This window comes from Hyla sarda, chromosome 2 (genome assembly GCF_029499605.1).
Source record: "Hyla sarda isolate aHylSar1 chromosome 2, aHylSar1.hap1, whole genome shotgun sequence".
NCBI lineage: Eukaryota > Metazoa > Chordata > Amphibia > Anura > Hylidae > Hyla > Hyla sarda.
The window spans coordinates 137,986,839-138,131,017 of record NC_079190.1 but is presented as its reverse complement, the minus strand read 5'-3'; the positions used below and the strand labels follow the sequence as shown (position 1 = coordinate 138,131,017).

Here is a 144,179-nt window from a genome sequence, read left to right as displayed (position 1 = left end):
TAGACATCAAGGACTGTCTCACCTTTGTGCGGAGTCAGCGTACGTCTTTCCAGGCGGGGAGGACGGATAGGACAATCCCTCAGGAAGTGTTCGGTACTAGCACAGTACAGGCAGAGGTTCTCCATACGGCGTCGTGTCCTCTCTTGAGGTGTCAGGCGAGACCGGTCGACCTGCATAGCCTCCACGGCGGGAGGCACAGGAACAGATTGCAGGGGACCAGAGGAGAGAGGAGCCGAGGAGACGAAACGCCTCGTGCGAACAGAGTCCATATCTTGGCGGAGTTCCTGACGCCTTTCAGAAAAACGCATGTCAATGCGAGTGGCTAGGTGAATAAGTTCATGTAGATTAGCAGGAATTTCTCGTGCGGCCAGAACATCTTTAATGTTGCTGGATAGGCCTTTTTTGAAGGTCGCGCAGAGGGCCTCATTATTCCAGGACAATTCTGAAGCAAGTGTACGGAATTGTACGGCATACTCGCCAACGGAAGAATTACCCTGGACCAGGTTCAACAGGGCAGTCTCAGCAGAAGAGGCTCGGGCAGGTTCCTCAAAGACACTTCGGATTTCCGAGAAGAAGGAGTGTACAGAGGCAGTGACGGGGTCATTGCGGTCCCAGAGCGGTGTGGCCCATGACAGGGCTTTTCCGGACAGAAGACTGACTACGAAAGCCACCTTAGACCTTTCAGTGGGAAACAGGTCCGACATCATCTCCAGATGCAGGGAACATTGGGAAAGAAAGCCACGGCAAAACTTAGAGTCCCCATCAAATTTATCCGGCAAGGATAAGCGTATCCCAGGAGCGGCCACTCGCTGCGGAGGAGGTGCAGGAGCTGGCGGAGGAGATGACTGCTGAAGCTGTGGTAGCAACTGTTGTAGCATAACGGTCAGTTGAGACAGCTGTTGGCCTTGTTGCGCTATCTGTTGTGACTGCTGGGCGACCACCGTGGTGAGGTCAGCGACAACTGGCAGAGGAACTTCAGCGGGATCCATGGCCGGATCTACTGTCACGATGCCGGCTGGCAGGTAGTGGACCCTCTGTGCCAGAGAGGGATTGGCGTGGACCGTGCTAGTGGACCGGTTCTAAGCCACTACTGGTTTTCACCAGAGCCCGCCGCAAAGCGGGATGGTCTTGCTGCGGCGGTAGTGACCAGGTCGTATCCACTAGCAACGGCTCACCTCTCTGGCTGCTGAAGATAGGCGCGGTACAAGGGAGTAGGCAGAAGCAAGGTCGGACGTAGCAGAAGGTCGGGGCAGGCAGCAAGGATCGTAGTCAGGGGCAACGGCAGAAGGTCTGGAAACACAGGCAAGGAACACACAAGGAACGCTTTCACTGGCACTAAGGCAACAAGATCCGGCAAGGGAGTGCAAGGGAAGTGAGGTAATATAGGGAAGTGCACAGGTGAAAACCCTAATTGGAACCACTGCGCCAATCAGCGGCGCAGTGGCCCTTTAAATCGCAGAGACCCGGCGCGCGCGCGCCCTAGGGAGCGGGGCCGCGCGCGCCGGGACAGAACAGACGGGGAGCGAGTCAGGTAGGGGAGCCGGGGTGCGCATCGCGAGCGGGCGCTACCCGCATCGCGAATCGCATCCCGGCTGGCAGCAGGATCGCAGCGCCCCGGGTCAGAGGACGTGACCGGAGCGCTGCAGCGGAGGGAGTGAAGCGAGCGCTCCGGGGAGGAGCGGGGACCCGGAGCGCTCGGCGTAACAGTTTTCTAACCTGGGTGACTCCAACTGTTGCAAAACTGGTGGATGCTCCACCCATTGAAGCAGATAGGCTCCCTGTCATCACCTGACTAGTGATGTAATGTCTTGAGCCGCATTTCAACCTGAGAAGACCTGGGAAAATTGTGAGAACACATCACACACAGGTACAGACACTATATTATGAACTACACTAACTTTACAGCCCATGTAGTATATTTAAATAAAAAAAAATCAAAATACCAATTTATGGGTAACAAAATCAGCTGCACAAAACATGCAACAAAAATATGCAGTAGATGCAGTACATGTGAACGTACCCTAGATGTACATATTTCTATGTGTAAATATTTATGCTGCAATAAGTTGATTATAAGCCAAATGGAACGTTTATTGCCCCATGTAAAAGGTCCAGCGATTAACTGAGAGGACGAACAGGTGAGCACAGTTTCCCAGTACACTTGGTTTAACAACCCAGGTCTGAGTACAGTTTTCGGGTAAGGTAACTCGTACAGAATGTGCTGCTTATATTTTTCTAGTTATAAAAATACTGTATATAAAACATACTATTTAACAACATATAGGGCACATACTTCAAAAATCTTTAGCATTTTGTCCTGCCAGGAAGCTGAACTCAATTTGCACTTTATGTTCAGCTTCCCTTCCTGCCCAGAAAATGTGCATATTGTTCTCAGGTTTCCCTTATGGCCCTGTGCTTATCATACAGATCCATTCTGGACAGAGAAAGGAAAAATTATACAGGAATAAATCACTACAGAGCTCTCTATGACAGACATCTCAGTGCTGGCTACACTTTTTTATGATGGATTTGGGGGATCTGGTGCTGCCAGGAGCTGGTTGCCTTGACTGAAAACTCTAAAACTTTTTTTAGTATTTTTTTTTTTTTTAATACTACACTTGATAGTCTGAAAAATATGGCAAACACATTATACGAAACAAAGTTCCCAAGCTTCTGTAGAGTGAAACCAAACAGGTATACTGTAACCTCATGCTTCATGTGTTATATTTCACCTTCTATATTTAATTAGCCCTTAAGATAACAAACCAAACAATCTTCAGAGGAAATGATGCCATCAGTTCCAAGCACCTGTATTTCTTTCTTAGCTTGTCATACAGTAAATGTGGCTTCCTTGCATAACAACTCTTTAAAATGAGCACACCAAGCCGAGGACCAGCATTAAATTAGGAACATTCAATCTAATTGATTGCTTATACAATGCAGCCTACAACGCTAACAATTTTAGGAAATATCTCCAAGTGTTTTTTAAACATTCTGCCAAAATTAAATTAAAATCATAATGTATTGGCAGACTGACTGGTATCTCTTTAGTTCACTTGCAGTTTAGCAGGCAGCTAGAAATGGACTTCTGGGAAAAGCAGAAAATCTATTATCATAGCCTGAGTTATACAAGGACAGAGACATTAGCACTCTGTTCATGTGACTACTACAGCACAAATGTTGTGCAAATTTACACATTGCTGTTTAGAAGAACAGAAAGAATGAAAACAGATCATTACAGAAACTCATACAAATATGTTCAATTGCATTTGGCAAGAAAAGAAAAGATACAAATTACAAAAAGTGCTGGAAAATGTTACATATCATACTGAGGATATTCTTTCAATGAGGATGGCCTTCTCAAATAAGAGGCCAATATACAGAAGACTTGAAAATCCATTACAAATAAATCAAAAAATCTGGTGTTGATCTATATTCATTTGGAGAGGTTTCATCATTTAGGTTTTTCTATAATATACTGTGTATGTAAACTTGTGTCTACAGTTACAAGAGAAGTCTGCTTATTCTGCTATTCGTATTATGATGTCATAAAGTGATGGCATATCCCTATATGAGGGGAATGCATGCACAGCTGACATACCCATTCATACCATTTTGAGTTTTGCCTTGCGAAGTGGTACTCCGGGTTACCCAGCTGTGCAGGGAACTGCAGCCAGATCCATTCACTTGAGGTATGAAGTCTAGCACGACAGAGGGAATCAAATTGTCTCAGAATTTATTGTGGGTGGTTCTTCTCAGTTATTGACAACCTCTCCTCTATGAATTTGCACATAGAGATACATGTCACTAAAAAGACTGCCCTCTGGACTCCTAAGCATGGAATGAGTAAATAATTCCCCTTTCACAGCTTTAAAAAATAAAATAAATAATAATAATATTACATAAATAATACATATATTGTCATACTGTCATTGTATTGACCAGAAGTTATGGCTCTTTGTAGATGAGGGGGAAAAAAATATGAAAACGCAAAACTGAAAATTGCCTACTTCCTTAAAGGGGTACTACCATGCTGACAACTTATCTCCTATCTAAAGGATAGGGGATAAGTTGCCTGACCGCGTGAGGTCCTGCCGCTGGGGACCCCCCGCGATCTCGCACGCTGCACCCCGCTCTCATCAGGCCCCGGAGCGAACATCCACTCCAGGTCTGATGACGGGGCCGGTGATCGTGACGTCACAGCTCCACCCCCGTGTTGCGTCACGCTCCGCCCCCTCAATGCAAGTCTATGGCAGGGGTGAGACAGCTGTCTCGCCCCCTGCCATAGACTTACATTGAGGTGGTGGAGCGTGACATCACATTGGGGCGAAGCCGTGACGTCACGATACTCAGGCCCCGTGATCGGCAGTCATCAGACCATGGAGCAATGTTCGCTCCGGGGCCTGATGATAGCGGGGTCGGCGGGACCCCGCGCGATCAGGCAACTTATCCCCTATCCTTTAGATAGGGGATAAGTTGTCAGCACGGTAGTACCCGTTTTAATGGTTAATAACTAAGGAGTTAACGTTTGTTGAGTTTCCTAGAGCAGGTTTACATAATGTTACATGGCACTTTATGCTTTCACAATGTTCAGAGAGAGGATAGGATTGAACACGTGCTAGAACATATTGTTCTATAAAATAATGCTGAACATATTCTGCTGCTATTCAGAGATACTGAATACATAGAAACAACACTGATACCTGAAAATATAAAATAATAAAATCTGTGCTTTGGTAATATATGCAAATACATTAACTTTAATTGATAACATTTGTTATTGCGTCAGTGCTTGACTTTTGCATTATTTATTAGAAACATTTCCATAAGCATAAAACATTGAAGTTGTTAATGCTATATTTGATACACATCTATGGCGTGGTGTGCCTCCTAATGAGAGCATTTACCAAAAATGAATGTATTTTAAGTCAGCAGACAATCATGTAGTCACAAGATACAACTCTTCCTTTCTTAGAAACAGCTCTTCAAAAGCATTAAAAAAAAGTACATATCATTTGTTTAGAATTCATTCCAACCTGTCAGTTCTTTAAATATACCCTGCGTCGCAAATGTAGCAGAAGAAAACAGCAAACTGCAATCTCGGCAATCTAACGTTGGTGCTATGTTAATTCAATGTAGGTTAAGTAGTTATACTAGAACACTAGAACACTATTTGCTAGCTCATAGCATATTTCAGTACAGTAGATATAAATCTCAAATGTTGCCTTCCATATTGGCAGGGCTACCAAAATCACTAGGCAAAAGGTTCTCCTGGCAATGCTGCCTTCTTGAAGATGGGCTACCTGGCAGCTTTTTTCATTCTTAGAACACAGGTAGAGATTAAAATAAAAACAAAACGGGGAATCTTTGTCTCCCTGTCCTTTTATTCTCTGTAGGAGGCCTGAGCTGGGCTGCTAAGAGCACAAGACGTTGGTGGCCTGGCAAAGGCAGCTTATATCAGCCAATATCTTCCATGTCAGCAATTGGTACATAGGATCAGGTCCTTAGTAACATCGGCTTATGGAGTGGGAACAGACAAGAAAGACGGAAAGACATCCATAAATCAAGAGGCAAGGGATTGGTATTTTGACATTTTGATATTGCCAAATCCCGGGGGTTCCGAATAGGTCTGTCAGTGCATTGTGACATTTCCGGTGTAAGATGTTTGTGTAAAGTCAGAAACATGTTGTCAAACACTGATGACAATCGCTATATTAAACCAGTAAAGAAAATAAAAATATCAATATGTTTCTGTCATACCCCAAGAGGATACGATAGCTCGGGCATGTTTTGTATTTCTTACAAAAATATATATGCAAATATATACCTTATAGTGCTGAAAAAGTTAGAAGGGAGAGCATTTGTACTGGGCCCATCATTAGATTAATACAGTCATGCATGCCAGCCATTCAAATATATGGCCAACCATATCAATGGCCAACCATGTAAGTCAAGGATGAGCAGAGTCCATCAGAGAAGGAGATACGTTTACACAATGGCTCCCTCTTATAGGTCATACACAAAGATGGTTTTGTTTTCTTATTGAGAGATTGACACATTATCATTTTCCATAATATTTGGGCCATTCAGTGCAAAGCATGAAGCATTGACTGTGGGTTTTGTGAAGACAGGTTTAGATAATTTATTTCAGATATTCTCAGAGTTTATCTTGCTTTTATCTTTCTGACTAGCTTGTTAAACAGCATGGCATTATCTATAGTATGAATATAGTACTTGTCCATGTTAAAGAGGCATGTGTATATTGGTACAGCTTCCTTACGCCTTGTTTATATATTTAGAATATTCATGTTGTGGTTGCATTTATCTGTAAAGGAAACTGCAAACTTTCTCTGCAATTTTTTTTTGTTGTTGCTTGGATTCAGGTATTTCTACCTTCCTGTAGCTGATGTGACTGACACATTGGCATTTTTTCCTTTTTAAAAGGAAAAATAGCTTTCCAGTTTCTTAAAATAAAAAATTCATATACCTATTTGTTTCTACGGGACTACAATTGTTCTAAAAAAAAGTCAAAGTCCTGTCTGATGAACTTTTGATGCTGGATAGATCCAGTCTAGGAAAGAACTTCAATATACCGTATTTTGCGCCCTATAGGACGCACCGGCATATAAGACGCACCCAATTTTAAAGGTGCAAAATCTAGAAAAAAATATTCTGAACCCAACAGTAATCTTCAACCTGTGGACCTCCAGATGTTGCAAAACTACAACTCCCAGCATGCCCAGACAGCCGTTGGCTGACCACTGGTATAGGAGGTAATACTTACGTGTCCCCGCCGCTCCGGACCCATCACCGCTCATCACCGCTGCCCTGGATGTCGCTCCATCGCTGTCACCGCATCCCTGTGGTGTCCCCAACACGCTCCGGACGTCTTCTTCCCCGGGATCCATGCTCTCCATCGCCGTCATCACGTCGCTGTCATCACGTCGCCGTCATCACGCCGCTCCTATTGGATGACAGGACGGCGTGCGTGACGACGTGATGACATCGAAGGAGAGCGCCGGCCATGCAGGGGATCCCGGCACGGAGCAGACACCGAGGAGGCAGGTAAGTTCCCTCCCCGTGTCCTGTAAGCTGCCCGGGACAACGCAATTTCACCGCGGCAGTCCCGAACAGCCCGACTGAGCAGCCGGGTTAGTGTCACTTTCCCTTCAGACGCGGCGGCCAGCTTTGATCGCTGTGTCTGAAGAGTTAATACAGGGCATCACCGCGATCGGTGATGACCTGTATTAGCCGCGGGTCCTGGCCGGCGATAGGTGTGTGTATTCGCTGTATAAGACGCACCAACTTTCCCCCCCCCCCAGTTTTGAGGAAGAAAAAGTGCATCTTATACGGTGAAAAATACGGTAGCTGTTATGTCAGAAGAGACTATGGACATTTCTGCCAGAGGTAACTGTCATGGTGAACTCCCTATAAGAGTTTAAAAAGTGCCTAGATGCATTTATGGTATATAAAGTTAACATTACAGGTTATAGTCATTAGATTCTGTAGAAGAGTCATTGAGTCAATGCTTTTTCATTGTAAAATAGGAAAAATGACTTCTAACGCATGTGGTCCAAAATTTGCCACATTCCTAGACTGTCTAGTCTAAGCATATGGGGGGGGGGGGTATCAGAACTTGTGTGGAAGAAGAGTGGTGCAGTTGCACGTAGCAACCAATCATTTTGCTTACTTTAAATGCTTTCATTTTTAAATGGCCTTTGAACAATGAATGAAGCGATCTGATTGGTTGCTATGGGCAACTTGTCCACCCTTCCTCTTCACAAGTTTTGATGGTTTTGATAAATTTCCCCCATATTGCTTTATTAAATCTGCCCATTTATTTCAATCCTATCTTCATCACTCTTCAAAAATAGTTAAAGAGGTGCTCTGGAGAAAAGAAAAAAAAAAAAAAAAATCAAATCAACTGGTGCCAGAAAATTACCCAGATTTGTAAATTATTTTGATTTAAAAATGTTTATCCTTCCAGTACTTGCTGTATGCTGCAGAGGAAGTTGTGTTATTTTTTTTTTTCCAATCTGACCACAGTGCTCTATGCTGACACTTCTGTCCATGTCAGGAACTCTCTGGACCAGGAGAGGTTTGCTATGAGGATTTGCTCCTGCTCTGGACAGTTGCTGACACAGACAGAGGTGACAGCACAGAGAACGGTGATCAGACTGGAAATAACTGCTAAACTTATCACAACAGCAGCTGATAAGTACTGGAAGGCTTAAGATTTTTTTATAGGCATTATTTTCAAAGCTATACAACTTAGTTTTTTTTACCCCTCTGGAGTAATAGGATTTACTATTCAGATTACTTCATCCATTTTACTACTGTTGGATGCTAAAACCATTTTTATCTTTCTTTCCTGGGAAAAAAAAAAGATTTGTATTTATTCTGTAACAATCAGACAGGTTCTATTTTATTATGTGTCTGTGTCTCTAGAAACTATTATTACTTCTAGAAGGGGAGTTTTAATCACTAGATGCTTCACTTGTGAACACGCTAATGAAAAGATATTGACCCCCCACCCACCCCACTTCAGTAGTTTGGTGATTATAGGTACTCATAAACTTCTGGTGGATATATATATATATATATATATATATATATATATATATATATATATATATACCCTGTGCTTTATTACCAATAAAAAAAACTGAAAAGCCAAATAAGAATTTAGGACATATCACATTGTGAGCAAACTGGAGGAAAGACTAATGTTACAGAATTCAGAACTATTAACATCATATGTGTCCAACATAGGTTCTGACGGAAATGTTTGTCCTATGTATGACATTGCAGAAAGTTTGAACTAATATAAACTGTTTTAAACGAATGAATGCAAGTGATATAAATTAGGATGTGCATATGTAGTATTGTATATAGTGACTCTGGACCAGCTGTATGTAACTAATATGTGAATCTGCTTTGTATAGTTGTTGCCATATGACACTGGGCAAAAGTGCACTAATTTACTAGAAAATCATATGCTGACTAAGAAATACAAAACAGAAGACAAGGCCTCAGCTGAAGCTGTGAGTGGAGTCTTTCACATTCTTGTCTGCTGACATATTTGGGATACACACTCAGTGGCATACCTTCTCTTTGATGAACCTGGCTCCTGCGGGGGGCCTATACCCTGGGGGACACAGGCCACCAAAGTGTTGATACGCCACTGCCAACACATCAGGTGCCAGAGAGGGGGCAAAACAGCACAGACACTCGCTTGGTAATGGGGATCCAGGACACTTGCCTGGGATCCCTAGATAAGTGAGCACTGCTTTCAGCTGTATGCACACACGAAGGACGCCAACACTGATAGGAGACTTTGAACTCTGCCCCCGTGTAGTACAGGCCTAATACGTCACTCATCGGAGCCTGTACTGTGGAGGAAAAAAAGTGTGGCCTGTCTTTAATAGAGATTGCTGCGTTGGACAAATGTCTTTTAATCGTGCATACTATGATGCACTATAGATACATAAACACAATAAAGTGCATCTGTCAGTTCTAGATTATGCTCAGAGCTGCTCCTAACCCCGTCCCCTTGCTACCTTAAGTGACTGACATGCACAGCTTATTGCTGAAAGACAAGCCCTGTGAGTCAAGCAATCAATCAAGGCAGGGAAGGGTGGGGGAGGGAGAAGCTGGCATGCATCCTGCAACTCACACAGCTTCTTTGACACTCTATGATCTAGAGCTGACAGATGCCCTTTAGATATGGAATTTATTGTATCGGATAGGTGCAATATGTTTTAAACTAAAAGAGAAATTGATATATTAAATAATTTCCAGGTTAAAATAGTGTGACTCTAGTGCATTCCTAGGCATTGACCTTCACACATTTCTTATATTTCTATTGCTGATCTGAAGATTCCTGTGTCACATTTTAAAAGATTTGTGCAATATGTTGAGCCACCTTAATACATCTTGTCTAGGTTAAGTCTTAGTATTCTTTTTGCTTTAATCTTTATATAAGTAAGGTTGTCTTTTTTAGATTATTTTTTTTTTTTTACAGTATTTTGCCTTCCATGGCCTGTGGTTCTGCCATTAATATATAAAAACAGATGGTGAGGTGAAGGAGTATAATACCATTAACATTATCTTGAATGCAAACCAAATTTAACTGCAAAATGTCATGGACAAGGCAATTAAACAAATAAATTTAGTTAGCATGGTTTGTGTTCTACATTGTCATGGAAAGTATTCTGGACAGGCATGAGATGACAACATAAACTAGGTTCTGGTACTTTGCTTAGTGGAGCACTGCTACATTACATCATACTGTATACATGTGGCACAGCATCGCATGAGCTATGTAGCAGAGCTGACTTTTTATGTATCCCACTATGATGTGTTATTTAAGGTTTTGTATAGGACTGCAGATAGGCCACTGGCTGCCATCTTAACCTCTCACCACTACTTGATCTCAAGCTAGTGGATGTCAATTGAATGGTCGAATAGTGTTATGCATAACAAGTTGGCACCCCCTGTCATTGTGTCCTGTTTTTTTTTTTTTTGCTGGAGGATTGAATTATCTTGCTCCTGGCTTTCTGACTTCTTTGTCTGTTTGTTCTTGTATGATTGTGTTATCCAATATATGTGGTTCTTGCTTGTTTGTGGTTTGAGTGAATCATCTTGCAAGCGCTACAATTCCTGTTCTATTCCTATTTCATTGCTATCATCCTCAATGAGTAGTTAATCACTCATCCTGCAAGTATTGTGTGATTGCCATTGGGTTTTCCAAACTTTCTCTTTTAAAGGTGTTGGAGGCATTTGAGTACAAGGAGACACTTTTTGGCTCCAGATAGGAAGCTTCTATAGGTGAAGCCTGTTTTTTCAGCATATTGACAAGAATGGCCATTTGGAATTCACTCTAATATTTTCTGCAGCTGGTGGGTGTCAGCTGTATAAGAACGATGGCACTAACTTTGTATGGAGGGGCTCAGCTACTAAACTCATACAATACTTTCTTCCTGACATTATGATGTAAGTATTTCGGGATAAGGTTAAAGTCAGCAGTACACATTAGTTGGTTGACAGCAGGAATGTAGCTTTTCCAACAGCCAGACTTTTGAATTGACTCAGGAAGCATGTTATTTTCATAGAAGGAGTAGGATGTTTATCGGTCACCTCTTGTAGTTTTTATCTTCAATGGAACTTAAGATCAAGGATCCTCAGGGTTCTATAGGGTTAAGTTTCAACTCATTCCACTCTTGTCCCACTATCTGTAAAATAAGCTTAGTCAGTTTAATTCAATACATTTTCACAACAACAAAAAAAATAAACACAACCTAAGCTCTAACATATTTCTAATATCCATACAATTTATATACTCAGATCCAAGTGCTGGATTATCGGGAACAGTAGCAGATGCAAGATCATCAAATATTTTTAATAATTAATTCATAAAGTATAGAAAAACTTACTAAACTTATTTTAATCAGAGGTATACCTTAACCTGTTAAGGACCAATTGCATACCTGTACACCTGAGCTCCGCTCGCTTCAGAGCATTGAGTGTCGGCAACTATCAGTAGCGTCACACTCACTGCTTATGCTGGGCAGCGGAGATCCCTACGCTTCCCAGCATTTAATCATTTAGACGTCATGATCAATGCCGATCACGGCATCTAAAGTAAAAGATGCCAGCAGCTCAGTGACATGATTGCGGGGGTTTCGTGAGCCAAAATGGCGAAGAAGGGTCCCGTCCCCTGCCTCCTGCTGTCCGATCGTTGATTCAATGATGCAGCCTGGCTTAGCAAGGCTATATCAGTGGATTGCCGATCTTATTGTGTAATGCTGTGCCATAGGCATAGCATTGTACAGTAAATCCAATCCAATGATTGCATATAAAAGCCCCTATGGGGACTTAAAAAGTGTAAATAAAAAAAAAAAAGTTTAAAAAATATATAAAACCCCCTCCCCTATAAAAAAAATCAAATCCCCCTTATTTTCCCATTTTACAAAAAAATAAAAAATAAAAATAACAATTAACTTATTTGGTATCACTACGTGCGTAAATGTCCAAACAATTGAAATATACTGGTTCTGATCCCACACAATAAAGCCGTAAATGTAAAAAAAATACCAAACACCAGAAATACAGATTTTTTTAACCACATCATACATTGGAAAAAATGTAAAAAAAAGTGATCAAAATGTTCCATCAAAACAAAAATGGTACCGATAAAAACTTCAGATCACGGTGAAAAAAATTGGGCCCTTCTACAATTCCATATTCGCAAAAATAAAAAAGGAATAGGGGTCAGAAAATGACAATTTTATGCATACCAGTTTTGTTAAATAAGAATGTGCATTTTTTTTTTAAATAATACAATAATAGAAAAACTACCGTATATTAATTTAGTATGATTTTAATCACATTGAACAACAACATAAAGATAATGTATATTTTTTACTATAAATTGCACTGCGTAAATACCAAACCTCCCCAAAAGTTGCAAAATTGCAGTTTTCTCACAAATTTCCACCCACAAAGAATATATATATATATATATATATATATATATATATATATATATATATATATATATATATATATAGCACAATTTTGTGAGCCCATAAATGTTTTGGTCCATAAAATGATTAAAGCCTATGAGGAATGTATGCACAAGAAAATATCCACACATGCCATTTCTAAAACGGATATCCTCTCATGGCCAGATTGCCCTTTTGGCCCATCCAGACACCAAGGCTGCAATAACAGCCACAACCTTTGCATTTCCTAAGGCTGTGTTCACATATGAAAGTAGCGTATGTGTTATGAATGTATGTGGTATACATAAGCAAACCAACAGAAAAACACGAAGGCAGACTTTTGAGACTCACATAAAACTGGATACACTAGAGTATGTTTGGTTATGGCCTGGGTGTGACATAGCATAGGTCGGCATACAGTTTTGCCAGATTATATGTGAACATTCTGTAAAGCTGGCCTAATGATTGTAGGTGTAAAAACATGTGCATGAAGTCCAAAATGAATTCCTAAATCAAAATAAAAGCAATAAATAAAAACTGCTTAGACAAAGACAGTCTGGTTTACTTCTCAAACTGAGCTGTGATTGGTTTCTATCAGCAAATCCAGACAGTTGTTGTTAACACAGTTTGTATTTATCCCCCCTAATGTGTTATTATCAATTGATTATCTATATTTAGCTGGAAACAGATTGTTTATATAAACATATCATTCATATCTAATTTTATTTGTTTATTCTATAAAAATATAAACCTGTTCTGTAGGTAGATATAAAATGCCTACTGGCTGCTTTATACCTGTTGTACAGCTAGGGTGACCAGATCTTCCTCTGTTCTGCAAGTGCTTATGAAAAATATATACTTCTACATTTCTTTGTCTTCATTGCATCCCTGCAAAATGAATATTTAAAGGGGTACTCCAGCCCTAAGATATATTATGCCCTTTCCAAAGGTTAGGAGATAAGATGCCTGATCGCGGGGGTCCCATCTTTCATGCAGCATCCCACTATCATCAGCCTCCGGAGCGATCATCACATTTTTTTAAATTTTCACATCCAACTTTAACGGAAATTCGCCAAACACCTGTGTGGTGTTGAGACTCACTATACATCTTGTTACATTCCGTGAGGGGTGTAGTTTCCAAAATGGGGTCACATGTGGGTATTTTTTTTTCCGTTTATGTCAGAACTGCTGTAAAATCAGCCACCCTGTGCAAATCACCAATTTAGACCTCAAATGTACACAGTGTGCTCTCACTCCTGAGCCTTCTTGTGTGCCCGAATATCCCTTTGCACCCACATATGGGGTATTTCCGTATTTCCCTGTACATTCACATGGGGGTGGGGGGGGGGGGGGGGCAAACCTCCAGCTGTTGCAAAACTACAACTACCAGCATGCACTGACAGACCAAACATCCTGGGAGTTGTAGTTATGCAACAGCTGGAGGCAGATTGGTTGTGCAACACAGAGTTTGTTACTTAACTCAGTGTTTCACAACCAGTGTGCCTCCAGCTGTTGAAAAACTAGAACTCCCAGCATGTACAATCTCTCAGTGCATACTGGGAGTTGTAGTTTTGCAACAACTGGAGGCACACAGGTTGCAAAACACTGAGTTAGGACACAAACTCTGTTTCACAACCAATGTGTCTCCAGCTGTTGCAAAACTGCAACATTCAGCATGCATTGACAGTCGAAGGGCATGCTGAGAGTTGTAGTTTTGCAACAGCTGGAGGCACACTGCTACAAATGACCTTTGGTAGTCTGTGCATGCTGGGAGTTGTAGTTATGCAACAGCTAGATGCACACTTTTTCATAGAACTACAAATCCCAGCATGCACTGACTACCAAAGGGCATGCTGGGAGTTGTAGTTGGAACTCCAGCTGTGACAAAACTACAACTCCCAGCATGCCCTTTTGCTGTGCATGCTGAGAGTTGTTGCTAAGCAACAGCAGGAGGTGAACAGGCCTCACCTCCTGCTGTATAATGCCTACGGGACCGCCGCTGCAGCTGCCACCGCTCCTGCTGCCGGGGCCACCACCACCGCTTCTGAGGGGACCCCCGCCACAACAGGGAAAGGTAGGAAACCCCCGTCGACCCGATCGCCTCCGCGATCGCCGCCCCGATCACCGCCCAGCAGGGCAGTGATTGGTCGGTCGTTCCGACCGATCAAACACGTGATTTTGAGGTGGCACCCGTGCCACCTCACTCCTGCTGGATAAGGGTGAATGGGGTTGTCTCGGACCCACTGGGTCCCTAAGTGGTTAAACTCCTTCACTGTATTTGCAGCGACCACTTCTGCAGGAAGGCTATTCCATGCATCCACTACTCTCTCAGTAAAGTAATACTTCCTAATATTACTTTTAAACCTTTGCCCCTCTAATTTAAAACTATGTCCTCTTGTGGTAGTTTTTCTACTTTTAAATATTCTCTCCTTCTTTACCGTGGTGATGCTGTTTATGTATTAAAAAGTTTCTACCATATCCCCTCTGTTTCTTCTTTCTTCCAAGCTATACATGTTTAGGTCCTTTAACCTTTCCTGGTAAGATTTATCCTGCAATCCCTGTACTAGTTTAGTAGCTCTTCTCTGAACTCTCTAGAGTATCTATAGCTTTCTGGACATACGGTCTCCAGTATTGCACACAATACTCCAAGTGAGGTCTCACCAGTGTTCTGTACAGCGGCATGAGCACTTCTCTCCTTCTACTGCTTATACCTCTCCCTATACATCCAAGCATTCTGCTAGCGTTTCCTGCTGCTCTATCACATTGTCTTCCTACCTTTAAGTCTTCTGAAATAATTACTCCTAAATCCCTTTCCTCAGATACTGAGGTCTGGACTGTGTAAAATATTCCATATTCTAAAATAACCTTGGGTTTTTACGCCCCAGATGCGTTATCTTGCAGTTATCCACATTAAATTTCAGTTGCCAGAGTTCTGACCATTCTTCTAGTTTGCCTAAATCCTTTTCCATTTGGTGTATCCCTCCAGGAACATCAACCCTGTTACATATCTTTGTGTCATCAGCAAAAAGACATACCTTACCATCAAGACCTTTTGCAATTTCACTAATGAAGATATTAAACAAAATTGGTCCCAGTATAGATCCCTAAGGTACCCCACTAGTAACAAGACCTTGCTCTGAATATTCTCCATTGACTACAACCCTCTGTTGTCTGCCACTTAGCCACTGCCTAATCCACTAAACAATATGGGAGTCTCAGCTCAATGACTGTAGTTTATTGATAATTCTTCTATGTGGGACAGTGTCAAAAGCCTTACTAAGATCTAGATATGCAATGTTTTCTGTCCCTCTGCCATCTATTATTTTAGTCACCCAATCAAAAAAATCAATAAGATTTTTTGACATTATCTCCCTGAAGTAAACCCATGTTGTTTTCCATTAATTTCCCCACTATTAATGTCAGACTTACTGGCCTATAGTTACCCTTTTCCTCTTTACAACCTTTCTTGTGAATGGGCATGACATTTGCTAATTTCCAATCTTCCAGGATGACTCTTTTACCAGTGATTGGTGAAATAAATCTGTTAACGGTTTTGCTAGTTCACCGCTAAGCTCTTTTAATAATTTTGGGTGTATCCCATCAGGTTCCTGTGACTTATTTGTCTTAACTTTAGACCACAAACATAGAATGTCTTCCTCTGTAAAGACACATGCATCAAACAATTCATTAGTCTTCCTCCCTAATTGAGGTCCTTGTCCTTCTTTTTCTTCTGTAAAAACTGAACAGAAGCTTTCATTAAGGCAGTTGGCTAGCCCTTTATTCTCTTCTACATATCTTTCTTCCTTTGTTTTTCATTTAGTTATTCCTTGTTTTAATTTCCTAATTTCCTTTTTTCATTTATATATCTGAAGAATGTCTTATTCTCTTTTTTCACCGAGAGTTACCGTATATACTCGAGTATAAGCCGACCCGAGTATAAGCCGAGACCCCCTAATTTCAACCCAAAATCCCAGGAAAAGTTATTGACTCGAGTATAAGCCTAGGGTGGGAAATACATCATCCCCCCCTGTCATCATCCAGACCCGTCATTAACATCCTCATCATCATCACCGCCTGTCATCATCCAGACCATCATCATCATCACCTGTCATCATCCCCTTGTCATCATCCCACACATCCCCCCTTCATCATCCCCTTGTCATCATCCCCACCCCCCTTCATCATCCCCTTGTAATCATCCCACACCCCCCCTTCATCATCCCCTTGTCATCATCCCCAGCCCCCTTCATCATCCCACACCCCCCCTTCATCATCCTCTTATCATCCCACACCCCCCCTTCATCATCCTCTTGTCATCATCCCACACCCCCCCTTCATCATCCTCTTGTCATCATCCGCCCTCAGTGGTCTTCAACCTGCGGACCTCCAGAGGTTTCAAAACTACAACTCCCAGCAAGCCCGGGCAGCCATCGGCTGTCCGGGCTTGCTGGGAGTTGTAGTTTTGAAACCTCCGGAGGTCCGCAGGTTGAAGACCACTGCGGCCTTCGACATCATCCAGCCCCCTCTCCCCCCCCCTTTAGTTCTGCACAGTACTCACCTCCGCTCGGCGCTGGTCTGGTGCTGCAGGGCTGTCCGGTGAGGAGGTCGTCCGGTGGGATAGTGGTTCCGGGCTGCTATCTTCACCGGGGAGGCCTCTTCTAAGCGCTTCGGGCCCAGAATAGAGGCGTTGCCTTGGCAATTACGCAGAAGTACGTTGGCAATGAACGTACCTCTGCGTCGTTGTCAAGGCAACGTGACTATTCTGGGGCCGGGCCCGAAGCGCTTAGAAGAGGCCTGCCCGGTGAAGATAGTAGCCCGTAACCACTATCCCACCGGACCACCTCCTCTCCGTACAGTCCTGCAGCACCGGACCAGCACCGAGCGGAGGTGAGTACTGTACAGAACTAAAGGGGGTGAGAGGGGGCTGAATGATGTCGAAGGCCGCAGTGGTCTTCAACCTGCGGACCTCCGGAGGTTTCAAAACTACAACTCCCAGCAAGCCCGGACAGCCGATGGCTGCCCGGGCTTGCTGGGAGTTGTAGTTTTGAAACCTCTGGAGGTCCGCAGGTTGAAGACCACTGCGGGAGGAGAGTTCACTCGAGTATAAGCCGAGGGGGGTGTTTTCAGCATGAAAAATCGTGCTGAAAAACTCGGCTTATACTCGAGTATAGACGATAGTTTTTCTTCTGCCTGCGCTTTAGAGGTTCTTGTAACTTGCTTGGCCTCTTTCTGCCTAGTCTTGTAGATTTCCCTATCTTCATGGCTCTGTTTTTTTTATTTTTTTTTTATTCCAGATGCTAGCTTTTAGTTTTTTTTTATGATTTTGGCCACTTCTGCTGAGTACCAAAGTGGTCTCTTCCTTTTTCTGCTTTTACTGACAAGTCTAATGCAATTTTTGGTTGCCTTCAATAATGCATCTTTTAACCCCTTAAGGACACATGACGTTCTCATACGTCTCCATTTCCGAGTCCTTAAGGACACATGACGTATGAGAACGTCATGTGTTTTACCGGCCCCCCGCAACCATCTGGAGCGGAGCCGGTCCCCGATGCCTACTGAAATCGTTCAGCAGGCATCGGGGCATATCGCCCAGGGGGGTCATTATGACCCCCCCATGTCGGCGATGGCCGCAGATCGCTGGACAATTCAGTCCAGCGATCTGCGGCGGATTCCGGATCAATCGGGTCTCCAGTGACCCGGTGACCCGGAATTATTGGCTGATCGGGGCCGTCAGAGCCAGCAGGGGTGAGGTGGCACTGGTGCCACCTCACGATCGCCCTGATTCGTCGGCCGGATTACCGGCCGACCAATCAGGGCGCCTGCTGCGGGTGTCACTCCCGCAACCCGCTCCGCCCCTCTTCCGGAGGACGTGAGCGGGTGCGGGACGTGCACCCCGGGTGCTGGGGACCCCGATCCCCGGCACCCCTGTTGGGATCGGGGCCCCAGGAGCAGCGGCGGCGGCGGAGACGACGAGGGACTGACCTGTGCGGCTGGATCGTTGGAGGTGAGTGACAGCCTCCTGCTGTTGCTTAGCAACAGCTCCCAGCATGCAAAAAGGGCATGCTGGGAGCTGTAGTTATGCAACAGCAGGAGGCAGACCACCACAACTCCCAGCATTCCCATATGGGCATGCTGGGACTTGTAGTTTTGCAACAGCTGGAGGCACATTCTTTCTATGGAAAAGTGTACCTTCAGCTGTTGTGTAACTACAACTCCCAGCTTGCACAATCAGCTAAAGTGCATGCTGGGAGTTGTAGTGGTGCATCTGGTGGTTGCATAACTACAACTCCCAGCATGCCCGTTGGCTTTCGGTGACTGCTGAGAGTTGTAGTTTTGCAACAGCTAGGCACACTGAGTTAAGTAGTAAACCAGTGTGTCTCAAGCTGTTGCATAACTACAATTCCCAGCATCCCCAGCCAAAGTAGTATGCCTCCAGCTGTTGCATAACTACAACACCCAGCATGCCCTTCCGCTGTCCGTACATGCTGGGGGTTGTAGCTTTTGCAACAGCTGAAGGCACACTGGTTGCAAAACACTGAGTTTGTTACCAAACTCGGTGTTTCACAACCAGTGTGCCTCCAGCTGTTGCAAAACTACAACTCCCAGCATGCACTGATAGACTGTACATGCTGGGAGTTGTAGTTTTGCAACAGCTGGATGTTCCCCCCCCCAATGTGAACGTACAGGGTACACTCACATGGGCGGAGGATTACACTTAGTATCCGACTGCAAGTTTGAGGTACGACAAAATTTCTGCCGCAGCTCAAACTGCCAGCGAGAAACTACTGTGAACCCCCGCCCGTGCGACTGTACCCTAAAAACACTACACTACACTAACACACAATAAAATAAAAAGTAAAAAACACTACATATACACATACCCCTACACAGCCCCCCTCCCCTCCCCAATAAAAATGAAAAACGTCTGGTACGCCACTGTTTCCAAAACGGAGCCTCCAGCGGTTGCAAAACTACAACTCCCAGCATGCACTGATAGACCGTACATGCTGGGAGTTGTAGTTTTGCAACAGCTGGATGTTCCCCCCCCCCAATGTGAACGTACAGGGTACACTCACATGGGCGGAGGATTACAGTAAGTATCCGGCTGCAAGTTTGAGCTGCGTCAAATTTTCTGCCGTAGCTCAAACTGCCAGCGAGAAACTACTGTGAACCCCCGCCCGTGCGACTGTACCCTAAAAACACTACACTACACTAACACACAATAAAATAAAAAGTAAAAAACACTACATATACACATACCCCTATACAACCCCCCTCCCCAATAAAAATGAAAAACGTCTGGTACGCCACTGTTTCCAAAACGGAGCCTCCAGCTGTTGCAAAACAACTACTCCCAGTATTGCCAGATAGCCGTTGACTGTCCAGGCATGCTGGGAGTTTTACAACAGCTGGAGGCACCCTGTTTGGGAATCACTGGCGTAGAATACCCCTATGTCCACCCCTATGCAAGTCCCTAATTTAGGCCTCAAATGCGCATGGCGCTCTCACTTTGGAGCCCTGTCGTATTTCAAGGCAACAGTTTAGGGCCACATATGGGGTATCGCCGTACTCGGGAGAAATGGGGCTTCAAATTTTGGGGGGTATTTTCTGCTATTACCCTTTTAAAAAATGAAAATTTTTTGGGAAAACAAGCATTTTAGGTAAAAAAAATATATATTTTTTTACATATGCAAAAGTCGTGAAACACCTGTAGGGTATTAAGGTTCAAATTACCCCTTGTTACGTTCCCCGAGGGGTCTAGTTTCCAAAATAGTATGCCATGTGTTTTTTTTTTTTTTGCTGTCCTGGCACCATAGGGGCTTCCTAAATGCGGCATGCCCCCAGAGCAAAATTCGCTTTCAAAAAGCCAAATGTGACTCCTTCTCTTCTGAGACCTGTAGTGCGCCAGCAGAGCACTTTTCACACCCATATGGGGTGTTTTCTGAATCGGGAGAAATTGGGCTTCAAATTTTGGGGGGTATTTTCTGCTATTACCCTTTTTAAAATTGTAAAATTTTTGGGAAACCAAGCATTTTAGGTAAAAAAAATTTATATTTTTTTTACATATGCAAAAGTCGTGAATCACCTGTAGGGTATTAAGGTTCACTTTACCCCTTGTTACGTTCCCTGAGGGGTCTAGTTTCCAAAATGGTATGCCATGTGTTTTTTTTTTTGCTGTCCTGGCACCATAGGGGCTTCCTAAATGCGGCATGCCCCCCAAAAACCATTTGTCGCTCCTTCCCTTCTGAGCCCTCTACTGCGCCTGCCGAACAATGAACATAGACATATGAGGTATGTGCTTACTCGAGAGAAATTGGGTTTCAAATACAAGTAAAAAATTTTTCCTTTTTATCCCTTGCAAAAATTCAAAAATTGGGTCTACAAGAACATGCGAGTGTAAAAAATGAAGATTTTGAATTTTCTCCTTCACTTTGCTGCTATTCCTGTGAAACACCTAAAGGGTTAATACACTTACTGAATGTTTTTTTGAATACTTTAGGGGGTGTAGTTTTTATAATGGGGTCTTTTATGGGGTATTTCTAATATGAAGACCCTTCAAATCCACTTCAGAACTGAACTGGTCCCTGAAAAATAGTGAGTTTGAAAATTTTGTGAAAAATTTCAAAATTGCTACTGAACTTTGAAGCCCTCTGGTGTCTTCCAAAAGTAAAAACTCATACATTTTATGATGCAAACATAAAGTAGACATATTGTATATGTGAACCCCAAAAAAATATATTTTGAATATCCATTTTCCTTACAAGCAGAGAGCTTCAAAGTTAGAAAAATGCAAAATTTTCATTTTTTTCATCAAATTTTGGGATTTTTCACCAAGAAAGGATGCAAGTTACCATAAAATTTTACCACTAAGTTAAAGTAGAATATGTCACGAAAAAACAATCTCGGAATCAGAATGATAACTAAAAGTATTCCAGAGTTATTAATGTTTAAATTGACAGTGGTCAGAATTGCAAAAAACGCTCCGGTCCTTAAGGTATAAAATGGCCTGGTCCTTAAGGGGTTAAGTAGTACCATTTCTTCTGGACTCCATGTAATCTGTTCCAGTCTAATTTTTGAATAGTAGTTTTTTCTAAAATCTAAAACTTTTGTTTTTGTGTGGTGTGACTCCTTAACTGTTCTTATTAAGCTACACTGACTGGTAATCACTAGATCCCAAGCTTTTGCCTACAGTAACATCAGATACCAAATCCAAAATGGCCTCCCTCCAGGTTGGCTCCTCAACCACTTGTTGTAGAGATAATCCCAGTAGGGAATTTAGAATATCTGTACTCCTGGCAAAACTAGCTATTTTGGTTTCCCAGTTTATATCCGGAAAATTGAAGTCTCCCATAATGATAACTTTTCCTTTCATTGTCATTTTAGCTATTTCCTCAATTAGTAGATCATCTAATTCTTTAACTTGACCAGGTGGTCTATATCTCACACCTACACGAGTTACTACATGATTACCAAACTGCAACTTAACCCAAACTGACTCTATGTTTGCCTCAATAACTTGTATTATGTTAGATTTTATGCTATCTTTCACATACAGGGCCATTCCTCCACCTTTCTTGCCTTCTCTCTCTCTTCTGTATAAAGAGTACCATGGTATGGTTATGTCCCATTCATTACTTTCATTAAAGCATGTCTCAGTGTCATGCTACTGACATGTTTTGGCACTGTTTCGGGGGGCAATTGGACTCATGGATTATCACTCCCTTACTAGTTTACTCCTTAGCAAATTCTTGGAACTGTTCACTGAGTACATTTGTTCCCTTGAGAGAAAGATGCAAACCATCTTTTTTGTACAGTTCCTTTCAATTCCAAGTAGAGCTATCATGAGACACAAAGCCAAATCCTTGCTCTTGACACCATTTCCTTAATGTGCCTCTACATATAATTCTAAACTTTATGCACAGGCAGAACTTCAGAAAATGAAACAGTGGATGTAAACTCCTGTACATCATTACCAAGTGTGATAAAAGATTCCTTCACTTCTGAAACTTCATTGCAAGCCAGTTCATGTGTCCCTAGATGTACAAGAACATCCATGTCCCCTTCCTGCTTTTTTTTACTTAACAATATTAAGAATACGTCTTCTATCTCTTCTACCAGTAGCCCCAAGGAAACAAAACCATTTTCCTTATTCATGTTAAACACTAGGGATGAGTGAATCCAAATTTGTAACAAATTTCATGAAAAATTCACTTTGCAATGAATCCGAATATCTCTGTGATTCAATCGCACAAATTGCTTCATTAAACTAAATTTAGTGCGGTACAGGCTCCAGGACATCTAAGATGGTGGCTCCACTTGTCAGGACATGGGGCAAGGAGCTCTGGAAAGGCAGGAACACGGGTAGGCGGGATGACCCTGAATCACATGCAGCATGCAGCCTATCAGCAGCCAGCCACCCCTGTGATGTCAGAGCCCTATATAATAGAAAGACATCTTGCGGCCAGTCAAATCAGCATTCTATTGCAGAGAGAGAGCGGGACACAAAGCAGTATGTGTTGCACATAAAACATTTTACAGTAGTGATTCCCCTCCCAGTCACATCAGCATTCTATTGAAGAGAGAGTGGGACAGAGAGCAGTGTGAATTGCACAGAAAAACATTTTTACAGTAGTGATTCACTTCCCAGTCAGATCTGTGTTTTATTGCAGAGGGAGAGGGACAGAGAGCAGTGTGTGTTGCACAGAAAAGCATTTTTACAGCAGTGATTCACCTCAAGGCCAAATCCAGCCTAGAAGCACTTATAGGGAAGGGAGAGAGATTGAGAGAGAAAGTGCAATTTTGGGTTTACTACATAGCGACTGTGTGCTGCAGCACTGGTGTGTACAACAACTGAAAAGCTAATAGTAGCCAGCCAGACCCCAGCTTGATTTTAAGATACAACTAGGAGCTTTGTCATAGTTTTCACTGCAGCAATCATGCCCTATTGTGTAAGGACCAACTGGGGGGACCGGGAGAAGGAGCCCTAAACTGACCCTAAATCATCTCTCCCTGCCTACTTGCCCATGCATCCTAAACGATGAATCGACACCTGGGCGCCGGTCTCTTCCTGTGCTAAAGTGCAGTGGCATAAAAAAACAAAATATACATAGTCGGTCACAGGCCACAGGCCAGAACAAAAACTGAAAACTACTAGACAACCAGAAATACCAAACAGGATACAAATACTAAAAGGGAAGAATATAAACAGGTAAACTGATACAGAAATATAGGATATATGTGTTCAGGCTGGAACACAGAACCAACAAACTGGACACCCCACTCCACAAAAGAAGTAGCCATTAATAATAAAGCCAAATAGGCTACTGGCCAACGGAAACACTTCACGGTGTGGACAAGATGCTGACCAAGTAGGAAACAGAAATATAATACATGCAACACTAGACTAGAACCGGATGAGTCTGAATAGGCTCCAGGATACCAAACAGGAATATAACATACAGAGCACAGGTAACAAGCAAGACATAGTGTGAACAGATACATAACAGAAAGGATATACAAATCCTAAAACCGACCAATGGAACACAGACTAAAATTTACAAAGAACAAGACTAACCATGGCTAAACTCAGATAAATACAAGGTAAATGCTCAAGCAGACTTGAAAGTGTATTGCACAATAATCAGCACCAAAAAGCAGGAGAACTTTGGTTAAATAACTCCACCTGAGCTCTCATTCGTTCAGAGCATAAACCATTCCTTATCCAGGTAGAATAGCAAACTGCTCTGAACAAACTAGTGTGTGAATACACACCTAAACAGAAAAATACAAAAAACTATAAATGGACATTACAATTGGAGCTTGAATTACCCCAGCTGCCGGCACCAGACTTGCCTTCCAATGGGTCCTCAAAAGGATTTAAAGTTTGCTCATTCCAATTACCAGGTTCTGTCATTGTGCCACCATGCAATCTTCTCATGTTGCTGACACATTAAACTTGTGAATTTATTCAACATCTTCTATTTAAATGTAAAGAAATCTATGTAATATTTTCAAGACTGAGGCCCCATGGTCATCGTCAAATATTACCTCTGGAATTACCACAAGAATCCAATGAAACAGGTTGGAACGATAACAATGAACCATCACTGATTAAATTAAAAATTTGCAGTTCCACACAGAGTAAGACAATTGGGGGGGGGGGGGGGGTTGCTGAGAGGTAGGGGCTGGAACAAATGGTAGCTCGCCTTGTGGCAGACCGCCAGCTCGATGTTTATCAGAATGGGTCCTCAAAGAAGGAATTCAAAAAATTTAAATAAATTAAAATTAAATTAAATTAAAATTATATTAAAACATCTCTTTAATCTCTTCAATTGTGATGCCATATGGTCTCCCTGCTGCCACATCCAGACACTGTGCGGCAGTGATCCTAATAGCGACAGCTGTAATCTGCATGTTATACTGAATAACAGTATTATTTCACTAACAGAGCACACTCGCTATGAGTGTTTCGGCAAGGCAAAGTGTTCTACACCTCTATTGAGGCTCTCTGTAGGCCACAAATAGCCATTTTTAATAGCGATTTGCCGCAAATAAATTCAGACAGAACCAAATTTTTCTGGAAAATTTGGCGAATTGGCCCAATAAAATTTTTCAAAGATTCACTCATGTCTATTAAATACCCCTGGTCTTTAACATGAATAGATGATCAGTATGTAAGGCGGTATCTCACTGACTAAAAATAGAAAGAAATAGATTAAATAAATAGACGGACAACATAATGTTGTCCTATGTAAAAGTGCAACAACAGATTGTTATGTGCCCCATTGCACTAAATATCAAGCTGTATATATATATATTTAGATACAGCATTTAAATTAAACTCATTTCTATAAAATAACATAGATTAAAGTTACATGGACAGCACCATATGTTGGGGCTATTAAGGCTGAATTATCTAAAGTAAAGTCACTTACCCACATTATCTGAAATGTGACACCACCCTACTGTGACTAGAAGAGGAAACAGGCTTTTTAATACGTATGAGTCTAATTTTAGTTAAATTAAAGTTAGAGAAAAAAAAAAAGAAAGAAAGCTAATATTTGGCACACAGTGGCATTAAATATAGACTAATAGATATTCCAGACAGGAAGATGTTAGAAAGTGTTAGGAAATAGGAAGATGTTAACATAGAGGGATGTTTCACCTAATGAAGAACAGCTGTGAGGTTTGTTTTTCAATCTGTCAGGATACAAGCGGCAGAGCAGAATCATACATTTTATCCAAAAAGAATACAAACTGAGAGACAGTGTGATATAGTGATTTACCTTCTAGACTTTTACATCTGGAGACCAGAGTTTAAATTGAGTGAAAATCACATACAAAATGAGCTTGCAGCCAGTTGGGATATTTTCCCCTATAAAAACAGCATGCATCACTTGACTTAATATTACACAAGTGGCCTTTGCCAATAACAAAGAGCTGGTATTGAGTAGTAGGTGTTATAAATTGTACCTTTTGTATGCATGTACCGTATGTGGGCAGCACTCTCACACTCCAGTCCCAGTAGTTGAAGCAATGTTTCTTTTTGGAGGATGATGTAAGGATTCTGATCTGACAGAATAAACCAGTGGGAAAAACAACCATTAATATTTCGTTTTAACATTTATTTATTTTTTTAACAGGTTGTTAAAAGAGGTTGTCTAACATAAAAAAAAATAAAAAAATAAAACATAGCTGCTTTCTTCCATAAAACAGCGCCACTCCTGTACTTAGAGGGTGGTATTGGAGCTTAGTTCCATTGAAGTGAATGGAGCCGTGTAGTAATATCACACATTACCTGAGAACACGTGTGGTGCTGTTTTTTTGGGGAAAAAAAAAACTATGTCTTTCTAATTCTGGATAACCCTCTTGTGAAAAAATAAAGGATTGAGAAATCTGATAAGAAGAGAGTATTCTTGGTTGTGATGTCATGTCATGCCACACCCCTTCACTCATGTTTATGACTTTTGGATGATCAGAGGTTTGTTACAGTGTGTCATCCCAGTAGTTATCTAATAACATGAAAATGGGGCTTGTTACAGTGGTAAGCTAATTAAATTAAAATGGGGCTTGTTACAGTGTGTTACCCCAGTGGTAAGCTAACTAAATGAAGATGGGGCTTGTTACAGTGTGTTACCCAAGTGGTAAGCTAATTGCATGAAGATGGGGCTTGTTACAGTGTGTCACCCCAGTGGTAAGCTAATTACATGAAGAGGGGGCTTGTTACAGTGTGTCACCCCAGTGGTAAGCTAATTACATGAAGATGGGGCTTGTTACAGTGTGTCACCCCAGTAGTAAGGTGGGGTGTGTCAAAGGGCGGGCCAAAGGGCGGAATCAAGGGGACAGTAAAATTAACTTTTGCCTAGGGTGGCAAAAATCCTTGCACCAGCCCTGGGGAGCACGTACAGTAGATGGGCATATCTATTGCTGCTACTATTGTGGGAATATTTAAAACATATTAACCCCTTAAGGACTGAGCCCTTTTTCACCTTAAGGACTCGGCCATTTTTTGCAAATCTGACCACTGTCACTTTAAACATTAATAACTCTGGAATGCTTTTAGATATCATTCTGATTCCGAGATTGTTTTTTCGTGACATATTCTACTTTAACATAGTGGTAACATTTTTTGATAACTTGCATCCTTTCTTGGTGAAAAATCCCAAAATTTGATGAAAAATTTGAAAATTTTGCATTTTTCTAACTTTGAAGCTCTCTGCTTGTAAGGAAAATGGATATTTCAAAAAAAAAAAATTTATTCACATATGCAATATGTCTACTTTATGTTTGCATCATAAAATTGATGAGTTTTTACTTTTGGAAGACACCAGAGGGCTTCAAAGTTCCGCAGCAATTTTCCAATTTTTCACAAAATTTTGAAACTTGCTTTTTTTCAGGGACCAATTCAGGTTTGAAGTGGATTTGAAGGGTCTTCATATTAGAAATACCCCATAAATGACCCCATTAGAAAAACTGCACCCCCCAAAGTATTCAAAATTATATTCAGTCAGCGTTTTAACCCTTTAGGGGTTTCACAGGAATAGCAGCAAAGTGAAGGAGAAAATTCACAATCTTCATTTTTTACACTCGCATGTTCTTGTAGACCCAATTTTTGAATTTTTGCAAGGGCTAAAAAGGAGAAAATTTTTACTTGTATTTGAAACCCAATTTCTCTCGAGTAAGAACATACCTCATATGTCTATGTTAATTGTTCGGCGGGCGCAGTAGAGGGCTCAGAAGGGAAGGAGCGTCAAATGGTTTTTGGGGGGCATGTCACCTTTAGGAAGCCCCTATGGTGCCAGAACAGCAAAAAACCCCACATGGCATACCATTTTGGAAACTAGACCCCTCGGGGAACGTAACAAGGGGTAATGTGAACCTTAATACCCCACAGGTGATTCACGACTTTTGCATATGTAAAAAAAAAAAAAATGTTTACCTAAAATGCTTGGTTTCCCAAAAGTTTTACATTTTTAAAAAGGGTAATAGCAGAAAATACCCCACAAAATTTGAAGCCCAATTTCTCCCGATTCAGAAAACACCCAATATGGGTGTGAAAAGTGCTCTGCTGGTGCACTACAGGTCTCAGAAGAGAAGGAGTCACATTTGGCTTTTTTGAAGGAAATTTTGCTCTGGGGGCATACCACATTTAGGAAGCCCCTATGGTGCCAGGACAGCAAAAAAAAAAACCACATGGCATACCATTTTGGAAACTAGACCCCTCGGGGAACGTAACAAGGGGTAAAGTGAACCTTAATACCCTACAGGTGTTTCACGACTATTGCAAATGTAAAAAAAAAAAAAAAATGCTTCTTTTCCCAAAAATTTTACATTTTTAAAAAGGGTAAAAGCAAAAAATACCCCCCAAAATTTGTAACACAATTTCTCCCGAGTACGTCGATACCCCATATGCGACCCTAAACTGTTGCCTTGAAATACGACAGGGCTCCAAAGTGAGAGCGTCATGCGCATTTGAGGCCTAAATTAGGGATTGCATAGGGGTGGACATAGGGGAATTCTACGCCAGTGATTCCCAAACAGGGTGCCTCCAGCTGTTGTAAAACTCCCAGCATGCCTGGACAGTCAACGGCTGTCCGACAATACTGGGAGTTGTTGTTTTGCAACAGTTGGAGGCTCCGTTTTGGAAACCGTGGCGTACCAGACGTTTTTCATTTTTATTGGGGAGGGGGGCTGTGTAGGGGTATGTGTATATGTAGTGTTTTTTACTTTTTATTTTATTTTTTGTGGTAGTGTAGTGTAGTGTTTTTAGGGTACAGTCGCACGGGCGGGGGGTTCACAGTAGTTTCTCGCTGGAAGTTTGAGCTGTTGCAGAAAATTTGCCACAGCTCAAACTTGCAGCCCAATACTTACTGTAAGCGGAGGCTTACAGTAAGTATTGGGCTGCAAGTTTGAGCTGTGAGTGTACCCTGTACATTCACATTGGGGGGGGGGGGGGGGACATCCAGCTGTTGCAAAACTTTAACTCCCAGCATGCGCTGACAGACTGTACAAGCTGAGAGTTTTAGTTTTGCAACAGCTGTAGGCACACTGGTTATGTATCACTGAGTTTGTGACCTTACTCAGTGTTTCAAAACCAGTGTGCCTCCAGCTGTTGCAAAACTACAACTCCCAGCATGTACGGTGCATGGTGTAAGGTGACTGCTGGGAGTTGTAGTTTGCAACAGCTGGAGGCACACCGATCGTGAAACACTGGGTTAGGTTAAAAAAAACTGAGTTTCACAACCAGTGTGCCTTCAGCTTTTGCAAAACTACAACTCTCAGCAGTCACCGACAGCCAATGGGCATGCTGGGAGTTGTAGTAATGCAACCAGCAGATGCACCACTACAACTCCCAGCATGCACTTTAGCTGTGTGTGCAAGCTGGGAGTTGTAGTTATACAACAGCTGAAGGTACACTTTTCCATAGAAAAATATGTGCCTCCAGCTGTTGCAAAACCATAAGTCCCAGCATGCCCATAAGGGAATGCTGGGAGTTGTGGTGGTCTGCCTCCTGCTGTTGCATAACTACAGCTCCCAGCATGCCCTTTTTGCATGCTGGGAGCTGTTGCTAAGCAACAGCAGGAGGCTGTAACTCACCTCCTGCTGCTGCTCCGTCGCAGGACTGTCCCCAGCACCCGGGGTCGTCTTCCCGCACACCGCTCACGTCCTCAGGAAGAGGGGCGGAGCGGGTGCGGGAGTGACACCCGCAGCAGGCGCCCTGATTGGTTGGCCGGTAATCCGGCCGACGAATCCGGGCGATCGTGAGGTGACACCAGTGCCACCTCACCCCTGCAGGCTCTGGCTGTTCGGGGCCGTCAGAGACTGCCCCGATCAGCCAGTAATTCCGGGTCACCGGGTCACTGAAGACCCGATTGACCCGGAATCGCCGCAGATCGCTGGACTGAATTGTCCAGTGATCTGCGGCCATCGCCGACATGGGGGGGCATAATGCCCCCCCTGGGCGATATGCCGGGATGCCTGCTGAATGATTTCAGCAGGCATCCGGCTCCGGTCCCAAACCGGCTAGCGGTGGGGACTGGAATTCCCACGGGCGTATGGATATGCCCTGCGTCCTTAAGGACTCGGAATGCAGGGCGTATCCATACGCCCTGCGTCCTTAAGAGGTTAATAGGAGCTAATAATAATAACAAAACCCTCATTTAATATTATGCCATATTGATAAGATGCTGCTGGGACCCCCAAGATCTCAGGGCTGGCACAACAGCGTTCTGAACATTTATGTTTAGAACGCCAGCTTGGGGCAGCCGTGGTTGTGATGTCACGCCCCACCCACTTTATTCATGTCAATGGTAACCACAGCCATCACGCATGGATGGAGGGAGCGTGGCATGACAAAAGAGGGATGCTGGCCCGGAGATCTTATACCATAATAATGCTGCCCCCCCCCCCCCCCACACACACACACACACACCATTTTTGCACCATGAACTCAAGTTTTTAATGATAGAACTTTTGCGTATCTATGACTTTTTGATCACTTTTTTAAAAGTTTTTTCTGGGGCATGATTTATTTGCATTTATACCATTCACTTTGCATGATCAGAAACACCATAATTTAATGTTAGTGTTTTATTTGAAAACTAAAAAAAAATGGGGTGATTTTAACTTTTATTGGAGGGAATTTTTTTCCTTATGTATTTTTTAAAAACATTCTTTTACTTTTTTACACATTACAGTAGATGGCTTGCATAGATCAATGTAATGCTATTGCATTACATTGATCTATGCTTATGGTACTTGATTGCTAAGGGCTGCCTAAGGCAGCCTTAAGCAATTGCTGATCCACGGAGCATTGGGAAGGATGGGTAAATCCCCATTCTTCCCTGGCAATCCACCTGCAGCCCACGATCACATAATGGAGCTGCAGATGGGTCCCCTAGACCGCAGGGATCACAGCATTTAACTATTTAAATGATGGACATCTGAGCCAGCTTGAAGTACTCATTATAGCAGCGGGTATCTGCCGGTTATGACACGGACCTGACCAGCGGGCTCGCGCCATATTAAAAATCTTCTTGGGGCAGCAATTTGCCACCCCTGTGAAGGTGCCGTCTGGGTCCAATGGATCTAAGCAAGACCCATTGTAGGGCTGGCCATGGGGATAAGATGTCTAGGGGCAGAGTACCCTTTTAAATGAGTAGTCTCCAAGCATTGGGCCCACTACGGGAACAGTGTCCGTCATTTAAATGGTTCAATGCTGTGAGCTCTGGGGTCTAGGGGACCCATCTGCAGCTCCACGATGTGATCGGGGGCTGCAGATGGGTTGCCGGGGAAGAACGGGGATTTATCTCTCCTTCCTTCTTTAGCTACACAAAAGAGTGAAATATTGTAAAATGCTAATACTGAAAATGTAGTGTAAGATAAAGATGAAGAAGTAAGGGTTTGTTTTGTCAGAGTAAAAAACAGTATTTAAACGGTATTTACCCTTTTATAGGGTACATGTATATTTATTCAAACATTATCCTCTGCGTACCCTTATATCAGTGTTTCCCAACCAGAGTGCCTCAAGCTGTTGCAAAACTACAACTCCCAGCATGCCCAGAAATCTGAATATATGGTTACTTTTCTTGTGTTTTGCATGAGAACTGAGCTGCTTCTACAGTATATACCGCAGTATATGGCAGTTTCCAGCTCATGTGCATTACATAGAATCCCCCTCCTGCATGTCAGCTCATAAAGACGCAATGGTTTACGCCACACTAGGACCTCATGAGGATGGAAAATAATTATAGGAGGCAAAATTTCCTGCAAACAAAATGGGAATTAGCAATGTATCTAGGGAGAGCTCACGTATAATCACACATTTGTAAAGAATTAGGCCTCCATATGATCTGAAAATTAGTTTGGGGATACAGCGTTATAAAAAAAATCCTCATTGGACATGGTACTAACCTAATTAATATGAAATTTGTTTAATAAGGATGAGTATTTCAGTTCATTTAGGTCACTGTAATGAAAAATTATAGGAACAACTCGTAAATTACCATATGGTACGTGTTTCTTCTGACCTGGGTAAGTAATTATCTAGTCTATTATTTCTAGTCGACTCTATCGCAGGATATTTTGGAAACAGGGCAGCATTGCTAAATCTGTAACTTATTAAAAGTATAATCGCGAAGTTTAACTATGTAAAATGACTTTTAAGGGAAGGTCACAAGTGTTATGCATTCATTGCTATATACTACAAAAGTATTACACGGCCGAGATATGTGCCGTCACTGGGTTCAACAACAAAATAACACCAAATATGATACACCAGTCACTATTAAGATTGTTATAAATACTTGATTGTTTACAACACAAATAAAAATATACAAAATATATATAAAAAATGAGAGATTGGTACCAAAGATACAGAGGTGCAGAAAAGGGATCTGCTGGTCACAGGTGTGCATACATCATGGCATAAAATGAGATCCCATAGCGTATGGAAGGAGAAAATAGATAATTGTATAGACCATAGCAACATACAGACAGTACAAGAAAGTAATGTGGCACATTACGTGGAGTGCCACATTACTTTCTTATATTGATTGAAACAGCTTGGGACCCTAACTGAGCACCCACACCTACAGAGAGTGCCGTATTCATCACAACATAGGGAAAGTGCCACATACAGGCTAGGCCAAGCAACATACAGAGATCCACAAAGGACAAAGTCCCAAAAGCATGAACAAAAAAGTACACTCACACCAACCACCATGTATGCCAACCGGAGCACAGCACTACCTACCCCAACGTACCTTTCGCAAAATGGGTTCCCCAGGGGAATGGGGCTTACTGGAGTTCCTTGTACAGTTGGGTGGCTGGATTACTGCTGTGCTGGGAAATCATAAGCTGTGTTCAGACCTTAGAATGTCCGCATGGAAAATTACTGTTTGGTTATTCAGGAGACCCCACAGAAATGCACCCTCTCATAGAAGGCTATGCATTCCATGTGGAGTCTGAAGAAAGAATGAACAGGTTAATTTTTTCTGCAGACACGGAAAACGTAAATTCCGCTGTGTGCACAGCACAGCAGAATCCTATTGAATTCAGTTCCAATTCCAATGCGGAATTCCACACGGAAATTCTAGACATGTGAACATGGCCTAAGGAGGAGGCCAGAACCCACCCATCACAAAGTAATAGTATATCTTAGGGACATACCATCACTTTATAAAATGGCAATATAGCTTTAAAGAATTGGCCTACCAGTTATGTAAACGTAGATGTAAGAAATTACTCATAGACACTTAGATATTTACGCAGATACTTCCTTAGAAGCCAGTTTAGTCATAAGATGTGAGATTGACCACACGATGCTGCAAATATATATCATTCTTACAAACAAAAGGCCATGAAGTTTGCAGATGGATTTCTAAATACACAATATAATATTTTCTTGCTTCCTGTAAATTTACATTTGTTCATTTTTCCCTTAACATGTGTTCCTTAATTTATTGTAAAGACGATAACCATATTGTGTGCATGTGTTATTTCGTTTTCACACATTTTGTGCATTTTATAAGGCGACATTCATAAACTTACTTCCTAAATCTGTTGCATCTATTCCTGTTACCAAACCAAACATGACGCATATTAGGGCTGACGAAATATGGGTTTCCTTTTATCAGAAGCGTAGTTATAGGAGACCGAAAGGTAGCAGTCACACATGTAGTCTAGTGCCTGAGGGAGCCCTAGGCCCAAGTGCCTCACAAAAAGACAAACAGTTTCATAAATGTTAGGTGGTGGTGGGGAAGTAGGTTGCTCCTGTAAAGGTTGCATTGGGGTCCAGAAGCTTCTGGTCATAATTTGGTACAAGTATCCTTGCCCTTTGATTTTATTTGTCCCTATAAATATAACACTTACAAATATACTTAAAGGGCTACTCTTCCCCTAGACATCTTATCCCCTATCCAAAGGACGGCGGTGTACTAGCTGTCATGACCCTGCTCATAGACATGAATATGGAAGGCATGGTGTGAAGTCACGAACCAACCTTGCATGTTCAGAAAGCTGCAGTGCCAGCCCAGTAGTAAGCCTTCGGAGACAAGATGTCTAGAGGCAGGGTACCCCTTTAACACTTAATATATTTGTGTGTAAACTTTATGAAGCAAAATGTTAAACACTGTAAATGCAAACAGAGTTGTCTGACCACCCAGTCTACCTCAGTGGGAAAAAAATAGGACCTTCCTAAAATGTAGCTTCACTTTGGGGAGGCAAAGAACAAAGGTGACCATTGGACATATTGGTCTGATGTCTCTATTGATTTTAAATATAGTTACATGGGTGTGAGGCCTACCTTTAAAGGGGTACTCTGTTGGAAAATATATATAAATTTTTTTTAAATCAACTGATCCCAGAAAGTTAAATAGATTATTACATTATTTCTATTTAAAAAGTGTGATCCTTCCTGTACTTATCAGCTGCTGTATGCTACAGAGGAAGTTCTTTTCCTTTTGACTTTCCTTTCTGTATGACCACAGTGCTCTCTGCTGACACCTCTGTCCATGTCAGGACCTGTCCAGAGCAGTAGAGGTTTGCCATGGGTGCCATGGGTAGAGGTTTGCCTCCTACTATGGACAGTTCCTGACATGGACAGAGGTGTTTTCCAGTGGAGTACCCCTTTAATGGAGTAAATAACATATCTGTGAGCTCTTGAGTCACTGTGCTGATTATTCCTCTTAATGTGAGAAGATCCACCTAAAATGAATGACAGAAGACATCAGAAAACCCCTAAGGCTGCACAATCCCCACAAACAGCTCCCCTTCTGTATTGCCTCAATAGATGTCTGGTCTAGGAGCCTGCTGCCCAGAAGAACCATGTGCCCATCAAGTACCTACAATATCCCAATGTATATGTGGCTTTGACCCCATACTAATACATCCATCTACCTCAACAAGATCTCTGTTACTGATCATTTGAAAATGCACAGTCTGCAGCCCATCACCCATTCCATCAGATGAAGGTGGATTTTCTCTCTCTATAACCCACCACCATACAAGCCATGGCACTGCTAGCGTCACTGGAGAAAAGCCCATATCCCATTCTATAAGCCTCTACGGAGTTCTCAGCAGTAAGGCCAGGTTGGAGATAACTAACTTAGTTGGAAATAACTAACTTTATTATGTTCTGTACTCTTTTCTCTTCCCTGCATCTGTCAGGTTCTTCTGCTGCACTCACCTTAGTAGTAGAGAAGCTTGATCATTCCTCTTCTGCCGATCGATACTGCTTCCATAATTAGCATTTTCCCTTTTAGTCTGTGTTTACTACAGTAGCTAGTATTGCTAAATGCTTAGGGACTAAATTGTAACGTCAAACCGGTACTGACACTGCATAGGTTTCGAGACATTGTGCATCACATTTTGCAGGAGATGCATTTAAACTCTGGTGGAAACTCTGCTTATTTCCAGACTCACACAGTGCTAGTCTGACAAATGCTGAAACTTTCATTTTGACAGCAAACTTGTGTACCTGCATGTGCCTTATATACTTCAGCCTACAGAGGAAGTATTTTCTACAGAAGGCTTATTATACTTTATCTTACATATATGCATCCATAAAGAATCACTTACCCTCTTCATGCACCATTTTCAGCAACTTAACTCATTCTTGTTTGATTTATGGAGGGATATGCTAACCAGCTAGTAAACTATTTTCTTTTCAAGTCCATCGGCACCACACAAGACACTAGAATAGACTATGTTTTATTTTTTTATTTATTTAAAGAGAAAACACTTTGTGATCAATGTGTTTTGGAGGTACTGCATTTCATCTAGTCTTCTGGGAAAAAAACATAAAAAAATAAAAAATCTAAAGATCTGCAGTACATGATTCTAGAGCTCTGCATGTTATGCCCTCACGGCCTTCTATTTCTACCGTACATAAGATAATAGATACTTGGTCTAAACTGAAAGAACTCTCGTGGGAGATAGGGTATAAGATCTCTAGGGGTGGAGTACCCCTTTAAATTTATCATTGTTGGCTGCACATTTACACAACAATGTGAAAATGATAACCATGATTTAAATGGCCACACAAAATATTCAGCCGACCAACAAGTGTTTCCCCTTCGCTGGTTGATCGCTGCCCTTTTTACATGGGCCAAATATCGGGAACAAGCCTTTCTATGAACACTCATTTGCCTGATTATCGGGCTCTGTTAATGGCCTTTATACTTCCTCCAATCTTTCCTACTGTCATCAGTTCCACAGAATCACAGTGCATTGTCCTTCTCTTTATAAACTACCCCATCAAATTGATTCTCTAAAGCCCTGGAACATCTTAACCCTTTAAGGATGCAGGGTTTTTCGGTTTTTGTACTTTTGTTTTTTTCCTCCTCACCTTTTAAAAATCATAACCCTTTCAATTTTGCACCTAAGAATCCATATGATGGCTTATTTTTGCACCACCAATTCTACTTTGCAGTGACATCAGTCATTTTACCAGAAATTCTACGGTGAAACAAAAAAAAAAATTATTGTGCGACGAAATTGAAGAAAAAACGCCATTTTGTAAATTTTGGGGGCTTCCGTTTCTACACAGTACATTTTTCAGTAAAAATGAGACCTAATCTTTATTCTGTAGGTCCATATGATTAAAATGATACCCTACTTATATAGGTTTGATTTTGTCATACTTCTGGAAAAAATCATAACTACATGCAGGAAAATGTATATGTTTAAAATTGTCATCTTCTGACCCCTATAACTTTTTTATTTTTCTGTGTATGGGGCGGTATGAGGGCTAATTTTTTTGCGCCGTGATCTGATGTTTTTAGCGGTACTATTTTTGTATTGATCAGACTTTTTGATCGCTTTTTATTCATTTTTTCATGATATAAAAAGGGACCACAAATACGTTATTTTGGACTTTGGAATTTTTTTGCGCGTTCGCCATTGGCCGTGCGGTTTAATTAATGATATATTTTTATAGTTCGGACATTTATGCATGCGGCGTTACCACATATGTTTATATTTATTTTTATTTACATGGTGTTTTTTTTTAAATGGGAAAAGGGGGGTGACTTGAACTTTTATTAAGGAAATGGTTAAATCCCATTTATTAACTTTTTTTTACACTTTTTTTTTGCAGTGTTATAGCTCCTATAGGGGGCTATAACACTGCACACACTGATCTTATACACTGTTCACTGCAAAGCCATTGCTTTGCATTGATCAGTGTTATCGTCAGTTTGCATCTCAGGCTTGGAGCAATCAGTCGCGGAAGGGACACGCCTGAGGAAGGTAAGAGGACCTCTGCCCGCATCCCAGCTGATTGGGACACCGCATTTTCACTGCAGTGGTCCCGATCAGCCCCACTGAGCAACCGAGCAGGTCGTTTTAGACGTGGCGTTCAACTTTGATGTCTTATGGATTAATAGCGCGTGGCACCGCGATCGCTGCCGTGCGCTATTAGCCCCGAGTCACGGCTTCAGATACATGTCGGGGCCGACCCGATATGACATGTGGTCACCGCGTGACCCCGCGTTATATCTCGGGAGCCGGCCAAGGACGTAAATATATGTCCTTGGTCGTTAAGGGTTTAATAGTGAACTTTCATTACAAGAAAAGTTAGCCTTCAGAATGGTAAGTTTCTGGGATTGTTTGGACTCCCTTATCTATATAATAAAACATTTGCAGATTTTCTCTGTTCACATATGTTACCTCTATTCAAAGGAAGAACCTATGTCATCATTTATAGTTTATTCTCATGTCAAAGTTATTGGCAACATTAAAAGGACTGTTCAGAGTGTTTGAAATCCTGGTCTGTTTCACTCCATAAGGGATATTCCGAGTTGTTTTTACTTATTTTAATATGCCCAATCTGGTGAAAAGAATAAATAAAAATCGGAAAAAAAATTAATAAAAAATACTTACATTCCACACTCCTGTTGCCGCCATTTTCCTGGAGCTGCTCCTTTTGCACAGTGCTTATTGTGTTTGGGGGTTGGTACATGTCATACCCACTCAGCCAATAAACAACCACGGCAGTGCACGCGTCAACCACAAAGTGCTGTGCAATGGGACTGGCTCCAAGAGAATGGCATCAGCAGGAGCAAGGAAGGTAAGTAAGTGGTTTTTAAAATAAAAAGTAATAATTAAAAAATACTCCTTTAACACCTATCTACAAATGTTCATAAAATCATTAACTAGCAGATTGAATGCATGGTTGCCTCCTCCTCAAGTTGACCAAGTTGGTTTGATACCATTTCTTCAGGCTGGACCCAATACCAGACATATTGTTGATTTAATAGATGTTGCCAACAAACATGATGTTTCTGTTTAGATGCTGAAAAAGCATTTTATCACCTTAATTAGCCATTTATGTGTGTAAGTCTTGAACGCACTCTCTGGGTATAGTTTGTTCAAGCTTTGAAGGGTCAATCTTCAACATACATCAGCAGTGAAACTCATATATGTCCCATTTTCCCATGTGCTAGGACGACCCCAAAGGTGCCATATTTAGAGTCAGGAAGTTTTTTTTTTTTTTTTTAGCAGAAGAATAGTTTGAACTATTTTTGTCTTTTTTTTAACTTAGCAGGTTACAATGGTATTGCAATGTCATTTGAGTAACTTTGGACTCTGGTTAATGCAGAGGGGATAAGTGAGAGATTTCCCTCTTTGTGATGTCCATATATCTGCATGCCCATGGCCCTATAATCAGTTCTATCCCTTTTTGAACTTTTTGAACCTCCTTTCAATATAGAAATTATGTTTTTCTATGTCTTGATCTAAAAGTCTTTATTATTTTAGATTGTGCTATTTTTCTCTTTTGCAAAATATGTTGTTGTATACAAATTAGGTGCTGAACTGTGGTCCCCTATGATTTTGTACAGCAACTTCATACATGCATTTGTTTAGTTTTATATAACATATCGTCAAACTCATTTAAGCAGTAGGCCTCCATTTGCAGAGTGGAATTGAATAAAATGCTCAATATTCATTCTTTTGTACTCGGAAAAGAAAGGAGAAGAGGCTTTCCGGTGAACATTTTATAATATTATTGCTTAGCACAAGTACCTAATTTCTTACTCTCCAAAGTGTGCATATGTTTTGAGATTTCCATCATGTTCGAACAATTCCAAAGCTTCTACAAAGATATATTATCCATCTTCTTCCGTACTTAGGAACAAGTGTAAACTTCACAAAAATGATAAAATCTAACATTTTCTGCGGACTTCTTAAAGAATATATAAAACAAATCCTTTTCTAAACAGTTAATCAAATATGTGTATAAAATCAGCATTATGTACCTTGGTAACGTTCTACTTTTTTATTAAAGGGGTACTCTGCCCCTAGACATCTTATCCCCTATTCATATAGAACACTAGGTGCGAACGGCATGGGTCGTGATGACATGGCCACGACCCTTGTGATGTCACAACAGGCCCCCTCAATGCAAGTCTATGGGGGCGTGGCACTCCTGTAGACTTGCATTGAGGGGGCGTGGTCTGATGACACGAGTGGCGTGGCCGTTATATCACGACCCCCGCTGACCACATTCGGCATTCAGAACAATATGTTCCAAATGCTGGGGCAGCGGAGTACCCCTTTAATTTGGGTGCATACAATGGGAAATATCCCGATGCACAGGACACATGTATGCATAGTACCCAGTGTACATAGAGTATGCCAAAAGAGTCCATTTAGCATAGGCTGGGCCAATAAGACATGACATGCAATTTTTTTATGTCAAGTAGTCAGTATACAGTAAAAAAGCAAACAATGACTTTGGAGAACAATCTTGACTTAACTTAAATGGAAGGGGAAAAAAAAAGTCTTAACAGAACCAAGGGAACATGACTCAGTGTTACAATATGTTCAGAGGAGTGTAGAGGAAGACCATTGGTTAAGTAGAAAAAAATACATAGAGGTTATAACAGTATTGTAGACTTGTGCTGAGCACGAATATTCATAATGCAAATTTGTATTGCGAATATCGACACTTCGCGATTTTGTGAATATTTAGAATATAGTGCTATATATTTGTAATGACGAATATTCATTTTTTTTTCACATGCAAATTGTAATGCAAACTTTATGCACATTTTCCATGCAAATTTAAATGTTGTTTTTTTCACAAGCAAATTTTTATGTACATTTTTCATGCGAATTTTCACATGGAAAAAAAAGTGAATGAACATAGCGAATGTGGAAATTTCGTGAACATAGGACGAATAATTGTCAATATATTAGCGAAATATCGCAAATTCGAATATGGCCCCTGCTGCTCATCACTATTTTAAACCTGGCATTTCTATCCCAACTTATTTCAACCAACTGATACAGTTTGCTTAACCCCTTAAGGACCCAGCTCATTTTCACCTTATATGGGTACTCTGGTGGAAAACTTTTTTTTTTTTAAATCAACTGGTGCCAGAAAGTTAAACAGATTTGTAAATTACTTCTATTAAAAAATCTTAACCCTTCCAGTACTTATTAGCTGCTGAATACTACAGAGGAAATTATTTTCTTTTTGGAACACAGAGCTCTCTGCTGACATCACAAGCACAGTGCTCTCTGCTGACATCTCTGTCCATTTTAGGAACTGGAGCAATAGTAGAAAAGAAGAGTCCACTGGAACCAGGTGCTGCTTCATCCAAAATATTCAGAGTCACAAAGAGGATATTATCCGAAGGCTTTTATTCAGGTTACAGGAATACAAGGTTATGACACGTTTCGGGGCATGTTACCCCTTGCTCAGACAACCTAAAGCACTACTGACACCAGCAGGCTTTATATAGCACAAGATGGAGGTAAGTACAGGTCAGGGGGTGGAGTTTAACATGATGTCACATCCAGCATAAAATGTTTGTTTTAAACAAACAAGTAATAATATATCACAAACTACATATTTACTATAAGTATAACATAAGTTAATCCACTGTACATACATACATATAATTAGAAAATAACTACCAATCTTAGCAGTGTAAATACAGCACATCCTGGTAGTGAAACCTCAGAGTGAGGCTCTATAGACGTCTTTATAACAGATGGTAAACAAATGTTATACTCCACATTATTGTTGGAATCCCTACCTTCTGAGGGTAATACACGAGGCGCTGCCTTTAGGTTCTTTTTTGTTTTTTTACTTCTATCATTTTAGGAACTGTACAGAGTAGGAGAAAATCCCCATAGCAAACATATGCTGCTCTAGACAATTCCTAAAATGGACAGAGACGTCAGCAGAGAGTACTGTGGTCATTATGTCAGCAGAGAACTCTGTGTTCCAAAAATAAAACAATTTCCTCTGTAGTATTCAGCAGCTTATAAGTACTGGAAGGATTAAGATTTTTTAATAGAAGTAATTTACAAATCTGTTTAAATTTCTGGCACCAGTTGATTTAAAAGGGTCCACCCCAAGACATCTTATCCCCTATCCAAAGGATTGGGGATAAGATGTCTGATTGCGGGGGGCCCGCAACTGGGGACCCCCGCAATATAGAACGCAGCACCCACCTGTTACTGCCCTGGAAGCGCTGGAGGGTCTGGCTATCGACCACGGGGACGGAAGATCGTGATGTCACAACTCCGCCTCTGGCTGACGTCATGCCCCGCCCCATCAATGCAAGTCTATGGGAGGGGGCAAGCCTCCTGCTATTTCAAAACTACAACTCCCAGCATGTACTGACAGACCATGCAGGCTGGGAGTCCTACTTTTGCAACAGCTGGAGGCACACTGGTTGGAAAACCTTCTGTTAGGTTCTGTTACCTAACTCAGTATTTTCCAACCAGTGTGCCTCCAGTTGTTGTAAAACTACAACTCCTTGCATGTACTGATCGCCAAAGGGCATGCTGGGAGATGTAGTTATGCAACAGCTGGAGGTATGCAACAACAACTCCCAGCATGGTGAGACAGCTGTTTGCTTTATAAACAGTTTGCTGTCTGGGCATGCTGGGAGTTGTTAGTTTTGCAAGATTTAGAGGGCCACAGTTTAGAGATCACTACACAGTGATCTCTAAGCGGTAGCCCTCCAACTGTTGCAAAACTACAAATCCCAGGTTGCCCACACAGCAAACAGCTGTATAGTCTACCACTGTTTAGTTGTCTCCAAACTGTAGCCCTCCAGATGTTGCTAGGCAACAACTCACCGGCTTCCGTAGGTAGCAGGATCAACTGCACGCCGCACCAGGGAGAGGATCGCCGCCCGCTGCCACCGATCGCCGCCGGTAAGGGACCTCCACCGCCACAGGTCACACCACAGTTCCCCCTTGGGTGGGGGAACCGTGGGTGGGCAGAACAGGGGAACAAAACATTATCCCCCCCGCCCCCCAATCTGCTATTGGTTGGTCGCTTCTGACCAACCAATAGCAGGGATAGTAAGGGTGGCACTCCTTTCACCTCCCTCCTATCCTTTCAGGGGGATCGGGAGTGTCTTGGACATCCCTGATCCCTCTTATTTTCCGGGTAACCGGAGACCCGTATGACCCTGAATCGCTGCAGATCACCGGTCTCAGGACTCCCCAGGGGTTTGCACGGGCTGCCTGCTGAACGATTCCAACAGGCATCCCGGTCCGGTCCCCGCCCAGTGAGCGGCAGGGAACGGAATTTCCATGGGTGTACAGGTATCCCTGGGTCCTTAAGTACAAGGGCCTCAGGGTGTACCTGTACGCCCTGGGTCCTTAACCTCTTAAGGACGCAGGGCGTATGGATACGCCCTGCATCCCGAGTCCTTAAGGACGCAGGGCATATCCATACGCCCGTGGGAATTCCGGTCCCCACCGCTAGCCGGTTGGGGACCGGAGCCGGATGCCTGCTGAAATCGATCAGCAGGCATCCCGGCATATCGCCCAGGGGGGTCATTATGCCCCCCCATGTCGGCGATCGCCGCAGATCGCTGGACAATTCAGTCCAGCGATCTGCGGCGATTCTGGGTCAATCGGGTCTCCAGTGACCCGGTGACCCGGAATTACTGGCTGTTCGGGTCCGTCTCTGACAGCCCCGAACAGCCAGAGCCTGCAGGGGTGAGGTGGCACTGGTGCCACCTCACGATCGCCCTGATTCGTCGGCCGGATTACCGGCCAACCAATCAGGGCGCCTGGTGCGGGCGTCACTCCCGCACCCGCTCCGCCCCTCCTCCGGAGGGCGTGAGCGGGTGCGGGAAGACAACCCCGGGTGCTGGGGACCCCGATCCCCGGCGTCCATGTTGGGATCGGGGCCCCAGGAGCGACGGCGGCGGCGAGGGACAGCATGCGATGGAGCAGCAGCAGGAGGTGAGTTACAGCCTCCTGCTGTTGCTTAGCAACAGCTCCCAGCATGCAAAAAGGGCATGCTGGGAGCTGTAGTTATGCAATAGCAGGAGGCAGACCACCACAACTCCCAGCATTCCCTTATGGGCATGCTGGGACTTATGGTTTTGCAACAGCTGGAGGCACATTTTTTCTATGGAAAAGTGTACCTTCAGCTGTTGCATAACTACAACTCCCAGCTTGCACAAACAGTTAAAGTGCATGCTGGGAGTTGTAGTGATGCATCTGCTGGTTGCATAACTACAACTCCCAGCATGCCTGTTGGCTGTCGGTGACTGCTGAGAGTTGTAGTTTTGCAACAGCTGAAGGCACACTGGTTGTGGAACTTAGATTTTTTTTTTTACCTAACTCAGTGTTTCACGACCGGTGTGCCTCCAGCTGTTGCAAACTACAACTCCCAGCAGTCACCTTACACCATGCACCGTACATGCTGGGAGTTGTAGTTTTGCAACAGCTGGAGGCACACTGGTTTTGAAACACTGAGTAAGGTCACAAATTCCGTGATACATAACCAGTGTGCCTACAGCTGTTGCAAAACTAAAACTCTCAGCATGTACAGTCTGTCAGCGCATGCTGGGAGTTGTAGTTTTGCAACAGCTGGATGTCCCCCCCAATGTGAATGTACAGGGTACACTCACATGGGCGGAGGATTACAGTAAGTATCTGGCTGCAAGTTTGAGCTGCAGCAAATTTTCTGCAACAGCTCAAACTGCCAGCGAGAAACTACTGTGAACCCCCGTCCGTGCGACTGTACCCTAAAAACACTACACTACACTAACAAAAAATAAAATAAAAAGTAAAAAAACACTACATATACACATACCCCTACACAGCCCCCCTCCCCTCCCCAATAAAAATGAAAAACGTCTGGTACGCCACGGTTTCCAAAACGGAGCCTCCAGCTGTTGCAAAACAACAACTCCCAGTATTGTCGGACAGCCGTTGACTGTCCAGGCATGCTGGGAGTTTTGCAACAGCTGGAGGCACCCTGTTTGGGAATCACTGGCGTAGAATACCCCTATGTCCACCCCTATGCATTCCCTAATTTAGGCCTCAAATGCGCATGGCGCTCTCACTTTGGAGCCCTGTCGTATTTCAAGGCAACAGTTAAGGGTCACATATGGGGTATCGCCGTACTCGGGAGAAATTGGGCTTCAAATTTTGGGGGGTATTTTCTGCTTTTACCCTTTTTAAAAATGTAATGTTTTTGGGAAAAGAAGCATTTTAGGTAAAAAAAAAAATATTTTTTTTACATATGCAATAGTCGTGAAACGCCTTTGGGGTATTAAGGTTCACTTAACCCCTTGTTACGTTCCCCGAGGGGTCTAGTTTCCAAAATGGTATGCCATGTGTTTTTTTTTTGCTGTCCTGGCACCATAGGGGCTTCCTAAATGCGGCATGCCCCCAGAGCAAAATTTGCTTTCAAAAAGCCAAATGTGACTCCTTCTCTTCTGAGACCTGTAGTGCGCCAGCAGAGCACTTTTCACCCCCATATGGGGTGTTTTCTGAATCGGGAGAAATTGGGCTTCAAATTTTGGGGGGTATTTTCTGCTTTAACCCTTTGTATAAATGTAATTTTTTTGGGAAACCAAGCATTTTAGGTAAATTATTTTTTTTTTTTTACATATGCAAAAGTCGTGAAACATCTGTAGGGTATTAAGGTTCACTTCACCCCTTGTTACGTTCCCCGAGGGGTCTAGTTTCCAAAATGGTATGCCGTGTGGTTTTTTTTTGCTGTCCTGGCACCATAGGGGCTTCCTAAATGCGGCATGCCCCCAGAGCAAAATTTCCTTCAAAAAAGCCAAATATGACTCCTTCTCTTCTGAGACCTGTAGTGCGCCAGCAGAGCACTTTTCACCCCCATATGGGGTGTTTTCTGAATCGGGAGAAATTGGGCTTCAAATTTTGGGGGGTATTTTCTGCTATTACCCTTTTTAAAAATGTAAAACTTTAGGGAAACCAAGCATTTTAGGTAACATTTATTTTTTTTTTTTACATATGCAAAAGTCGTGAATCACCTGTGGGGTATTAAGGTTCACATTACCCCTTGTTACGTTACCCGAGGGGTCTAGTTTCCAAAATGGTATGCCATGTGGGGTTTTTTGCTGTTCTGGCACCACAGGGGCTTCCTAAAGGTGACATGCCCCCCAAAAACCATTTGATGCTCCTTCCCTTCTGAGCCCTCTACTGCGCCCGCCGAACACTTTACATAGACATATGAGGTATGTGCTTACTCGAGAGAAATTGGGTTTCAAATACAAGTAAAAATTTTCTCCTTTTTACCCCTTGCTAAAATTCAAAAATTGGGTCTACAAGAACATGCGAGTGTAAAAAATGAAGATTGTGAATTTTCTCCTTCACTTTGCTGCTATTCCTGTGAAACCCGTAAAGGGTTAAAACACTTACTGAATGTCATTTTGAATACTTTCGGGGGTGCAGTTTTTATAATGGGGTCATTTATGGGGTATTTCTAATATGAAGACCCTTCAAATCCACTTCAAACCTGAACTGGTCCATGAAAAAAAGCGAGTTTCAAAATTTTGTGAAAAATTGGAAAATTGCTGCGGAACTTTGAAGCCCCCTGGTGTCTTCCAAAAGTAAAAACTCATCAATTTTATGATGCAAATATAAAGTAGACATATTGTATATGTGAATAAAAAAAATTTTGGGGAATATCCATTTTCCTTACAAGCAGAGAGCTTCAATGTTAGAAAAATGCAAAATTTTCAAATTTTTTATCAAATTTTGGGATTTTTCACCAAGAAAGGATGCAAGTTACCAAAAAATGTTACCACTACGTTAAAGTAGAATATGTCACGAAAAAACAGTCTCAGAATCAGAATGAGAACTAAAAGCATCCCAGAGTTATTAATGTTTAAAGTGACAGTGGTCAGATTTGCAAAAAATGGCCGAGTCCTTAAGGTGAAAAAGGGCTCAGTCCTTAAGGGGTTAAGTGGTTAAAGGGGTACTCCAGTGAAAAACATGTTTTTTTTTAATCAACTGGTGCCAGAAAGTTAAACAGATTTGTAGATCACTTCTATTTACAAATCTTAACCCTTCCATTCCTTATCAACTGTTGTATGCGCCACAGGAAGCTCTTTTCTTTTTAAATGTATTTTCTGTCTGACCACAGTGCTCTCTGCTGACACCTCTGTCCATGTCAGAAACTGTCCAGAGCAGGAACAAATCCCCATAGCAAACCTCTCCTGTTCTGTACAGTTCCTGACATGGGCAGAGGTGTCAACAAAGATCACTTGTGGTCAGACACAAAATAAATTAAAAAAGAAAAGAACTTCCTCTGTAGTATACAGCAGCTGAGGTACTGAAAGGATTAAGATTTTTAAATAGAAGTCTTTTAAAAATCTTTCAACTTTTTGGCACCAGTTGATTTAAAAAAATGTTTTCCACCGGAGTACGCCTTTAACCACTTAACAACCACAAGCTTATACTTACGCTTATGGCCGGCTCCCATTATGTGAAACACACTCAGGAGCTGAGATCGCTTCATTCCCGGCAGGTCCCAGTTGCTATCAGCAGCCAGAACCCGCGGATAATACCGGACGTCGCCGATCAGGCTGATGTCAGGTATTAACACTTTAGATGCCACAATCAAAGTTGACTGCGGTGTCTAAAACGGGAGAAAAGCATTGATGGTTAGCTCAGTGGGCTGTTCAGGACTGCCGCAGTGAAATTGCAGCATCCCAAACAGCTGAGAGGACAGCGGGAGGCTTCTTACCTTGTCTCCCGCCGTTTGATCGTCGCTCTGCTGCTCCATACCTGAGATCCAGGCTGGAGCAGCAGAGCACCGATAACACTGATCAATGCAACACTATGGCATAGTATTGATCAGTGTCTGCAATCAAGGTATTGCATGTTATAGTCACCTATGGGGGCTATAACATTGCAAAAAAAAAGTTACAAAAATTATTAATAAAGGTGATTTTACTCCTACCCTAATAAAAGTTTGATTCACCCCCCCCCCTCTTTTCCCATTTAATTTTTTTTTTAAATAAAAAAAAAATATGTGGCATTACCATGTGTGTAAATGTCTGAACTGTAAAAATATAATGTTAACTAAACCGCAGAGTCAATGGCGTACACATAAGAAAATTTCAAAGTCCAAAATTGCATATTTTTGGTCACTTTGTATACCATAAAAAATTAACAAAAAGTGATCAAAAAGTCCCATGAAAACAAAAATGGTACCGATAAAAACTTCAGATCACGGCACAAAAAATTAGCCCTCATATATCCCTGTATACGGAAAAATAAAAAAGTTATAGGGGGTCAGAAGATGACAATTTTACAAATACTAATTTTGGTGCATGTAGTTATAATTATTTTAAAGTAGTAAAATAAAATAAAACCTATATAAATTAGGATTCCTTGTAACCGTATGGACCTACAGAATAAGGATATGGTGTCATTTTTACCGAAAAGTGCAACGCGTGGAATCGGAAGCCCCCAAAAGTTACAAAATGGTGTTGTTTTTTTCAATTTTACTCCACAAATATTTTCTTTCTGGTTTTGCCGTACATTTTGTGGTGATATGATTGATGTCATTAGAAAAGTACAAATGGTGGTGGAAAAAATAAGCCCTCATATGGGCTATCTGTAGGTGCAAAATTGAAAGAGTTATGATTTTTAGAAGGTGATGAGGAAAAAACAAAGATGCAAAAACGGAAAAACCCTGCATCCTTAAGGGGTTAAGATCTTGTGTACCTTTTCTTATAAGAGATTTATAATTTGTCTGAAATAATATGCTATCCTGTTAAATTTAATAAAAATACATTTTAAAACAAAACAGATAGAAGGAGAAGAGGTCGATAGAAATGAGTGCCACATGACTGCACGGTCTAAATAAAAGGTTTATGTGTGGTCTCTAACCTTAGAGTCACAGAAATCATCAAATATTGTGGCTACAAATATTATTAAGACTATTTGCTATTTTTTTTTTCATTTTTAAATGTATCAAAGGAAATTACTCCCATATATGTTTTATCTGGAACAGAATAGTCTGCACAACCTTTACAGTATGCTGTAGACATTACATTTTCCATGTAACTTGTTTTTCAACCAAATGTTAAAACGTCTGTGCTGCACAATATGGTAAAGTAGTTTGTCGAAAAATCTTAGTAAATCTTTCTGATTTAAATTTTGGGAGGAATATTATCAAGTAGAACATCAGCAGGGAATAAATCCCTTTTACTTTAAATAAGTTATAAACTATATGTTATTAGACATACTAAATCTATCACAATTATATATGATCTCACACTCGTGTTCTAGTGATACTTTCTAGATAAAGAAGCCCTTTTTTTTTCTTTGCTTATAAAGTGTAGCATAGGCTACTGTGAATGCCTTATGTAATGTATACTGTAGCTGTTTTAGCCAGTGTAACATTTATAGGTTGTCTGACATATTGATTCCTTCTTTCCAATCTATTCAGAACTTTAAGTAAAAAGAATTATCAGCTCTCACATAGGCCCAGATTTATCAAAGAATGTCTACGGTAGAACTATTTTCCCACATTTATTTGGGTGGTAGGTTTGACTATTGTGTATCTTATTTATCAAGAAGGTGCAGCAGAAATTTTGCGCAGCTCTGCTGTGGTGGGAAAAGCTCTACCACCTACACTTTATCTAGACACTTGTGAGGGAGGGAAGAAGATACTTTCCCGGGTCCTGAATTTGGCAAGTTAGGCGTTTTTACTTACTTTCACAGACCTGCCGGGACATTATTATTTGCATTTTAGACGCTACAATCAAATTTGATTGCGGTGTCTAAGGGGTTAAAGCCGAGGCATCACCGTGATCAGTGATGTCTGGAATTAGAAATTAGTCCTGGTGGCAGATAGCTGCCAGGACCTTCCAGCTATGACCCGCGCTCAGCTCCTGAGCAAGTGTCATAAAAGGAGAGTGGGACGCTGTCACCCACAAGAGGTTAAAGGTTGAATTGTGAAAGGTAGAAATTATTCTCACGCCTACTGGTAGGTGGTGTAGCTTTGCGCCTAAAAAAGTACCTTTGCGCATAAAATAGCGACTTTTGACAAAAGTCACAAATGATAAATACGTAACCATTGCATGGTCAAAAAGAAAAAGTTCTACGGGTAGGCAAAAAATAAAAGTCTCAAAATATGCTGCTTGCGCCTGAACTGCGCCTAAACATAGATAAAAAAAATGCTCTAAAAGCAAGGATAAATCTCCCCCATAGTTTTTTCTCAGTATCTTGTGCAATATTGGCTTAAAGGAGTAGTCCAGTTCTGAAAAACGTATCCCCCATCCTAAGCTGGGGCCTCCCGCAATCTCCCGTATGGGGCCCCAGGCACAAAGCGGCGGTAAGCTTTGTGTGAATAGCTCCATTCTTTCTTTGAGTTGTACTTTAAAAAATATAAATTTTTTTTAAACAAAATGAGTATGTTTTAAATCACCCTCTATTGTGACCCCTCTAACTCTCAAATTTTTCTGAATATAGGGCTGTATTAAGGCTCATCTTTTGTGCCATAATTTTTTTTCTATCGGTGCAACTTTTGCGTGGCTTTTTTTTTTAGTTTTTATTTTATTTTTCTGAGATGTGATGTGGCCAAAAAGCAGCAATTAATGGCTTTTTTTTTTACATTTACGCCGTTCGCCGTCCCATACGGATCATTAACATTATATTTTAATAGTTCTGACATTTACCCACGCGGCGATACTAAATATGTTTATTATTTTAATTTTTGTAGCGCTTTTTATCAATAAAATGGGGAAAAGGGGCGATTTTATTGGGGGGGGGCTTTTTCAAATTTTGAAAACTTTTTTTCACATTTATTTTACACTTTTTATGTCCCCATAGGGGACTATTTATAGCAATCATTTGATTGATAATTTTGTTCAGTGCTATGTATAGTAGTATTACCAGCTATCTACTTCTCTGATCTGCTGGAAAGCAGACCAGAGAAGAAGACGCCAGAAGGACGGAGGGAGGCAGGTGAGGGGACAGTGCCACGGGTGATCAGATCAGCCCCTTGAAGTGCCACATTGCCGCAGATGCTGTGATCTGTATTGTTCACGGCATCTGAGAGGTTAATGGCAGACATCAGTGCGATTGTTGATGTCCGCCATTACTGGTAGATCCCTGACTGCTGATAGCAGCCGAGACCTGCCAAGCATGATGTGAGCACTGTTCCGGTGCTCGTGTCATGTTCAGGATATAGATGTACGCCCTGGTGCGCAAAGTACCAGCGAATCAGGATGTACATTTGCATCCATTGTCATTAAGGGGTGAATCTGCTAAAGAAGGCCACAGCCATAAGGACATAGACAGGGTATGTATGAAGCTTTTTACCCTGTTTTTTTGTCTGGGATTTGTCGCAATTTTACTTTATGCCATTTTTTGCGACAAATGTTTGCGCCAAATGGTTTAGAACAAAATCACTGATTTCACTTTGTTAGTCATGATTTCAGTTACAATCATTCTTTGGTCTGGAATTCATTAATTGCGACTTTTCGATTTGGCGCAAGTTTAGGCGCAAATACCTTCAATTAACCCCTTAAGGACCCAGCCATTTTACACCTCAGGACCCGGCCATTTTTTGCAATTCTGACCACTGTCACTTTAAACATTAATAACTCTGGAATGCTTTTAGTTATCATTCTGATTCCGAGATTGTTTTTTCGTGACATATTCTACTTTAACATAGTGGTAAAATTTTGTGGTAACTTGCATCCTTTCTTGGTGAAAAATCCCAACATTTTATGAAAAATTTGAAAATTTTGCATTTTTTTAACTTTGAAGCTCTCTGCTTGTAAGGAAAATGGATATTCCAAATATTTTTTTTTTTAATTCACATATACAATATGTCTATTTTATGTTTGCATCATAAAATTTACGTGTTTTTACTTTTGGAAGTCACCAGAGGGCTTCAAAGTTCAGCAGCAATTTTCCAATTTTTCACAAAATTTCCAAACTCACAATTTTTCATGGACCAGTTCAGGTTTGAAGTGGATTTGAAGGGTCTTCATATTAGAAATACCCCACAAATTACCCCATTATAAAAACTGCACCCCCCAGAGTATTCAAAATGACATTCAGTCCGCGTTTTAACCCTTTAGGTGTTTCACAGGAATAACAGCAAAGTGAAGGAGAAAATTCACAATCTCCATTTTTTACACTCGCATGTTCTTGTAGACCCAATTTTTGAATTTTTACAAGGGGAAAAAGGAGAAAATGTTTACTTCTGTTTGTAGCCCAATTTCTCTCGAGTAAGCACATACCTCATATGTCTATGTAAAGTGTTCGGCGGGCGCAGTAGAGGGCTCAGAAGCGAAGGAGCGACAAGGGGATTTTGGAGAGTACGTTTTTTTTAAATGGTTTTTGGGAGGCATGTTGCATTTAGGAAGCCCCTATGGTGCCAGAACAGCAAAAATCCCCCACATGGCATACCATTTTGGAAACTAGACCCCTTGAGGTACGTAACAAGGAATAAAGTGAGCCTTAATACCCCACAGGGGTTTCACGACTTTTGCATATGTAAAAAAATAAAAATAAAATTTCACTAAAATGTGTGTTTCCCCCCAAATTTCACATTTTTGCAAGGGTTAATAGCAGAAAATACCCCCCAAACATTGTAGCCCCATCTCTTCTGAGTATGGAGGTATCCCATAAGTTGACCTGAGGTGTACTATGAGTGAACTACAATGCTCAGAAGAGAAGGAGTCATATTTGGCTTTTTGAGAGCAAATTTTGCTTGGGGGCATGTCGCATTTAGGAAGCCCCTATGGTGCCAGGACAGCAAAAAAAAAACACATGGCATACCATTTTGTAAACTAGACCCCTTGTGGAACGTAACAAGAAATAAAGTGAGCCTTAATACCCCACAGGGGTTTCACGACTTTTGCATACGTAAAAAAAAAATAAAAAAAATCACTAAAATGTGTGTTTCCCCCCAAATTTCACATTTTTACAAGGGTTAATAGCAGAAAATACCCCCCAAAATTTGTAACCACATCTCTTCTGAGTATGGAGGTACCCCATAAGTTGACCTGAAGTGCACTACGGGCGAACTACAATGCTCAGAAGAGAAGGAGTCATATTTGGCTTTTTGAGAGCAAATTTTGCTCGGGGGGCATGTCGCATTTAGGAAGCCCCTATGGTGCCAGGACAGCAAAATAACCCCCACATGGCATACCATTTTGGAAACTAGACCCCTTGAGGAATGTAACAAGGCGTAAATTGAGCATTTACCCCCCACTGGTGTCTGTCAAATCTTTGGAACAGTGGGCTGTACAACATTTTTAATTTGCACAGCCCACTGTTCCAAAGATCTGTCAGACACCAGTGGGGTGTAAATTCTCACTGCACCCCTCATTACATTTCGTGAGGGGTCTAGTTTCCGAAATGGGGTCACATGTGGGGTTTTGTTTTTTTTGCGTTTGTCAAAACCGCTGTAACAATCAGCCACCCCTGTGCAAATCACCTCAAATGTACATGGTGCACTCTCCCTTCTTGGCCTTGTTGTGCGCCCCCAGAGCACTTTGCGCCCACATATGGGGTATCTCCGTAGTCGGGAGAAATTGTGTTACAAATTTTGTGGGGCTTTTTTCCCCTTTACCTCTTGTCAAAATGAAAAGTATGGGGCAACACCAGCATGTTAGTGTAAAAAGTTTATTTTTTTTACACTAACATGCTGGTGTAGACCCCAACTTCACCTTTTCATAAGGGGTGAAAGGAGAAAAAGACCCCCAAGATTTGTAAGGCAATTTCTCCCGAGTACGGTGATACCCCATATGTGACCCTAAACTGTTGCCCTGAAATACGACAGGGCTCCAAAGTGAGAGCGCCATGTGCATTTGAGGCCTGAATTAGGGATTTGCATAGGGGTGGACATAGGGGTATTCTACGCCAGTGATTCCCAAACAGGGTGCCTCCAGCTGTTGTAAAACTCCCAGCATGCGTGGACAGTCAACAGCTGTCTGGCAATACTGGGAGTTGTTGTTTTGCAACAGCTGGAGGCTCCATTTTGGAAAGAGTGGCGTACCAGACGTTTTTCATTTTTATTGGGGAGGGAGGGGGGCTGTGTAGGGGTATGTGTATATGTAATGTTTTTTACTTTTTATTTTATTTTGTGTTAGTGTAGTGTAGTGTAGTGTTTTTAGGGTACAGGCGGGGGATTACAGCGAGTTTGAGCTGCCGCGCAAAATTTGCTGCATCGCAAACTTGCAGCCCGATACTCACTGTAAGCCCCCTGCCCATGTGAATGTACCCTGTACATTCACAGGGGGGGGACCTCCAGCTGTTGCAAAACTACAACTCCCAGCATGCCTGAGAATGTTTGGGAGTTGTGGTTTTGCAACAGCTGGAGGCACACGGGTTGGGAAACACTGAGTTAGGAAACAATGTTTCCCAACCAGTGTGCCTCCAGCTGTTGCAAAACCACAACTCCCAAACATTCTCAGGCATGCTGGGAGTAGTAGTTCGGCAACATCTGGAGGACTACAGTTTGCAGACCACTAATACAGTGGTTCCCAATCTGTGCCCTTCCAGATGTTGCAAAACTACAACTCCCAGTATGCCAAAACTGTCCAGGCATGCTGGGAGTTGTAGTTCTGCAACATCTGAAGGGCCAGATGTTACAGAACTACAACTCCCAGCATGCCTGGACAGTAAGGGCATGCTGAGGATGTGTAGTTTTGCAACATCTGGAAGGGCACAGTGGTCTCCAAACTGTGGACCTCCAGATGTTGCAAAACTGCAACTCCCAGCATGCCCAGACGCCAAGGGCTGTCTGGGCATGCTGGGAGTTGTAGTTTACAGGGTCCTATTACAGCAATGCATGTCGCTTTACGGCGACGTGCATTGCTGTAAAGGGCCCGACCGCGGCTGAAGATCTACTCACCTGTCGCCGCCGCCGCCGCCGTCTTCATCGTCTGGATCCGGGTCTTCAGGGACGAGGTAAGTACCGGGGCCGGTCCCCAGCACTCCCCCGTCCCCCGCCGCGTCCTCCGGTCTTCCTCCCGTCCTCTCCGGACTTTCAGGGGCCGGGCAGGACGGGAGGAAGTAACCGCCCCCCCTCCTGCGATTGGTCGGTTAACTAACCGACAGATCGCAGGGGATCGGAGGAGGTGGCCGGCTTGCCACCTCGCTCCTAGGCTCCAGCATGGTCCTGGCTGTCTGCGACAGCCGGGATCATGCGAAATTACCGGGCGGTCGGGTCCCAGAGACCCGATCAGCCCGGTATCACCGCAGATCGCAAGGGCGATTTCCCTTGCGATTTGCGGCGATCGCCGACATGGGGGGCCTACATGGCCCCCCTCGGCGTTTGCCCTGGATGCCTGCTGAAGGATTTCAGCAGGCATCCAGTTCCGATCTCTTCCCGGCGAGCGGCAGAGACCGGAAAACGCCATGACGTATGCATACGTCATGGGTCCTTAAGACCCAGGGTGTGAAGACGTATGCATACGTCATGGGTCCTGAACAGGTTAAGCGCAAATCTACACCATGAATAAAGTGACAGAGAAAATAGCTACAACAATAGAATGTCCCAAAGTCAGATTTACTGCCTGGAATTCTGGGGTCTGCGCCTTTTGTAGGGCTACATTTGTGCCAAAATTACAAACTTGCGAAAGGACAATTGATAATTTTGGCGCAAATATGCTCCATTTGACGCAAAAAAACATACATAAAATCACACATTGCTACACCATTATTGATACATGTCCCCCATAATGTTAATATGAAGCGGTATGACTGGTCTGTATCAAAGTTTAGATGGTGGAACATTTCAAATTATGAAAACCTTGGCCAAAAGGTTTTCTGGTGAATTTTCCCTAGTACAACATACCCCCTCCACTTTTTCCCATAGTGCATCCTGGTGCCATCTATTCCCAGATAAGCAATGAACATGTATCTGACACTTTTATTGCTCTATGAAACAGTTCTTATGCTGATGTGCCCACTGTAGTCGCATTCAGTGATGGACTGGAATCAATGAGGGACATTTATCAATGTTTGCTTATGTATTCTTTTTTTTAGTAATTTTTTCCTTATTTTTTTTTTTGCTTATGTGCAACGTATTTATCAACTGGTTTCAGCCTGTTGATAATTTTCTTTCACGTAATCAATTTTTCCTTTTTTACTTTGGTAGTAGCTTTTTCTGCTCCATGTTTGAGCTGGAGTAAATTTTTAACGCTGTTGCGACGTTTTTTTGCGCAGTTGCGACTGTCGTAGTTAATAAATACCTGACTACCCGTAGTCCATTTTAAAATTATTACTACATAGTAAATTTTAGGAAAACTTGCTTTTCTCGCTTTCCAGTCAAAATGTCGCACGAAAAATTGTGTAGTCTCAATTGCGACAATTTTGCGACAATTATAGTAAGGAAACCCTGACTAAACCCGTTGATAAATGTCCATAAATATGGCCACTCTAATCTGTAGCAATGCAGCTCTATGCCCAGCACTCTGTGTATAAATTTCTCATTTTGTTGTTTATTTTTCCTATATCCATGAATGACTATACAAAAGCACTTCCAACAGGTATAGTGAATTTTTTTCCAGTCTAGGATGAGCAAACACATATTTTCTTCACAGTGACTGAAGAAAACAGCACAAAAAGTATCACAAAATCCACTTGGTGATGCTGCTGAGCAAAAATGTCCAAAAATGGATATTACCATAAAGAAGACCAGACTTTGATATAGTTCAGCCAAGAAAGTTCAGATATGTTTCCCCTTAAATAATAGAAGACTCGGGCTCTGATTTACTGTTATATATCAATCCATGTAAGCAGTGTAACATTCACTATTTTCCTGTTCATTTTCATTACAAAAAGAGTTTAATGAGAAATAAAATATTCATGTAATAGAAATTGAATATGAGGATCATGCTGCAGGCCCAGAGTATAATTTATTTACACATTTCTATTTTGATAATTTAGTGATCAGCGAGGTCTCTCTCTCTGTTAATAGGGCACCGTGAATGCCAGCAATGAAAGTGGAGCATATCAGTGGTCAACTACCGGATGAAATATAGCAAACAAAATAATAGTTTCCTCTCAGGTTGATGCGTAAATGATATCAATATTTTATTAATAATAGTTCTCAATAGACAAAAGTAAAGTGACACTGCAGTTTGGATCCAATAAAGGGCAGTCTGGTTCACCAAATTTATTTCCATGTAGCGTTTGTTGAAATTCAGCAATATTCAGGGGGTCTACTTTGAAGACTCTCATCTTTTAGGAAAAGCTGAGCGTAGAGGGGGTCGTGACATCATGCTGCACCCACTCAATGCAAGTCTATTGGAGGGGGAGTGGCAGCCACGGCTGCCACTCCCCCTCCCATAGACTTGCATTGAATGGGCGTGGCATGACATCACGAGGGGTATGGCCCTAACATCACGACCCCCTCAGCCTACATCCAGCCTTCGTAACAAAATGTTCAGAATGAGCTGTTTGTCCTTTTTTGCAAACAGGGCTCTGTACACTGAGGACAGGCTGGGCTCTGTACACTGAGGACAAGCAGGGCTCTGTACACTGAGGACAAGCAGGGCTCTGTACACTGATGACAAGCAGGGCTCTGTACACTGAGGACAAGCAGGGATCTGTACACATAGGACAAGCAGGAATCTGTGCACTGATGACAAGCAGGGCTCTGTACACTGAGGACAGACAGGGCTCTGTACATTGAGGACAAGCGGGGCTTTATGCACTGGGGCTCTGTGACCTCCCCCCCTCCCCCGGCTCACACAGCGGGATAATTGTACAGAGCCCTGCTTGTCCTGCCCTTACATCCTGTGTGTGGACTCTTTACAGAATAATACAGGAATTCCTGTAGTATTCTAATTGTTACACATCCACACGGTCTATCTGGTGTAGGATCTTATTGTGGCACTTGTAGTTTGCTGCAGGCATCCCCCATTGTATGCATGTTTATGCTGGGGATCGCCCCTAGCAACAGACCACAAGGGCAGGACCTGCTCCCCCAGTATAACTGCATTTGTGGTTGAGCGCCTCCAGCCATTTGAGACCACGTCTCTGTTGATAATTTCTGCTATATTTACTGTAATCATGTGATATTGTTAGTGCACATTTTGATCACATTATGTCAGCCCATTTGCTGTCAGAAGGCAACCTCCCCCTACAATAAATAGACACACATCTCTTAGCTCTAGGCCTACAAGGTAGCTAAGAATAAACAATTTAAAACAGCTTTGTACTATTTGTCTTGGCTCAAAACACCCTACACCAAATTGCATGGGAGTGCACTAATTGTTATAGAGGCACAATGTTCTCTGCAATTACATTTTTGAGAGTGACCATTTTTGTATTCTAGTATGTTCTTTTGTTTTCAGTGTGATTGGTTTATTTGTACATACTGATCTACAATGATACAGATGATCCCTTACTAACCCGTGATTATCCTTTCACCATATAATGCTTTATTTCCAATGGCAATCTCAGGTTAAATGCTTTACAATGACTTGAATGATCATATGTAATTTGTGATTATCCTGTTATTGTATACTGCTTTTGTTCCCAATGGCAATGTTCTGTTAAACGTAAAATCCAACAAAATGTTAGTTTGCTTTGCATTGTAGATTTTAACCCGCACATTTATTTAACTTTGTTCGGAAGTGCAGAATATTTTTTTTTCCACTTAGGGTGCCATGAAAGGAAAACCATACCTTCCTCCCCCTGTAGGGGACTATGAGTCTATGTGCATTTAGTTCAGGTAAACTAGCTGTCAGATCAGGGGCGGATCCAGAGTCTAGTCTCGGGAGGGCTACTGTCAGAGTATCGTGCGGTGGTTGACATGCCCCCTCCCATAGACTTGCATTGAGTAGGCATGGCGTGATGTCACAAGGGGCATGGCTGTGATGTCACAACCCCTGCAGCCCGCACCCAGAGTTTAAAACAAAATGCTCCAAACACTGGGGCAGTGGAGTACCCCTTTAAGTATGCAGCATAGTTCCCCCACACTAGGTAGGCAGCATAGTTCCCCCACACTATGTAGGCAGCATAGTTCCCCCACACTAGGTAGGCAGTATAGTTCCCCACACTAGGTAGGCAGCATAGTTCCTCCCACATTAGGTTGTCAGCATAGTTCCCCCCACATTAGGTTGTCAGCATAGTTCCCCCCACATTAGGTTGTCAGCATAGTTCCCCCCAACATTAGGTTGTCAGCATAGTCCCCCCACATTAGATTGGCAGTATAGTTCCCCCCACATTAGATTGGCACTATAGTTCCCCCCACATTAGGTTGGCAATATAGTTCCCCCCACATTAGGCTGGCAGTATTGTTTCCCCCACATTTGGTTTTCAGCATAGTTCCCCCACATTAGGTTGTCAGCATAGTTCACCCCCATTAGGTTTCAGCATAGTTCCCCACATTAGGTTGTCAGTCTAGTTCCCCCACATTAGGCTGGCAGTATAATTCCCCACACATTAGGTTGGCAGTATAGTTCCCCCCACATTAGGTTGGCAGTATAGATCCCCCACATTAGGCTGGCAGTATAGTTTCCCCACATTAGATTGTAGTTCCCCCACATTAGGTTGGCAGTATAGTTCCCCCACATTAGGTTGACAGTATAGTTCCCTTCACATTTGGAAGGCAGTGGCCCCCACAGACATACATCCTTCAGCCATATGCAGTGTATGGCTGGAGGCTGTATGTCTTTGTACTGCCTCTCTTCAGTGCTCCGACCACCGCTCCTCCGATCAGGCGTCATGATATACTGCCATGGCCTATAGGTCATAGCAGTAGGTCCCGGGATCGGAGGAGCGGTGGTAAGAGCACCGAAGATGACGTGCTGCTGGTAACTTACCATGCGAGCGTCCTCCTCCCAGCTGCTCCGCTCTGCTCTGTTTCTATGGGCACACGCACGGGACGTCCCTGCGTGCGCTACCTCCTGGCGGCCCCTTGCGTTTTCAAAGTTAACGTGGGGCCGCAGAAAGGTAACCGGGACATCCTTGTGTCCTGAAAAGATCTTTCGGGACACAGGAATGTGACGGGGGAAATTAATCTGGGGGGTTGGCAATTGCCCCATTGCAACCCCCCTCACCCCTCCCCCCCTGGATCTGGCACTGTGTCAGATTCTCTTTAACTATGTGTTGATCCAATTTTAATGCATATCAATAAATGTGGTATTTTATGACATACACTAGTAGGGAGGTTCAAAGATAAAAGGTTTTATACTCCGTGATCCTGGAGAAAGGCAATCTCCTTGTGAGACCCAGGGTTTAGTATAGTAGTTCATTTATCCCATTCCTATCCTAGGGTGCTGTTGTGTTTATATATGTCTATGTGAGACTCATGATGTTAAAAGTTGAGGAGCACAGTGCAACTATTACATCACATTAGGATGGTTTCCGTCCACTAAGCAATTATGTTTCCCAACCTGTGTGCCTCCAGCTGGGAGTTGTAGTTTTGCAACAGCTGGAGACACACTGGTTTGGAATTCACTGTGTTAGACAACAATTCTTACTGCACTGCATCTAATACATATTCCCAATTGCTTCTGGAGAGAGTTTTATAACAATAGGCTCTTACTCACCAAGTTTACACATATTCTGTATTTTATGATATAGGTTGTGTTTGTCTTTTTTACTCAAAGTCATTGCAATCCTATAGCAAATAATAATATATCTGGATTCTGAGTATTTCTGTGTGGCTGTCAGTCATTAAAAAGGAGAATATAAAAACAAACATATTTTCAATATAAACACCCTGGAGTGGAAAAGCATGAATAGCGATAACAGTTTACATTTTTTTCATGGAGTGAATGTTTTCACAGAACTATACAGACAATAGGATGCAATGAGATTATCCCAGAAACAGTTTCTTCTTCGTTTTGTTGAAAAAAACTTCATCAAACCTAATGTGAACACAGGAATGATTTATCAGAGTGTCGCAGTCAGGTCTTTTAGATCTTTTTACACTAGGGAATAGCATTCATCCATCTGCCTTCCCAAGAGATTAACAGCATTTCACAAACTATGACAGATATTGTGAGTTCTAAAGGTTTTTTTTTCTTATAGCTTCTTCTGATCCACCCTCCATTATCTGCTATAAAGAGCTGCATTCTTATAAATAGCCTCTAAAATGTGTCTAGTTGCACTGCCAAGTATATTCACATCTCCACAGGTGAAAACAATGGTTGTAAGAATACATTGCTGGATTACTATAAAAATAAACCATATGAAGAAGAGGATGTATATTAAAGTGAATCTGTTGTCCCCAATGACAGTGGTGAACCCCATACCTTCATATATTGTGTCCGTATGGCCTAAGCCCGTATGTGTCTTTGGCCCGCAATCCCTTTGTGCACCAAATCCCCGCCATCTTACATATTTATAGACAGCATGCAGGGTTTCGTCTCTGGAAAAGATCCCGGGTGTTCGGCGCCAGACGTGAATGGAATGAAGGTTCAGTACGACTTGGTGGGTTCTAGGTCTCTTTATTCACCATGTCATGGCGAATAAAGAGACTTAGAACCCACCAAGTCATACTGAACCTTCATTCCATTCAAGGCTGGCGCCGAACACCCAGGATCTTTTCCAGTGACGAAACCCTGCATGTTTGCTTCATTGAGTGTGCTACCACACATCTTGAGCAACCCGGAAGGCTGCACCGTAAACAGGATCTTAAGGGACCACATGTGTAAGACGCTTACAAGGTTGTCGTATGCCCAACACAACCTAGCAAGGTGAGATTCCCACTTTTATTCACCTCAACTCAATATCCAGTACAAACATGCTGCCCATTAGGAAGCTCTGTTTTTGTATTTTTTTATGTAGCAAAAATATTTCTAGACAGGTGGGCTTACAGCATCATGCCCTTCTAAAATCCTGTGCATATGGCATCACATCCTATTGCTGCACAGGCAAAGCGTGCTTAAAAAGTCTCTACCTCACCATATTGACAGTGACAAGTGAAGGTACAGATCACTCACCACACCTGCACTACCATGGAATACAAGGATACAAGGCTTGGTGGTATAAGCCACACCCTATCTATCTATCAATAGGCAAGAGGGAAGATATCTGGCACCCCAGGCCCAGGTCCATAAAATGATGACTTTTGCAAAAAAAAAAAAAAAGGCACAGACGCAATATATAACGGTATGACAGGTATTATTTTCATGTAATCTTTGCAACAGTGCTAGCGGTTCGCCACACGTATTCCGGATGACAGATTTGTGTTAAATTAGATTGTTATATAATAATAATTATAATAATAAACAATAATAAATAAAAATGAATAATATAGTCTTTTACATATTATGTATACAGCCTATAAAATCTCATAACTTAATTCTTGTTGTATTAATAATTCTTGTTGTATTGATTACCATTGCACCGTACAATATGCTGTGGTGTCATGTCCAGTAGTACGATGACCATATCAGATACTGCAATGGTATATACCATACTGAAAAATAGGACAGGGTATAATTTTTACTTTGAAGGTGAATTAAAATGGTATTGTATTAGTTCACTGGATCCATTCCTGGATTTGGCTCAAAAACAGCAATGTTAGTTAAAAAAAATTAAAAATAAAAATAAAATAAAAATTAATAGGAACTGTGTTACACCAGCCTTATGGTATTTCAGGATTTTTATTACCTTAAAGAAAAAAGAAAAGAAAAAAGAAAACTCCTTTTCTTTATTTACGATGCAGTTTTTGTGGTGTTCCCCCCCCCCCCCAAAGATAGTGTTAGTGTATCTGTCTATTTATCTTCTGTGCCAAGAGGACGTTTCCAAGTCACTGATGTAGTTACCAAATCTTACTCCTGTGCCATGCATACCAATGATAGACAGGTATGTGATTTGTAAAAAGGGCTTTCTTTCAGCTGAAAGTCATTCAAGCAGGGACAGGGAAGGGAGAAGGAGTGAGGAGGCGTTCCAGTTCCAGTTTGACACTTTGCACAAGAGATTAAAAGCTTTATTTCTATGATGTGGAAGCACAGACAGAAATATGAAAGGTACCGTGTGTATCCTTTCCCTAACAGCTATCTAACAGAGTCAGCAGTTTGGTCCAGGAATTGCAGCTAACAGATTCCCTTTGAAGGGGTACTCCTGTAGAAGAAGAAAAAATAAATAAATTAGAAAATTAAATAGATTTGTGAATTAATTCTATTTAAAAAATCTTAATCCTTCCAGTACTTATCAGCTGCTGTATGCTCCAAAGGAAGTTGTATAGTTCTTTTCTGTTTGACCACAGTGCTCACTGCTGACACCTCTGTCTGTGTCAGGAAGTGTCCAGAGAAGGAGCAAATCCCCATAGCAAATCTTCCCTGCTCTGGACAGTTCCTGACATGGACAGAGGTGTCAGCAGAGAGCACTGTGGTCAGACAGAAAATAATTATACAACTTCCACTGTAGTATACAGCAGCTGATAAGTACTGGAAGGATTAAGATTTTTAACTTTTTAGCCCCGGTTGATTTGAAAAAATGTGTTTTTCTCCAAAGTACCCCTTAAATAGTCAGTCTCCTGTGCACAATCCTTTATTTGTACAAGTACCCCATACCAATTTATTAATAACATGACATTTCACTGGTAAGACCCCCCAACAATGATCAGCTGCAATCTGTACAGTAAGAAATGCTTGCAGCAAGGATTCAGTGTCCCCACACAAAGCACCTAATCTTAGGAAGACCTGATGGTTTTAATTTGGACCTTTCCCTTTATTTAATTCAAATGTGTTATTTCAAATTGTAGCGTCAATAACCCCTATGACATTCTAAACTCACATTAAACAAACTATAGCAATTTCTTTAACTTTGTTTAGTAACATCTGGGCATTTTTAAGCTTAGGATTTGATCCTCTTTAAATTGTCTTTACATTATATATTTTAAGGGCTGCCCCCTGATGAAGACCATTGGAGAGATGTCCACTGTACTGCGCTTTCATTCCGTGCATTCATTGTGTGTGCACAATAAGGCTAATGCGACAATGCATTTCCGAGCGCAATCCTCAAAATCAACAAACAGGCCTAATGTTTTGCAGACACCGCGATCAGGATTTACGCGGCAGTAAAATGTGGACAGAGCAGCAGAATCCCATTGAAATCAATGAGACTCTGTTGCTGTTACATGTCCGTGCAGGATATTCATGCAGAATTCCGCTTGGATTTGTACCGTGTGAACACAGTCAACATGATACAGCCTATAGTCGCATGGAAATTACGCCTTGTAAACATAGCCTAATATAGGTTTTGTCTAAACTGTGCGGGAAGCTTTATATCAGTGTTTCCCAACCAGTGTGTCTCCAGCTATTGCAAAACTACAACTCCCAGCATGCACAATTGTTGGGAGGGGGGGTGGGGGGGACCATTTGCAGATTTTGCAATTGAGCCAAGGGCTTTATGTTATGCACCAATAAAGTATATTACAGAGGACATCCTATAAGAGCTCTTCTGGTATGTGCCAGATTTGCATTAGGAACCCCCGTAATGTGTTTTTGCGCATGCTGTTTCTATATATATATTTTTTTTATAGTAAAGATGGAAGGAAACCTTTTCTCAACCTTAGTCTTTTAAAGGATAAATAACAAAAGAGATGCATAAACATGTAACAAACATGGAGATTAACATTTAAGGACTCTAATAGTGTTTTACAGCAGAGCTTTCACGGATATTACAACAAATGCGTCCATAACGCCGAGACTTTTCAGAGGCAACCTTTCTAAGAAGCAAATTACCATGGCAACAGATGCCAATCTTTACCGCACAGACCTGAAGGAATCATGAGATGTCATTAAAATTACTGTGGTCACCAGGTGACAATTAAAAGGTGGGCGAAGAACAAGGGGGAACGAAACATGAAACGTCTCAAGTCGCAGATAGAATTTCTAATATTATAGATCAGAACAATTAATCACCAAAGAGCCTGGGATGGTGGAAAAAAGGAAAGAAAACATCTATTGTGGTTATCTTACGGCTTCCATTCAGCACAATGAAAGGAGTGCGAACGCCTTCCATTGTGCATTGTTGCAAAACTACAGCACCAGCACTCCGCTGTCTGTCTGGGCATGCTGGGGGTTGTAGTCTAGAAACAGTTGGAGGCACACTGGTTGGGAAAAATGTCTGTAGCTCTTTTAGGATCATACTAGACAAAATGTTATAGCTGATTGTTATGTGTATTTCATATATAAACAAATATGTAAATAAATAGATAGATGACTTGGACATAACACATGAACAAAGCAGGAATGTATTTTTATGGCTCCTGTAATGCACATCACTAAATGAGCACAACAGATCAATAGATAATGGTCTGGACTTCTGCACGGTGCATTAATGTACCTGTATCTTATCGTGTTACAAGCCGTCATAACATAGTCATTTATCATCACTCCCCATTATATCTGTACATCCTCATATTACAAGGATGGAAGCTCGGACTTATTAGAGATAACGTTCAGGAAAGTAGGGTTGGTTGAAAAATGCACAACAGCAGGTGGATGGATACTTTATGCTGTTGCAAGAAGTAATTTTACAAGTATTTTAGAATTCTTTTATTGTTGGGTTGTTAAAGAGAAAATAAATAGGCTTGTTGCATAAACAACATGTGCAAAATGATAATTTAACTATAGTCACGCATAGGCCCTTGTGCATTAAGGCATTAACGCCTTAAAGCGTATCCGTCAGATCCAACAATTTTTTTTTATATATCACTCAGTATTTAATCCTGACCATGTACATATAATTTTTTATGTGTCTAGCATATTTATTTCTTTTTTTTTTTATCATACTTTTAGTTTAGCTCACTAGTCTTAAAGGAGTTCTCCAACTGAAATCTTTTATCCCCCGCTGTGCCCGGGCTGTAAAACTATACATAATAAACTTTCACTTACCTGCCTACGATCCCCCGTTGTTCCGATATCTCCGCCCGTGCTCCGGTCCCTGTCAGCTTCCTCTTCCTGCGGGTCAGTGACTTCACTCTGCGCTCAGCCTATCAGCGGCCGCGACGGGACATTGCTGCGGCCACTGATAGGCTGAGCGGAGAGTGAAGTCAGTGACCCTCAGGAAGTGGAAGAGACCGGGACCGGAGAATGGGACGGCGATATCGGAACAACGGGGGATCGTAGGCAGGTGAGTGAAAGTTTATTATGTATAGTTTTACAGCCCGGGCACAGCGGGGGTTAAAAGTTTTAGCTTAGAGAACTCCTTTAATTCCTCTCAAAGGGAGGGGGTGTGACCTCACACTGCAGGTCTCCACCCCCTCCCTCAGTATGCTGTCTGCTCACATCTCCCCTAGCATTCACAAAACTACAACTCTCAGCTTGTCCTCACTGACAGTAGCGGGACACAAGATGACAGTGGGAGGATTTTTCCTCCAGCTGTGACCCCTGCGCTCACAACTGTCAATCAAGGAAGTGTGTCCATGACATAGGTGATGATGCATGGACACAGCAGGACTAGTATGTGTCCAAGCAGGCGGGGGGGGGGGGATGGGGCAGTTTTTTAGTATGAAATACTGAAAATTTTAAAATTTCCTAATAAAAGCAATTGCCAAACCTATTAGTTTTGCATGCTTTACACCATATGAAAAGTTTTTGTATCTGACAATGCCCATTTAAGGACTCTGTCCATTTTGGCCTTAACCCCTTAAAGGGGTACTCCGCTGCTCAACATTTGGAACAAAATGTTCCTAACGCTTAGAGCCGGCATCGGGAGCTTGTTTTTTTTTTTTTTTTTTTTTTTTTAAAGCCGAGGAACGTGCTTTCGATTCACCCAAAGTGCAAGAAAAAGTGCAAACGTGTTACACTAAAAAAACGTGCACAAAGGATGCGGTCTATCGCAAGCCCTTCTCCGATAGGAGAGAGGCCCCCCAACAAACCTTACCCTTCGCCTCCGGACCAAAAGGTACCTGCGAGGTTCCAGGTTCGATGTCCCTTTTCGCCGAAGCTACTAGGGGACCACAAATGCTCCCGGCATCCCCCTTGGCGTTAGCCAAGGTATCTGCCCGCAGAGCCGATTACGGTAGGTACCCTGCCAAAGCAGGAGTACCCGGGGTGTTTGCAGGGAGGTGCGGAACCTAATGGCCACACACACCTCCCCTAGACCGCCAGGAGGGACACCCAGAAGGGCTACCGCATCCTGACCAATCCTGTGAACACACAACACGCAAAAAGTGACACAGTGAGACAAAAAAGAAATAAATAAGTGAATGTGTGCAGATATACTGCCCGGACATCCGGCCGGATCAATAAAAATTTCTCTGATCCTAGCCAGAAGGCCGGGAATCAAGAGGTGAGTGCCACAAGGTGAAGAGATTATGGTGCCCGTGCTTCAACTCAGTGAGTCTATTCTCCCAGTGAGTTTCGGCACCTCGGGGTCACCACTCCCCGAGGCACAAAAGTACCTCGGCTCTAGACCCTCTCAGCCTCATGGCGAGACCCGGAGGGAACAGGTCACATCGGGGCAGCCGTCGAGCTGATTCCTCAGAACCAGCCCCGGAAAGCCCTGGTACACCTGCATCCTCCATGCAGCACCCATCCCCACCAGCATGAAAACTGATAAGAACAGATACTACACTTGATCTTAGCCAAAAGGCCGAGAAGCGATCGGGAGCTTGTGACGTCATAGCCCTACCCCCTCATGACATCACGCCCCGACCCCATAATGCAAGTCTATGACAGCTGTCACGCCCCCTCCAATAGACTTGCATTGAGGAGGGGGGGCGTGCTGTCACCAGAGATGTGTGATCAGGATTGATGATGCCGGGACTTTTGCGATGGCGGCCCTGGAAGCTGCGACGGGACTCCAGCTGTGATTGACAGCCGGGTCCCACTGCCCATTTCTTATGCTGCTCTTGGCAGTGCAGGAAATCGCTTGACTTGCATTGAAGGGGCGGGGTGTGCCATCATGAGGGGCGGGGCTATGACATCACAACCTCCCAGCACTGGCTCTAAGCATTCAGAACATTTTGTTCCAAACGCTGAGCAGCGGAGTACCCTTTTAAGGAAAGACCCATTTTTTACCGTAATGACCAGGCTCTTTTTTTAAATTTGACATGTGTCTCTTTAAATGGTAATAAATTTAGAACTCTTTTTCTGTGTGGAGCGATTCTGAGATAGTTTTTTCGTGACATGTTGTACTTTATATAAGTGGTGCAATTTTGTTGACACATGCAGCATTTTTTGTGAAAATGTCCAAAATATTGTGAAGAACTGGAACATTTCTGCCGTTTTTATTTTTATGGTGTACACTGTGCGGTAAAAGTGATGTAATATTTATTCTGTGGGTCAGCACGATTATGGTGATACCCATTTTAAATAGCTTTTTATGTTCTTTTTCCTTTTCTGAGAAAAATTATTTTTCTGCCATTCATTTTCCAACAGCGGTAACTTTTTTATTTCTCGTCCGACACCATTGAGTGAGGGCTTATTTTTCTGTGGGATGAATTGTAGTTTTTATTGGTATCATTTTTGTGATATGTGCTACCTTTTGATCTTTTTTTATCCCGCTATTTGTACCAAAATTGGCAAATTTTTTTGTAGTTAATTTTTTTAAGGCATTCACTGTGCTGGATAATTTACATTATAGTTTTATAGCATAAATCATTACGGACATGGCAATACCTTTTATGTATATGATTTGTGTTTTTGATCTTTTTTGGTGATAATACAGGGCTTTTATTGGGAAAGGGGCATTTTTTTTATTTATTTTTTTTTACACTTTTTACAGGTTATACTATGCTCAATACCAAAAAGTAAACTATTTCCACCAGTATCAGACACATCTTGTATAGATGTATTTCTTGAGCTGACACTTCAGGAGCTAAGACATCTAAAAAATGATCCCCTTCCTTCTTCCACACTGAGGCACAATATGTCTAGGGTTGAAAGAACAGCTATTAAGCAACTACAGTCCAATGAGGAGCTTATTATTAAATGTGCTGATAAGGGGGGGAACATAGTACTGATGGATCGCCAACATTATATATCGATGTGCCGTCAATTATTGGATGATAAAACCACGTATGAGATTCTCCCTAGTGACCCGACTAATCAATACAAACAGGAACTTGTGCAGTTGATTATACAGGCAAAAAATGACAAACTTCTAGGTGAGGGTGAGGTTGAATTTCTAATTCCTAAGACACCGGTTTTGGCGACATTTTATGCCTTGCCGAAAATCCACAAAGGTACCACTCCCCTGAAGGGACGCCCTATAGTATCTGGGACAGGTAGTCTGGGACAAAACCTAGGTATATATGTGGATAAAATCTTACGGGAATTTGTACTAGCACTCCCCTCCTATACCAGAGACTCCATGGATCTACTACAAAAAATTGAGGGTATCACAATAGATGACACTACAACAATGACGAGTATAGACGTTGAAGCACTGTACTCATCTATCCCTCATCATGTAGGTCTACAGGCAGTAGAGTATTTTTTGTCTTTTCGGGGTACCCATATGGTGGCACATAATCGGCTGATTCTTAAACTTTTGGAATTCATACTCACAAGGAATTATTTTCTTTTCAATGGCAAGATCTTCCACCAGCTCAGGGGGACGGCAATGGGGAGCCCTTGTGCCCCCACATATGCCAATCTCCTCCTGGGCTGGTGGGAGGCCACCATAGTTTTTGCCACTCCACGTGAAGAGTTCGGTGAGATGGCCCTTCTTTGGGCCAGATTCATCGACGATATCTTCATACTTTGGCAAGGTACCAAAGTAACCTTTGAGGCATTTGTGACATCTCTCAATTCCAACAATATCGGATTGCGTTTTACTTACGAGATTGGATCGAATCAACTGGCCTTCTTGGACATTTTGATTCGAAAAGAAACGGACGGTACTTTAGTTACATCAATACATCGTAAGCCCACTTCCACCAATAGTCTCCTGAGGTGGGAAAGCTGCCACCCGGGCCCCCTTAAAAAGGGGATCCCGAGGGGGCAGTACCTCCGCCTCAGGAGGAATTGCTCAAGGCGAGATGAATTTGTAAATGAGGCCAGGGACTTAAGGGCACGCTTCAGAGAGAGGGGATACCCCAATCATGTACTCAGCCATGCATACAAACAAGCTCTTGACACACCGAGGGAATCCCTTCTTACCCCAAAACCCCGAGAAATTGGACCAGACTGTACTAGAATTATAGCTACTTATGATCAGTGTACAGACCAGATCAGAGGGATACTTGATAAGTATTGGCCTATCCTCAAAATGGATCAAGACATTGGAATAACCATCTCTGACAGACCACTCATCACATTTAGAAGAGGACGTAACCTAGGTGATTTATTAATGCAAAGCCATCTGGGTCCCCCAAGGAGAACACAGCAGACCTGGTTGGGTAATATGTCACAAATTCTTGGTAACTTCCCTTGTGGAAGATGCAAAGCCTGCCCACATCTACAAAAAAGTAATCAGTTTTACAACCCTATAACCTCCAAATGGATGAAAGTTCGTCATTTCATTAATTGTAATTCTAAATTTATCATCTACATGGCCACATGTGAATGCGACCTAACCTATATAGGCAAAACAAAGAGAGAACTGAAGAAGCGCATTCTTGAACATCTTGGTGACATCAGACACAATCGAGACACTCCACTATCAAGACATGTCAATATGGTTCATGCAGGTAATACCAAGAATCTGAAATTTATTGGAATTGATAAGGTAATTCCTTCACCTAGAGGAGGGGACACTGATCGGCTATTGTTGCAGAGGGAGAGCCGTTGGATCCATCAGTTGAACACGGTATCCCCCTCTGGCCTCAATGAGCAACTAAATTTTGCTTGCTTCTTATAACCTGGCCTTATTCTGGTGACGGTTAGGTAGATAGTGGAGGTTGTAGCGGACCTCCTGAGGTAGTGTCACCATCCCTAGTTAGGGCATCTGTAGGCCCAGGAGGTTCGTGAGCGGGACCGCCCTTTTTAGGGCTGACCATTCTGCCTAGGAGTAGGGCTAAGAGCTAGAATAGGGTCATATAGGTCCTTAGGCCCCGCTATCTCCACACTCATCTTCCCCTTAGGGACTCCCTCTTCACCACCCCTCACCTCAATATATATAGGGAGTCATCCCTATAGCCCTTTATCAGTGTCTCCTCCAGATGGATTTCTTTGTCCCCTCTCTTCTGAGTGTGCCCTATTGAGAACTATCATATTCCTCATTTACTGATTAATAGAATATCTCCCTTGGGCAAAAGACTATCACTGATGGAGATATTTTAAGGATACAACCAGGACAACATCATCGGGTTATTATTTGCCACGATAAACAGTGGCTAAGTGTCCCATTTAGTGTAGGGATACGTTGCGATTCTAACCACCTCTTTGTATCCTTATATCAATACTTCCATTGGGCCCACTGAACTTTTTCCTCTTTGCTACCTAATTACTATTATTATTTTTTCCAACTTGTATAAATCATCATATATACAATTTTTCTAACACCCTATCCACTTACCATTATGTTTGTGACTGTGGGTTCGGTATTTTGATACAATTAGATATGCTATGGGTGTTTCTAGTGACGGGACTCTATGTACTGAGTGCCAGAAATCACTGTTTTACTTTGTATCTTCTTTTGCTGGACCGAGTGCGGCTCGGAGCACAGGGCCACGCCCCTCCTTACTGACGTCAGACGGGGGTGTGACCGCTCTGACGCGGCACAGCAAGGGAAGTGTATATTACGTCAGACGCCGCTGACACGAGTTGACAGCGCTCTGAAGCCGAACAGTTCGGCTCCCTGCTAATGCAGGTACGCGCTGCACCGCATATGTGCCGAAAAATAGAGACCGTGAGTACCCCGCTGAGCGGTTTTCACCCCTATCCCTAGCCTTGCCTCCCCTATAGTAGGATCAATTGGCTGAATGGGATCTTTTTGCATTGTGATTGACAGCTGCCCTGCAGGAGATCATTAGGTCGTTTGCATATGTCCCAGCACACGAACGTGCCTGGTGCTGGGACGTATGCATACATTCTAAAGCGGGAAGGGGTTAAGGACTCCAATTTTATTTTTGCAATTTCCAATTTTCCTCCTCGCCTTCTAAAAATCATAACTCTTTTATATTTTCATCCACAGACGATTATGAGGGCTTGTTTTTTGCGCGACCAGTTGTCCTTTTTAAAGACATCTCACATTTTACCATAAAATGTATGGCACAACCAAAAAATACTATTTGTGTGGAGTAATTGAAAAGAAAACCACAATTTAACAAACTTTGGAAGGTTTCGTTTTCAAGCTGTACAATTTATGGTAAACATGACATGTTTTCTTTATTCTGTGGCTTAATACAATTAAAATGATATCCATGATTACATACTTTTCTATTATTGTACCACTTTAAAAAAATCTCAAACTTTTTAACCAAATAGTACATTTAAAATCCTTCTATTTTGATGACCTATAACTTTTTCATTTTTCCATATAAGCGGTGTTATGAGGGCTCATGTTTTGTGCTGTGATCTGTAAATTTTTTTGATACCACATTTGCATACATAAAACTTTTAATACATTTTTTACAATTTTTTTGGGAATATGATGTGACAAAAAAGCAGCAATTTTGGACTTTTTTTTAACGTTTACGCCGTTCACCGTATGGGATCATCAACATTATAGTTTGATAGTTTGGACATTTACACATGTGGCAATACCAAATATGTTTATTAAGTATTCTCTTTTTACACTTTTTGTGGGTAAAATGTGAAAAAGGGACAATTTACATTTTTATTGGGGGAGTGAATTTTTCACATATTTTTTTTTTTACTTTTCTTTTTTAACACTTTTTATGTCCCCATAGGGGACAATTTATATCAATCACTTGATTGCTAATACTGTTCAGTGCTATCCATACGGCATAGCACTAATCAGTATTATCGGCCATCTTCTGCTCTGGTCTGCTTGATCTCAGACTAGAGCAGAAGACCCCTGGAGATATACGGAAGCAGGTGAGGGGACCTCTGTCCGCCATTATGGATGATCAGATCCCCGTGGCAGCGCTGCGGGCAATCCGATCATACATTTTTCTGACTGCACTGCCGCAGATGCCGTGATCTGTATTGATCACTGCATCTGAGGGGTTAATGGCAGACATAAGCGAGATTGCCAATTTGCTACATAAAGAGACACTACTATTATAAGTTGCATCAATGTTTGATCCCATTTCTTGATCTCATGACACATTGATAGCAGGCTCTTTTTTCCTCCATCCATGAACACTAGGATAGCTGCTTTTTGCACCTTCCACATTTACGACTTCTAAGCTTGACTGCTTTAACCTCTACATCCCACACTATTTATACTCTCACTCTTCTCCTTGCATTGTTACATATAACATTTTGTCACTGTTATAAGTGTCACATGATAAGTAAGAAGCCCCACGTCAGATTTAGCACTGGAGCCCAGAAGAGTAAAGTGACACCTCTATAGCTGAAATTTGTGAACTAGCCTGGGTGAACTGAAGTGAAGGTTGTTTCAATGTTTAAATGCATATAAGCATAAAAAGACAACATAGAACAGAACAATGACACTGATAGTGTTATAACTCAAGATAATGCACTGCATAAGATACCTATAAAACCGGAATGTAAGACAAACAAGAATAATTTAATACAAATCAGGAAAAACAGCAGTAAAACATTGTCATGTTGGGATTATGGAATGATCACAAACATGATAATAGTTCAGAAAGGCAGGGTTATTTATCTGTAGGATTCACATGAATCAATGGCCCATCACAAAGGGAAATTTATCTTGATATACTGCATTTTTGTTTGGCTAACTGCTGTGAAAGATCTTAGAAATTGTTTCTTCCGATTTCACTTTTTAGCAACATTGACTTATACAGTTTAATAGTTGTGTCACATTTGTAATGGTAAAGAGAAAGATGGGGGGAGTAACAACTTATATATGGTACACAAGATTGACTTAAGACTGTCTAAACATTTAAGACTGTCATACTCCAGTCTAAAAACAAATCTACTGGAGGGAGATATACCATATTTATAATGAGGCACACATTTTTTTTAAGTGGGCCTGTCAGAATCTAAAAGGAGTACTCCGCCCCTAGCATCTTATGCCCTATCCAAAGGATAGGGGATAAGATGTCAGATGGCGGGAGTCCCGTGGCTGGGGACCCCCAGGATCTCCGCTTCAGCACCCTGCTTTCATTACTGCATCGGGCAAACTCGCTCTGTGCGTAATGACCAGCAATACAGGGGATGGAGCATCGTGACGTCACAGCTCTGCTCCCTCGTAACGTCACGGCCTGCCCCCTCAATACAAGTCTATAGACTTGCATTAAGGGGACGGGCTGTGACATCATGAGGGGGCAGAGCCGTGATGTCACGATGCTCTTGCCCCTGTATCGCTGGTCATTACGCACAGAGCGAGTTTGCTCTGTGCAGTAATGAAAGCGGGGTGCTGAAGCGGAGATCCTGGGGGACCCCAGCGGCGGGACCCCCCACGATCTGACATCTTATCCCCTATCCTTTGGATAGCAGATAAGATGCTAGGGGCAGAGTACCCCTTTAAAGGGGTTGTCCAGAATAGAAAAATGCTGATACTTTATTGCAAAAACAGGTTGTGTGTGGTATTGCAGCTCTGTTCCTTTGAAATTAATGGAATTGAGCTGCAGAACCACACATGACCCATAGACAAGAGTAGTGCTGTTTTTGAGAAAAAGAAGCAGCATTTTTTTTAAAATACTGGACAACCCCTTTAAGAGTGTTAAAACTAAACCCATGGGCAGATGAGGCTTCTTTTTCCTATTGAGCAAATGAGGCTCAGGTGTCCAGAGGGGGTTTTTCAGCATGGAACATGCCCAATGTTTGTCAGACCATCTCCTCTAATTCACCACCTCCGTGTCTACTGTCAGTCAAAGAGGAGGGGGGTAGGTGTATGTAAGATGGCACAGAGGTTGTGAATAAGAGGAGACAGCCTGGCTTTATGCATCATGCACTATAGCACCGGGTGGCCCCACATTGTGAGATTACATGGACAAGCACTTATGTGCTTTACTGTATGTATCTGTTTACAATTGGAGTGGCTGAAACACCAAAACTCTATGATTAGAAGGGGAGAAATACAAATGAAACAGCCACCAACTTTATGAGGTTAGAGACCATGCATACTTTCTGTAATGCTGCTGATCTCACATAGTTGGTGCGAAAGGCAGCAGCCTGCAGTGCACCTTAAAAGCACAGTGAGCCATGTCCTACATCTGTAGATAAAGAAAGAGAGATAGGTATGGAATGGATGCATGAAATAATGTGAATAAACAGATGAAGGAACATGACAAGACAGATATAAACAAAGATGCAGTATGACTTGCCAAATCTAAATCTCAAGCGGTTGAATTGTTTAGTCTAGAAAAAGTAATTCTGCTTTCCAAGTGCTCCAATTCCCTGTCTGGTGTTTTTTTACAAAACTGAAGCACCTGCAAAGTAGAATAATTTTTTGATAAACAAAACAAACTGACCACCGCTGGAGATTTGGTTTGGTGATTCATATAAAAAATTAATTCACTAATCCCTGTAACTAGAATGCATAGATTATAGGTAGATACATAGATACCCATTACATATGGATATTTAAAGGAAATCTGTCATCAGTTTCACCTGCACTAACCTGTCAGTACAGACAGGTAGTGCAGGTGACACTGATGACAACAATACTTACCTGGTCTTGTTTTGTGCTCCGGTTCTCCCACTATCTTCTTTTGTATCTTCCATTCTGGGGCAGACTTGGAGCATGGGCGGAACTTTGTGACATCACCACTGCTGTTTGCTAGCAGCTGGACTCAGCAGAGAACAGCAGCGGTGACATCACAAAGTTCTGTCCATGCTCCAAGTCGGCCACGGAACATAAGATACTGAAGAAGATAAGGAGAGAACTGGAGCACAGAACAGGACCAGGTAAGTATGCTTGTCATCAGCGTCACCTGCACTATCTGTCTGTACCGACAGGTTAGTGACGTTGAAGCTAATGACAGATTTCCTTAAACAGAAGTGGCATACAATGATATCCAGTCAAACATTTTCAAAAGAGCACCTCATTATCCAGATCAGAATTTGTGAGATACCTTTTCAGTTCATCATAATGTTGGTACATTGCCCATTTTCTTTGAGAAGACCACCACTTTTTTAGTACTGTACTATGTACTATTTGTGGTCTTAAATTCTCTATGCAGCCATAGTAAATAGCATGGGATCTGTTAAATATATTATTATAACATTGAATAACTTTTTGAAATAAAATAGAAGAAATTCAATAAAGTCCCTTGTAATGTGCAGGTATACATGCGCTGGAAACCATCCAAGCGGTGCTAATTATCATTGATTTCAGTGCCACATAACGTGTGAGAATCATACCTAACTTGTATCTGGACTTGCCCTATCTCAGCTTGAAATAGAACCTGCCTTGGAAACATTCCCACTCGGCTGTAAAGATTAATCAGGAAATAGAATTAACCACAATTTTAATCACTGAAAACGTATTTTACCACATTTTTACTTCTAAATTATCATTTATTACTGAAGCTTGTTTTTCTGTGTAATTAATAACATATGTTTTATATTAATAGAACTAGTTTTATAGCAATGCTCATTATCATTGATAGAGTCATAACTGAGTTTGGTTTCATCTGGAGTAAAGATTCCGCTTTCTACTCTAGCCCTGTATCTAAATGCAGTAAGTGGTTGGTTTAATTCAGTAATAAATCTTTGGTGCTCAGATATTGTAAAATTCGTGAATTTTAGCTTTGCAATTATTGTTACAAAAAATATGACGTTTCGGCCTGTTTGGTCCTTCATCAGTTAAATCTGGAATGCTGCATAGAAACTGAACAGAAACAAAATAAAATAAAAATGGCCAGTAGCAGTGCAAGGTGTGATGTGGCCAATGTGACCTGTAGTCGCTGTTTGCTTTACTGCTACAGATCTTCATCCCCTCCCCCCTCTTTTATTTTATAGACTTAGGTAGGTTTACTAAAGACCTGCATTTTACATAAAGAGCTTGTGTAGGTTTCAACTACAACTTTTGCAAGTTCTTTAATATAAGTTGTTGTGACTCAGGCAGGCGTGTGAGGCCACACCTCTTAATGTAAAGCTCCACCCTCTTGGACAGAGTGGTATAAAAAAGCATATGGGTCTAGTAAAAAAAATTGTTACTATTTGATGCCAAAACCAAGCAGACAAGCTTGATAAATTCCTACTATAGAGCTTAAAGGAGAAGTATTATATGGAAAAACTTTGACCGCTTGGACCACCGCGCTTTCCTGTATGAGGCCCCGTCTCTCCCCGGGCGTGGCACGTCATGACCCCCCGCATGATGTGATGGCCGACATACCCCCTCCATATATTTCCATGGGAGATCCTAGGATAGCCAAACGACTCTTCCATAGAGAGAACATAATGCAAATGACTTCATTGCACTCAATAATAAATCTGTGTGCAGTTACTTCTAAGCTGCCCCTAATGGTGACTGAATGTGGGGGAGAAAGACAAAATGACACCACCTACACATTAGATGGAATAAACCACCTTGTACTATTCTATCTGACATGCTGCAATGGAGTTTTGGACCAACCCTTATTACCTGCATGCACCTTTACCTTTTTATACAACCCTCAACTAAGTGTGCTGCTTCCGTGTGAGAAATATATATATATATATATTTATACTGATCACATTGTCATGACATGAATAAATTAACCTATTACCTGAAACTACTGAAGTCTACCCCGTAGTACGTTTGAAGGAGGATATTAAGGAAAGAAGAAAATATGTTGCCTCTTCATTTATCCCTATGTGAGTTGCAGAAATAACATGCTGGACCAATACTGAACCATTATTTGTGAAAACCAGGGATCAAGATCTTATGGGTTCTAGTGAACATATATTTACCAAACTAAGATTTCTCATTTATCCAGTGGATAGGTGGTAAATATTTATGACCACATTACCTATTAAAAAAAAAATGGTAACAGTAAGGTGATGTTGTATGCAGAAAATCCAGGAAATGAATGGATTACTAAATCATTATATTAAAAAGACGTAGATTAAAAAGTACTCAATGGAATTTCGAATGCACAGTACAAAACACATCTTTATTCCTTCCCTGCCTATTCCTTCCAGCATGAAAATGTAAAGACTAACGTCCTTCAATATGAAGTAGGTTGATAGATACCAATGTCAGGATTTAATCAGTAGGAGGTTTTATTGTGTGTCCTTCTCTGTCAGGAAAATAAACTACTATGTTTTGCAATATACTTGTTCTCTAGTGGTGAAGTCATTAGGTGGAAATATATTGGTTTATATGACAGTTAAAATGCATAATTGGTTGAGGGGTGTTCTATGCATGAGCCTGGTAGAATTTGATTTGGAGCATTTATCTGATTTAAGGACAGGGGGGCATGGAATATGGAATTTCTAATTTACAATATTGCACTCTCAAAGTATTAAAATCTAAGCAGGAAGATCACTGGTTTTAATAGTTCTTATCTATAACATTTCTATGACTCCTGTGTCACAAGTTCAAATAAAAAGCTGTACAGTGCAACTTATTATTAAGAACAGAGAGGAGAGTGCGTCACTTTAAATTAGCATTTATATTTACAACACTTAAACACACCTACACAGTATATCTCCTGTCAACCTTACTGACATGTGTGTTTTAGTAAATGTGTGTATTTCCCATGAAATAGCAATTATGGGGCTTCTGTTCCTATAATTCTATTTTGTCCTGTTCCTCTGTTATTCTTCCTGGAATAAATTGACAATTGACTCAATAGGTTTGTCTCTATACAGTACGACTACTGATTGGGCAATGTTAGCTTATACATGACGCTCTGTGACAAAGGTATTACCATCTAAAAGTCAATGAATATATACATAGAATAAATAATAGGTTAGAGATATAGCAGGTATGGTAGAGCGATAAGATAGAGTACTACTACTCCTGTTGGAGAAAAGAAGTTGTAGTACCAACGTTCACCAATTGACTGTGGTAATGTACTGTATCAACCATGTCTTCATTGTGATTGTACTGTAAATGATAGTGCTGGGCAGCGTATGTATCCCATTGCACACAAATAGCCCAAATTTATCATTCTGTCTGAGACAAAGATGTATCAGATTTTTATCTCAGACAGATCATGGTTTGGATTTAATTTCCTAAATTGCTCTGGTTAAATGTAAGCTGAGCTGTGGTTGGTTGCAGTCTTTCCTTAATTACAATGAAGGTGCTGATACACTTCTTACACGGTGGTTTATTATTAAAATAAAAGCCTCAAAAGAAATGTCATAGGTCAGTCCATACCTTTAAAGCAACATTCCAGTTTAACCCCTTAAGGACCAGGCCATTTTATACCTTAAGGACCGGAGCGTTTTTTGCAATTCTGACCACTGTCACTTTAAACATTAATAACTCTGGAATGCTTTTAGTTATCATTCTGATTCCGAGATTGTTTTTTCGTGACATATTCTACTTTAACTTAGTGGTAAAATTTTATGGTAACTTGCATCCTTTCTTGGTGAAAAATCCCAAAATTTGATGAAAAAAATGAAAATTTTGCATTTTTCTAACTTTGAAGCTCTCTGCTTGTAAGGAAAATGGATATTCAAAATATATATTTTTTGGGTTCACATATACAATATGTCTACTTTATGTTTGCATCATAAAATTTATGAGTTTTTACTTTTGGAAGACACCAGAGGGCTTCAAAGTTCAGCAGCAATTTTGAAATTTTTCAAAAAATTTTCAAACTCACTATTTTTCAGGGACCAGTTCAGTTTTGAAGTGGATTTGAAGGGTCTTCATATTAGAAATACCCCATAAAAGACCCCATTATAAAAACTACACCCCCTAAAGTATTCAAAAAAACATTCAGTAAGTGTATTAACCCTTTAGGTGTTTCACAGGAATAGCAGCAAAGTGAAGGAGAAAATTCAAAATCTTCATTTTTTACACTCGCATGTTCTTGTAGACACAATTTTTGAATTTTTGCAAGGGGTAAAAAGGAGAAAATTTTTACTTGTATTTGAAACCCAATTTCTCTAGAGTAAGGATATACCTCATATGTCTATGTTAATTGTTCGGCGGGCGCAGTAGAGGGCTCAGAAGGGAAGGAGTGACAAATGGTTTTTGGGGGGCATGCCGCATTTTGGAAACTAGACCCCTCAGGGAACGTAACAAGGGGTAAAGTGAACCTTAATACCCTACAGGTGATTCACGACTTTTGCATATGTAAAAAAAATATATATTTTTTTTACCTAAAATGCTTGGTTTCCCCAAAATTTTACTTTTTTAAAAAGGGTAATAGCAGAAAATACCCCCCAAAATTTGAAGCCCAATTTCTCCCGATACAGAAAACACCTCGCACTGGGGTGAAAAGTGCTCTGCTGGCGCACTACAGGTCTCAGAAGAGAAGGAGTCACATTTGGCTTTTTGAAAGCAAATTTTGCTCTGGGGGCATGCCGCATTTAGGAAGCCCCTATGGTGCCAGAACAGCAAAAAAAAAAACACATGGCATACCATTTTGGAAACTAGACCCCTCGGGGAACGTAACAAGGGGTAACGTGAACCTTAATGCCCTACAGGTGTTTCACGACTTTTGCATATGTAAAAAAAAAAAAAATAATTTTACCTAAAATGCTTGTTTTCCCAAAATGTCCACATTTTTAAAAAGGGTAATAGCGGAAAGTACCCCCCAAAATTTGAAACCCAATTTCTCCCGATTCAGAAAACACCCCATATGGGGGTGAAAAGTGCTCTGCTGGCGCACTACAGGTCTCAGAAGAGAAGGAGTAACATTTGGCTTTTTGAAAGTAAATTTTGCTCTGGGGGCATGCCGCATTTAGAAAGCCCTTATGGTGCCAGAACAGCAAAAAAAAACACATGGCATACCATTTTGGAAACTAGACCCCTCGGGGAACGTAACAAGGGGTAATGTGAACCTTAATACCCTACAGGTGTTTCACGACTTTTGCATATGTAAAAAAATATATATTTTTTTTACCTAAAATGCTTGGTTTCCCAAAATTTTTAAAATTTTAAAAAGGGTAATAGCAGAAAATACCCCCCAAAATTTGAAGCCCAATTTCTCCCGATTCAGAAAACACCCCATATGGGGGTGAAAAGTGCTCTGCTGGCGCACTACAGGTCTCAGAAGAGAAGGAGTCACATTTGGCTTTTTGAAAGCGAATTTTGCTCTGGGGGCATGCCGCATTTAGGAAGCCCCTATGGTGCCAGGACAGCAAAAAAAAAACACATGGCATACCATTTTGGAAACTAGACCCCTCGGGGAACGTAACGAGGGGTAATTTGAACCTTAATACCCTACAGGTGTTTCACGACTTTTGCATATGTAAAAAAATATATATTTTTTTTACCTAAAATGCTTAATTTCCCAAAAAATTTACATTTTTTAAAAGGGTTATAGCAGAAAATACCCCCCAAAATTTGTAACGCAATTTCTCCCGAGTACCGCGATACCCCATATGTGGCCCTAAACTGTTGCCTTGAAATACGACAGGGCTCCAAAGTGAGAGCACCATGCGCATTTGAGGCCTAAATTAGGGACTTGCATAGGGGTGGACATAGGGGTATTCTACGCCAGTGATTCCCCAACAGGGTGCAAGCTGTTGTAAAACTCCCAGCATGCCTGGACAGTCAACGGCTATCTGGCAATACTGGGAGTAGTTGTTTTGCAACAGCTGGAGGCTCCGTTTTGGAAACAGTGGCGTACCAGACGTTTTTCATTTTTATTGGGGAGGGGGGTTGTATAGGGGTATGTGTATATGTAGTGTTTTTTACTTTTTATTTTATTTTGTGTTAGTGTAGTGTAGTGTTTTTAGGGTACAGTCGCACGGGCGGGGGTTCACAGTAGTTTCTCGCTGGCAGTTTGAACTACGGCAGAAAATTTGACGCAGCTCAAACTTGCAGCCGGATACTTACTGTAATCCTCCGCCCATGTGAGTGTACCCTGTACGTTCACATTGGGGGGGGGGGGGGGGGGGAATCCAGCTGTTGCAAAGCTACAACTCCCAGCATGTACGGTCTATCAGTGCATGCTGGGAGTTGTAGTTTTGCAACCGCTGGAGGCTCCGTTTTGGAAACAGTGGCGTACCAGACGTTTTTCATTTTTATTGGGGAGGGGAGGGGGGCTGTGTAGGGGTATGTGTATATGTAGTGTTTTTTACTTTTTATTTTATTTTGTGTTAGTGTAGTGTAGTGTTTTTAGGGTACAGTCACACGGGCGGGGGGTTCACAGTAGTTTCTCGCTGGCAGTTTGAGCTGCGGCAGAAATTTTGCCGCACCTCAAACTTGCAGCCGGATACTTACTGTAATCCTCCGCCCATGTGAGTGTACCCTGTAAGTTCACATTGGGGGGGAACATCCAGCTGTTGCAAAACTACAACTCCCAGCATGTACGGTCTATCAGTGCATGCTGGGAGTTGTAGTTTTGCAACAGCTGGAGGCACACTGGTTGTGAAACACCGAGTTTGGTAACAAACTCAGTGTTTTGCAACCAGTGTGCCTTCAGCTGTTGCAAAAGCTACAACCCCCAGCATGTACGGACAGCGGAAGGGCATGCTGGGTGTTGTAGTTATGCAACAGCTGGAGGCATACTACTTTGGCTGGGGATGCTGGGGATTGTAGTTATGCAACAGCTGGAGACACACTGGTTTGCTACTTAACTCAGTGTGCCTTCAGCTGTTGCAAAACTACAACTCTCAGCAGTCACCGACAGCCAACGGGCATGCTGGGAGTTGTAGTTATGCAACCACCAGATGCACCACTACAACTCCCAGCATGCACTTTAGCTGATTGTGCAAGCTGGGAGTTGTAGTTACACAACAGCTGAAGGTACACTTTTCCATAGAAAGAATGTGCCTCCAGCTGTTGCAAAACTACAAGTCCCAGCATGCCCATAAGGGCATGCTGGGAGTTGTGGTGGTCTGCCTCCTGCTGTTGCATAACTACAGCTCCCAGCATGCCCTTTTTGCATGCTGGGAGCTGTTGCTAAGCAACAGCAGGAGGCTGTCACTCACCTCCAACGATCCTCGCTGCACCAGGTCAGTCCCTCGTCGTCTCCGCCGCCGACGCTGCTCCTGGGGCCCCGATCCCAACAGGGGCGCCGGGGATCGGGGTCCCCAGCACCCGGGGTGCACGTCCCGCACCCGCTCACGTCCTCTGGAAGAGGGGCGGAGCGGGTTGCGGGAGTGACACCCGCAGCAGGCGCCCTGATTGGTCGGCTGGTAATCCGGCCGACGAATCAGGGCGATCGTGAGGTGGCACCAGTGCCACCTCACCCCTGCTGGCTCTGGCTGTTCGGGGCCGTCTCTGATGGCCCCGATCAGCCAATAATTCCGGGTCACCGGGTCACTGGAGACCCGATTGACCCGGAATCTGCCGCAGATCGCTGGACTGAATTGTCCAGCGATCTGCGGCCATAGCCGACATGGGGGGTGATAATGACCCCCCTGGGCGATATGCCCCGATGCCTGATGATTTCAGCAGGCATCGGGCACCGGCTCCGCTCCAGATGGTTGCGGGGGGCCGGTAAAACACATGACGTTCTCATACGTCATGTGTCCTTAAGGACTCGGAAATGGAGACGTATGAGAACGTCATGTGTCCTTAAGGGGTTAAAATTAATAAATAAGTAATATTTAGCTATCCTGATTCCCCTCAGCTTTCTTTGAAGCTACTTCTGGCCCCCCCACTGCTAGAAAAGGAGGGAAGGGGTCCAGAACATTAACGGTATGAACAGTTTTTGTATGTTGTTGGTGCTGACGTAATAATAATAATAATAATAATAATAAAAAAATACTTACTGATACTTACCTACCCCTGCCTCTCTTTTTTCCCCTGCGTCCTAGGCAAGATGTCTTAGCAGGAAACTCCCTCCCCCCCTCCCCCCCCCCCTGTTCTGATTATTAATTGGCTGAGCCAACAGGTCCTGCTCCAACATCTAGTCTCAGATACATGGGGTAAGAGATCAGTAGCAGTGGGACAAGAAGATGCTATAATGGGAGCTGCAGAATATAGGGGTATTAAAGTACTATATCACTTTTTTATTAAAATTTTTACCCCAGGTCCAAAAACATATAAACATTGTTTATACTGAAATGCCCGTTTATTGTCATAGACCCCTTTTTCCTGAACTTAAATTTCTTGGTGTTCCTTTGGCAGTGTTACATTTCCTTGCACAGAAAGTAGATGGGAGTCCTTTTGTGCAGAAAAAAAAGACAAAGGAATATTCCAATATAATTATATTTTTCATATGTTTCTGGGAACATGATAAAAATAAAAAAAAACAATATTCACCAACCTTGTAGCTCATGTTTCACCAAATTCCCCTGATTGTGTCTGCTTGTTGCTACTTCTAAGACGAGTTATGTAAGCAGGACCTGCCCACTCAACCAATCACTGACTGAGATGGAACACCACTGTGGTTAGTGATTGGCTGAGTGGGCAGGTCATGCTCTGACATATCATCTTGGAAGTAGCAACACGTGGTGAAAAGCAGGGGACTGGATGTCATCAGAATGGGAGCTTTAATGTATTGTGGGAGCAAAACGGATTGTTTTTAAAAGGATCTTTAATTAAAGAGTTCATTGTCTCGGCTTCATGGAATAGACTTTCATTTTTATCAATTTCTGTAGCACTTTCTGCTGTTAAACTGTCATGTATGCAATTTGATCCAGAGGAAGGCGGCTAAAACCCTGCACTGCAGTCAATCAATAAAGATTTTCCAATATCATACATCTAGCATAGACCAGGTAAGGGCAGACATAATACTACTCACTGACATTTCATTACATGGCCTTAAAATATTGTATTAAAAACAAATGGAAGAATCCAGCACTTAGTGTGTGCATTATTGGCATTTTCACAAACATTTTTGAGTAACAGATATAGAAAACCAGTTATAATTGGCTCTAGACGTCCTAGTAAAAGCATTCCCTCTATTAACTTGTACAATTTAGCTAGATGTTAGCTACTGTAAATCACATTTACCTTAGCAAGGGAGCTTATAGCTTTAAAGGGGTACTCCGGTGAAAAACTTTTTTTTTTTTAAATCAACTGGTGCCCTTAAGTTAAACAGATTTGCAAATTACAAAAAAGAAAGTTGCAACAGCACTCTAGGTCAAAAAATGGAGGCTCCCAATGCACTTTTTGATCAAAAAGTGCATTGAGAGCCTCCATTTTTTGACCTAGAGTGCTGTTGCAACTTTCTTTTTTGTACATTTTGTATTTGCCACAGCAGCGGGCACCTGTGTATTAGGTTGTTGTGCTGGCTATTTTTCCTTTTGTTTAGATTTGTAAATTACTTCTATAAAAAAATCTTAATCCTTCCTGTACTTATTAGCTGCTGAATACTACAGTGGAAATTATTTTCCGTTTGAAACACAGAGCTGTCTGCTGACATCATGACCACAGTGCTCTCTGCTGTCATCTCTGTCCATTTTAGGAACTGCCCAGGGTAAAAGGAAAGCCCTATAGAAAACATATGTTGTTCTGGAAAGTTCATTAAATGGACAGAGATGTCAGCAGAGAGCACTGTGCTCGTGATTCAGCAGTTCTGTGTTTCAAAAAGAAAAGAATTTCCGCTGTAGTATTCAGCAGCTAATAAGTACAGGAAGGATAAAGATTTTTTAATAGAAGTAATTTACAAATCTGTTTAACTTTCTCGCACCAGTTGATTTAAAAAAAAAAGTTTTTCACTGGAGTACCCCTTTAAGGTTAACCTAATGACTAAAAAGTTATTTAACATACATTAGTGGATAAGTGTTTAGAAATCTGTACACTTGCTTACATTACGGTTCTTTTATGTGAAAATAAAAAATTTTTCCTGGTGGCTTTAGTATTATTTTCTTGCGTATTTCCCAGGGCTGCCATGACAGACACATTACAGTGTTATTTATGCATTCATTTGTTTGTCTTTTTAACAGGGTTTTAAAATTCATGAGGTGAAACCTCATTGGGATCCATCTACTTTTAATAAATGCAGTTTACTTAGTTGCACATTATTTACATTTTACAGGTTCTATGTTTGGTCATCCTGGAAGTCATTAAACGATAAATTATCTGAACACTGAAATGTTACCTTTATTCAAATGTTCTCCTTTATTTTGTCTTCTTGAAGGAGTATTCAAGTTTTAGTGCCTTCAAAGCTGTCAGTTAGTCTTGGTTAAAGGGCATTGAGGTGAAATTTCAGGAGTGGGGGCCCACACTGACATAAAGAATGATTTCACTGCAGCCATAACTCTGTTGGAACAAGTGCCTACACTTTTTGTTAAAATCAGTGGTAGCAACCCTTGCTCCTTCACCATCAGATACCATCATTGACCCTTAAAGGGGTACTCCACCCCTAGACATCTTATCCCCTATCCAAAGAATAGGGGATAAGGTGTCTGATCGCGGGGGTCCCGCCACTGGGGACCCCTACAATATAGCTTGCGGCACCCACCAGTTTCGCTGGAGGGTCTGGGTCCCGACCACCGGAACGGAAGTCTGTGACATCACGACTCCGCCCCCGTGTGAAGTCATGCCCCGTCCCATCAATGCAAGTCTATGGGAGGGGGCGTGACGGCCGTAACGCCCCCTCCCATAGACTTGCATTGAGGGGACGGGGCGTGATGTCACACGGGGGCGGAGTCATGACGTCACGGACTTCCGTTCTGGTGGTCGGGACCCAGATCCTCCAGCGTTTCCGAAGCAGAAACAGGTGGGTATCGCATGCTTTATTGCAGGGATCCCCAGCGGCGGGACCCCTGCAATCAGACATCTTATCCTCTATCCTTTGGATAGGGGATACGATGTCTAGGGGTTCAGTACCCCTTTAAACTTCCTCAAATGGGGTTTATTTGATGTATCATCTGTAAGTCGCTCAAAAAAAAAATTTCAAATGGTGAAAAAAAGCTTTGATATCTCGAAGACCCGCTCTGTGACATAGCCTGTCCCGTGATGAATATGCAAATGTATTTATGCCTGCAATTGCACGAATGATCTGCTCTCTGAGCAGTGCACAAGCTCTGTTGCCTTGCTCTCGTCCTAGTAATTTGCATATTCATCATGGGGGGCGGCGGGCAGGTAAAGAATATTAAGGAGGCAGAGGAGTTTGACGGGCCGCCTCCCCACCTCCATTGTGCAGAGCAATGCAATAGGAATGAATGAATATACGGGCATAAGTCTCCTACTACAACAAGATTTAAAGTAAGTAACCAATGTTTTTACTGCTGTTTACCCGCACTATAACCCCGTATATTGGCTTTTGAGCGGGAGAACAGCCGGTCAGTTTCCCTTTCACTCAGCATCATGAGATTAATTGAATTAAGGGTTTGCCACGAGGGTGGATGCTCCATCCAAGTCTGTAATAGTTACAGAAACAACAAAGAGACCACCAATTGGCATATCGAGCAATACAGTAAAATACTGAGTCCCAATAAACAAACACAAAAACATTGAAGACTGAAGGCAGATAAAGATCCCATGATTCATCAAGTCTGTTCTTATATCATTTCCTTTCTATTTCTATCTTAGCATAGATCTATGTTTACCAATAAAATTGTGATTTTTCTATAAAAACTCATACATGGAAAATAACTTTTTATACCAATTTGCAAATCTCAGTAATAAGTCAAATCCAAAAGTCACTTTATCTTTTTTGTTTACTTCCCCAATAATTCACAGTCCCCATAGATTCTGCATAGTAAAGTACAGAGACAGTAAAGTACGTTAGGATTTCTCTGGAGTCAATAGCAATTTAAGATATGTCTTTGGTCATGGTAAATGGGTTTATTTGCCATGAACCTCATATGGGGAGATTTATCAAAACCTGTGCAGAGGAAGAGTGGTCCAGTTGCCCATAGCAACCAATCAGATCGCTTCTTTCATTTTCCACAGGCCTCTTTAGAGGCCTGTGGAAAATGAAAGAAGCAATCTGATTGGTTGCTATGGGCAACTCCACCACTCTTCCTCTGCACAGGTTTTGATAAATCTCCCCCATAGTGAAAATATTTTCCTTATGTTGCTCTATGTAAATGAACATAACTATCATTCCTCTATTTGTTCTGTAACTTCTTGCCTTCGCCGCTTTGTCAAAAACTACATTGCTACTTATACAGAATTGACTGCATTTTATTGCTTTACTGTATTGTTCCCTGTACACTTCTTATTCTCCAAGTGACATGTACTTTGTCCAACCTACTCCCATTGTCCCCGAAGATAACTGAAATGAGCAAAATGCATGTTTCTCTCTTGAGGAAGGTGCAGTCGGATCCACGCAAAGAGAACAATTTCCGAATCGGAGTCAATAACAATTCAACCTCTATATCACATTGTACATCGGTATCAAGTAATTAATGCAAATGTTAAATATATTTTAAAATAGTCTCTCTGCAGCTACACTTTTTTCTTTATCTCCGCGCTGTTTGACAGTTTCAACTTATGCAGATCCGCTGTATCCAGCTGCTTAAGCGCTCCTGCCGTTTGCTGTATTTGTTTTGTTAGTGTCTGTGCATGCTAAACATTACCATTGCGCGGCTCTTGTGTGAATATATCTCTTTTCTGCTTCTACCTTTACTATTTACTGGTGTCTTATGCTTCAGGCTGCGTGATGTCCTTGAAAAGCTCTGACCATTCTTTATGTTTGAAAGAGTGCCAACTCTTTTATTAAGATAGAGTCGGTGAGGCCTGGATAAATTTAACCTATCTTACATTTAATACGAAATTAAATTAAAAATTGACTTATGCTGTGACTAGCTTTGCTATTACCCTTCCAGGGTTTCAATTCAAGAGCTATGGGGTCCCATTTTTTTTTTTTTTTGAAACTTAATGTGTCATCAATCTTACGCTTTAGTGACAAGGCCGCTGATGTCTTCTCAAGGCAGTTGTTTAATAATTAAGTTTTCATTGCTGGCTTGTTCTGTTAAAGTATTGCAACATTTGAGTCAAGTTAAAGGTTCCGCAACCCCGGAATTAATATCCAGAAGTAATGTACAGTGTGTTGTAGGCTGTCACAATGAGGAGAACAGGCAATTGTCTGAGACATCACCGGAGCTCATGGGGCACAGTAAACGGCTATCCGGTGGCAGCTGAAGCAGTCTACGCTGCCGGATAGCCGTTTATGCGATGGCCCCGACATACAAAAGCATCGTATGTTGATGCTGCCTTCAACATGCGATGGCCTCTGAGAGGCCATCGCATGTTGAAATTATCTTATGTCGGGGCCATCGTAGGTCGAGTGGTCACTGTATTATGAGCATTTCTTAAAGGGTTGTATTTATATCTTACTGATGTTTATCCTTTTTCTTTCTTATTTAGTAAATCTTGCAGGGCCCCTGTGTCATATCAATTTGAATCTGTAATCTCCAGATGTGAACTGCATAGAGAATGCATACTGAATCAATAATATATTGCAGATGACATCCCAGAGAAGGTCTACAAGTGTGTAGACAGCAGAAAATCAATGACGCAACATAAAGATTCTATTCTTAGCACAATCACCTAAAAACTGTTTTGAACAGCAGACAAAAGACACGTACAGAACAGAACACTTACATCACATGCATTAGTTCTCTACGTTATTTATTGTCCTATATGTCCTGATGTATAGATGATAAGAGATGGTAATCATATTTTTCATTCACCTATTCTTATGTCCTACATCAATTCCTTTTACTACTTCTCCTTTGTTGAACTTGCAGTGCATACTGAGCTTCCTGGTTCACAAGCAGAATATATAACAGAGATAACTTTGATGAGATACAGTATTCTATAGATGCAGTGTCTAAGCAAAGTTAGTCCACTACTCCCTTCCTTTAATGGACATAGCAAATATCCAAAAAATCACAAAACTTGAAATGAATGAATTGGTCATTGATTAATTGAATCAGTCGTTCTGCTTTCCAGGTGTTCCAATTCCTTGGAGAAGTCTGGAATAACAGAATAAGACTTTTGTTTGTCTCATTCCAGACTTCTTTGGGAAATGGAACAGCTGAAAAGTGGAATGACTTGTACAAGGCTAAATGAATTGACGGCTAATTCATTAGGTTCAGGTTTGGTGAATATCACTGTAGAATTGCCCGACCTTAGCTGTAGCAGAATTATACACACACACACACACACACACACACACACACACACACACATATATATATATATATATATATAAACAAAACTCAATGGCCCTCATTTACTATTGCAAACCCGACATATTTTGTCGGGTTGTGCATCAGATTGTGTCGCATTGCGCCAGACATTCTGTCTGCGCCAGATTTTGCGCCAGAATTGAAAAAACCTTGACTGACTCTCCATTTTGCTAAGAATAGCCAAAAAAGGGGCATGACCACAGGAAATGGAGCGTGGTCTCCGAAAAGGGGCGTGTTCCTGGCATTTTCACAAAAACCCAACATATTTACTAAGGTTTCCACATAAAATGTGGTGGATTTCAACTGAGGAAAACCAGACAGAGCATGTGTAAAAAAAGCTAAGTGTAGGGAAAGTGGAAAATGTAGGAAACTTTAGTAAATATTGTGGAAAATAAATTGTAGGGAATTAAAACCCACAAAGAAACCTACACAACACTCTTAGTAAATGAGGGCCAATGTGTGTGTGTGTGTGTGTATGTATGTTCCAGCATCACGTCCAAATGGCTAAAGGTATTAAAATGAAACTTGGCACACATGTTACTTATATGTCAACAACAAACATAGCATAGGTGATTTAGCCCTTACTCACCCCCATTTGCCAGGGTTGGGTTTTTTGTTTAAAGTCCCATACAAGTCTATGGGAAATATATGTTACTGCATAACTTCCAAACGGCTGGAGATGTTTTGATAATATTTGGTCAAATATTACTTATAAGTCCACTTAAAATATAGGATAGTTAATTGAACCCTTAACTACGCCCATTTGTGAGGGACGGGGTTTTTGTTTAAAGTCCCATGCAAATCAATGGGAAATGTATGTTCCCACATAACTTCCGTACAGCTGGAGATATTTCAATACCCGGTACACATATTACAGGCCAGGATATGAGGACGGGATAGGAGGTCGGGATAGGAGGTCGAGATAGGAGGTAAAAATAGGAGGTCAAGATAGAAGGTCGAGGAAGGAGGACGGGATAGGAGTTGGGGATAGGAGGTCGAGATAGGAGGATGGGATAGGAGGATGGGATAGGAGGGCGGGATAGGAGGGCGGGATAGGAGGATGGAATAGGAGGTCGGGATAGAAGGACTGGATGGGAGGACGGGATAGGAGGTGGGGATAGGAGGTCAGAATAATAGGTTGGGATAGGAGGTTCGGATATGAGGACAGGATATGGGGGTGGAATATGACAACAACATATGAGGACGGGATATGAAGGCAAAAGCTTCCTCCTTTGTTTATTTTCCTCCCCAACAAGGCTTAGGAAGGAAAAAACGGGCAACACCAGGTACTCAGCTAGCATATATATATATATATATATATATATATATATAAATTTTTTTCATCCTACATGAGTTGCACACATATCTCTATACATTTTGAACCCTTTCACCCATGGCAGGAGGTAATATTCTCGTGTGCTCGGGCTTTTCTGTTAATTACAGGATTACAACATCTATCAACTCTTTTCTGGCATCTCTCAAACACTTTTTGTCCCCGACTTTACCCTCATTAATTCTCTGCCTGCTCATATATATATATATATATATATATATATATATATATATGGTACTGCTGAATGTATCATTCTTGTGTTATACAAGAAACCAGGAGTGCCGTGATATAGTAGGTGAGCCCATACACTGCTACATACACTATTATCTGCATAGTCATAAATATTCTTAGATTCTTACTCACACTGCCTGTCTGCTATATGCTCAGTTTATTTTAGAAGATGCTGCTACCCACCGCTTCCCTTATCTCCTGCTTCAGATAGACAGAGGACAGTGTAAAGCTACTTCTTCTATATATATATATATATATATATATATATATATATATATATATATACCATTGCTTAGTAATTATTTAATAATACTCTATGCTGCAGTTCATAGCAAACAGCTGTAACATTTATATTTTGGGTGAATTGCTTCAACATGAATACAATTCTACTGGTTTGAAAATTGCAAAAAGTTGGCCTCTTTGTATATATTACTACTTAAAATACATATTTCCCATTGTATTAGCTAACCAATTTAGAGGAACAGTTGCTTGGCATCTTAGCCAACCGAGTGTGAGAAGTAGCAGTGAAGTCTAGCTGTGCAGAAATGGTTTCTTCACACATTGGATGTCCCATAGGGGTACATTAGGGACAATAAATATGGCTGTTTCTCAGTCAATATCAGTAACTTAGGCGAAACACTGTTGGTCGTAAAGCCAATTGACAAGCTCAGGCTGTGATTTGTTAGCAGAAAAGTGCAGGATCTGCTGATCCATGTTGAAATTACAAACTGATATAAATATGGGGAGAAATAGTATGTGATTAAAAAAGAATAATTATATATATATATATATATATATATATGTATATATATATATATATATATATATATATATATATATATATAAATCTGTTGTGTATGTTCTTTATCTGTACTAGAAAGATGACAAAGCTACAAGGCATTGTACATGTTTATTGTTTAACCCCTTTAATTTGGAGGGTTTCATTTTTTCCTCCTTTCGTTCTAGAAACCATAACTTCTTAATTTTTTCATCTACAGAGCCACATTAGGGCTTATTTTTTGTAGGACCAGTTAACTTTGCACTTTTCATTTTACTATGTTTGCCTGTAACAGCAGATCAGTCGGGCACTTACCAAGGCCTTCAGAAAACCTCGGACTGCTATGACAATAAATTGCTTCCCACAATCTTATCATGGGGAACTGAACTGAACAGTTTTGGCAGCATAATCTAAATAAATAAATAGCCAGCAATGTCAATCGCTCTGTAATGACTATTAGTAGGCCCTCGGCTGCAGAAAGCTATGGGGTATGAAGTGGGCTCTGGTCTTCATCCTTATATAGAACTTAAAGGATCTGCGATAATATATTTGTGCCAGAAACCACCTTAAAGTGCAGCTGTCACCATATAAAATTGTGCCCACAGAATAAAATCTGTATCCATGTATACTGCAGCCATACCTTTGGCTACTTATTCCATTGCTTCATCTCCATAAAAATGACTTTTCCCAACAGTCGAAAATAGTCGAGGAGTGGAGTAGGGGACCTCAATGTCCATGCCTTTCTCCGGTTACTTTATTGCTTTGCGATTGTGTGATTGACACAGGTCTGCCACACATTTGCTGTTGCTCAGTATTATGACACATACAAAATACAGTATTTTTCACCGTATAAGACGCACTTTTTCTTCCCATAAACTGGGGGGGAAAAGTTGGTGCGTCTTATAAGGCGAATGCACACCTATCGCGGCGGTCCCTGCGGCCATCAACGGCCGGGACCCGCGGCTAATACAGGACATCACCGATCGAGGTGATGCCCTGTATTAACCCTTCTGACGTGGCGATCAAAGCTGACCACCGTGTCTGAAGCGAAAATAACACTTACCCGGCTGTTCAGTCGGGCTGTTCCGGACCGCCACGGTGAAATTGCGGCATCCCGAACAGCTTACAGGACACCGGGAGGGACCTTACCTGTCTCCTCGGTGTCTGCTCCGTGCAGGGATCCCGTGCATGGCCGGCGCTCTCCTTCGGCGTCATTACGTCGTCGCGCATGCCATCCCGTCATCCAATAGGAGCAGTGTGCGTAGCGACGTGCGTAGTGACGTGCGTAGCGGCGTGCGTAGCGACATCATGGCGGCGACGGAGAGCGAGGATATCGGGAAGCAGAGACGTTCCGGAGTGACGGGGACAAACCGGGGACGTGACGACAGCGATGGGGGGCGACATCCAGGGCAGCGGTGACGAGCGGTGACGGGTCGGGAGCGCCGGGGACACGTGAGTACTACCTCCTATACTAGTGGTCTTCAACCTGCGGACCTCCAGATGTTTAAAAACTACAACTCCCAGCATGCCCGGACAGCCAGCGGCTGTCCGGGCATGCTGGGAGTTGTAGTTTTGCAACATCTGAAGGTCCGCAGGTTGGCAGGTTGAAGATCACTGTCCTATACTTTACATTGTATTTGGTTCAGAATGTTTATTTTCTATATTTTTATCATATAAAATTAGGTGCGTCTTATATGCTGGAGCGTCTTTTATGATGAAAAATACGGTAAGTCTGTGACCCTCAGGAGCATTCACAGACTCCTTCACACATATGTATAAATTACAGAGTGGCAAAGTAATGGCGTAGGTGAAGGCGTGTCAAATGGTCCATAATGTCCCAGGGCCACCTCCACCTACATCATTACTCTGCTGCTCACTGCCTCTCTGACTGTCCGTGACTGTGGGAAAAGCCATTTGTATGGAGATAAAGCCACAGAATAAACAGCCAAAGGTATAGCTGCAGTATACAGTACACAGATACACCTTTTACTCAGTGTGCACAGTTTTGTATGGTGATTTCATGTGACAGTTGTGCTTTAAGATGTCTTGTGTATTCCATACCTCAGAGAATTGGAGCAATTCTGTTTGCACAAGTTGGGATTATATATATTGTTAGGCAGGAGGCAAGGACTTATGTACCATTGTCAGCAGATTAATGGAGGGGGATATTGACCAACGAGTCATGGAAAGCAAGAAGAAATAACCACCACGTCTTCTGTCCTGGAGGGCAAAATAAAATGTCATTATGGGAGGACCATATTGATATTTTCTATGGGGCCCCTTTTTCTCTATGTACATCACTGGCAGATGGCTATATTATTATGGCTAATCAGAGTAACGTATATACACATATAGGGTAACAATGTTTACAAAGCCATTAAAGGTCTTGTTTATATTCCTACAAGGAGAACCTCTCAGATTTCCAAAACTTCTGAAACATGAATCTGCCTAGTTATTCCACCATTTTTTTCTCTTTCCTGTATTGCGGCAAAATTAGGCAGATTTGCTGTTCAGGAGCTTTGGAAATCTGGGTAACAACCAATGACATATTCTACCAAATAAATTGGCCTTGTAGTATACTTACAGTTGTCTTGTTGCTTCTGTGTATATTAATATATACCTGTAGCCAAACTGTTATAGGACCCTAGACAGCAACACTGAAGTGCTACAATGGTGACCACAGCCTATGTCCCCTTGAAATTATAAGATAGATAGAAGCATCAGTGTGTGTGTGTTTTACATAACCAATATGTCATCCATCACAGTCCCACAAAGATTGTTACCCAACTTTCCCTAGATTGTTAAATGCTGCTTCTGCCTAATCACGTGTTGATAAGTCCCAAAGTCTCATATCATAGTGTGATTAATCACATTTAATGCTGGGTCAGGATCCCTGTAAAGCTACAATAAATATTTTTCCCGGGTAGCATCATCTTTAAAGGGGTACTCTACTTGAAAATGTTTTCTTTTAAACCAACTGGTGCCAGAAAGTTAAACAGATTTGTAAATTACTTCTATTAAAATATCCAAATCCTTCCAGTACTTATACAGCTCTGCTGTATAATACACAGTGATTTATTTTCTTTTTGAATTTCCTTTCTGCCTGACCACAAGTGCTCTCTGCTGACACCTCTGTCCACATCAGGAACTGTCTAGAGCAGGAGATAATTCCCATATCAAACCTCTTTTGCTCTGGACAGTTCCTGACGTGAACAGAGGTGTCAGCAGAGAGCACTGTGGTCAGACAGAAAGGAAATTCAAAAAGAAAAGAACTTCCTGTGTATTATACAGCAACTGATTTTTTAACAGAAGTAATTTGCACATCTGTTTAACTTTCTGACACCAGTTGATTTAAAAGAAAATGTTTTCCAGTGGAGTACCCCTTTAAGGGTGCTGGAAAACCTGAGAAACAAAATATATTTTAATTTCTCAGCCAAGTGTCAAAAGGGCAGAGCTGAGCTGCTCAAGTGTCCCATCCTGGTATGCCTCCGCTCTTGACCCACCTCCCAGCCCTCCTTGTCTGACATAGGGAAAAATAATTTATCAGGTTTGTACACGCCATTGAATTTGTGGTTGGGGGAAGATGGTTGGAACACCATAGAAATGAAAAGGTCGAAATAAATAGGGGAGTTGTTAAACATGCAGCACAAAATTTCACAGTTTAGGGTGTTACATAGGGCCTATAATACCCCATTCAAATGAAGAATCTATAATTCCTCAAAATGCTTAAAGTGTGGTAGTGAAGATGCCGATTTCAAACATTACATGTGGGATTGTCAAGTAATTGCCAGCTATTGGGAACAGGTACTGACAAATATTGAAGCGAAAATTGTGAGAAGGATCTCCCGAACGATAGTATTCATAGTTCTAGGAGGAGTATTTAATAGGGGTAATGCTAAGGAATTTGTATGCCGGACATTATTCTATGCAAAATTGATAATTCTCTGAAATTGGGTGAAGACAGAAGTACCTAACGTAAAGGAGTGGCAGAGAAAGAATCAGAACGTTATGAGGAAAGAGCAAATTTGGGTAAAAGGGAAGAAAGACAAGGCTAGATGGAGCAAAGTGTGAAAATATTGGATGTGAAGGCAACAGTCGGATATCCCCTGTATGTCAGCACTGGGACCGCTGTGTGAGTGACACACAGGTCCCAGAGCATAGGCCCCTTATTCTTCTTATATGTGGGTGGGGCATAAACAGTGCCCGTTCTCCTGTGCCTAGCAGTGATGCGATGCTGGCGGCCACAGCAAGTGCTCGGTCCCTATGGCCCTATGTGTTGCGTAATGCAGTAGTGGAATGAGATGACCACCCATTCTCCTATCTTCCTATAGTGCACAGCGGTGATGCGATGCGCGCGGCCATCTCATTTTGCTACTGGATTATGCCGCCCATGGGGAGTGAGCACTTGCTTTGAGAGCTGGCCGCACGCATCGCCGCTGTGCACCGGAAAACGGACACTTTATTCTTAAACAGTAGAAAACTCGCCACCCACATATAAGAATAAGGGGTCTATGCGCTGGGGCCTGTGTGTCAATCACACAGCAGTCCCAGCGCTGACATACAGGGGATAGCCAACTGTTGCTGACTTTCATAAAAAGTATGTTTTAGCCCGATTAAAGCTGCTAGAAAGCAGCAAAAGGTATTCTTGAAGTGTAATTTCTAACAACTTTGTCATCCTGGGGCTAGTTTATGGGGGTTAAAGTCTGTGACAGTTGCGCTTTAACTGCAGGTACTACTGCACCCAACATGGAGCACACTCAGCTCCATGCATGGAGCTTCAGTTACCTGCATTAATAGACAGATCACAACAGTTGTCAGAAGTGACACTCGCTGCGGTCTGTCTATTAATGCTGGTACTACAGCTCCCAGCATGGAGCTGAGTGTGCTCCATGTTGGGAGCAGTAGTACCTGCATTAAAGGACAGATCACAGCAAGTGTCTCACTCCTGACACCCACTGCAATCATCCTGGTCCCCTGCTCTGCCATATATATATATATATATATATATATATATATATATATATATATGTATAGATATATAGATATATGTATAGCTCTCCATGTTTTAACTGCATATTCATGTTGCACCTATATCCTTGTGCTGGCAGTGTGCTGCTGCATTCTTCTGTTGCTGTATATCTAGCCTAGTAGCGTGCACCTGTAGGCCAGGTCCATATAATAGTTTGGTATCAACTAAAGTGCTGGCTGACTTATTCTTTGTCTGTATTGCACATACGGGGGAGTGGCTACCTCCATGTTGGCTTTGCACCCCACCCACCTCTATCAGGTGTGTATATAAGGTGGCTTGGATGTTCCAGATCCTGCCATGCTTACTGAACTGTTCACACAGAGGCATATTCACAGTGTAGGGTCCGTCCCAGGAGGCTACCTTATTGCGGTGGGACGGTCCAAGCTATTTGACCGCCGGCGGAGACAAATTTGCGAGCTAAGTGTCTCACTATTTCATAGTTTCACATTTGCATCTATTACACCATAGCTGTATAGATCTCCATGTTTTAACTGCATATTCATGTTGCACCTATATCCTTGTGCTGGCAGTGTGCTGCTGCATTCTTCTGTTGCTGTATATCTAGCCTAGTAGCGTGCACCTGTAGGCCAGGTCCATATAATAGTTTGGTATCAACTAAAGTGCTGGCTGACTTATTCTTTGTTTGTATTGCACATACGGGGGAGTGGCTACCTCCATGTTGGCCTTGCACCCCACCCACCTCTATCAGGTGTGTATATAAGGTGGCTTGGATGTTCCAGATCCTGCCATGCTTACTGAACTGTTCACACAGAGGCATATTCACAGTGTAGGGTCCGTCCCAGGAGGCTACCTTATCGCGGTGGGACGGTCCAAGCTATTTGACCGCTGGCGGAGACAAATTTGCGAGCTAAGTGCCTCACTATTTCATAGTTTCACATTTGCATCTATTACACCATAGCTGTATAGCTCTCCATGTTTTAACTGCATATTCATGTTGCACCTATATCCTTGTGCTGGCAGTGTGCTGCTGCATTCTTCTGTTGCTGTATATCTAGCCTAGTAGCGTGCACCTGTAGGCCAGGTCCATATAATAGTTTGGTATCAACTAAAGTGCTGGCTAACTTGTTCTTTGTCTGTATTGCACATACGGGGGAGTGGCTACCTCCATGTTGGCCTTGCACCCCACCCACCTCTATCAGGTGTGTATATAAGGTGGCTTGGATGTTCCAGATCCTGCCATGCTTACTGAACTGTTCAAACAGAGGCATATTCACAGTGTAGGGTCCGTTCCAGGAGGCTACCTTATCGCGGTGGGACGGTCCAAGCTATTTGACCGCCGGCGGAGACAAATTTGCGAGCTAAGTGCCTCACTATTTCATAGTTTCACATTTGCATCTATTACACCATAGCTGTATAGCTCTCCATGTTTTAACTGCATATTCATGTTGCACCTATATCCTTGTGCTGGCAGTGTGCTGCTGCATTCTTCTGTTGCTGTATATCTAGCCTAGTAGCGTGCACCTGTAGGCCAGGTCCATATAATAGTTTGGTATCAACTAAAGTGCTGGCTGACTTATTCTTTGTCTGTATTGCACATACGGGGGAGTGGCTACCTCCATGTTGGCCTTGCACCCCACCCACCTCTATCAGGTGTGTATATTAGGTGGCTTGGATGTTCCAGATCCTGCCATGCTTACTGAACTGTTCACACAGAGGCATATTCACAGTGTAGGGTCCGTCCCAGGAGGCTACCTTATCGCGGTGGGACGGTCCAAGCTATTTGACCGCCGGCGGAGACAAATTTGCGAGCTAAGTGCCTCACTATTTCATAGTTTCACATTTGCATCTATTACACCATAGCTGTATAGCTCTCCATGTTTTAACTGCATATTCATGTTGCACCTATATCCTTGTGCTGGCAGTGTGCTGCTGCATTCTTCTGTTGCTGTATATCTAGCCTAGTAGCGTGCACCTGTAGGCCAGGTCCATATAATAGTTTGGTATCAACTAAAGTGCTGGCTGACTTATTCTTTGTCTGTATTGCACATACGGGGGAGTGGCTACCTCCATGTTGGCCTTGCACCCCACCCTCCTCTATCAGGTGTGTATATAAGGTGGCTTGGATGTTCCAGATCCTGCCATGCTTACTGAACTGTTCACACAGAGGCATATTCACAGTGTAGGGTCCGTCCCAGGAGGCTACCTTATCGCGGTGGGACGGTCCAAGCTATTTGACCGCCGGCGGAGACAAATTTGCGAGCTAAGTGCCTCACTATTTCATAGTTTCACATTTGCATCTATTACACCATAGCTGTATAGCTCTCCCTGTTTTAACTGCATATTCATGTTGCACCTATATCCTTGTGCTGGCAGTGTGCTGCTGCATTCTTCTGTTGCTGTATATCTAGCCTAGTAGCGTGCACCTGTAGGCCAGGTCCATATAATAGTTTGGTATCAACTAAAGTGCTGGCTGACTTATTCTTTGTCTGTATTGCACATACGGGGGAGTGGCTACCTCCATGTTGGCCTTGCACCCCACCCACCTCTATCAGGTGTGTATATAAGGTGGCTTGGATGTTCCAGATCCTGCCATGCTTACTGAACTGTTCACACAGAGGCATATTCACAGTGTAGGGTCCGTCCCAGGAGGCTACCTTATCGCGGTGGGACGGTCCAAGCTATTTGACCGCCGGCGGAGACAAATTTGCGAGCTAAGTGCCTCACTATTTCATAGTTTCACATTTGCATCTATTACACCATAGCTGTATAGCTCTCCATGTTTTAACTGCATATTCATGTTGCACCTATATCCTTGTGCTGGCAGTGTGCTGCTGCATTCTTCTGTTGCTGTATATCTAGCCTAGTAGCGTGCACCTGTAGGCCAGGTCCATATAATAGTTTGGTATCAACTAAAGTGCTGGCTGACTTATTCTTTGTCTGTATTGCACATACGGGGGAGTGGCTACCTCCATGTTGGCCTTGCACCCCACCCACCTCTATCAGGTGTGTATATAAGGTGGCTTGGATGTTCCAGATCCTGCCATGCTTACTGAACTGTTCACACAGAGGCATATTCACAGTGTAGGGTCCGTCCCAGGAGGCTACCTTATCGCGGTGGGACGGTCCAAGCTATTTGACCGCCGGCGGAGACAAATTTGCGAGCTAAGTGCCTCACTATTTCATAGTTTCACATTTGCATCTATTACACCATAGCTGTATAGCTCTCCATGTTTTAACTGCATTTTCATGTTTCACCTATATCCTTGTGCTGGCAGTGTGCTGCTGCATTCTTCTGTTGCTATATATATATATATATATATATATATATATATATATATATGTATACCTATTATTCATATTTCCCGTAGAGAGTTGTGATTGACTGGAACCATCTTGCCAATCACAGCTCTCTGAGGAAAATATGAACAAAAAACTATACAAGTTGGGTATCATTGTAACCGTATGGATCTACAGAATAAATATATGGTGTCATTTTTACCGAAAAGTGCACTGCGTAGAATCGGAAGCCCCCAAAATTACAAAACAGCTGTTTTTTTTTTTCAATTTTGCCCCACAAATTTTTTTTGCTGATTTTGCCATGGGGGAAATGATTCATGTCAAATTGGTGGTGCAAAAAACAAGCCCTCATATTGGTTTGTAGGTGCAAAATGTAAAGTGTTCTGATTTTTAGAAGGTGAGGTGGAAAATACGAAAGTCCAAAATAAAAAAATTGTGGTCCTTAAGGGGTTAATGGTTTCTTTTGTTTTCACTGCTCCTCCTGCCTTTAGGCAGCTGCCGAAGTTGGTGAGGAAACCGGATACAGCTAAAGCAGGAAAGTTATGCAATCTGCGACCGTTGGTACTGTATTCGTCCGCGCAACTCCCATTAAAGTTAATGGAAGTTAAGTAAACTGTGCAATTTTCCCGCTTCATCTCCTTACGTTTTTATGACCAATACCAGAGGCCGAAAACAGGTCACCAGTCCGGGAAAAACTAGATTAAAATGCCACTTTAAGCACATTCACCTAACATCTGTCTGAAGAAGTCTGCATTGTAATACTGACATATACTGATTTGTTTGACATGTGGTACGTTTTGTTCATTTGTCTTTGATGTCTTTTATCAGACAGAAGAAAAGGATGTTTTATTTTTGTGTTGTTTGTAAAGAACAAAGACTAAATAATAGTATTTATAAATATTGCATTACCATTTGCTGTCAAGTGTTGGGAACAACTTCAATGATGTGCATTTCTACGTTTTACAGCATTAGATGTTATTGTCAAAAATGGTTTAAAAATTCCAAGTTTCCCCAAATGAATTTCAAGGGTTACAGTCTTCTTTACTCTTTGCATAATAAACAATCCAATAAATTATTAATAAATGAATATACTGAAAAAATAACACATTTAACTAAATGTTGGATTGGCGGGGCTCTCTAGCTGGTCAGCTACAATAACATGAAAATGGCTTTGAATAGAATTTTACCTCATGGATTATAGCAGAGGTGGGGCCATAAGGAGCCCAAGCGTTGGGTTAGGGTACACAATTTAACCATTTTGTATACTGTACTTATCTAGATTATCTACTGACGTGTGAGTAGTTACTTTCTGCTTTCCTACTGTTTGTAAAGCTTTCTCAATGGAAAGCATGATAAAGGATTGTGATGGAGATGCTTTCAATCAGGATCAATATGACATACACACCTGCTGTACAAACTTCACCAATACCCTAGACACATGCCACACATATACTGGACACATACCAGTCAAACCCTAAATAAAAACTACTGCCACTCATACACTAGACACATGCTACATATGCTACTCATACACTAGAAACCTGCTACATATGACAATCATACACTAGAAACATGCTACATATGACAATAATACACTAGAAACATGCTACATATGACACTCATACACTAGAAACATGCTACATATGACACTCATACACTAGGAACATGCTGTATATGACACTCATACACTAGAAACATGCTACGTGTGACACTCATACACTAGGAACATGCTACATATGACAATCATACACTAGAAACATGCTACATATGACAACCATACACTAGAAACATGCTACTTATGACACTCATACACTAGAAACATGCTACATATGACACTCATACACTAGAAACATGCTACATATGACACTCATACACTAGAAACATGCTACACATGACACTCATACACTAGAAACATGCTACATATGACAATCAAACACTAGAAACATGCTACATATGACACTCATACACTAGAAACATGCTACATATGACACTCATACACTAGAAACATGCTACATATGACACTCATACACAAGCAACATGCTACATATGACACTCATAAACTAGAAACATGCTACATATGACACTCATACACTAGAAACATGCTACATATGACAATCATACACTAGACACATGCTACATATGACACTCATACATTAGAAACATGTTAAATATGACAATCATACACTAGACACATGCTACATATGACACTCATACACTAGAAACATGCTACATATGACACTCATACACCAGAAACATGCTACATATGGCACTCATACACTAGAAACTTGCTATATATGACACTCATTCACTAGAAACATGCTACATATGACACTCATACACTAGAAACATGCTACATATGACGCTCATACACTAGAACCATGCTACATATGACAATCAAACACTAGATGCATGCTACATATGACACTCATACACTAGAAACATGCTACATATGACAATCATACACTAGAAACATGCTACATATGACACTCATACACTAGAAACATGCTACATATGACACTCATACACTAGAAACATGCTACATATGACACTCATACACTAGAAACATGCTACATATGACACTCATACACTAGAAACATGCTACATATGACACTCATACACTAGAAACATGCTACATATGACACTCATACACTAGAAACATGCTTCATATGACACTCATACACTAGAAACATGCTACATATGACAGTCATACACTAGAAACATGCTAAATATGACACTCATACAGTAGAAACATGCAACATATGACAGTCATACACTAGAAACGCTACATATGACAGTGATACACTAGAAAGGCTACATATGACACTCATGCACTAGACACATGCTACATATGACACTCATAACTAGAAACATGCTACATATGACAATCATACACTAGAAACATGCTACATATGATACTCATACACTAGAAACATGCTACATATGACAGTCATACACTAGAAACGCTACATATGACAGTCATACACTAGAAACGCTACATATGACACTCATGCACTATAAACATGCTACATATGACACTCATACACTAGAAACATGCTACATATGACAATCATACACTAGAAACATGCTACATATGATACTCATACACTAGAAACATGCTACATATGACACTCATACACTAGAAACGCTACATATGACACTCATACACTAGAAACATGCTACATATGACACTCATACACTAGAAACATGCTACATATGACACTCATACACTAGAAACATGCTACATATGACACTCATACACTAGAAACATGCTACATATGACACTCATACACTAAGCTGGGTGAGATTTGGGAAATCCAAAAAATAGTTAAATCCTTAGTGAGACTTAGCTTGATGTGGACTTTGGTAAATCATGTTATGCGGCCTGGATTTTTGTGGGATTGATTGGTAGTGGGTTCTTTCATTTCCTTCCCCTTACAGCCAGCCATGCAACTATTTATCTCTTCATGACATCATGAGGACTATGGCATAATTTTAAGCCCCTTAAAATGTTTGCAATTTTTTTACCTCATGATTTTTTTCAAAATAGAGTTTTGTAAATGTAACATTGGGATGACAAATATTTTTTGCTGTATTTATAATATGCGTAAACATTTTTTATGAAACCTGTGTTTTGGGCTTAAAAGGGTGGTGAAGAATGTTTAAAACAATTTATTTTAATAGCCTTCATTATTGTTACATGACCATTGTAGGGACTTTTAGGGGTGGACAATGGTGAGCATGGGTACTCCTACCAGCCTGCGGCTACACAGTCCCATACACAGCATGATGTGATGCATTGTATGTCCTTTATTATAAATAAATATATATATATATATATATATATATATATATATATATATATATATAATATATATATATATATATATATATATATATATATATATACGGGATGAGTATTTAACTCAGGGAGAGTTCAACACTCCTGGTGTGACGGAGCTTTCAAGGGCCATTAAGCACTCCACAGGCATTCTCATATATATATATATATATATATATATATATATATATATATATATATACATATATATATATATATATATATATATATATATATATATATATATATGTGTGTGTGTGTGTGTGTGTGTGTGTATAGGTTTTTTTTTTATTATTATTACAGAATAAAACACTAGAAAGAAAAACTGTTGAGATTAAAGGGGTTATCCAGGAAAAAACTTTTTTTTATATCAACTGGCTCCAGAAAGTTAAGCAGATTTGTAAAATACTTCTATTACATTTTTTAATCATTTCAGTACTCATGAGCTGCTGAAGTTGAGTTGTTCTTTTCTGTCTAAGTGCTCTCTGGTGACACGTGCCTCGGGAACTGTCCAGTGTAGAAGCAAATCCCCATAGCAAACCTCCTCTACTCTGTGCAGTTCCCGAGACAAGTAGAGATGTCATCAGAGAGCACTGTTGCCAGACAGAAAAGAACGACTCAACTTCAGCAGCTGATAATTATAGGAAGGATTAAGATGTTTTAATAGAAGCAATTTACAAATCTGTTTAACTTTCTGGAGCCAGTTGATATAACACAAAAAGTCTATTCCTGGAATATACCCCTTTAACAAAAATTGACAAGAATACATGCATCTTATGTAGTAGTAATCTAGATAAAATGGCCTACAGCAGCTGGAAGGGGCATTGTGGCTGTGCCTCTGGGAGAAGACTGCTACAGGCTAAGGGAATGTGCGTACACCAGACACATTATAATGAATACATTAAAACTGTTTATTTAATGCAAATTATTTTTAAAAATGTAGTTGTGCTATTCTTTGGAAAACACAAATAGGATTATTTTTAGAGGAGTTCAATTGAGACCAGCGTACCCAAACATAATGTTAATTATATGCTATACTCAAAGCTAAATGTAACTTGGTCCATTGAATACTACATATTGCTATAGAAATAGGAGATGATTAAATGAAAGCAATACATTGCACATCTTTGCATATAACTGAGAATATGAGTGTAGTCTATGTGCAAGTAATTATACTAGTCTTCGGATGGTGCCCAAACAGTCCTGAACTATTGCTCTGATATGTAAATGTGTGTCCCGGATTTTCAAACAAATCATTGTTTGAACTTTGCAGAGCACTTGAGAAGTGACATTTCCAGTTCAGAAATAAAATGCAACAAACAGCAAGTATATATAAGAAACACTCTAAACTCTTATTAAAAAGGCCACTTGAGCCACTCAAAGTATTTCACGTTTATGTGGATTAATTTGATTTCTGAATATTGAGCATAATTCTATAGAAGTCAAGTTTCTCTATGTAATGTATTGTAAATTTCTGTAACCGGTTAAAAAAACAAGTCTTTATCACAACCCAGGTTTATTTTCATCGGCCAAATTAAAATGGCGATGATTTTTTATATCATAGCCTTTAGAAAAAACCAAACTACCCATGCCTTCCATGCAGTGTGTAAAACACAGCATACATATAGACCTTCATAAACTGTGATCTTCATTTTATGACTCTAAAATATTTCTAATGAAAAGGTTCTACATCTGCAGCTTAAAGGGGGTCTTCCATGAGCTTCATGCTGTCCTATCTATGGTCAGCATAAACTAGTGACAAAGCTGCTGATCAAAACGATGTAGGACTTAGACCATTCCGTTCAGCCATTCTGTAGGAATACTAATTCATTTCCTGCATTCGGATATTGTAGGAAGACCAAGGCTGTATCTGCCATGAGGTGAGAAGAGTATCTCACTTCAGGCAGCAAATTACAAAGTTCCTGGCATGTTTTATAGAGTGATCGTAAATCATCCTGCCTACATCTTATTTTCTCTGTACTGTTGACTCCATTGACCTCATGAAGTCCAAATGATAGCTTGACAAAGACAGTATATAGTACACACTGCAGATTTTCTGCAAACAAACCTTTTTACTTATAATTTTTATTATTGGGGGGGGGGGGGCTATTCTTAGATTTCACCTCAGGGGAGAGTGGATCCCCATGAATATCGATGACTACCGCGCAGGCACACAGGCACATGATGGGAAAGACTACTTCTCTGTGCTCTGTGTCCTCACTATCATTGCTTATATCTGAGGATTGACTGCACAGAATGATGTAAGTTATATCTCATTCCTTTCACCATCTCTGTTCCTAGCTTATGCTGCTCTCTCTAAATATACGTTTTTTCTAAACTAGTGACTGTGCTATTTAAGGGGAACTCTGGTACAGAACATCTTATCTCCTATTCACAGTGTTCCTGTATCTCTGTCTCTCCGATAGAGATACATGCAGGCTATGTCATCCATCGCTTCGTGCTGTGATCGACAGTAATCCGTGCATTGAGCAGAGGTCGCTCTATACATGTAGAGAGCCAGGGTGACGGGCAGGACATTGTGGATGTCCCAGCGATTGGGCCCCCCTGTGATGAGACGTTTCTGTAGGGGATAAAATGTTTCTGTACCTGAATTCCCCCCCCCCCCCCCACACCCCCCACCCTTAACAGTATTTTAGAATAATGCAGGAAATGCAATTTCCTAACATACTGGAACAAAGTTGATGTTTCCTTTAAGACAAAACACCTCCTACAAAAAAAAACTGAACTCCATATTAATGCAATTTCAGACCAAGGATCAATTTATTTTACCTGCAAAACATATCTCTTTAAATGTAAGACAAATTCTCTATGCATATTTTGTCTTCCACAGAAAGCTGTGGCAATGAATCTATCTGCAGCGGAAAGAGAGTGGAAAGCTTGTGGTGGTTAGTAATGGCATATAAGAAACTATAGAGATGGAATAATGAGCCTGGCTCGCACAATAATTTAGCTATCTAAAGCTTTCTCAAACAATGCATTCAATGACTAGTTTATTATTTATGAACAGTGGGCTCAAGGCAGACACTTGGATTAGTGTTAGGTAAAATAAATTTATAAAATGGAACATTGCACAGATAAAGTCATTAAATACCGTAATCTTTAAAATACCACATACATTATTGGTACATAACATTATCTGGTAAGAATAGCTGATAATCCATTAAATGATTCAGAGCTCTTAGAGGTTTTCTGTAGTAAAATCTGAGAATATTTACCTATTATTACTGTAAAATGATTTAAGATTAATTTTAGCAAAATCACATAATGGTCTCATTGAAATTAAAAGTGGATTATAGACTTTCACATTGTACTATAATGGCCTAAAGGAAACCTATGTTATGCCATATTATGTCCAGACATGATCCTTGTATAGTACAAGTGAATGTGATGTCCTAGACCACTGTATTTTCACAAGAGTATATTCTATGTATCATATGTATCAAAGAGAATTGTAGAGTACTCCACCTTTTGAATAAATCACATGCGCTGCTGAACTACTGCACTTGTGCTTTAATAAGTGAGAAGGTATCAACAAATTTAAGCTGTGTGCTTTATCGGCTTGTATAGATATCTAACGTCCTGCCTGGAATCATGAATGTTATCTATCCTCAAAAAGGAAATTCAATAGAAAGGTTAGTATCAAGGATTAGCCACAATCTTGGCCACTTGGGGTTACAAATCAAGAAGAAGACTATGGCAATATATACTGAAATATTAATCGATATGTATAGAAAAATTCTGAAACTTAGGACTTGACCCAATTGATTTCAAGGTATGAATAAACCATATGGACAAAATGTCTGCATTACAATACCTGATGATGATAAAGGTACAGAAGTACAGCCCTCTGGTGCCTCAGGCTATGTTCAGACAGTGGAACATGAATAGCTAAATGCAGACATAAAATAGAAATAAAGATATGTTTGTATTTTTTTAATCAAATAATGTGCACAATGAAAGCTGTGGAAAAGCGTCTGTCACTCTGTCAGTTCACACACTGTTAAAAAATATATATATATATATATATATATATATATGTATATATATATATATATATATATATATCAAATTCCAGTGTGAGGCTAGGTTTACACAGTGTGTTGGAGTATTTTATTAGTAAAAATGTGTACAATAAAATGCAGAAAAAATGAATCCACATTTTTAAGATTAATGTGCTCTATGTAAGTGTATGGGAAAGTGGTTGTCTGTATGCACAATATGTAAAAATATTGACACATTCTTTACACTCACTTTTCCATAGACTTTCATTGTGTACATTATTTGATTAAAAATAGAAACACATTTAAATTTCTATTTTATGTCCATATTCTGCTATTCATTTTACACTGTGTGAACATAGCTTGAGTGAAGTGGATTTCCACACTCCTGTAGTTATTTTCTATACTGTAGAAGTATTCATGTATTTTTTTATTATTATTATTGTTGTTATTTTTATATATATTTTGGGGGGGGGGGGGTGAAATATACATGTTACACATATAACAAAACAAAAATGTTATGAAAAATGCTTTACAAAAAAAAAATAAAAAAAGGAAGTAGTGTATTTTAATGAGGTCCAGTACATTAGTTCTGGTTCTCAGGATCAAACAATGCATACTAGTTTAAATGCAATAAATGAAATACAGAAGATAAAGATAATAATACAGGTCTGTACCTGGATACATTACCAATTGTTAGTATTTCTTAAGACAATGACAAATAAACAGAAGTTATGATAATATGGCATATGCGGCCGGGCATATTTCCTCCATCAGTTTGCTATTTTGCATTCTTGGGTTGCCTACATTTGAGATTTGAGAGAAGAATCATCTTTTTCTATGTTATATTATTTGCTGCTATTTATATCTGCCTTTTGATATTGTCATTATTGCTGCTTGACAAAATGGCCCTCTCTAGTCTGAAATGTGACAGACTACTTGACAACTGTGCGATGCAGAAAAAACACACCTGACATTTATATAGTGAACTCCTATTGTTTATCTCCTCATACTTCATAACTCTATTATTCTGATGGTGGAACAATAGTTGACAGTAGAAAGTAGATACCACCCTCATTTACATAAATATACCAATTGTGGATGGGATTGTTGAGAACAACATAAAGACGGAAAATGTGTCTACAATATTTTGTATAGATAAATTTGTTCTGTAGCTTCATAGCCTAACCCTAATTCATTTTGCAGATTATTAGAACCCCATTTTAGGCAGAAAAGGGGAAAAAAAAACGTATATCAAAGTTTTAAAATATGTGTTTAACAAGTGTCCAAGAGTCTGCATAATTGGTCCAGCACAGAAAAAATAGCTTTAGGTATAAAAACAAAATGCTATTTCCTATGATGTGGTCATTTTGGTTTTTGCTGTATGGTCATTATCATAAAGGGTATGTAATATAGTTATATTAGGCTAGGACTACATGAAAGCTTTGGCTATGGCTAGGACATAGTTTACACTGCCAAAGATTGCCGTGTCATACTCCCATACAGCTAATGTATGTGGATGGGGTCATGTTGGCGCCAGTAAGTTGCAGGGATTTCAACACTACAATCATCAGAAATCCATACAGAATAGATTTCTGCGCATGGTCACCTGCAGGATCTCATTATCTATGATGTTGAATTGTGGCAGCAGACCTATACTGTGGTCAAAATGCGGTCCTAGCCTTAGGCACAACTGCTAGTTAATGTATGATGGCAATTTACAGAAGCATTTGTTTTCTCATTATGAAACACCAATGGTGAAAAATAGACATGGTCTCACATATGCTTGTTGTAAAAAGATCCTGTGGTTCTCTGTATATATATATATATATATATATATATATATATATATATATATATTTTATATATATATATATATATATATATATAAATATTTTTTATATATATATATATATATATATATATATATATATATATATAAACATAAAATTACACTGCGCTGGGCGGCGACAACCACCACCACAATACCAGCGCTCATATGGGGAATAGCCTAGTGGCAGAGCAGCCCCAATATTGCCTGATTAAGCCCCAGGCTGAGAATCGCGCCACCCCACAGACACGGTGCCATCACAGCAACGGCCGCTGCGGAGTACAGCATCAATGTGAACAGATAACAAAACAGGGCCCTATGCAGTTTCTTGTCAATTAAATAGTTCTGGACTGAGGTGGTGGGGCAGAGTGCTGACCAAGTAAAACAAAAACAAAAAAATGGAGAGAAGGAATTATAACTCACAATGAAACATTAATGGAGAAAAATAGACATGGTTGAACATCTACATCTTGAGAGAGACATCATGAAATCACTAATTTATATACTGAAGGAAGGTATACAATGGTGCGCGTACACCATTGATTTTGAGGTTAAATTAACAATATATTTTTATAATTCTGACATTTCCACATGCAGCGATACCTCATATGTTTATTTTTATTTACTCAGTCTTTTTTTAAATGGAAAAAGGGGGGTGATTCAAACTTTTATTAGGAAAGGGGTTAAAGGATCTTCATTAACTTTTATTTTTTCACTTTTTTTTGCCCCTCTAGTGGCTATAATACTGCACTAACTGATCTTTTACATCAATCTTTGTTATCTCATAGGATAACATTGATTGATGATTCTGCCGCTTGACTGCTCATGCCTGGATCTCTGGCACTGAGCAGTCATTCGGCGATCGGCAACGCAGGAGGGAGGTAAGGACCCTCATTGTGTCTACCAGCTGTTCGGGATGCCGCGATTTCGCTGCGGCAGTCCCAAACAGCTCACTGAGCTAGCCGGGAGCAGTTTACTTTCACTTTAGATGCGCCGATCAACTTTGAATGCCGCGTCTAAAGGGTTAATAGCTCGCGGCACAGAAATCAGTGCCGTGCGCTATTAGCCACAGGTCCCGGCCGTTGTTAAAGGCCAGGCCCGACTCGTTATGATGATGTGGCCCCGCATTATAGAAAGGAACGGACTCCCTGCATCCTTAAGGAGTTAAAGGGGTACTTCGGGGGAATTTTTTTTTTTATCAACTGGTGCCAAAAACAGATTTGTAAATATTTTTCTTTGTGAATTTATTTTCTGTCTGACCACAGTGCTCTCTGCTGAGACCTCTGTCCATGCCATGAACTCTCCAGAGAAGGAGAGGTTTGCTATGGGGATTTGCTCCTGCTCTAGACAGTTCCTGACATGGAGAGAGGTGTCAGCAGAGAGCACTGTGGTCAGACAGAGAAGAAATCCAAAAATAAAAGAAATTCCCGTGGTGGAGCATACAGCAGCTGATAAGCACTGGAAAGATTTTTAAATGGAAGTAATTTACAAATCTGTTTAACTTTCTGGCAACAGTTTATTTTAGAAATGTTTTTCCACTGGAGTACCCCTTTAATATAACTCTAATAAAAGTTTAATAAATTATCTTGTTCAACTGCAATATCTTACATGCTCATCTCTTGGTACATTTATTTGTTGCAGAAAGACTAATAAGAATGTGGATTATTTGTAATACTTAATGCATTTTCTACCATGATGGTACGTCAGACATTCGTACTACACACATTTCTATGCATTTATAAGAAGAAAATGGTACATCAATCAATATAACTGAATTATTAATTTAGAAAAGAAATCCCTTCTACCAGCTTTGGCCTCTTTATCCCTGACCAATTGATGTTCGAGTTGTCAAATGCAATGAATAAACTAATGTATATTGTACTGTCATTCTTGACAGTGTGTGGGCTGCCAGTAGCTTGTCTGTGAATAATAGATAATCTATACACATATGGCCTTGTCAGTGAATTATCAAGCAGTGGTGATAGAGAAAGCAGTTATTGACCATTAGTGAATGTATGGGTGACTTGACTAACCTTTTATAAATGGTTCTTTGCTGTAACATACACTTTCATATTACTTTGGACGGTAATCATTGTTAAAAATTGTTCACAGTATGTAAACCAGATGACAAGCTTATTTATAGGGACAAGACATATTCAGTTACAGATAGGAAACTTAGGATGCATCTGTGGCTAAAATTTACTCTTTCTTCTCTGTTAGTTGGTACAAATAATACATTTACTTAGTATACAAAAAAGAAGGTTGTAGCAGCACTCTTGGTCAAAAAATGGAGGATCTTAATGTACTTTTTGATCAAAACATGTCCCCCATCCACCACACGTGGTGGATGGGGGACACACTTTGATCAAAAAGTGCACTAAGAGCCTCCATTTTTTGACCAAGTGTGCTGCTACAACCTTCTTTTTTGTATACTTTGTATTTGCCGCAGCAGCTTGCACCTGTGTATTAGGTAGCTGTGTCGGCTAGTTATTTATTTTTTTAAATACATTTACTGTATTTAATTTAAAGTTAACAGGTATTTAATGAAAAACTCCAGTTAAACATATATATATTGTTTTACTTTTAGATTTTTCTAAAATAGAGCCAACAATGTTTCTACATACAGTCAGGTCCATAAATATTGGGACATCGACACAATTCTAAAATTTTTGGCTCTATACACCACCACAATGGATTTGAAATGAAACAAACAAGATGTGCTGTAACTCCAGACTGTCAGCTTTAATTTGAGGTCATTTACATCCAAATCAGGTGAACGGTGTAGGAATTACTTGCTAAGGGACCACTTGCTAAGGGACGAAAAGTAATGGGACAATTGGCTTCTCAGCTGTTCCATGTCCAAGTGTGTGTTATTCCCTCATTATCCCAATTACAATGAGCAGATAAAAGGTCCAGAGTTCATTTCAAGTGTGCTATTTGCATTTGGAATATGTTGCTGCCAACTCTCAAGATGAGATCCAAAGAGCTGTCACTATCAGTGAAGCAAGCCATCATTACGCTGAAAAAAAACAAAACAAACTCATCAGAGAGATAGCCAAAACATTAGGCGTGGCCAAAACAACTGTGTGGAACATTCTTAAAAAGAAAGAACGCACCGGTGAGCTCAGCAACACCAAAAGACCCGGAAGACCAAGAAAAACAACTGTGGAGGATGACTGAAGAATTCTTTCCCTGGTGGAGAAAACCCCCTTCACAACAGTTGACCAGATCAAGAACATTCTCCAGGAGGTAGGCGTATATGTGTCAAAGTCAACAATCAAGAGAAGACTTCACCAGAGTGAATACAGAGGGTTCACCACAAGATGGAAACCATTGATGAGCCTCAAAAACAGGAAGGCCAGATTAGATTTGCCAAACGACATCTAGAAAAGCCTTCACAGTTCTGGAACAACATCCTATGGACAGATGAGACCAAGATTAACTTGTACCAAAGTGATGGGAAGAGAAGAGTATGGAGAAGGAAAGGAACATGATCCTAAGCATAACACCTCATCAGTGAAGCATGGTTGTGGTAGTGTCATGGTGTGGGCATGTATGGCTGCCAATGGGACTGCTTCTCTTGTATTTATTGATGATGTGACTGCTGACAAAAGCAGCAGAATGAATTATCTACTCATATTCAGCAAAATGCTTCAGAACTCATTGAATGGCGCATCACAATGCAGATGGACAATGACCCAAAGCATACTGCATAAGCAACCAAAGAGTTTTTTAATGGAAATAAGTGGAATGTTATTCAATGGCCAAGTCAATCACCTGACCTACATCCGATTGAGCATGCATTTTACCTTGCTGAAGACAAAACTGAAGGGAAAATGCCCCAAGAACAAGCAGGAACTGAAGACAGTTGCAGTAGAGGCCTGGCAGAGCATCACCATGGATGAAATCCAGCGTCTGATGATGTCTCTGCGTTCCAGACTTCAGGCTGTAATTGACTGCAAAGGATTTGCAACCAAGTATTAAAAATGTAAAGTTTGATTTATGATTCATATTCTGTCCCATTACTTTTGGTCCCTTAACAAATGGGATGCACATATGCAAACTGTTGTAATTCCTATACTGTTCACCTGATTTGGATTTAAATACCCTCAAATTAAAGCTGACAATCTGCAGTTAAAGCACATCTTGTTTATTTCATTTCAAATCCATTGTGGTGGTGTATAGAGCCAAAAATGTTAGAATTCTGTCGATGACCCAATATTTATGGATCTGACTGTACATAAAAGTTAGAAATGGTACACACAACTAAAAGTATCTCACAGTGGAAAAGATTTATAACAGGTGGCTAAGAATAATTTACTAAAACATTCCCATTCTTTATACAGTTGGCTAAGAATAATTTAATAAAACAGTCCCATTCTTTATACAGTTGGCTAAGAATAATTTAATAAAACAGTGGCACTCTTTTCACAGTGCAAACTTTTACAATCTTCAAATGCGTCATATTTATTAAAGAGCCGCATGCTGTTTTATACAACTGGCACATCTGTAGACTGTCTAGTGTAAGCTTGCACTGTCAAGTATAAGTGTAGATAATTTATTATTTGGCTTAGTTTACATACCATAATATTGGCACATTTCTTGGTGCACTTAGGCCATTGATAGGATTCCCCATTCCAGATAAATCATATATATTTACCAGACAAGGCACAAAATGTCTAAAAAGTATCTATCCTATCTATCCTAATTAATGGGAAGCAAGTCAATTTTTTGTTACAAATTATCATAGAACATTATTCTTCATCATTTGAAAAAGCAAATCTGCCCCAGTGGATCATTGAGCCTAGAAGACATATACATCTTGTATAAGCCAAGCCTTATAATCACTGGTGTCCTCTTATCATCTGACGGAACACTCAAGGGATAATGGCCCAGATATATAAAACTGTGTGAGAGAAAAAGTGGAGTGATTTCCCCACATCAACCAAACACAGTTCAGCTTTCACTTTATCTGAGCTCGTTAGCTGAGCTGTGATTGGTTTCTGGGGGAAAATCACTCCACTTTTTCTCTCACACAGTTTGATACATCTGGGCCAATGTGTCTATTTGAGGAGACTCAAGCCGTGGCATCAGTTTTACCAGCACTAACCTGTTGATACTGGTGTGTAGTGCAGGTGACATTGATGATAACCATACTAACCTACCCTCTGTCCATGGACCAGTTCACCCATCATCCTACTTGTTTGGGCAGAAGGCTTGGTGCACGGGCAGAGCTTCAGGTACACCCTGATGTCACCGCTCCTACTTTTTTAAGCCTGCAGCCAGCCGTACCAATTGAGGAGCAGCAGCGGTGACGTCAGGGTGCTCCTTGAGATTTTCAACAACTTAACATTACTGTCTTAAATGAATACAACCAGGGCCTAAATGAGTAAATAAATTGACTATTATAGAGAGAGCTGTTTCATCATCCAGGGCAAACATATCAACCATAACATCAGCCTTTAGATTTTATATAACAGGGTTGAAAAGGGAAAGATCTGACTGGTTGTTTTAGATGTGCAATCTAAGCGTACAGTGCTGATCTTAATAATATAATGGTGGCTAGGGGTTCCCTTTAAGATTAAAATAATTTCTAAAGATTTTCCTCATCAATGTGTGTTGATAGTAGGTTGTCAATCAGCCTGTGTGTGTGAGGTAACCCAGGCTCTCACTGTCTTTCCTAGAAGTTCTATTAGAATTTTATTTATTTATATTATTTTTTTTTCCAGAGAGAAAAGCATAAATCACCCTTTAGATTTCCTTTAAAATGGTTTTAAATGATTAGTTGAAAATAATGTGATTTTAATAGGCTCTTGAACCGTATAAAAACAAATAGATAACTATGATATTAAAACAGTATTGCACTTAGGTAAATACATTTTTGTTCCACATTATTTGCCCTACACAAATAAATAAATGCGCTTGGCTCTCAACCTAATATGTGAAATGTAAAGTAGGAAAATCTAGGCTGCAATTGCATCTTCCAGGTTAACAAGTAGAATCATTGTGCAGTGGTCATGATACACTCTCCAGCAATGTCAAGTTATTTTCAGCATTTTTCAGAGTCTAAATTAGATCCGTTTGTCAGGCAAGAGGTATAATGGGCAATCTAATAGCTAGCCAAAAGTAAGTAATTCTATGCTAGTAGTGTATACAGTCTATTCTTAATAACCATCTATATGTGCAAACAAGATTCATGCAGCATTTATTACTAGTTAATATGATTATGTTTTACAAGTTTTATTTACCAAGCCAATTTTGTATGTTCCACTTTTGGTACTACTATGTAGATATATGTATTCCAGTGATCTAACTTTGCCCAACCCTTCTTATCAAGACCATGTGTTTCCTGTTTTAAACTCTACCCCTTCATTTGCTAACTCCACCCTTTGTAGCCCACCCTCCCTTTTATTCTCTACCTTTTCCTTATTAAACTTCAACTTTTCGTCTTAGCACATTTAGCATGTATATGAAGTGCCTATTTGTATATTTTGTGATTTTGTGTACCACTTTAAATGTGAGTACAGAGTGTAAATTCAACTATTTTTACCCAGATCAGTAATTTATGTCAAGGTTAGATACAAGTCAGGACATGTCTGTCACATTGGCTTAATAATATGACTATGTCAAAGGTGAGAGGTGCCTCACATTTATGAATAGGATTGTTACCAGCTGAGCATCCCCTACAGACGTGCATTATCCAATGAGGAGAGGCTCTGCCAGCATCAGCCAATGTTAGCTGATTGGCTAATTCTGAACTGGCAGCAATACTCAGCTTGTCATGAATCTTTCTTATGAGTGGGTGTGAGGGGGGTCAGTATTGCAGTAGGGCCACCCCCCCTATCAGAGAAGTACTACCCTAAACTCATCTGGGGGCTGTTACAGATTTAAGTAATGCAAATGAGCAGCAAGTGCCCACATGGTGGGGTCAATCACCATAAGCAATTTCATTCCCATTGGTTGCTTGCCTCCCTCCCTGTATGACTGCTAGCCCATAGTCATATCCGTAAATGTTGATACCCCTGAAATTTTTCAAGAAAATTAAGTATTTCTCACAGAAAAGGATTGCAGTAACACATGTTTTGCTATACACATGTTTATTCCCTTTGTGTGTATTGGAACTAAACAAAGAAAGGAAGGGAAAAAGCAAATTGGACATAATGTCACACCAAACTCCAAAAAATGGTCTGGACAAACTTATTGGCACCCTTAACTTAATATTTGGTTGCACAACCTTTGGAAAAAATAACTGAAATCAGTCGCTTACTATAACCATCAATAAGCTTCTTACACCTCTCAGCCGGAATGAGACCACTCTTCCTTTGCAAACTGCTCCAGGTCTCTCTTATTGGAAGGGTGCCTTTTCCCAACAGCAATTTTAATATCTCTCCACAGGTGTTCAATGGGATTTAGATCTGGACTCATTGCTGACCACTTCAGAACTCTCCAGCGCTTTGTTGCCATCCATTTCTGGGGGCTTTTTGACATATGTTTGGAAGACCAAAGATCTCGGACCCAAACCTAGCTTTCTAACACTGTTCATCTGACACAGTGCGACCCAAAATCTGCTGGTAATCCTCAGATTTCATGATGCCTTTCACACTTTCAAGGCACCCAGTTCCAGATGCAGAAAAACAACCCCAAAACATCATTGAACCTCCACCATATTTCACTGTAGGTACTGTGTTCTTTTCTTTGCAGGCCTCATTCTGTTTTCGGTAAACAGTAGAATGATGTTCTTTACCAAAAAGCTCTATTTTGGTCTCATCTGTCCACAAGATGTTTTCCCGGAAGGATTTTGGCTTACTCAAGTTCATTTTGGCAAAATGTAGTCTTGCTTTTTATGTCTCTGTGTCAGCAGTGGGGTCCTCCTGGGTCTCCTGTTATTGCGTTTCATTTCATTTAAATGTCGATGGATAGTTTGCGCACTGATGCTCCCTGAGCCTGCAGGACAGCTTGAATATCTTTGGAACTTGTCTGGGGCTGATTATCCACCATCCAGACTATCCTGCGTTGACACCTTTCATCAATTTTTCTCTTCTGTCCACGCCTAGGGAGATTAGCTACAGTTCCATGGGTTGCAAACCTCTTGATAATGTTGCACACTGTGGACAAAGGCAATTCTAGATCTCTGGAGAGGGACTTGTAACCTTGAGATTGTCGATATGTTTCCACAATTTGGTTCTCAAGTCCTCAGACAGTTCCCCTCTCCTCTTTCTGTTGTCAATGCTTAGTGTGGCACATACATAGACACACAATGCAAAGACTAAGTGAACTTATCTCCTTTTTATCTGCTTTCAAGTGTGATTTTTATATTGCCCACACCTGTTACTTGCCCCAGGTGAGTTTAAAGGAGCATCACAATCTTATTTTTCCAAAATTTTGAAAGGGTGACAATAATTTTGTCCAGCCCATTTTTGGAGTTTGGTGTGACATTATATCCAATTTGCTTTTTTCCTCCCTTTTTTGGTTTACTTCCAATACACACAAAGGGAATAAACATGTGTATAGCAAAACATATGTTACTGTATGTGCCAACTTTTGTAGGCAATGGAATTGCTGGTCTCTAGAGTTGATCAGCCTCATCCTCTAGGCACTTGCTGCTCATTTACATATATGGCAAAAATACTGCTTTCGCCACTCAAGTAGAAGTTTATGTAAAGGTATGTATGTGACGGTGCTTTTAACCCCTACATAGTGTTGTGAATAGTGACCTCTTATTAGTTACTTCTGAAACACAGAGTGGGATTGAGTTGGTTCTATATTGTGTTCCTGGGCCTAATGATACAAAACCCGATGATTCCGAGAAAAGCACAAAAGTACAACTTGTTCGCCAGTTCATTAACTCCAACTATCTGGAGGAAGATTTTGTTGCAAAAATTTCTGTGACTAATATTATTATTATTAATAATTATAATATATTCCATTGCTCTGAATTGGGTTGTTTGGTGGCCAGCACATGGATGTCTGCAAGTTCCAGTAGACAGTAACAGAAGTTTCTGCCCTGTGCGAATCCAGTTTCAGTCTACACTTTGTGTTTTCTTACATTTAGAGACCACATGAATACAGAAGTTGTTAACAGTTATTAACTTATTAATGAACAAAAATATTCTTTGACTTATCTCTTTGACATGCTGCCCTCCTCTATCTAGCTACTATCTATCATATTTGTAACACATAACATAACATATGCACCTTATTATTAGGCATTTTTTGTTTAAAACATTTTTTTTAGATTTTTTTGAGAAATTTACAACGAAGGAAAGATTGGCCAAAGACATTTTTCACAAAAAAAATCACAATATCCTAGGGGATGCATTTGCTCACATCTGATAATCCCAACAACTCAGAAGGTGATGCTACACAGAGTTTCTTGTTTGATCCATTCCCAAATGTTCCTATTCTAAAGTAGAGCAGAGCTTGATGCTGTGAAATGCCATAATTTATTAAACAACATGGCTACCAGCCAGTAAGAGGTCTGCTGACTCTTCAATGTCCTAAACAACAGCACAAACATAAAATATGATTCATAGTACATTGTCAGACTCTATCCTTATATCTCATGAAAAGGTCTCGTGGTTACAGTGCCCTGGAGCTCTTATTCTGCATATCCAGCAGTGCCTTCTCCGGTATTTTTCACCAATTTTATTTTAGACTAAGGTGTAAGTTAGCAGAGCAGATGGTACAACATTTCTGCTACAAGCTCTTTGGGGTATATTGTTTTATTTTGCACATGGGTACAGTCTCCTTCCCGTTTATAGATGCAATCTGTTGCATATTTTCCTGCAGATTTCTTGCTTTGCTTTAAAAAAATAAATAAATAAATAAATAAAGTAAATGATTTTTTTTTTAAATCAGCAGCAAAAGTAAACATGTAAAGTCTCCTCCCAAGTTTCACTACAAGAGGATAAATATTTTTTGTTGAAGAACAGGACTGCCCTCTCTCATCGAAGGCTCATGAATTTCCTTTGATGCTCCTTATACTGCTTTATTCATTACAGCTAAGTATTCATCGATTTTGATGGCAGTCCCTGTTGAATGTATTCCTATGGAAATAAATATGTTACAATGGCAGACTGTGTAATATATTTAAACAGGAAATATGTTGAGCCTTAAAAAAAACTTTCACAGAATAAAACCTTGAAGGAAATAATTTTAATATTCGTAGTATCCAACTGGCATAGCCCTTGAAACATTTCAAGGTAGACACATTTTATCCTGCTGAGACCATATTAAAAATCACTGAAGAAGTGTCCAAGACATTATTTTCTCTCATTATTGAAATAAGCAATCATATAAAAAGACATAACAAGAGACAGGACTAAGAGAGCCCGGCTGCAGATTATTACTTTCATATTTTTTATTTTTTTCCACATCTTTTTGTCTCTTCCTAGGTCTGATTTATGGTCTCCAGCATTCACAAAGTGCTTGTTATCTTTTGTTCTTTTATTCAGTGTTTCACCAATTCAAAATAATATATAATGTATTACTATTACTGAAATCCCTGTTGACTAACAGAAAAGAGAACTGGGGAAAAAAAACGCGATTGAAAGGAAATGGATACAACATATTTATAAGTGTTGAACTAGGCTACACAGCTGTATACTATCAAATCTCTTTTTGCCATGTTGAGTTTGTTTTTTTAGGGAAAAAAAATCTTGTTTTTAGATTAACACATTTTCAAAATTTCCCTAAATGGCACATTACACAGGAGAAATAATTTCCTAACAGGTTTCTATATTAGAATTAAGATAAAACACTGTATAAAACAATGATGTAGTAGACACCTGCTCAGCACTTAGCACTTTTTATATCCCATGGTGCTATAGTAGTTGATTATCACAAGGCAGTCTTTGTTACAATAAAAAATAGCAATGTAATGCTTATATAAAAAAGACTCTAAAGTCAACACACTCATGTAATAAATACCAGAATAACATATAGATAACATAAATGCCATGGTAAGTACTGAATCCCACAAAGTGGTGGAACAAACCACAATATAGTATCAGTCATCTGCAGCAGTTTATATTTTATAGATCACTTTTAATTCCTAGAGTTCGTTGTACATTGTGGGTGCCCCCACTGAAGGGGTTGTAGAAACTTAAAAAAGCTTAAAGGGGTATTCCGGGCAAAAATATTTTATCCCCTATCCAAAAGATAGGGGATAAGATGTCTGATCGCGGGGGGCCCGCTGCTGAGACCCCCCGCGACCTCCCTGCTGAATCTCCAGTTTCAGAAACCTCTAGGTTGCCGGGACTGGGGACATGATTTCACGCCACGCCCCCTCCCTTCACGTCTATGGGAGGGGGCGTGGCGGCCCCCATAGGCATGAATGGAGGGGGCGTGGCGTGACTTCCCCAATCCCGGAAACCCGGAGGTTTCTGAAACTGGAGATTCAGCACCCGCACAGAAAGCGTGTGCTGCAGGGAGATCATGGGGGGTCTCATCAGCAGGCCCCCCGCGATCATACATCTTATGCCCTATCCTTTGGACAGGGGATAAAATAGTTTTGCCCAGAATACCCCTTTAAGTTCACCATTGATTATATCTGTCTTTTCAGCTCAGCCTCGTGCACTCAAGAAAAAATGCCAGATACAACTCATGAGCAAGAGTGGACCTGTTTGTAAAAGAAAGCAGTCACATTTTCCTAACCTCCCATAACCCATTTAAATTGTGAATATATACTCTACTTTCAGTTTTCAGATAGGTGAATTCAAATAAGTTCTCTCCCCAAATTTCCTTTATTTACAAAATATTGATCGTGTCAAAATAAAGCTAGAGAAAGTTTTGGTTGAAGTAGTCGCAATTCTGCTCTCATTTCAGTGTTACATGACATCGGCCTGCAGAAGACTATCCAAGTCATGAAACGTTTCCTGTCCATCTCAGTCTAAAGTGTAGGGGGCCTCCTGAGGGATCAGGTATGTGGAGTTTTGTAACACCCTTTAATGGGTGTGGATCCACTGGGCCACTTACCAGTTTGGCTTTGGGCCTAATTTGGGAGTGGAGTCTAAGTGTTCCCCTGGTTTCCATCCTTTATACTGCTCGTGGATGCAGAAGATGGTCTTAGCTGCATGGGAGACATCGCTACCACAAGAGTGGTCTAGTTTAAGTGGCAGCTAATCAAGCAGGCCAGAACACCCTGGTGCCAAGCACCAAGGATACAGGCAGGGGAGGAAAGCTGTCACTAGATGGGATAAGTAGACTGGATAGGATACTGTAAGAAAAGAAGAGCTGAACAGGTACAGATAGGTGTTATGAGCCTGCTAGAAGGCAGAGGTGTGGTTGACAATCCGAGTCTTATCCAGGAAAGACAGGAAGTTACTGCGGGAAAAAACTAGAGCCAGTGTCTGGAAAATGGCAATGATCAGGAACACAGCAGATCAAATCAGCAGCAGAACCTTTTCGAGTACTTAAGCTACAATATTGCTCAGGCACTAAAAGGAGGGAGGAGTGCCCTTATATAGGCAATGCCAGTAAGGGATTTGAGGGGGAGCAGAATCAGGGGCGCACATGGACTCTTAAAGAGACAGCCCTCATGCAACTCCTACTGGGTGCACCAGACACTGTAGTTGCCTTAGACAGTGCAGAGGAACTATGAGGTAGCTGTGTGTGTCTGTTCGTAGCGTCAAATTTCTACAGCAGGAAAGTGCAGCTCACAATACTAAAGTAAAGGGTTGCACAAACCAACAAGTCAAAATACGTGTGACCTTGGCCACACAATCATTCAGCTGTGGAAAAGGCACCTGAATCAAGTACCAATCCGCTAGATCCACGCTGTATCTGGCACGGGTTTACCAGTGTACAAGGACCCTATGAGTATGTTAACATTATGGATTTTTTTCAGCCAACCAGTGTCCAGGCTACCTGAGGCAGAATTCTATTGGATTCCATATCTCAAAAAGACATCACAACAAGATTGTATGCTCGGATATTTTACTCCAGCTGTACAGTATGTACATAAACTGAAAGAATATTACATTATTCAAGTTTTTTAGGTTATCACATCACAAAAGCCATTCCATAAGCCTAACCTATCCACTGACCCTGTTCATGGCTGGATTGTGCTGTTGGTACCTGGTGAAATTACATTAAAATGATCCTCAGTCTAGTTCAGGCTGATTCTGGTATCTGTCCTGCTCTGTTCAATTTAATTGCAGTAGAGGTCATTGATGTGAAACCAAGACCCCTGACCTGTGACACAGAGCACAGCTGATGACAGGTTGTATGCTAAACTGTACTTCAGGAGGACCTAGGTCTAACATGCACTTTATAAAGGGCAGCAGTTATATATATATATATATATATATATATATATATATACATATAGCATGAAAAATTCACCACCTTGATCTCTTTTGGGTCTGAGAATCTACAAATCATATCTACACTTGTCACTTCATTAGCCTTAAGCAGAGGAAAGCTAGTTCTTTATAAATAATAAATGAGAAGAAACAAAATGATCAAATAACTTGTTTCATATGTAGGTAAAATTTTTCACTTCTGGTCTACACTAGTTATGTCCCAGAATTTTTGTAGCATTTTTTCCGATGTGTTTTTATTTTTATAAGTCATTGGATTCTCTCATAGTGAAACTTAGTGGAAAAAAAAAAAACATCAGAGACAGGGTGAAGCATTGTAGGTATAGTGCATAGTATATATATATATATATATAGTATACTATATAGTATATATATTTTATTGTTAATTCCCAGCCAACATCTGAATGCAGTGTTATTGCTGAAAAAAAAATTTGTGTCATTCATGGTGTTTTTCCAAATTGTTTGGGGAAAAACTGCCTTGTGTGAAACCACCCTAAATCTGATCTCTATGAACTTAGATTCTGTTCACACTGAGGGAATTATGCTAGGAAATTCCCCACAGAATTTTCTCTGTAGATTTGCGACCTTCTGCATGGAGCATAAATAATTTGGATTCAACAATTATGTCTTTGGCAAACAACATGTTCTGCCAGAATCAAATTACTTATAAGAACTTCCATTTTGAAACTTACAACGATTAAACAAAGCAGCAGAACTCCCATTGAAATCAATAGGGGGCTGCTGTAAGCAGAACCCACACAGAACTTCCTTATATGGAATTTCGTGAGAATGTTTGTAAAGTGGGTCTTGCTGTTCATGTAGATAATCCGTTTGCTTGGGCTTACGCAGAAAGAAGTCAAAAGGGGTTTAACAGGGCGTACACTATACTGGTGCGAGGGAGCCACAGCAGACACTGTGATTAAAATAATAAATTGCTTCATTGTTAAAAGGAGGCTGACACATTTTGAGAGATCCCACCAAGAATAAATAGGTCAGGTGGTGAAAATCCAACATGCCCGACCTCCATAGACCTTGGAGAGTCGGCCAAACCCACCACGGCCAGCGGGTTTGACCGACTTTGGTAGAAAGTGTATGGGCACCTTTAGAGTATCTTCACAAAGGATGGATTTCCCCAACAAAGATCAATACACCACAACCTTGTGATAGGCAAATTAATAATATATAATAGAACCATAATGATGTTCATTAAAGGGGTACTCCGGCCCTAAAACATATTATCCCCTATCCAAAGGATAGGGGATGAGATGTCTGATTGCGGGGGTCCTGCCTCTGGGGACCCCCACTATCTTGCATGCAGCACCCACCTCTGAGAGCTGCATGCGGCGCTGCAGCCTTGGAGTCTGCTGGGTCACAACTACGGGGCCGGAGTATGGTGATGTCACTACTCCGCCCCCGTGTGATGTCATGCCCCACCCCCACAATGCAAGTCTATGGGAGGGGGTGTGAGTACCCCTTTAATACCATTCATCACACCCCACCTCTGCAATGCAAGTCCATGGGAGGGGGCCTGAGTACCCCTTTAATACCATCCTTAATGACTTTTTACAATGCATAATCCATGAACACAATAGCAAGCATACATCAGGAGTATATTTTGTGGTTAGTTGTTAAACATTCATTTTCAATTTAAAAATGAAATGTATATCTTGTATTCTTACAACAGCAGTTACAACATTTTCGAAAAGGTAACAAGAGGAAGGGCTCACTTCATATTTTTAAATCCGTTTAAAAAATAAAACTACTATTGTCACACAAACTTGGAGTTACTACCAGCATAAATTCACAGTGCCGAGGCTTGACTTTGAATGAAATAAGAGCCCTGTAGGTTTTTCAGGAGACATATATATTGATGAAAGCACGCCTTACCCCTTCTCCCTGAAGGACCCGTGATAAATCAATCTGTTTTAAGCCCACCTGAACATTATGCCACTGCCTGATAAATTTCAGCAGTCGGTATGTTACTGCTCAAGTGCAGAAATAATGCTCCAACAGGTTTTTGCAGTAGAACTGTGAAATCGATATGGGGAAATAAAAAGGTGTTCAGGTAATGAAATATGATGAAATGTTTACCCTGTGATAGCAAAGACAAGCAATGTCTAATATTTAATGCAGTCACATTAAAGCATTTATTACAATTCTATGAAAAATAATATAAAAAGTATTTTTTTTACTCATTTAATGTATTTATGCACAAGCATACATTGTATTATTTCCCAACTAAAGTTATCAGCAAATAGATTAAAATCCACTGATTAAAATTATAGATGAGCGAAGTTACAGTATTTTGATTTGTCGCGAACCTCGCGGCTCGGCGGTTGCTGACTTTAGCCTGCATAAATTAGTTCAGCTTTCAGGTGCTCCAGTGGGCTGGAAAAGGTGGATACAGTCCTAGAAGAGTCTCCTAGGACTGTATCCACCTTTGCAGCCCACCGGAGCACCTGAAAGCTTAACTCTTTTATGCAGGAAAAGTCATCAACTGCCGAGCCGCGAGGTTCGCGACGAATCAAATTTACTGTAACTTCGCTTATCTGTAATTGAAATATTTTTTTTTTTTTTAACTCACTTATAGTCCCTGCTAAAAACCCACAGTATGAACTGATGCAAACTTACAGCAGGGTAATGCAAGTAAGTAAAAGGATAAACATAACACATTCAGCTAATTTTGTTATGGATTACTGTAGTTTAGAAGGGTTGTAAAAATAAACAGTATATAATCCTATCCCCACTATTTGTCATTCTGCATGTTTCTGAAACGCTCTTGAAGAAATCCTAAAGAGAACCTAAGAGATGGGACTTAGACAAGGGATGAGCTTAAAGGGGTACTCTGCTGGTCAGCATTTGGAACAAACTTTTTTGAACGCTGGAGCTGGTGTCGGGAGCTCGTGACGTCATAGCCCCATCCCTTAATGATGCCCCGCCATCTCAATGCAAGTCTATGGGAGGCAGTCACGCCCCCTCCCATAGACTTGCATTGAGGGGGCGAGGCGTGACATCATCGTCACAAGCTCAGTTTGTTCCAGTTTGTTCCAAACGCTGACCAGCAGAGTACCCCCTTAAATGAGCACTGTCAGAATTTTAAAAAATAAACTTTTTATATGTTGTTCATCTTGGCAAAACATTAACCTTTCTAATAAACTTCATAAAAATGCTATCTCATTTTTATAGAAATAATGGCTTATAAAAAAAAGACCACTAGGGGTCCCCATGTCATCCAGAACATGGTCCTACCTGGCTTCAGCAGGAAGTCCAGGATGTGAAGATTGGACTAGCTCCTCTGTGCTTCTGTCCTATCAGACTACAGTATGAAAACAGAGAGAAGAGGGTTACAGAGCAGCCTGCAATGATTGGATGAAGATACTCAGCACAGCAGACTCAGGGAGGAAGTGAATGCATGGCAAGTGAGGATGGGCTAAGTGTTGCCTCGGACACACCCCTTTCTGAAAAATGGATGCCAGAATTAGGTAGCAGCAGAACAGAGAAATCCTTCTGAACCAAATACAAAAGCCATACACATAAAAAAGGCAAGTAAAGCATCTGCATAGCCTACTGAGGTGGGGGTTTGGGGGGCTGCTATAGCCAGATGTCCTGAAGACAGACACAAGACAGTGAGGAGGAAAAGGTGTACATTACCAATCTGTAAGAGATGTTCTTGTGTCTTTCCTCCATGGTTCTGGTGCACTCCTTGGGTTATGTGATTCTTCATTTGTGCAAAGTCTTGTCCAGTTACAGACCAAAGAAGAACATAGGAGCATTCAGATTCAGTGTTCGGGTGCAAAGGAAGAATTTTAAAAAGTTTATTACAAACTTTAAGTTTTGTTGTCTACCACCTATAGAAGATTCTAGAATGGCTTTACCTTATATGCACAGTCACCTTTATAATTTAACTCTTGCACTTCATGCAGGGGCATAGCTATAGTGGTAGCAGAGATGGCAGTTGCATGGGGCCCTGCTGCCTAAGGGGGCCCCTAAGCACATCTTCCCCATAAGAGACCAGTAATATAATTGGCATATGGGGCCTTGTTGCAGATTTTGCAACGGGGCCCAGAAGCTACAAGCTACCCCTCTCACTTCATGTTCTTCATGTGCCCTGATGGTTTCAAGGCTTCTTGAAAGTATTGTCAGGTTTTCTTTATGGTAGATGATGCTTAATGATCCACTGTAATTTCCCCTAGGGCCTATAGGTGAGTTCTGAAAGTTATAATAAATAATGAAATTCTTAATAATTAGAATCTGTAGAACTGTTTTCTTAGTGCCCACATGTTATGCAAAAACTAAGTATACTCCATTTAAATAAACATGACCCCTTTCTCTTTAACCTTTTATCTAATTCCAAGCCTTCTTAGATTTTTCCTTTCCCCTGTTTTTCTTGTGTCACCGATATTCCAGAAGTACGGATGAGTGAATAAAACCTGTTAAATCCGAAATAATGTCAGTCATATAGAATAAAAGAGCAGGAGGAACTTTAAGGAATAGTGATCTGTGAATAAATTCAAATTCAAAAATAGAATGCACAAACACAAGCAGCACTCCAGAGAGTGTTCTGCATCTGTTCTGTCTGTTTCATTGAAAGTGTCTGTGGTTTTATAGCTGTTCAGGGTGCCAAGGGTCTTCAAGAACCCCCCCCCCCCCCCCCCCCCCCCCCCACACACACACACACAGTGTTTTGAAAATTTTCTCAAGATGAAATTTTCACTTCCGACCAGCTGACATCTGAAAGAAAACTTCAGAACGCCAGCTGTTTCACCCCGTACTGTGCAGCTGTTCCATCTACAAGCTTCATTATCAGACCCCCAGGCTGGAGGTGGAAGCAAGCAAGGTCGCTACATGCTCATCCTTGGGCTCACTAACCCACCCAGATGTCCTGCTGCATGTACTATAGCAGAGCTAAGCCGGCTGGATGTAGCCCAGCAACATAATGTGGATTGAACCTCTTGTGGCCGACAGTGATCGGTGACTGGCAGCCGGGTATAACCCTTAGCTTTGCTAAGCAGCTGGTGTTGTGAAGTTTTCCTTGAGATGAAAGCTAGTCGGAAGTGATGAATCTCAGGAAAAAATGTTATCTTGTGAAAAATTTCCGAACACCAGCCCTGGACAAGAGATGCACTAATTGTAGATATGATCAACTAGGTTTTTCTACACCTGGACAACCCCTTTAACTTGATACTATTTCTACAATAGTAAAAATCCAGAAAGGCCTGTTTCAAACAAGTGTATTGTTATAGATAATAATAATATTAATAAAAATTATAAGTGTGTTGCAGATAAATGGCATACAGAACATCAATGTTTGTTTGTTTGTTTTTCCCAGCAATTTAGACTTTTTATGTGTTTTCAGTGGCTTTTTTACATATTGGGGGCCATATTCAAATCTCTTCACATCAAAATGTTGTGTTTTGCGCCAAAATTGTCAGCTATTCAAATTGTTTTACATGAGAATGATCCAAGGTTTACACTAGTCGCACCAGTTTTGTCAAGATGGGTGTGGTTATGTAAATTTCATGTTTTACATGATATTTTTAAAGGGGTCAGAGTCCATTTAACATAAAAAATTTCACAATAGCTCTTTGCGAGTGTTAATTCACAGAAATGTTTTTTTTTTCTCTTTGTTATTCTCCTTTTTTTTGGTGGGGGGGCAGGGGATGTGTTATTTAATCAATTATTGAACAATTAATAATTATTATTGTATATTGTAAAATTATATATATATATATATATATATATATATATATATATATATATATATATATATATATTATATATATATATATATATTCATTCATGGTCACTGCACCTGCACTCTTCTTTAACCCCTGAAGATGTTTTATTTATACAGTTTTCTATTGTATGGGCACTATTAATCATAGACTATCTGAGTCAGAATCAGCAATTTTGGTGCAAAGAATTCAAGGTGGGGTCAAAAAATAAGAAAATGACACAAAAATGAACAAAACAAATCCAAAATTTTTTTTATTATGGTGTTTTTATTAATGCAGAGAACAAAAAACTATTGGAGGGAGGTCTATGGGCATAAAATGCCCAAAGGTAGAATTTAATAAAAAAAAACAAGGAGGCATTTCCAGTGTAAAAGGGTCACTCTACCCCTAGACATCTTATCCCCTATCCAAAAGATTGGGAGATAAGATGTCAGATGGGGGGGGGGGGGGGGGGGGGTCTGGCCGCCGGACATTTATACAAACTCCTTTCTCTGCATTTTAAAGAACTGAAGTTAGAGGGGTAGTCAAGAATAGATTATAAAAACACAGCTTCTTTTACCCCTTAAGGACACAGCTCATTTATTTTTCCATCCACAGACCCATATGAGGTTTGGTTTTTTGCATGATCAATTGAACCTTGCAATGACAAGTGTTATTTTTTACCATAAAAATTTTTTTTCTGGGATGTGATGTGGCCAAAAAGCAGCAATTTCAAGACTTTTTTTTTATGTTTAAGCCGTTAACAGTATGGAAAAACATACCAAGTATGTTTTTTTTTTTTTTTTTTTTGGGAGGGGGGGGGGGTAAAATAGGGAAAAAAGGGGACCATTTTTTTTGGGGGAGGGTATTTTTCACATTTTCTTTAAACTTTTTACACTTTCAGTCAGTAGATTGCAGATACTGATCAGTGCTGTGCATAGGCAAAGCACTAATCAGTGTTATTTGTGATCTACTTCTCTGGTCTGCTAGAAGGCAAACCAGATGAGAATATGCTGGGAGGACAGAAGGAGGCAGGTGGGGGGACCTCCGTCCACCATCCTGGATGATCTGATCCCTGCGGCCGTGCCGTGAGCGATCCGATCATCCACTTAAAGGGCTGCATTGCCGCAGATGCCTTGACCTGTATTGGTCAGTGCATCTGAGGGGTTAAAGGTGGACATCAGTGCGATCACCTCATATGGGTCTGTGGATGGAAAAATAAATGAGCTGTGTCCTTAATGGGTTAAAGAAGCCATGTTTTTATAATCTATTCTTGACTATCCCTCTAACTTCAGTTCTTTAAAATGCAGAGAAAGGAGTTTGTATAAAATACATAAGATAAATAGAATGTGCATATTTTATACATATCGGCAATGTATGTGGCTTTCTACACAAGCGCTGAGCCTACAAATTGCAAATCTACTACACCCTGCTGCATTTTTTACTTTATTCTGCTATCAAAACACAACCAGTGCCTCTCATAAGACAGTCACTTAAACATGCTTTGCTCCTGACAAGTAATACTTTATTATAGTTATACCGTTAGATCCAGGAATTCAACTATTCCAGAAGGAATTAAATGTTTTACCAGCTGGAACCCTTAATGAGGAATGTCAACACTATATTTCCACAGCTATGAAGTACCCTAGACACCTGTGAGTCAACAGGCTTTAGAAAAACGGTATTTGTAGAAAATACACTTATTTTGCATTATAGAAAATACACACCAATTGCTGAGAATTTGTTTTCAAGTAATACGGTATATAACATTATGCATCGTCCTTTTCATGTGAGACAACTACTGACAGCTTTAGCTTAATAGTACTGCAAAATGAAAAATGTGGGTTGCAAATGAGGGAATTCATTGTGGCTTGATTTTGGCTGGTTTTGTTAATTTACCACCTCCGAGGAAGCCAAAGTAAATGTTATCAGCAGCAAACCAATTGTTAGGTATACAGAGACGTGAACCCTAGAAGTAAAGAGCTGTTATTGCAAGTGCCCCAAATGACATATGAGACCTTGCCGTGCCGTCTCTTGCCCCTGTGAACGCTTATTCCATTTCCATTATTATAAATGTGAGCCATTAATAGATTAGAATTGGCAGATAAGGAAGGGATGGAATATCATACATTCTGCTGAGATGTGACATTGTTATTAATGCGACTGGATGTCGAATATTTTTCTTAAATCCTTCATTTTTTAGCATTTTTATATGCTAATAAAAACCAATGAATTTATCATATTTTTATAAGCATTTTGGTGTCATTAAATGTTTGAAACATTTGGAACATACATTTTTTTCTGCAATTCTTAAAGGCCAGATAAAATGCCATAGCTAAAGCAGGAAAAATTCCACGGATTAAAAAAAAATGCCACAGAATATTGGAAATGCTGGAAAATAACATTAACAGTGTGAAAATCCCCAATATCATTAAAAGGGGTACTCCAGCGCTAAGACATCTTATCCCTTATCCAAATGATAGGGGATAAGATGCGTGATCGCGGGGGTACCGCCGCTGGGGACCCCCATGATCTTGCACGCAGCACCCCAGTTAAAATCAGTCCCTGGAGCACATTCGCTCTGGGTCTGATTACTGGCGATCACGGGGGCTGGAGCATTGTGACGCCACGGCCCGCCCCCGTGTGATGTCACGCTCCGCCCCCTCAGTGCAAGCTTATGGGATGGGGAGTGACAGCTGTTCAACTGGATGTGTGGAGGTTTGAATGTGAGGTCAGGATATTAGGTCGGAATATGTAGTCCGAATATGAGGTTGGAATATAAGGTTGGGATATGAGGTCGGGATATGAAGTTGAGATATAGGTCGGGATATGAGGATGGGAGCATCATTGTTGCCTTTCCCTTCCCTCAAGGTTTGCGTAGGTTGGTAGGAAGACTGGGATACTCATTTAGGGTACTTTCGCACGTACAGGATCTGCTGCTTATTTTTGCTGCATATTCTGTGCAGCTGATTTTGTTACTCATAAACTTCATTGGGTAGCAAGATCATAAGCAGAAAATATGCAGCAAAAAAATATGCAGCAGATCCTATATGTGTGAACGTACCCTAAATATGTAATAGGTATTTTCTACAAACATATTTTCATGTTGAGGAATTGGAAGCAGAATTCTTCTAGACAGAAAGAGGTTTATCTTCATGCATTTGCTTATCTCTAACTTAGTTTATGATCCCACCAAAAGCTTATTTTTTAACCTCTGACACGGTTTTAAAATAGGAAAAAAATAAAAATAAAAACTCCTAATAACTAAATGCACCATTTTGTTATCACATGAAACATTATTGGCAAAGGTCTTAGTGGAGTTTGTCCATTTTCTGATTGTGAAAACAGATTTAGTTTTTCACATTTTCAGTCAATATTAACTGCCAGAAAACTCAATAATCTATCACTTAAGTTAAGGTTAATTCCTCTATGATTCATTGTAAGCCTTTCCCATAAAATGCTCTGTGTGCTGCCTTTTATTAACTCCTACTGATTACTATCAATCAACCACCGGACTCTGATTTAATCAATGTGGACTTGTCTGTCTTAAACCAATATGCTCTTTACTATATGGACATGCAAAGAAGGTTCTATATTCATATTAGCAGATAAAAAATATATACTTTATAACATAATTTGTATAAAATTTCTATCTAGGTAATATTAGGAAATAATTCTTAACCCCTTAAGGACTCAGCCCATTTGGGCCTTAAAGGGGTACTCCACTGGAAAACATTTTATTTTAAATCAAATGGTGCCAGAAAGTTAAACAGATTCATAAATTACTTCTGTTAAAAAATCTTAATCCTTTCAGTACTTATCTGCTGCTATATACTACAGAGGAAGTTCTTTTCTTTTTGAATTTCCTGTCTGAGCACAGTACTCTCTGCTGACACCTCCGCCCATTTTAGAAATTGTCCATAGTCGGAGAAAATCCCCATAGCAAACCTATCTTGGTCTGGACAGTTCCTGACATGGACAGAGGTGTCAGCAGAGAGCAAGTTGTCAGACAGAAAGGAAAAAAAAAAAAAAAAGAACTTTCTTTCTCTGTAGTATGCATCATCTAAAAAGTACTGGAAGGGTTGGGATTTTTTTTAATAGAAGTAATTTACAAATCTGTTTAATTTTCTGGCACCAGTTGATTTAAAAGAAAATGTTTTTCAGTGGAGTACCCCTTTAAGGAATTTTATTTTAGCATTTTCATTTTTCCCTCCTCGCCTTCTAAAAATCGTAACTTTTTTATTTATTTATTTATTTTTATCCACAGACAAGTATGAGGGCTTATTTTTTGCACGACCAGTTGTCCTTTACAATAAAATTCATGGCACAACCCAAAAATACATTTTGTGTGGGGTAATTTATAAGAAAACTGAAATGTAAAAATTTGGGAAAGTTTTGTTTTCACACTGTACAATCTATGGTAAAAATGACATGTTTTCTTTATTCTGTGGGTAAATATGATTAAAATGATACCCATGATTACATACTTTTCTATTACTGTACCACTTCAAATTAGTACATTTAAAATCCCTCTATTTTGACAACCTATAACGTTTTCATTTGTCCGTATAAGTGGCGGTATGAGGGCTCATTTTTTGCATTGTAATCTGTACTTTTTATTGGTGTCCCATTTGTGCATATTAAACTTTTAGTAATTGTTGCATAATTTTTTATTTATTTTTTTGGAATATGATGTGAAAAAAGCAGCAATTTTGGACTTTTTTTTTTTTTTTTACGTTTACGCCGTTCACCGTACGGGATACTTAACATTATATTTTGAAATTTTGGACATTTACGCAGTGATACCAAATATGTTTATAAATTAATTTTTTATGCTTTTTTTGGGGTAAAATAGGAAAAAGGGACAATTTACATTTTTTTTTGTAGGAATGGATTTTTCACATTTAATTTTTTTTCTTTTATTTTTTTTACGTTTTTTAACTTTGTTTTATACTTTTTCATTTGATTGCAGATACTGAACAGTGCTATGCAGAGGGCACAGCACTGATCGGTGTTATCGGCTATGTTCTGCACTGGTCTTTCCTCGATCGCAGACCAGAGCAGAAGATCCCAGGAAGATGGCGAAGGCAGGTGAGGGGACCTCGGTTCGTCATTCTGGATGATCAGATCCCTGCGGCAGCGCTGCAGGTGATCCGATCATCCATTTTAGTGACCCCACTGCTGCAGATGCCGTGATCTGTATTGATCACGGCATCTGAGTGGTTAATGGCACACATCGACATGATCGCTGATGTGCGCCATTACCAGTGGGTCCCTGGCTGCTGATGGCAGCTGGGACCTGGCATGCATGATGCGAGCACCCCCCCCCCCCCCCACAGTGCTCGCGGTCATGTACAGGACGTAAAAGTACTGGTGCATTAATTACCAACGCGCACCAGGAGCCCTGCGTTGTGAAGGGGATAAAAAAAGTAGGGGTTATATAACTTTTACATCAGCTGTAACATTATAACGTAAAAACCACTGACAGGTGAAGAGAAGAATACTGATTATATACTAACAATGGCACCTGCGAATAGAGATGTGAGATATAAGAGCAGCTTGTACTTATAGTTGATGCAATGAATGCAGGGAAAATGAGCAAGCTTAAGAATCAGAGCTATGTTAAAGGGGTATTACAGGATTTTTTTTATTTGACTATGCTACAGGGGCTGTAAATTTAGTGGATGAAGAACGGAGCTACTTTATTGCGGAATCAACTGCAGTACATAGACAAAATGGACAAGGGTGATGCATTTTGGCCCTGCAGTCGGGCCTTAGTCATATGACTGAGGCCCGACTGCAGGGGCGAAATGCGTCACCCATGTCCATATTGTCTATGTACCGAAGTTGATTCTGCAATAAAGTAGCTCCGTTCTTCATCCACCTGCACTGGACAACCTCCTTTCTCTTACAATGAAGCTACAGGCGCAGCCCACGGCAGTCCGTGCACTGGGAAGTGAGCTGTTACCTTCTCACGTTCACCACAGTTCTTAATATAGTTTCTGTACCTGTGTGGGATGATGGTCTCGCAATTCTTATGTGATTTTCATCCCAATATTTATTTTTAATAGCATAAAAAATTACTCCGATCTCAGGTTCTCCAAAGTTGCAGTGCAGCAGAGTCATGACATCACTAGTCAGGTGTGCAAACGGAGCCTGTCCGGCTTTAATGGGTGGGAGAGAGATCGTTCTACAACTAATTGTTTTTGCAACAGCTGTAGGCACCCTGGTCCGAAAACACTGTTTTTTATTGGGATGCAGCTCATTTGTGTTTCAAAGGTTGTGGTGGCTGATGTGTGGGAGAGAGGAAAGTGACCTCACACTTACAAACAACAAACTACGGGATTTGTAGTCGAAGAAGAAAACTTCAACAGAAAATATCCTTTTCTCAAAAAGATAGCCTCAGTGTTTTGGTAATCTCCCAACATAGCCATTTAGCCCCAAGACAAGCACAGATCCTTCCTAAGCATGTCCATTACTGTCTGGCAGGTACGTAATCAAATCCCCTTATGATGGATAACCCCTTTAAAGGGTTAAAGGCTGTTGCAGATCAAATGTAAATTTGTTTAAAAAATTCTGCAGTGGAACTGCATTGTTTGACCATATCCTAAGGGTACCATCATAATATGAAATTTCTGCTCCGAAATTTTAAGGCAGCATCCTCCCATTCACTAAGCAGGAAGAGCTAAATAATAAAGGCTAGACAACTTGGTCAGAACATCTTTAAAACAGTGGGTCTCATGGGGCTCCCCTAAATGCAGTGGCTAGTACCTAACAAAACTACTTCAAGGAGTGAAAGCTGTTAAAATGGATCAATGTTCAAGGCTCAATGATGCACATGACAAAAACAATAGTGAATACTTTCCATGAGATGAACGTATCAGAACACAGAGTAATATATAGCTTGATATTCAGATGTGTATGTCAGTCATCTGGGGAAGAGGTGACACAAGGATATTCTATGGGAAGAAAGCAATCTGGCAGAGACAGTGGCATGCCTCAGAGCAATGCTCTACTGGAAAACCTCGGGTCCTGGCATTTATGTAGATGTAATTTACCACCTACCATAACATTGCTGCAAACCTAGCCCACCCATTTATGGTAATGGTATTCCCTAATGTTTTTAATCCAGTATGGAAATCCAGGATAATGCACTTTCTGCAGGATAATGCACCCTGCCACATTACACATTGTTTAAAAACAGTTTCTAGAACATGGCAAAAAGTTAAATGTGTTGACCTTTTCGGCATTCAAATTCCCCAGATTTTAAGCACCTCATAACTTACAGGACATAAAGGATCTACTGTTAATGCCCTGGCACTAGTTACCACAGAACACCTTCAATGGTCTTGTGGAATCCACCTCTTTTACAGAAAATGAGCAAAAATGGCACATCATAGAGGGATTTCTATACTGGATTAAAAACATGATGGTACTGTTGTGATACCATATCAGTACCACAAATAAAATGCCTCTGTTGGAAGAATAAGGTATGTTTACAACATGCTGCCTATCTGAACAGGGCAGATAGTAAATAAACGCAGCAGTTGTTGCAACCTCCACCTCAGTGTTTGCCAATGCTCTATAGTCTGCTGTGAAATTAGATGTTCTGTAGTAGTTCTAGGTGAGGAACAGTTAGGAGTGCTATAGGTGGAGAATAGGCAGGAAGGGAGGGATGTGATGAAGATCTGAGGGTAAGAAACACATTTGGGAACTATAGTTCTGTTCAACTGCTCTACTAGGATGTACAGGCCTAAGACCCCAGCAGTGAACTAGTGTGTATGGGGTTCCATCCACTGGCAAGTTAACCTTTTTTTTCTTTGAAAGCATAAAACATTGACTTATTTATTGTATGTTGATACACACCAGGGGTGTTCTGTGTCACTCACAAATAGAGAAACACCTGATGAAGGTGGGTTCCTAAACGGACACTGGTGTAGCGACGGACAACAACCACCACCGCTGTGACACCAAGCCCACAGGAGGAATGAGACAGTGACCAGGCAGTCCCACGGCTGCCCAACCAAGCCCCTGCCTCTGGGCCACATCACCACACAGATAAAGCACCACAGCAACAGTGGTCAGGGCAAAGCACTTCACCAGTGTGAACACCTACCATGTGTTTCCTGCCAGAGCGCTGGAAGAATAATAGGAGGAAACCCAGATTTGATATTCTGTGTCAAATGATTTGTCAATAAATTTTCATGCAAAAGAAATCTGTCATTAGTCTGTCATATATTGATATAGGCTTGTAATGCAGGTGAGAATGATGAAAATGAGTTCCCCTGTTCTGGTGGTATTCTTCTATCCTTGATCCCAAGCCTCCCGTGCACAGTGATATCTGTCTTCAATCATTATAGGAAATGCCTCCTCCCCCTGTACTGAGGCTCCTATGCTGCAGAATGGAGATCCACCCTGCAGGTATACTCTTCTCCTCTGCATACGCAGCCAGCCACAGGAGGCAAAAAGCTAAATATTTCTTCTCAAAGAGAGAATCTCGAGAATCTGCAGAGTGGAGCTCTATTCTACAGCATAAAATCCTCAGCACAGGGGGAGGAGGCGCTTCCTACAAAGATTGAAGATGGGCATCACTGTGCATAAGGGGGGCAGGGGGGGGGGGGGGGGTTGTGAAATGCCCCCTGTGCTCCAAGCTCCTGGTTAGCGTATGAAAAAAAAATATATATATATATATAACCAGAATAAAGGCATAGACTGTGTCAGTATTATTTTCATCAGCATCCCTGTGCTTCTAATATTATTCTTCATAGTACATTACGAAAATAGACTAGAGCTTATGCAATGCATGTTTTTGATGGCAGTTCAAGTGGCTTGTCGATTCATGTAGGTTCACATGTTATGCCATTGCACTATTGTTTTGTCACACTATAAAGAACTGATTTTCTTCCCTGGAAATGGAAAAGGAAATATTTTCTATGTGCTTTTCTGTTCAAATTCAAAAGCAATTTAAGGCCTAGAGTGTGCTGACATTTTCTGTCTATGACAAACAAAGGCTGCAGCAGTGATTTGGGTTTGAATCTTTAAAGATTAAAACAGTGGGTCAACATAGGTGTTTGGAATCAATTCAAACTACAGAAGTACCGTAGTAAAGAGAAGAGTGAAACATCACAGAGGTTGGTGTTGGAGAGGAGGGAGGAGGGAAGACTGAGCTGTGGTGCACAGTTGGCAAACACACATTACTATACAGCCTTCCAAGAAAACTCTCATTTCATTTCCATTAATGAAAAGGGCAAAAAGGATGATTCTTGATAATTGTGCAGAAACTGAACAGGCATGTCAAGTTGAGGAGCTATGTAAAAAGTCATTGATAGTTCAAGCAATATTTAATTTCTGTATAGGAATCCCTAGTTACAAGCGCTAGAAACCAATTTAAAGAATAGTAGAGTTTTTTTTTTTAATGAGCAGGTACAAGCGTTAGGTTCATCAGATGTTCCACTCCAATATTACACCATTCAGAAAATGTTATTTTGAGGTTAAGAGAAATAAGTATCTTGTGCTAATTAAAAGTTATGCTTTACTAATGTGGTAGCCCAGTACGGGAGTTGCTACCCCGTACCCTTGCTGCCCTGTCAGGCAGCCTCCCTGCAGTGTCCCCTGCCCCTCCCCCTTCATTTGTTCTATTGTAATTGTATTTTATCCCCTATGTTATGTATATAAGAATGTTGTATCTTTAAGAAAGGTTAACATGTGATCACCAGTTGTCATGTGAGTTGTCATGTGATTGTTATCCAGGAGGTATCAGTGACCAGGTGACTTAAGGATGACCAATGGGTCCCCACCAGAGTCTCCCCATAAAAGCCCTGGGAGGAGTCTCTTCTCTCTCTTAGTTCCTGAGTCTTTGCTGAGGTGCAGTCGAGCACAACACATGAGGATTGCATGTATCCAAATTATTTTATCCAAAGTATATTCAACTGTTACATAAACAGAAATAGATGGATATAATACAGGATAATCACCCAGTGATAAAGTAGCAGAAGTTGATGAGGCAGCTACAGAATTCATCTGCCTCACCAAGGTATCCTGTTCCTGGCCATGATCTACTGCATCTCCTGCGGGCTGTAAGTCGGATCGCTCAAAGCATCAGAGCTCCGACCATGAACCTGGTGATGTTTCAGGAGATAGAACTCCCTTTCTCAAGCCTACTTTCTCAAGATACTTTGGATTAAAGAATTTGGATACATGCAATCCTCCTCTTTTCTGCGTTCATTCATTATTCATTTATTGTTCGATTTACACTGGGGAATAAGGAGCCCATAGTCTGAATGCACAAGACCACCGAGAGAGTAGACACGTGGAGCCATAGGAGGCCTCAAGTCAAGTCTGCAGCCACAAGCTACAAGTCTTCAAGTAAGCTAAAGTCACAGCTTAATCTGTCTCCAGTCAAGTCAGTCACTGTCATCTATTGTGAAGTCAATGTGGCCGGCACTAAATTGTCCAAAACCACGGCAAGTCCCAGGAAGTCACACTGTATAGACTGTACCATCTGTCATTCAGTAAAGCTACCGTTGTCCGTAACTTGACAACGGAGTCAATATTGCCCCAGTGCCTAGCCCAGGATCCAGCGGTATACCTTTGTGTGGTATCGAGGATAAACTATGCCCTAACATCATGAATACAATAGGTTAATGCCATCTGCCCCTAAGGTAATTCCCTCCGCCCTGCATCACACCCTCTAACACACTAATTTCTAATATTAATTATAGACAGGGTATTAAATGAGATGCCCCCTGCCACTTTCATTTTACACTTTTAGATTGAGGGAAGCATATTATTTGCATACTAATGTGGAAGAGTACCCCCTGCTCAGATCCAAATGATGTAGAATACAATGAAGATTAGACAGTTGCTACAGTGTTTTATACTAGCATTTTCCAATATACAACTCAACTTACAGAATCAAGTCATATAATTTATTTCTGTTGATTTCCATGAGATCCATTTCAAGTGTGTCTCAATGGTTTAGGTGTCTCAAGGTTCTGGTCCAACCAGATTTAGGGATTTTTTCTGATTGCCATGTTTGGAGTCGAGAAGGATTTTTTCCTCCCAGTATGGGACAATTGGCATCAGTCTCATTAGGGTTTTTTGCCTTCCTCTGGATCAACTTAGTAGGGACATAATACAGGTTGGACCATGTAACCACTTATTCTGTTGCATCAGATGAATCCTTCCTTTCCTTTTCTCTAAGCTAAATATATCCTGAGATGGGTAGAGAAAATGGACTACTTTGAAAAAAGAAAACATGATTTTGTAAACTATAAGTAAATGGCACCAGAAATAAGCGTCTTTATTTTAAATCTAGGTGTATGCAGGTAGGAGACAGACAAGCAGAGCGAACAGGTCAAGCAGACCACATTTTGACTCAAGGGGTCTCCATCAAAAAAATATGTCCCTGTGTGAAATAGACATTGCCTACTCGGTCTGCTTGTATGATCTGAAATAAAGAAGCTCATTCCCGTTGAGTGCCGTTTGCTTATACTTCCCCTATTGAAGTTTACTATTGTCTACTGACTGAGCCACTTAACCCCCGCATGAGCTGCATGTGCTGACTATTGTTGTCGATCAGTCATATCGCTGCAATGTGGGATACCATGTGTGCGGCATTACCAGATCCTTCAACATAGCTTATATACACACACATATATATAAACATGATTTTGTGATACTCTGTCGGGTGAAGTATATGCTTTACATTTCCACCAGTAATGAGTAGTATGAACTGCAGCCTATTGATGGATTAAAATGCTTAAGTGGACATTGGAAAGATATGGGGGTACATATGCAAGTGCCCTCTTTCCCCTTAAACATTATTTATTTTTATCCATAAAAGTTAAACTTTAGACTTTATATGAAAAAAGAGGATAATTTATTTTACTTCAAGTTTACACTCTCTTTTGTAGTTCTTTGCTAAGAACATGTTAACGTTAATATGTAAGCCTGTATAGTAAAAAGGTATTGTCTCATCACAAAGACCCTTTTCAAGCTAAATCTGATCCAGCTTCACAAACCATAGGCAATCTGGAATTATTGCCAGCAGATGTGTTCGACAATACAGTTTAGACATGATAAAAAAAAAGTATCAAAATATATCTTGATTCACAAATGATATCTGCCTTGTTTGGGACTGGGAGAATATAAGATAATATTGTATGAGAAATTTCTTAAAGAGAACCCTTCCATACTGCCTGAACCATGAGTCATTGAGGCGGTATATGGTGGGTTTTCCCCCTCTACTAGCCTTGATTGATAGATTTATTCTCTACCTATACCTAAGCAGGGAGAAATATATCAATGATAGCACTTTGCTATCATTGGGTTTTTCATGTGGTTTAAATGGGCACTGTCATCATCTTTTTTTTTTTTCTTTGTGTAAATTATTAAAATTTACTGTTGAAAATCCGGCCACTAGGGGTCTCCCTCCTAGTGGCTGGCTGCAGCCTGCTGTGACGTCACAGCACAATTTGAACTGATCCCGGCTGGGCATTAGTCCGAATTAAGTCAGCCTGCGCTCTCTCCCTGCTTGTCAATCAGACAAGCGAGAGCGAGTGCTATGAATGCCAGGGCTGCACGCATTGGCTCTCTGGTCACGCTCCGGCCGTAACAAAGATAGATTGTTTTCAGCACAGGGTGCCTCCAATTGTTTTACCACTACAACTCCCAGAATGCCCTGACAGCCAATAGATGTCAGGGCATGCTGGGAGTTGTAGTTGTGAAACAGCTGGAGGTACACTGTTAGGAGAACAATCATGGCCTGTATAGATAAGCTTAGGGCGGAAGTCGGCTCCCAGCAGGCATCAGTGATGTTGCACCTGCTGGGGAAGTCTGCCTGGTAAGTGAGCACACTACCAGGTAGAGAAAAAGGGAGGGGGTTAGGGATAGATGGGCAATAAAAAGGATGGTGGGAGCTACTCTTCAACCTCTTGGGGATGCAGGGCATATGAATACGTCCTGCATCCCTGATCCATAAGGACTCAGGGCGTATTTGTACGCCCTGAGCATTTCCGGGCTGAGTTTGTCTGTTACCTAACTCGGTATTTCCTCACCAGTGTGCCTCCAGCTGTGGCAAAACTACAACTCCCAGCATGCACGGTCTGTCACTCCATGCTGAGAGCTGTAGTTTTGCAACTGCTGGAGGTTTGTGCACCCGCACAAATTTTCCACCGCAACTCAAACTCCCAGTGGGAAACTCGCTGTGAACCCCTACCCGTGTGAATGTATCCTAAAAACACTGCACTACACAACACAAATTAAAGGGTAAAACACTACACATTCCCCTACAAAGTCCCCCCCCCCCATAAAAATTTAAAACGCCTCGTACAGCAATGTTTCCAAAAAGGAGCCTCCAGCTGTAGAAAAACAACAACTCCCAGCATTGCCGGACATCCATTGACTGTCCAGGCATGCTGGGAATTTTGCAAAAGCTGGCGGTAACCTGTTAGGGAAATAATGCTGCAGGGTATTTGTGGTGGTGGAGGCATCTGGGTCCACTACTTTGCAAATCCCTAATTTAGGCCTCAAATGTGTATGGTGCTTTATCACTTCAGAGCCCTGTTGTATTTCAAGGCAACAGTTTAGGGCCATGTATAGGGCATTTCCGGAATTGTGTTCTACATTTTAGGGGACTTTTTCTCCTTGTACCCCTTATGAAATGGAAAAAAAAGTCGGGGTCTACACCAGTAAGTTAGTGTAAAAATAAAAAAACATTGCCATTAACATGCTGGTGTTGTTCCATACTTTTTATATTCAAAAGAGGTAAAAGGAAAAAACAACCCCCAAAATTTGTAACGCAATTTCTCTTGAGTACAGAAGTACCCCATATGTGGGTGTAAAGTGATCTGCGATTGCACAACAGGGCTCATGCACCATGTACATTTGAAGCCTAAATTGGTGATTGCACAGAGGTGGCTGACATAAACGCAAAAAAAAACCTACAAGCCTCATGGAACGTAACACGGAGTATAGTGAGTATAGTGAGCCTTAACACCCCACAGGTGTTTGACAAATTTTCATTAAAGTTGGACGTGAAAATGAAAAATTTAATTTTTTTCACTAAAATGCTGGTGTTACCCCAATTTTTATTTATTTTGACAAGGGGTAATAGGAGAAAAAGCCCTCCAAATTTTGTAACACCATTTCTTCTGAGTGTATAAATACCCCATATGTGGATGTAAAGTGCTCTGTGGGCGCACTACAGGGCTCAGAACAAAAAGAGCGCCATTGGGCTTTTGGAAGGAGAATTTGGCTATAATTGAAGGCAATGTGCGTTTACAAAGCCCCCATGGTGCCAGAACAGTGCCCAAGTCCCCACCCCCCGCCACATGTGACCCCATTTTGGAATTTACACCCCTCATGGAATGTAATAAGGGGTGCAGTGAGCATTTGCGCCCCACATGTGTCTAACAGACTTTTTGAACAGTCGTCCATGGAAATGAAGAATTACATTTTTCATTTGCACAGCCTACTGTCCCAAAGATCTGTCAAACACCAGTGGGGTGTAAATGCTCACTGCACCCCTTATAACATTCCTTGAGGGGTGTAGTTTCCAAAATGGAGTCACATGTGGGGGGTCCACTGTTCTGGCACCACGGGGGCTTTGTAAACGCACATGGCCCCCGACTTTCATTCCAAACAAATTCTCTCTCCAAAAGCCCAATGGCGCTCCTCCTATTCTGAGACCTGTAGTGCGCTAGCAGAGCACTTTACGTCCACATATGGGGTATTTACTTATTCGGGAGAAATTGGGCTTCAAATGTTGGAGTCCATTTTCTCCTATTACCCCATGTGAAAATAAAAAAATTGGAGTAACACCATCATTTTTGTGTTAAAAATCAAATTTTTCATTTTGACGTCGAACTTCAACACAAACCTGTCAAACACCTGTGAGGTGTAAAGGCTCACTTTACCCCTTGTTACATTCCTTAAGGGGTGTAGTTTCCCGAATGGTGTGCCATGGGGGCTTCCTAAATGCCACATGCCCCCCAAAACCTTCTATTACTATAGGACTAGGCTCATCATTTCTATTTGTTACAATTAGTACAGTACTAAAGAGGTATAAAAAGAATGCACATATTTTGTATCGATTAAGCATTTTACTAGATTAATGTTGTTTTTTTCTGTTCTTCATTTACAACCCTTGATAAATGACTCTCAAAGATATAGCTACAGATTATATCTGAGAGCAGTTAGAAGAATTATGTACTATCAAGGGATGGCCTTTAATATTCCTAAACTTAATAACCTGTCTGCAGGGTCATTATTTAAAAAATGCCTGCACTTTCAATCAGGAACCTGGAGGAATGCAGGTGGAATAGTAAATTGTCAATGTGGTCATTAAAGTTGGTAATTTTGAACAAATTAGACTGCAGACCCTACGTTGTAATTTTGCAGACAATAAAAAACATCTAGCTCCGACACATCACACTGTAGATAAAACGGAATGGGCTAAA

General features: G+C 41.0%; 1 pseudogene; it reads right to left on the bottom strand.

Moving 5' to 3' along the window:
* Nucleotides 1-66,652: 66,652 nt before the first annotated feature.
* LOC130359158 (U2 spliceosomal RNA) lies at nt 66,653-66,812 on the bottom strand (annotated as a pseudogene).
* Between the last annotated feature and the right edge of the window lie 77,367 nt (nt 66,813-144,179).